Here is a 126,089-nt window from a genome sequence, read left to right as displayed (position 1 = left end):
TCACTCTTGCACGTTCACACGCGACCCGCGCACACACACACACACACACACACACACACTCATTCTCACCTGCTTACTCCGCACCAGCATCCGACCTTCACAATCACACACGTACACCTGCACGCACACACCCTGCTACACTCACCCCCATGAGTCACCTCCGTCCGCCCTGGATCTCAGGCCTCACACACGTGTGCCCCCAGGAATCACAGTCACACCGGCACCCACACTCTACCTCACTCCCCTTTCCAGACTCCCTCACCCACCATCCTTCACCATCACCTACCCTCACTCTCCCACCTGGACCCCTCAGATTCACAATCACAACATGCACGTACACACCTGCACACCCTCGTTCTCACACACACTCCTTCACCTACCTCTGGGGCTGACGCACGTACCCTTCTCAGTCACCCAGACCAACATCTGCACCTCCATCCTCTCCCACACAGTGTCCGGGATCCACTAACTTTCCAAGGACTCGATAAAATTTTAAGAACAGAAAGAAGATGGATAGTGGTGAAGGAAGGAGGGAGGGAAGTTAAAAATCCATATGTAATGAAAGAGCCTCAAAATGTAACACCGTATAAACTAACCTACTGCAACTAAAGGAAATTTTGAAGTAGCTACATCTAGTACATTTCATGCGGGATGCGGGTGCCTTTTAATTTGTTTGCGATGAACAAGGGCAAAGCCACCAACTGTCTGTGTCTGGGGCCTTGGGTGAAGTGGATCCCAAACCAAGAAGTGTGACTCATCTCATGTTCCGATGAAGTTCCTCAAGAAAAGCATGTCATTAGACGTTGCTGCATGGCACCTTTGAAGGGAAAACAGCATTCTTTGGATAACAGACCTGGTCTGCTTTGCGTCCTGTACCTAGGACAGTGCTAGGCCCACAGCATGATACACACACAGTCAACTCTCAGTAAAGGCTCATTGAGTGGAGGAAATGTAAACATCCTGACCCACCAGTTATGGCATCAGAGGAGGCCCCACCCCCTCCCACCTGCTCCCCTAAGGTCCCCTCTCAAACCCCACCCACCTCAGACCCTCTTCTCCACTCCACTACCACACAAGGGAACAGACAAGACCGAAGAGATTGTGGCCCTTTAATCCAAGGTCCCCCACACAGCTGGTGTTCAGTAAACGTGGGCTCTTGTTTTAATCAAGCACCTAAAACACACGTGGAGCCGCACATTTAATCCTCCCAGCCCTGCCAGCTGAGTCTACATGGTCACACCCATTTCACAGGTGAGGAAACAGAAACTCAGAGTGGCCTGCACAAAGCGACGTGATTAGGAAGGAACTCAGCTGGGCTCCCAGGCCTGGTCTTTCGTGATCCAGAAGGCAGGAAAAATGCCCTCCAGTGACCAATGGATTCAGTTATCATGACATTTCCAGGCACCTATTAATCCTGATTCCAAATATCTTCCAGCTCCCTCTGATCCTTGTAGAGCCCACCTGTGGCCACGCTTGTCAGGCTGTGCCCTCACTGTCTAGAATATGCAGTAATAATAGTGGCTCCCTCATCTGAGATCCTGTATCACTTCCACCACCTCCCAACTGTAGAACCAGAGGCAACTTACAAACTGCTGAGGCTCAGTTTTCTCGTCTGTAAAATGGGGATAGTACCAGCCTCAGAGGATTGTTGGAAGGGTTAAATGAGCCAATCATGTACATAAAGCAATTCAAAGAGTGCATACACAGAGGGAGAATGTGGGCAGTTCAGGATTGTTGGAAGAATTCAGGGCAGTAATAGGAACATGTAAAGCACTTAGTGCAGCCCATGCCACAAGGTCAATTCTCATCAAGCTTAGCTATTACAATTTCTCGTCCTCCTCCTACAATGAATATTATTTTTTTCCTAATTAAAGAACACCACAGTGTTATCAAATGGTGGTCTCTGGACAAAAAGATTCTAGGTAGATTTTTGAAATATAATTCAGTCACTAGATTATTTTTTGTAGTAGTCAGTACAGAGAGCTCCATTATCCCATCCCATACCCACCTCACCTCATATCCACCCCCACCCCAAACGCAGCAGTCTCCCTTATTAACATCTTGCATTACTGTGGTACATCCAAGTGGATCTTAACATTTTCCTTCTTTATGTTTTGTCTATACTTTCTGCTTTTTCTCTAGTGAACAGGTACCACTTTTACAATGTCTTTCTTTCAGTAAATACATTTTTAAAAGACCAAAGAGCCCCCTCCATCTCCAAAGGTAATAACATTTTCATATGAAAAGAGAGGCGATTTTTATTGCCTTTGCATTTCCCAAATTTCTTACAGTGCACTTTTATAATCAATACAGAAGACACTTTAAAAGACTCCCTTCCAGCAAGGCAATCCCTCAGGAAAGGAGGCACTTAAAGGCTTTTATCTCTTCTTGAGAGAGATCCAGATGCTTGCGTGAGATAGCAGAGAGCCTGTGGGGAGAGCAGCAGAGCTGGGGCAGTGATGGGATGAGGACGGGAGGAGGGGCACAGCATCCCTCTTCCGGGCCCAGCCCTGCCTTCTCCCCGTGGTCCTAGGAATGGTCACCTCAGGGTCCTGCTTTCTGAGGAGCAGCCCCTTTTGTGGCTGTCTCCATCCAAGAGGCCCCGGGTACAAGAAGCCACTGACCCCTAGAAAGCTGGAGCAGAAAGATCTTTGACAGATAAACCAACCTAGTCTAGCCTCTTCTTTCCAGAAATCAGAGAGACTGAGGCCCACAGAGGTCACCCAACCTCACCAACAGATGTTGGGTCCAGACCATAATCTATCTTGAGACTCAGTCCAGCCCACGCTGAACCCTCATTTTCATAGATCACCAAGCTGGCTGCAGCTGTTTACAGAGTGTTGGTGGTAAGAGGCCAAGAAGTCAAGGGCACTAATGGGTGAAACGGAGGCAGGGAGAACAGGAACAATGACTTAATAAAAATGTTTTGGGTAAACTCAGGCTGGGGAGAGAAGAAGTTCTTTTGGTGCCTAGAATCTTCTCTCTGAATGAATTCTCTCTGAATGAATGCATTCATTAGGTAGTCCCTAAAACAGTTTAGGTAGTCCCTAAAACAGTTTCTCAGCCTCGGCACCCCCTTCTCCCTGGTTGTGACCTCCACTGATGTCTTCAGACACTGCAAAATGTCCCTGGAGGGCAAAACCGTCCCTAGTTGAGACCCACTGGGCTAGAATGTGATGTTAAATCATTGCTAAATTTCTAGTAAAGCTGTGTCTCTAACACTAATCTCATCATCAAGAAGAAGTATATCTTCTTCACTCCCCTTTTTGGGGACAGAACTTTGTAAGCACTTTCCACAAGCACCTATATCTAGCTAGGATTTAATAACATTACTTTGTTTGTATGGTACTGTTTTTACCTCCAAAAAGACACAGGAAGTTTAGGGAAAACACCACTGAACAATTCATTCAAGTCATCTTCACCAAGGACCTACAATATTCCAGGCCCTGGGGATACTGTTAACGAGACACACAATCCCTGCTGCCTAGGGCTGGGGGCTCTCCTGGTTCCTAGAGGTAAGAAAAGACTGGTCATCTTCAGCAAGATGACCAGATGACCTGTCTAGCACACTCTTCCGGGTTACCTGTGTCTTTCCTTGTCTTTGAGCTCTTTTACAACTCTCTAACTTGCAGAAACCCGATAGTAACACAGATGATTCTTCTCCATAGAAATGCAAATGAATTTTGTCCAATGGAATGCAGTTGATTCTAGCCCTGTGGATACTGACCATTTTTTGCATCTTTATGTAAATTCACTTCAACTTTCCTGATTGCCTGAAATTGGGGAGTTCTTTCAATTCTCCTTTCAATCAGTTGTAAAACTGTTGATACAATCTTAGACACGTTCATTTTACATTTGTAGGAGTCCTGATTTTCCCCTTCTAAAATGTTATATTTCAACAGGATAGACAGAAAATAAACAAGCAAACATTTCAGAGTGCAAAATGCCATGTGGATAACAGAACAGGGCAATGTGAAAGAGATATTGTGCTTTTGTTTATCATTCTTACTTGATAAAAAGTTGGCAACCCTAAGCAATTCCCTTCTATTTCCCCCCTATTTTTAAAAACAATTTCCTGCTCTGTGGAATCTCCAAGATTAGCAATCCTAAATTCCATTATAGTTTCCTCTCCTCTGTCCCCTGTGGTCTTCACCACACAAGAACATGAAGATGAAGATAGAATCAGCCTCCAACAAGATAATTAACTCAGGACATTTAGGAAGGTCATTGAAAATAATTTCTCCCACCAGGATGGTTTGAAAGCCATCAGAGTACTTGGCAAACATTAAAAAGCAAAACAAAACAAAAAACTGATTCAGGTGAAGTAAATAAGAAAAGGGGCAAACCTAACTTTGACACCAGGTATATCTACAGCACTTACCACCAGAGAAGGTCATTTGTTTCACTGCTTTTAATTTAAGGACCCACAATTATCCCTTCAGGATAAAATAAACCTTGCGTATCCTTTGTTCCACACCTTGTCTTTAGAACACTAGTAATTCCTTCAACTTACTTCTTTCCTTAAAACAATAGATTGTTTACAAAGGGTTGGAGGGTGGAAAATGACAGGGGAGGGGAAGAGAGGGCAAGAAATACAAGTCATTTGGGATGCTCATTCTTCTCCCAGAAAGGTCACTTTCAAATATTTAGACTTTGAAGCGCAGAGCTTGATGCTTCTTTTAAACACATTTGCGAGGTCTTACCTTAATACCGCGATTGCAACGTCCACTTTTGAGAGGTAAATTTACTTATCCTCATTTTGGCCTAGCTTAGCTAATTCTCCATTTTTCTTTTATTTAGAAATAGTTGGATTAAAAGAAAAAAAAAAAAGAAATAGTTGGAATTAGTCACAGAAAAGTGATAAGGAAGGACCTGGGGTTTTTTGGTGTTTTGGTGTTTTTTTTAGGCAAAAGTCTTGAATTTCCATGGATGCCAAGAGCAATAAACCCCTCGACCAAAAGCAGTTGCTTCTTTGAGCATATTACGAGACTTTAATTAAACTTTGAAAGCTAACTCATTTTCTTTGAAGAGAAATGAGCATTTCTTATTTAAGCGGTTAATGATTTTGTTTGGAAACAAGAAAACAGAACTAAGGGAATAGCTAGGACTGAGAATAATTACTCCACAAGAAGTATATGCTTTCTCCACTGGAAAAAGTGCCCCTTTAAATGATTTACATGGTTACAGAATCCATAAAATCAGTGGTGCCAAGGAGAGAAGAAAGCAAAGGTATGAATTAGCTGCTGTGGTGTTTAGGTCTCAATCAAGACAAGGTCGGAGTCACAAGGTTAGTCAAATATAACTCTTTGAAGGATTCAACATAGGCTCCCAATACCAAGAAAGGGCCTAGAACCAGCAAGGTTCTGCCATTTTGTAACTTCCAACCACAAGCATCCAAATGTCCTGGGGTAATTTGTCGAAGGCGGTGGTGCAGAGGGGGTAAAATGTACACGTAGGAACCAATGAAATTGTAATTACTGCTGAAATACCGTTGCTCATATGTCTATATTTGAAGAAGACACACAGAAAACCCACCTTAGAAATTACCCCACCAGCCTACTTTTTTTTCGCATTTTATTAATCAGAGAATGATGATATATGTCATTTCATGCATGTCCCATGTGTTATGAGCTGCAAAGAACCACATCACCTTGAAGGTAAAGGAGCTGCCCACCGCCTGGGGGTTTCTGACCCACGTGACTTCCTTCCTCAGTCCCAACAGATTGAACCAGGAGACTCCACCTGATCCAGAGTTGGGACAAATCATACCCAACTAAGTAGGACGGTGTTGATTTTCTGAACTAAACGGGAAACAGTGATGGCTATTTTACACTAAGTCTCAGATTAGATGAGCATAAAAATGCATCGTCTCACCATCGTCTTATGAATCAAATATCATCCCCATTTTGCAGACAAGATATCCAAGATTCCATGTTATCTTGTCTTAGGGCAGGCACCCCGCCAAAGGGTTGAGCTGGGACTTCTTGCCCAGATGAACAGCCAGTGTTCTCATGATGAACCCTTCTTTTTCCCAGATTTAAAATGTACCTGTTTCATCTAACTCCTCGCTCATTTTATTTCTGGACTTTCTTTGTATCCTGACATGTAAGTTTCCTGTTTGGGCTCAGGGATCTGCTGAGTTGTAAACAACGGGAGTTACTTTTGAAACTCTATTGAAGGGCTTCCTGTAAATGTGCAGATTTTCAACACCTTCCCTGATGTTAGGGTTTAGCTAAACTGTCACCTGACTCAGTGGCTCTTGGCAAGTTCTGCCGCCATAAAGGTGCAACTTTTCCACCTGGAGGTGGGCCTCTCCCAAGCTTTCTCCAGGCCCTCTGCAAATGCACGTTCCTCATGCAAAGCAACAAATCCTTTCCCAGAACACTTGTCTTTAAGCAGGTTCTGGGCGTGCCAACTGAAAGCAGAGGGCCAGCAGGAAAGGTGGAAGTTTATTCTTTTTTTTTCAGCTTTACCGAGATATAACTGACAAATAACAGGAAGTTTATTCTTAAAGTCAAAAGCCTTTTGAGACTCCCTCAAATCATCATCCATCAAGTATCAAAAACAGTTGTGAATACACAGAACCCATAGAGGAAGACACAACGCAGGCAAGTCTCAAGTTAAAAGAACACGTTCTACGGCAGCTGTACTGCTCACAACCTATTCTGGCTTCAAAGATTAAGGCTGAGAAAACAGCCACAAACACACATACACGCTTACGAAAACAACTGCAAACACACGTGGAAACATTCATAATCTTTGTCCTAGCAATCCCTCAAGGAGGAATTCACCTTGGAGTCAAGTGCAAGAAAAATTAGACCACAAAGATGATCAAAATCAAAGTCTGAAGGAAACATGAATACTGTCTAGCAATAGCTGATTAAACATTTTTGTATTATTGCAGATATTTAACAAGGATTAGCCAGAAATGTGCTTTACCTTGGAAAGATGTCTCAAGTATGTGAGAGGAGGAAACATATTTTTCACTTAAGTAAAACAATTCTCATACATTCGAATCTAGAAAGACATAAAACTTAGCTGTAGAGTAGTATCAAGTGTGAGAAAGGATGAAAATTCTGAATACTTGGGACTAGGGAATATTAAGTTTAGATCAGCGGTCCCCAACCTTTTTGGCACCAGGGACTGGTTTCGTGGAAGACAATTTTTCCACAGACAGGGGTGGGGGAAGGTTCAGGCGGTAATGCGAGCGATGGGGAGGGGCAGACGAAGCTTTGCTTGCTCGCCTGTCGCTCACCTCCTGCCGTGTGGCCCGGCTCCTAACAGGCCGTGGATTGGTACCGGTCCGCTGCCCAGGGATGGGGACCCCTGGCTTAGATCCTTCCATTTCAATTATCTAAATGATTGGGTTTATCTTGCTCTCAGTCAACAGAGTGGCTGCTTTACCCTAAATTTAGATGAGTTCAGGTCAAAGAACATCAAACCTCGGGGAGGAGGGCATCCACCTGCAAAGGAAGTTGACACGCAGAGCTCACATCAGGTCAAAGGCCATAAGGACACAACTCCTAGACCTTTCCTGGATGTCAAAAGACTCCTTTCCAGGATGCTGCGGTACCCACAACCATTACATAATGAGCCTGATGCTGTATCTTGCAAAGACACAACACAGCACAAGAGGGTACTATGCCAGGAGGACATTACCATGGTCCTGCCCTTATGTCTCTCCTCAAGGAGCACTTTTCCCACCACCCTCTCTAAGACTCTTCCCTTGGAATTAAATCCCACCTCCTATGTGATTCTCAGCCCATCCCCTTCTAAGCAGCCAGCCTGTTAAGTATGAGATGATTAAAAATACTGTCTCTCTGGGAATTCCATGGCAGTCCAGTGGTTAGGGCTCTGCACTCCACTGCAGGGGGCACAGGTTTGATCTCTGGTAGGGGAACTAAGATCCCGCATGCAGTGTGGCATGGCCAAAAAAAAACAAAAACAAAAACCAGAACCTGTCTCTCTGCCCAGTGACGTGTAACCAGCTATGGATGGGTTGAGATGTGGGATCATCTAGGGCCTGATAAATTTTCCACAGCTACAAGCGAACACAAGCAAAGTTCTCTAGAAGGAGAGGACGCTAATAAAATGCCTTAAAAAAGATACCAACCAGCAAGTAGTTAGTTGTGTGTGCTTGAGTAGTGGGTCAAGCACAGATGTAACCAGATGTGTAGCTTCAATTCCAGGACCTAGAGGGTCCCAAGGGAGCTGGAAATGATTGTCAATTAAGGATTCTCAGGTTTTTTAAAAAAATTTTTTGGCTGCGCTGCACAGCATCTGGGATCTTAGTTCCCCCACCAGGGATCGAACCTGCACCCCCTGCATTTGAAGCGTGGAGTCTTAACCACTGGACCACCAGGGAAGTCCAGGATTCTCAAGTTTAGAGCACAAACTACCAGAAAAACTTACATACACGCCTGGTGGTGAAAAAAAGAACCATCCAAAATTTATTCTCCAACAGACAGACAGCATCAGCAGGTAAAAACTACAGGGGTTTCTCCGTAGATCATACATTCACAAGGCATTATTAGCTTAACAAGTGAGAAAGCCTCTGGTGTATTTTCTGTAACAATATCCACTTCACAGTGTAAACAGGTACTATTATTGTGTTCACTTACAATTCCAGAAGGAAAGGCACAACTTGGCAAAACAAAAAAAAATTTTTTTGGATCCTAAAGTCAGGTGCAATTACCGAGAGACAGACTTGAGAACAGTTGCAATCCACTTTTCCACATAGAGGGGCAAAGACTTCACCCAGAAATGTGGGTCTTTCTTTCTCCTTCCGTGTTAAATCCTCAAGAGTAACGCTTCATCGGCTGCTTAATATCACATATACAAAGGGGGGATTAAGAAAAAGAGAATCACAACAACATCTTGAACTTCCAGCTGCTCCCACCAATACATCAACTCTTAGGTTTACGACAGGGCCTAGGAACACTTCAGCGGTCATCAAATAAGAAAATAGAGACTATAGCTACAAAAATAACACATGAATGAGGTAGATAAATTAAAGCTTTCACATCCAGGACTTGCCTGTTCCAACTTGGTAGCCTTCATGCAATACTCAGAAAAAAAAAAAAATCTTCATAATTACTTGGCATAAGTCACAATCAAGGAACTTCTGGTACAAATTAGTATAAGAAGTTATTAGTATATAATAAGAAGACACGCCCTTCTGGTGAGTTTGTTTCTTCAAGAACGGACACCCAGCTCTTCAGAGTAGGCACCGGTGAACTAAATTAAGTCACCTGAGATTCCCTGCTCAGGTGCTCACCCTTCCTGGTTTTAGGAAGAAGAAGGGCATCTGGAAAGCTTAGGGAGGACACCTTGGCACTCTTGGGGCTCCAACTGAACTGTATTTAAATAAGCAGCAACACACACACCGACTCTCTAAGGACTAAAATCTGTCCACTTGAGGGCATTCTACTTAAGGTTCCAAGGTTGAAAAAAAATTTGGAATTCTACAACCTTGGTTTAAAAAAAAAGTACATTCAAAAAAGAAAAGAAAAATGGGCGTAGGGTTGGGAGAATACCAAACAGGTCCCTAAACAGACGACAGACCTTGTCCATTTACCCGCATACAGTCACCACAGAAGTAAGTATACAGTACCCACCCACCCCTCCCCCCAACCCCCAAACAGGCAAAACAGTTGTCTTCTCCATGGTGCGTCAACACCTTCCAACTTGAAATAGGTGACAGTCTTTGGAAACAGTTACCCTAGGTTGTACAAAGGTTTTATGTATATAGTTTGTTGCAAGTAACAAAACTACTTTGCAAGACCCGCTTCTTTCCAAAATTAAAAAAAAATACTAGTCTATATTTGTTTTAGTATGAATTTTTTTTTTGATTTTTCTTTTTTGTTTCTTTGTTTTTTGCAAAGCAGCATAGCAACATTGTGATTGTAGGATGTGCCTGAGGTTGTGGTCACAACTGTAAACATTATTTGCACATCAGGAAGAAAACTGGAGGAGATGGGGGTCTTTAAGAAAAACAAACAAAAAAGGGACAGTTCTAGAGAGGTCACTGCACTGCTCCTTTGACGTGCTTTCTCCTGTAGCTTAGCTGACGGCGATCTTGTTTTCCTCCAGGAAGTGAGGGAACTGGTGTTTGGGGACGCTGTCGGCAGCTCCCGGCTTCTCCACCTCGGCACTGATGGCCGACTGGGAGCCATCCATCTTGGAGGTAGCGGTGTTATTCACCACGGAGCTGGCCCCCAGCGACACCGGGAGGGTGGGGATGCCACCACTCTGGATCACGGAGATTTCGTTGGTCTTCATGGCCAGACCACCATTGAGCATGGTGGTGTACTGGTTCCAAACAACAGGGTCCACGTTCACCGAAGGGGCCAGGATTTCCTTGGGAAATATCTCGGGGACCCTCTTTCCGTCCGTTCCTAATAGAGCCATGGTGTTCTCGATGGCCAGCTTCCTGCCACGGCGTGCCGAGCTATTGTTGGCCCCATGTGTCATATAATGGACCTGTGGGAAGAGGGACAGAAAGGTTTCCACCAAAACAGAGATGGGATTGCATGTGGGCAAACCAAAGTCAAGTCTGCCTATGCGTTTGGTCTATCTAAACTTATATTTTAAAATTAGATTTCATACTAAAAAAATCCAGATATTGGGCTTCCCTGGTGACGCAGTGGTTAAGAATCCGCCTGCCAATGCAGGAGACACGGGTTCAAGCCCTGGTCCGGGAAGATCCCACATGCCGCGGAGCAATTAAGCCCATGCGCCACAACTACTGAGCCTGCGCTCTGGAGCCCGCGAGCCACAACTACTGAGCCCACGTGCCACAACTACTGAAGCCCATGCGCCTAGAGCCTGTGCTCCGCAACAAGAGAAGCCACCGCAATGAGAAGCCTGCGCACCACAACAAAGAGTAGCCCCCGCTCGCCGCAACTAAAGAAAAGCCCCGGTGCAGCAACGAAGACCCAATGCACCCAAAAATAAATAAATGTATTAAAAAAATATATATACAGATACCTATTCTCTTGGGGGAAAAAAAAAATCAGATCATCTGGCAACCGTGGATCTACATTCCTGCCTAGAGGCAAGTAAGGGCAACAGAGGTGGGGAATACACACTCCAATTTTCCCCATCCCACTGTTCACATGTACAGTTTTGTCAACACCTACTACATGGCAGCATTGTTTCAAGTGCTAGGGTTACAACTTGTGAACACACAAACTTACACAGTTAACAAATGGTACGGAACTTAACACATACAGACACGGAGTATAAGTAAAATGGGAAAATCTATAAGACCAGTAGGTTACATCAATGTCAATATCCTGGTTATTATTTATTCTATAGTTGTACAAAATTCTGTCACTGGGAGAAACTAGCAAAGTGGGTAAGCATCTTCGTATGACTGCTCCCTTTGCATGAATCGACAATTACTTGAATAAAAATTTGAGTTAAAAAAATAATCTTTGAACAAAACAGACCCTGGCCTGATGGAGCTGACATCCTAAATACATAGTGTGTCAACAAGAGTAATCACTGCTGCAGAGAAAAATAAGCCTAGTTGGGAAGGTTACACGAGGCCACGGGGAATGAACATTATTTCATCTATGGTAGCAGACAAGGCAAGGACTCTTCTGAAGAGGACAGAGATCCTACCACTTACTGCTTCTTCAACCTGGCCGGCCTCCTTTCTGCAATTATTTTCCTGGTCTGGCTTTTGAGTTTTCAAATCCCTTTCTTTATAAAGAGTTGAAGAACGTGGTGGGTACTGGGTTTCAAGTATTCTCACGTCACTTCACTGACATCCTTAGAAGTTAGTAGTTATCCCAGCGGGCTCAGAGGTGACTTGCTCTTCATCACTCCAAGAAATTACTAAGATGTTCCTGGCATCATGTGAAACACTAATACAACTCAATTAATCTCCAAGCAACCCTGAGGTCATTACCACGATCCCCATGCCTGAGAAACCGAGGCACAAGAGCCACCTGCCCAAAGCCACTTATGCAGCAATAGCAGCTCCAAACCTTCCCCAGATTGATTCCAAGGCCCCTGAACAAATTTAAGCTTTATATTTCTGGAAGTTAGGATTACAGATTAAATTACTTCCATGTTCCTCCCCTGACATTTTTGCCACCTAGACTAAAAAATTAAAAGAATATAGTTTTTTTAATAAGTACTTTTAATTTCTAAAATGATATGAGGTCTTCTAGGTCAACTTTAAGGTGAAGTTTCAACCTTTATTCTCACCACAAAGAATTCAACCAGTCTACTCACTGGAGAGCTGGCTAGAGAAAAGAGGCCCAGAGAAACACACCTGGAACAAAGTAGAGGCAGGACCATGAGGGAAACCCAGGTTTCCCATCCTGTGTCCTTACACAGGCCACTTTCGATCCTTACGTGGGACAGTCTCCCAGGTAATATCTTAGGTGGAACCAACTTACCCTAACAATAGACACAGGACATTCTTTGGAAGAACCCAGCTGTTCAGTTTCAAAGAAAGGCCAATAAACCTGGAGGCTTTCTTCCTTTAACTCCAGTGGCACTATATATACGTTTAACTCGTGGTATTTATTTCAACCTAGCAGGCCAGGAAAACAAAAACCCACGTACAGGGTGGTCATCAAGTCTGAAAGCACAGGCAAATCCATAAAGGATTTATCAACGCTACATTACGATACACAACAAACATCATCCGCGTTTCCAGACTTGAACGATTTCACGCACGCACTGACTGCAATGAACAATCCCAACTTCAGAGATGTCGTAATGTGAGAAAGTCTCTTTCTTCTTTTTTCTTTTTTTTCTTTTTTGACTGCACTGCGAGGCTTGAACTCACCTTCAAGTTGCCTTTGGTGGTAAAAGCTCGCCCACAAATGTTACACACGAAAGGCTTCTCCCCGGTGTGAGTCCGCTCGTGAATCTGAAGCGCGCTGGCAGATGAGAAGTTCTTCCCACACCTCGTGCAGCCGTGCTGCTTGGCCTGTCGTCGGGGCTGGATGGCAAGCAAAGGTGTCACGCCTGGGGACATGGTCGCGGGACCAACAAACGCACCAGGAACTTCAACTTTGACATAGGCTGGCTGGGCTCGGATAAATGTCGGTGGGCCACTGCTCCGACCTGGTGTGCACAGAAAAAAAAAAAAATCCCAAATTATCATCCTACAGTCATTCATTCTTCAATCCAAAAAAAAAAGGAGCTTTGACCACAACTGCCCCACTGTTTGACAGCCTGGAAATAGCGTTCAGGAAATTGACACCTTGGAAGCAGCTTTCCTTTTACTTGTTTATCTGCACGGAGAATGACTCCAACACTTCAGAGAAGGTTACTATTTTGGCTTTAAAGGTATCGGCAACACAGTCACAGGCAATGCAATTCCAAGTTCAAATTCCTGCATACAGTTACCTTTATAAAGTAGGCCCTGACACTATTCTTTCTGATGCTACGTTGTTGCTGTTCCCCCATTTTTGCCATTAATGCCGTCAGTAGGCACCCCATTTATATGGGGCGCGTTTAAAATAGGTTAGATTCTTTTCTCTCCCTCAAGAGTTATTAATTTGTGAACTTTACATAAGGGAGTGGGATTTCAGAATCAAGGAACTATGGCTTATCTCACTGGCCAAAAAGCAGTGCCCACTTTCTCAAACATTCTTCTCCTGGAGCATTTACTTAGGATTACCCATGTTGCCCTCACAGGGCTCAAACACAAAAATAAAAACCCACCAAAATTAAGTACGCTGTCCACACCCAGCTTGCAAGAACCGTCGTAAATAAAAGCATGTCTCTACTACGACAGAGGTAGTTATTATTGCCCTCTATCCAGAAGTACCCACAGAAAGGCTAATCGCCCTACAGAGGAGCTATTTCACATATACCACACTCTCCATTTGTCAAGTTCAACCCAGGTTCCTTTTGGATGACTCTGTGCCCAGAATGGACCTAAGTTAAATCCAAAGCTCTATCACCTTCCGTCTCAGGGCGGCTGTTCTCGGAGCTGTCCGCTTTGCCACCGGCATCAGGAGACTTGGACTTGACACTCTCCGCTTGGCTATTGGCTGGGGAGACTGCCTGGAAGGACGTGGTCTCCAGGACATCTGGACTTCGGCTTGGATACTCCTGGTCCCCCATCACTGAGGAGGAAGAGTCGTTGGTCAAGCCATCACTCTCCACTGAACCATTCTCTCGGCTGCTCTGTCGCTGCAGGACAAGACCAGCGAGACCCATCTTCCCCGGGGCATCTAGGGAAGCCACCGAGGACAGCCCTAGAGTAGGTGATGCCGAGTGGATGCTGGGAAGGGGCATGGGGACCTTCGAGGAGCTGCCAGGGGCCTCCTGGGAGCAGACTTTGTCTACATCGATGCTTTCGACATCATCGTGACAGACAACGCTTGTACTGCCATTTTCACCGACCATCATTGGCTCGGGACCCGTAAAGTCACAGGGATTCTCCGGCAGAGGCGTGTTGGGAATCTGACCGCCCATGTGCATCCGAATATGCTGCTGCAGCATGACCGCGTTGGTAAACTTCTTCTGGCAGATGGGGCACGAATGCTGCGTCTTTATGGACGTGTTGGTCCGGTGCACCCCGAGGTGCGTCTTCAGGTTGCCTTTGGTGGAGAAGGCTCGACCACAGATCTTACACTGGAACGGCCTCTCCCCGGTGTGGGTGCGGTAATGCATCTTGAGGGAACTTTGGCAGCTTAAGACACGGCGGCATATGAGACATTCGTTGGGGTCGATGGTGGCCTTGTCGATGTTCTCCACCAGCTGCTGCAGTTTCAGGGTCTCTGACCCCGGCTCGGGTGTCCCACTCCCTTGGAAGGCACCAACCCTCGGGGAATTATGGTTTAGCCCCACCCCAGGTAGGATGGGTCCATCCTCACTTTCCGGAGAAGGCCCGGGCTGCAGGTCGTTGGGCAATGGGCCACCCATGAGGTCCTTGGGGTTAGTCCCCGAAGAGAGATTCTGAGGTAGCCCTACATTGGGGGTCCCCGTCGCAAGGACGGGTTTGTTGTCTAAGGAGAGCCCGGATTCATCTACGGGGACAGGGCCAGAGAGCGCGTAGGGAAGGCCACTGCCTGCCGCCATCTTGTCGTGGAACTCGGCAAACAGCTGGGGGTTTGCCTTCACCTGGGGATGCCGATGAAAGTGCACCTTGAGGTTGCCCTTGGTGGTGAAGCGGTGGCCGCAGACAGAGCACACGAAGGGTCTCTCTCCGGTGTGGGAGCGGAGGTGGATCTGCAAGGAGCTATCAGTCCCAAAAACCTTGCTACAGTACTTACACTTGTGCTTGTAGAGGACCTCGTCCTTGGGTTTGACATCTACCGGGGAGACACTCGGTGGCTTCCCTTTCCCTTTCTTGGACGGGTCTAACGCCACCGCGGAGAAGGGGCTCTGGAAGAGCACAGAGCCTGGGGCCTGAGGTAGCAACGCCCCCGGGAGACGCGACAGGACGTTGGGGAGCACTCGGGTCCCATCTGGCTTCAGGGCGAAGGGCGTGAGCCCCGGGGACACGGAGCTGGCAGCGGAAGGGATGCTGGTGTGAGGTAGCTTGGCTGGCTTCAAGGTGTCCAGGGGCAAAGCCGGGCTCCCCGCCTTCTGGCTGAGCAGAGCCACAGCCGCCGAAACCTGCTGGGACACGTGGCCGCCCAGCGTCTTCAGGGAGTCGGCTCCGGCCACGCCGCTGGAGTGGAGGGCGTGGGAGGCCCACAGGTTCACCTGCACGCGGATCTGCTCCGTGAGCTGGATTTGCTGGAGCTGCTGCTGCTGCAGACACAGGATCTGCTCGAGGACCCAGGGGATGCTGCTGGCGCCGGGCAGCGGGGCTGAGGGCGCGTCCGCGCCCCGCTGGTTCACGGCCACCTTGGTGCCCCGCAGTGCTTGAAGCGTGACGTTGGTGTTGGCCACTTTGCCTTTGGGTAAATAGCTTATGTCCTGGGGTGTAGGCGGCAGGGCGGCCTCCGTCTTTAAGTACACGACGGACTCTGCCCCCGGCTTCTCCCTCGTGTCCCCTGAGCCGCCACCGTCCTCTCTGTGACCGTCCTTCCTGCTTGGGCTGCGTGGCTGGTGGCTCAGCGCAGCCCCGGAGAAGTCTTCTGAAGGCACCGGCCCCTCGCTGTCGTTCATGATGAGGACAGGTGGATTTTTAGTGCAATTTTTCTTATGGTCTAAGAACTCCGAGAAACTGAAGAACTCGGCACAGCATTTCTCACAGATGTGGGTCTCCTCCCGCCGAGGCCTCTTTATCCCTGCTCCGTCCACGTTCACGTCATCGCCACTCTCTGGGGGGTTCATTGGAGTACCTGCGACAAGAGAGAAAAAGCTAAGAACTCTACCCAAGAAAGGATGTAGGGCGATTTCTTGAGAAAAACCACAGCTCACAATCCAGAGGTCTTCGTGATCTGCGTCCCAACACGCACAAAACTGTGTAAGGGAACGAGGCATCCAAAGAGTCTCAGTGAACCAATCACTTAGGTAGCGGGTCAAATCATAACCCCCCAAAATGTCCAATCCTAACCCCTGCACCTGTGCAAGTGACCTTCTTTGGGGTATGGGGGGGGAAATCTTTACAACTGTAATTAGAGTGGGTCCCAAGCCCAGTATCTGGTGTCCTTAAGGAGAAAAGAAAGGGACATGAGACAGAATAAGGCCATGCGAAGCCAAGGCAGGAGTTATGTGGCTTTTATAAGCCAAGGACGGCTGGAAGCCAACAAAAGGTAGGGAGGAGGCCTGGTACAGACTCTCCCTCAGAGGCTCCAAAAGGAACCCTGCAACTCCTAAATGTCAGGTGTCCACCCTCCAGATCTGTGAGAATAAATCTGTCTTAAACCATCTAGTCTGTGCCAACTTATTAAGGCAGCCCTGGGAAACGCATACAATTCATTAAAATAATCCCCTTGGAGCTCTGGCCCTCACCCTCAACTGAGAGCTGGCTTGAAAGGCAAATGGATTTCATGCCACCGTAAAATGATGTTGGAAACCTGCTCAATTCATGGCCGCTCATCTCCATCCTGGGCCCATCGAAAGTGAAATTGCAGTAAGTCACTCATTCAGACAATGTGGTAAGTGTACCTTCCCACCAGGGACAATGAAAGTTTAAAGGTGCTAAAAATTATGAGAGCAGTAATAAATTCACCTAAAATATGCAGAACCGTACACGGGAAGATTAAGCAGATAGTCCGAGGAGTATTTTCATACAAGAAAAAACACACTGAAAAAAAAGGAAAGATTGCATGTCCAAGAAAAAAAACTTCACTGACCTTCCTGATTATGAAAAAGCTATAGAAATGCCTTAACAGGACATCAAAGGATTAATAAGCCATTAAACAAAGAAAGAAGCCCAAGAAAGGAAGGAAGGGATGGGAATGATGGATTTTATTCCTCACCTTCCATTTGCAACTTCTACTGTTACACAAAAATCAAACAACCATCCTATTCTGGGTAGTTCTATTCCTGAAAATGAGTGGTCCCTGGACTTCTTTTGCAGTTGGGTCCTATTTCCTTCACAGTGACTGCTAGTCTGCATGTTAAAATGCCTGTCGGGGGACTGTGCTTTAGCCAGATGCCTGAGTCCTGGCGGGTGGAGAATCTCTAAGCTACTTTATTTTTCTCATTTCTTGCCTAACCTATTATATGTACACCTTACCACTGAGAAGTCATATAGGCACACGTCAGACCCAGCAACTCCAGGTGTGCAGATCCAAACCACAGACATTTGCACACGTATACAAAGATCGATGGAGAGGACTTCCCTGGTGGCGCAGTGGTTAAGAATCCACCTGCCAGTGCAGGGGACACGGGCCGGGAAGATCCCACATGCCGTGGAACAACAAAGCCCGTGCGCCACAACTACTGAGCCTGCGCTCTAGAGCCCATGAGCCACAACTACTGAAGCCTGCACTCCGCAACAAGAGAAGCCACCGCAACAAGCAGCCCCCACTCGCCGCAACTAGAGAAAGCCTGCGCGCAGCAAACAAAGACCCAACACAGCCAAAATAAATAAATAAATAAACTTATTTTTTAAAAAAATCCATGGAGGAAGAAGGATATTTTTCACAGAAATGTTTATAGCCACAAGAGAAAAAAAAAAAAGGTAAATTTTGGTTTACCCACAGTACAAAAACGATGCAGAATTTCCATATGTCCTGACATGGAGACAGAAGTTAGGTGGAAGTAGGTTACAGAACGGTTTGTAAGGTGTGACCATTTTTGTTTAAAACAAAACCTATTTGAAATGTACAAATGCATGGGGGTAAGGCCAGGCAGTATCCACTTATCTTTTAAATAAAATGATCACTTTGTAAAGCCAACTAACCCATTTTGCCTCAATTCCTTGGGTGATTACATTTCCCAACAGCATGGATTTTTGACTGAGGAGTCAGTCAACAATTTGGGGAGGGGCTGATCTTGCAACAAAGTGTATTTCTCTTGAGAAAGATCTATGCTTTCCATCAGATTTTCAAACACTGGTTCTTTTACATTTCCGTAGCACGGTGGCCTTAATAAATTGACTTAATTTTTCCTAATTTCAGACTAAATAATCATCAGAAGTTCTGCAAGGTGTATGTGGGTCGGGGGTGAGCCGAGAGAAAGAAAACAGGTCAGGTGCAATCCATGGAAAACAGGTTTGATATGGTGGGCTTACCCCTCAGGATTTCTATTAAACGTGTAAAATCATGACAACCACATAAGTTAGATGCCTGTGTTAAGTGATGTGATTAATTTAACAAATGTTTGTTGACTGCTGACTGTGAGCCTGGCACCATCCTATGACCTGAAAGTGCAGATACTGTACGTATTCAGTGAACATCAGTTTCTCCACCTTCTCTGTTTCAGCGGCTTATCTGGTTACCTGGGCAACTAGGGCTGCTGAACACAATAAGGCTTGTACCAGTCATTTAAAGCCTCACTCATTTAACAATACGTCTCGCCTCCTACTGAGTGCAAGGCAGGGGCTACGGGGGCTGATGAAAAGATGAGCAGCCTACCAGCCTCCTGTAGTCCAGACTAGAACCTCCAGGTGCCCCGTGCTCCATACTACACTCATCCAACCCTATTAAACATCAGCCCCATTTATAGATGAGAAAAACAGACTCGGAGGTAATGTGACTTATACCCAAGGCAACACAATGAAAAATCTAGTCATAGATAACTTTTGAGCACTTACTAGGTACCAGGTGTAATTTACATGTTATTAACAACTCTTGAGGTAGAGACTATTATACTTAGCAGAGGGGGAAACTGAGGCACAGAGGACACTAACTTCCCCAAGGTAGGGCATGTGGTAAACTGCGAAGCCAACGTTAAAACCCAGGCACGCAGGACCCAGACCCTCCCTTTGAACTCTTCCTTGATACATTTCCTCCCAAGCATAGTATGTTTCTTCTGTTGAGAGGGGCAACTATCTTTCTTCCCACAGAAACCCCAGGAGGGACAGGAAAGCTTGAGGGGGCAGGTTTGGGGGTGTGGGGAGGTTAACTTAGGACACAATACACCCCTGCTACTTCCATGTGGAGTGTAGCAGGTAGGTACCTCCTTCCTTCTGGCCCCACAACTGCTCCAAAGCAATCAAATTTCCAAGAATCAAGTTAAAGATATTCGTCAATTCCCAGAACCCTTAAGATAGTATCTATTGGTACACTTTCCCAAGACTTCTAATGCGGTGTTTGCGGGGTGGTTGTTAAACTGGCACAATCTTTCTGGAAGTACAATTTTGGCAATTTTGTGTCAAGAACTTTAGAAGTGGAACTTAAAAAGTTTCTCTTGGGAGGGAAATACACCAGTAGGCCGGTGCCCATAAATACATACAACTGGGACTTCCCTGGTGGCGCAGTGGTTAAGAATCCGCCTGCCAATGCAGGGGACACGGGTTCGAGCCCTGGTCAGGGAAGATCCCACATGTCACGGAGCAACTAAGCTCATGAGCCACAACTACTGAGCCTGTGCGCCACAATTACTGAAGCCTGCGCTCTAGAGTCCGCGAGCCACAACTACTGAGCCCGTGTGCCACAACTACTGAAGCCTGCGTGCCTAGAGCCTGTGCTCTGCAACAAGGGAAGCCACTGCAATGAGAAGCCCACGCACCACAACGAAGAGTAGCCCCCGCTCGCCGCAACTAGAGAAAGCCCGCGCGCAGCAACGAAGACCCAACGCAGCCAAAAATAAATAAATAAATAAATGTTTTTAAAAATTTAGAAAAAAATAAATAAATACATACAACTTCTTCAGAGCACAATCCACCAACATCATCATTTTAGTGCAATGCTCCTTCCACCCAGCAATTCCCTTGTTAGGAGTTTACTTTCTGTGATACCAGGATACAGGTTTCATAGTAACAAACAGCCTAAACAAAAAAGGATGCACTCTGGTCCGTCAGTACGGTTCTGATTGAATAAATCAGGGTACAGGAAAGATGACTACTTTGTAGCCTTCAAGAATAAAGTAGATCTTTATTATATATGCTTGCTCTATAAGACAACCGCCCAAGACTGATTTCAAGAGGAAAAAAAGTGTAGAGAACAGGATGTATAGATAATGTGCTCCCCCCTCTTTGTGTTTGGGGATAAAGATATAAGTATGTACGTGGGAAACTTTTGAAATAATAGATGCTGTGGCTGGTCCCTGCCTCTTGGAGCACAGGCCTGGGGTGGAAGAGAAACTTTAAAAGGTATACACTTTTGGGACTTCCCTGGCGGTGCAGTGGTTAAGACTCCACACTTCCAATGCAGGGGACGCAGGTTCGCTCCCTGGTCGGGGAGCCACGTGCCGTGCAGCGTGACCACAAAAAAATAAATAAATAAGTGTATACACTTTTGTACTTTGGCTTCTTTTTAATTAGCATGTTACATCCCTTTTCTCAGCCATTCTACTTCTGGAAATCTCTTAACAAAGTTCATGTACAAATGCTTGTTAAGGGCCAAAGCAAAACTACTACCATCCTCCACAAACTGCAACAAAGCACTCACTTCAGACTCCTATACCTTAACTCACTTATCTTCGTAGCCCCGTAAACAAGCATCTTTGTTCCCAATTTGCAAACATGGAAACTAAGACTCAGAAATAACTGCCTCAAGGTGCCATACTGGTAAAACACAAGAGCAGGGATTATAGTCTTAAATACTATTGAAGAAGGGAACTAAAGTTAGTGTCCTAATTTATAATTGTTTCTTCTTAGAGCAGTTTCTTGAACTTTTTTTCATTTTACCCCTCTAGGAAGGCTTTTAAAGTTTTTTTTTCCTCATCACCCCCCCAAATTTTAATACCACCAATATACTATATTATCTGTTTATGCACTATGGTCCTTTGGAAGGCCACAAACCACTGTAACATCAATAAACATTTCCCCCCCCCTGCAAAAAAAACCAATTTTCACCCCCTTGGGGACAATATTCCCTTACTGACAATGCAGGTTTTAAAGGAGATAACTCTTTAAACTGGGCCCAATGAAATTAGACAGGAAAAAAAAATGGCAACCTTATTTTCACTCAGCTGAATTAAAACTTAACATTTCTTTCAATTATGAGCGTGGGGAACATACCTCAGCGGTATTTGCAGAACCCATGCCTATGTCATCAACAGAAAGCAGGTATTTTCCTATGATGTCAATGCGGTTGCATTACTGGAAATTCTGGTTACCTGACTGACTGCTAGATCTCCTTTATTGTGTTCATAAAGAAGCACATGTTACTATATCACAAATGGTTTCATTTTTACTAAGTGTTATCTCAATGCAATTTATTTCCTTGGTATTTCTATGTATCTTATTGTATGCATTTAAATACATTCTGTTGAGAAGGGGTGAATGTGGCACAAAAAAGGTTAAGCTCCCTGCCCTAGAAGGATCCAACAGTTCCCAAGAGTGATTTACAACCTGAATACCAGCTTGCCTGCACTGTATACACAGGCTTGCCTCTTCTGTAGCCTCCAAGCAATACCGGCAACATCCCACTTGAGTCTTCAAACAGCAGGAGCTCTGTTTGCTGGTGCAGTAAAAAGTACTTCGACATCCAGACCACCACTGGCAAATACTGAAAGCGTATTTGCCAAAGAGTAAGCGGACTCTGTTATGAACAATTGCTGGATATGCTTAAGTTAACCCTTCCCAAAAGGAAAAAGCAAAGTTCAGAGGGATTACACAGCAACTAGATCTTCCATCCTTCCACCCCACCCCCACTCCGAATTTTAGGAATGTTATCTCTCAGCATCTAGTTATCCAATAAGTTGGAAGAATGCAGTAAACCCAGCAGGGGGCTTAGATTCAATCACTGCCAAATGGATAGAAAATACTCTTACTATTGTATAGGAAGAAAGCTCATCTGCCAGAGGCCAATCAAATTCTGGAGCCAGTGAAAATGCTTAAGAAACAAACCTGTGTATCTCCAGAAAAGCATTATGCCTCAAGCTTATCTCCCCCCCCCCATTCCTATATTAAAAGAACTACAATGAGCAGATTATCTAGAGTACATAAACATCTTCTACCCCACCCCCAACAGCAGGATAACTGCTTACCAAAAAACAAAAGGAAACTGAGATGTCCTTAAGTACTGAACCAGTTCAAAGAAACTGGTTTACCAGTTTAATTTTACATCTGAATTCAGCAATCCGAGTAACACGTAAGGAACAAGCCCTTAACTCAATTTGTAGGTGGCAAATTAGAGCAGTAATTAACTTTCTATTTAATTAAGGTACAAAAAAAAATTGTTCCAAATGGTCTTGGATCAAAATTCAAGTTGGCTGAAAAGGAAAAGTAAAAGAATCAAAGTTTCTTTGGGCTAAGGTGTGCGAGCTCTGCTATTTACGCTGTAGAGATACGTCCCATATTGCCTCAACTGGAGCTCATCTTTTAAGCAATTTGTAAACTCCATGAAGGCAGGAGCTTTTGCTGCCTCCTTCCCCAGATCCCCCTAGAACAAAGCCTGACATAGACTTGAAATCTAGAAAAAAAAAATAGATGGCAATGATCAGAGATGCAGTTCTTACATGGATTTAGAGCTTTTAAAATTTTTAGATGCTTTTTTAAACAATCAAAAGCACAACAGGTTAAGGATGATGAAAAAGGGAGTATCTTGAACTCTTCCCATCATTTTTTCCAAGGCAGTAAAGCCCAGAGCACCAAATGCAAACTCTGCTTTATTTTCGACTTGCTTCCCAGGACCTCTTATTCTAAAGCCTGCAAAGGCACATCTCAAAAATTAAAAGGGAGGAGGAGAGTTAACACTCAACCAGCCGAACACTCACCATAGCTCCCTCATCTGATAGAAAATCCCATCCCATAACCAACTCTTCTAAAACCACGATAAACACAGCTTCTTGGATTTAGAGCAAGGCTCAAATCAAACAGGACAAGGCAACCCTGGGCAAGCCATTGCAACCAGGAGTTAAAGTTTACTCTAAAATGAGTAAAAATGAGGATTACAGATAATGTCGTTGAGGTCCCCAGCCTGGTGTCTGGCACACAGTAGGCTACAGATAAAACTGCAGAATTATCTCAACTTGGCAGTTCAGTGCCGTCTTGACACAATAAAAAATAAAACATTGTTATTTTGAACAAAATTAATTACTGATCGCATTTCCAGCACACAGTGGGTCTTGTATAGTTGAAACTATCTAAATAAACAGCATGCTTCATCTCCATGGTACAGAGGAAGAACCCAAAAGCTCAGAAATCAAGGTTACACAGCTGAAAGTCATACAACCAGATTGGAATGCACACCTCACTCTAAAATCTTACCAAAACCTAACTTCATTTAAAAAGAGGAAGCATTAACTCTATCCCTCCCTCCCAAGATGGCTCCCCAACTCCCCACCGTGGGAAGGCAGCAGAGGCTTGAAGGACCAACTAGCATTGACTTGTGCAATTTCTTTTTAACGGAACAAAAGCGGTGTGGGCAAGTTGTAGCCCCTTTCAGAAACTCAGATGGAAACACAGAAAGTCGGCCTGCAACATTAACTAACGCTTCGATCAACAAGATTTCCCTCTCCCTCTATTAAAATATAAGCTCCCAAGTGCCCTATTCTCAGAATCCTTACCGCCAATGTAGGTCATTTCAGTTTAGAAACTGGGGCTAGGCAGTTATTTGAAATTTGGGAATCTTAATCGTTGATGGCTGTAATCCAGTTTAGCACAAAGGGCATTTGAAACTCTTTTGAGAAAATGCTAATTTTCCTGTATGTAGCCTGAGTCCCCTGACCACCTGCAGATTTTTTGATCTGCTAATTTTTTGCCGGACTTCATTTTCCTCCCGCAAAAAGTACATTCTTTATAAGTGGGTCTCAAATTGGTTTTGCAAAATAAGACCAGTCTAAACTGGATTTTTAAAATGATACATACAGGCTGCTCAAATACAAAATGCATCAGTTAAAATGTACTGCTTGGGAAAGCTACCTTCTGTCCCATGGTGGCAACTGGGGGACTCTGCAAACACATTCGAGGATCGAAGAATTCTTTCCAAGAATTCCAAACACTTGGCAAAGAAAACCCGGCACAGCCAGGGATAGCTCAAGCAACCGACTGGAGTCCCTAGCCCAGCCCAGCGCTCTCCATCCCCCTGCCCCAGCCTGTCCCACCCATCAGGTGTGAGCCGGTACCTGCGAAGGGACCCGCCTCTCAGCAAAGGGCGAGGTTCCAGGCTGGGCCTCCAGGGGGCGCCCGCGCGCAGCTCGGCCGTCCACTCCAACCCAAGCGATCAATAGCAACTCCCCCTCCCAAATCGTGGAGGGAGCGCACAGCCAGGCCCGCGATCCTAACCAGCTCGGGTTAACTGATTGCAAACTCCAGCTACCGTTAATTTAAGAAGCTCCCCCTAGGGTGCCAAACACCACCAAAAGCCCCACTTGAGCGCGCCCACCCAAAATGAAGCGGGTAGGGGGAAGGGGAGGTCAGAGCAGGACCAGGGGAGGGGTCAGAGCCAGGAGCTCGCCCCTCCTCTCGGGAGGAAGCGGGCGGGCAGAGGGTTAACCCTTTTGTTCCAGGTGGGCCAGGCAACGAAGCCTCTCCATTCTCCCCCCCACTCCCCCTCCCAAGGCACAAAGAGAGTCCACTCTCCTCCGACCTTGGGTGCACGCTGCCCTGACCATCGGACGCCCGAAAACGCACAGCCGCCCCCTCGGTCAAGCCGATCTCTTTAATTTGCCCTGGAAAAATGTTATTTGGGGGGAAAATAGGGATTTACATTATATTACAAATTTAGGAAATTTACCACATTCCCTCCCCGAAATAAAAGGTACGGTAACCAAAACGTAGCGACTGTTTTCCCATCGGAGTTGCGGCTCGGAGAGTCTGGGGTTGCCGCGCACACCCCCATTACGGGCTGGGAAATTAGAAAGCAGGCGGCGAGAGGAGAGAAGCCACCAACAAGGCCCAAGAGGACGTTAAAAACGCCCCCTCCCCCCACGCGTACGCGAAAAACTTATCAGGCGACAATTTGGCGGGCCAGGACGGAGGGGCGATAGTGGGAAATCGACTGGCTCCTAAAGCCCCCTGGGTTACATGATTAGGAAGAGAGGAGTTTGCTCGGCCGCTCCCGACTGGGCTGGGGGTCCCGAACTCCTCCAGACCCTGTAGACGCGCGGCGCGGAAGCGTGGGCCGGGTCAGCCCCCAGAGCTCGCCCTGGCCACGACCGCCCAGCCCTGGCCCGACCTCTCCCCTCTGGCCCCCGGGGCGCGCGTTTGGAAAGCCGGGCGCCCTAGAAAAGCCACGCAAAACGCCAGGCTGGTGCACCCCAGTGGGGCTGCTGTGCGCCCGCGACCCCCGCCCCTGGGGGCCCGCACCCCTCCCGCCGGCCGCGGTTTATTTTTAGGAAGTCGGAAATCAAAGATGGCTGGAGGTCAGGCCCCGAAAGGTTAGGGCGAAGATCGGCAGGCGGCGTAGCCCCGGGAGAAAAGAGGAAAACCAAAAAAGAAATTTTTTTTAAAAAGGAAAATACTGTGCTCTTCTCCTCCACCTCTTCGGGCCCTCCAATCCCCTCCGCAGCGCTGGTGGCCCGCACCCCAGCTCCTGGGGGTGGGGAGAGGTCGCGCCCCCTCCCCCCTCTTGGCCCGGGAGGGGCGCGTGCAACAGATCGTGCTCCCCCGGGAGGTCTTCCTAGGGTGCGCCCCTTCCCCAGCCTCCTACAAATATCCTAACGGGTGAGGGAAAGAGTGGGGACCCCCGGGGTCTTTCTTTTAAAAAGCAGCGCCAGGGAGGGAGGAGGGGAGCCTAAGTTACAAGTGGGGGGGAGGCTACTAGTGAGGGGAGTGGAACCAATTACGAGAGGGGCAGAGGACAAGGAGAAGGGAACCTTTCAGGAATGAGGGACACAGGAGAGGCTGGGGGTCAATTTTACAATAAGAGCGAGACCTGGGGGTGAAACTTACACAAGAGGGGAGAAGCGATAAAAGGGGAGAAGTGTAAAATTAACGAGGGTGGGGGTGGGGAATGAGGCTGCCGCTCTCCTCTGGAACTAACTGAGCCCCCAGATCTCGGTTCCACAGCCTGCGGTGGTAGCCGTTGGCTCCCCAAAGTCCGCGCCTTCGAGGGTCCCGCGAACGTCCCGGAAACTGCCCGCCCGGGGCGTGCGCCCCCAGCCCCACTCACCCGGCTCCCCCGCCGCCGGCGCCGCTGCGGCCGCATCTGCGAACTCCGGGGCCGGCTGCTGCGGCTGCTGTTCGCCCTGGTCCTCCTCCGAGTTGATGTGTTGGGGTTTCGCCTGCTTGCGCCTCGACATGGTGCGAGCATCGGGGCGCCTGGAGAGCCGCGGTTATTTGCCCACTCCGCCACAAATTCCTGGAGTTGGGAAATTTACCCCCCTTCGGCCGGAACGCGCATGTCCCAGTAATTATTATTATCAATAATGCATTGCGATTTATCATGAGCCCTGACAGCTGATTGGCCTGGGTCCAAGACCTCAGAGATCATTTAAATAAGCCCTCATTGATCAGGGAGGGGCGAGGCATTCTGGGCTTTGTAGTCCGGCCCTACAAGCGACAAAGGCGTGTTCCTCGGGGGAGAGCAACTAATTAGCATCCGGGCTCAGATTGGCTGGATCGTGGACGAAATCCGAGGGGGACCCATCCTCGCTTCAGCTATCTGAGTCCTTGGAGAGAAAAAGAAAAATGATTGTGTATTTACTAAAAACTTGGAGCTTCCGTAACAGTTTTGGAACGAGCGTATTCGGTAGTGTGCTCCAAAAATTACTTTTGTAAGGTTGATATCCTCGCAAGCCGGGGAGGAAGGTCTTTTCAGTGAAATATTTTGCCTCAGTGTTTACATCTACCAAAAGACAAAAAAACAAAAACAAAACAAAACAAAAAACTGAGATTTGACCCGTGTCCCCTCCCATCTACTTTTTCACTGAAATGTTTAAATTGAGTCTGGAGGTATCTGAAGAATGGTAAATGGTGGTATATTCAACCATCCCACCCCATCTCAACTCTTAAGGTGGCCTTCAAATTTCCCAAATTTCAGATTATCCCCTCACCATGATTTATTTCCTTTAAATGCTAAATAATAACCTCCAGGATTCATACTCAAAAGGTTTGGTTTACTGTCAGTGCAGACCTTGATTTTTGGTTTGGGTTTTGGGTTGGTTTTTTTTTTAATTTAAAATGACTAGATACTAAATATAGAAAAGGTAGATTAAAAGCAAGTATAGTCAGAGATAATATCAAAACAAGGAGGGACTGCACTTTTTCCCCACAAGCCATAAATGTCTGATAACATCATTTTATTACTGAGACAATCCTCTTACATCTCCCATGGATCAGCAATGGGCATTGTCATAGTAACTGGGTGTTGCCAAAGTAATCATTATCGGAATTTTTTGCAATATGGACTTTACTATGGAAAAGATGTGTAGTTCAAAGTGATTGCATCATCCTGACACGGAGATGCCTGGAATTTTCTAAAATTGTGTATGTGTGTATAATATTATATGTATACACACCTCTACAGTAAATCTCTATGTATTTTATTCCATTAACTGCCTTGCATGATGTAAATGCTCAATAAATGTTGAATAAATGATGAAATCTTCAGCCTTCTAAGTCTTTGATTAGTGTTTCCCTAGTGCCTCTGAGCATGCGTCTGTATTTAGCATTTACTTCATTGTAAGGAACTGTGCAATTATAGACCCTTCCTCCACATTTGTGCATTGCATTTTCTTGATTAGTTATTCATCAGGTTCCCAGCTTGTTAGAGTTTCTTGTAAGCTCATTGGGAATGCAAGCAAAATAGAATGCTAAGCTGATAAATATGTTCACCTGGGTGTTTGGACAACCCAAGGCAGAAAATAAATCAGCTTGATCATCTTTTTGATATTCATGGCCATCAATAAAAACTTACTGAAGGAAGGAAGGTTAAGCTCCAATTTTTGAGTCTTTGTTTGAAAATGCTTGGCATTGTTTTAAGTCCCCTAAACCAAAAAAGATAGAATTACAGTCAACAGCCCAAGTTGGAAAAGTAAGAATTTGGTTTAATAATACATGGAAGCTGTTTAGAATTCTCATACTGAGTAAAAAAGCCAATTAACAACTGCCTCACTGACTAATCTGCTTATATTCCCAACACCTTTTCTGTGTAAGGTGGTGTGGTAGATGTAATTTACCAATCTAAATGCATATGCACTAGGTTTACAGCTCAAGAAATGTTAGTGGTTTAAGGAAAACTTCATTTAAGATATAGTTGTTTATACTTATTTTAGTTGGTGATAGTGAAAACACGATGCCATTTCTGCTTAGAACAAGGTATTAAAATTATGCCACTTGAGTCTCCAAGTGATAATAATAATAATTGATTGAGCTCCTGGTATGTGCCACAGGCTGCACTAAATGCACACTTTCTCCTTTTATCTTCCAAGAGAGATTGGCATTGTTTTGTCCATTTTGAAAATGAGGAAACTGAGGTTTAAGGACGTGAAATAACTTAATTAGGAAGTGGATGAGCTCAATCCCTAAGCCCGATTTCAAAATTCTTTTATCACATCCCAATGCTTGTCGTTCAGTGGTAGCTGAATATGGACAAGATAGCTAAACAAGAAAAAATTGTGGTAAAAGAAAACATATGTTAAATTAAGCCTGTCCTGAAAAATCCACAGTCTGTGGAAATAACTTCTACAGAGAAAGTCAAAGAGAAGTTTTCCCCAAAGGAAAACCTTCCATGAATATTATATTAAGAAAAGAAAGGCACAGTACACTTTTTGAATCTACTTCCAACTGATGAGCCAGGAGCTAGTAAGCTAGAGGTGAAGTAAGACCCTAGAACAAAGGGGGGGGGGGCGGGCAGTAAATAGAGCATGGCAGGGCAGAAGGCCAGTCCCTAATCCACAGTAATTTTTTGGATGATTTAATATTCCCTAAGACCAAAAGACCTGGGTGTGATCAGAGTCAGGGGGGAAAAAAATATCATTGTAAAGGATGGTATTAAACTTTGTAATGCCTTTTGTTAGGTGACTGGGTTTATGTATAATCCAGTCCTTCTCACTGTTTGCCCCAGGCAGAAATTGTCAGAAATTGACTTCTTGTTATATCTTTCCTCAAGCAGTCTATGAACATTGCAGCTTTACTGTGTCTAAGGGTATCTGGGATACATAATCCCATTTCAGCTTCATTAAAATCCTTTTTTATTCCCATTTCATCCATGGCAAAACAAACTCAAAGCTCCCATCAGCGCGTCGTGGGTACTAACAGTTGTATGCTGAATGTATGAATTCAGGAACTTTCCAGTTAAGGGTATAGGTCTCTGTGGAACTCAGACCTTCCAACTCTGTCCACAAAATCCCACCTTTGCTCTGCAAGGAACTTTCTTCCCTTCTACTCTTTACCCCTCTTCACCTGCCCACTTCTACTAAGCCTCCAGTCTCAGTTCAAATGTTTCTTCTAAAATCAGCTTTTTCTCATCCAAATTAGAACGGTCTCACCTATTAGTGTCGATCTTCTAGAAGCTGGTTCTTTCCTTTTATAGCATAGTTCAAAGTTTATAATTATAGATTGAATTGTCTATGTATTTATTACTTGTTTTTCACACTGCAGGCTCCACAAGGGCAGACACCTTCACCACTATGTCCTAAGCACTTAGCCACGGTAACAGAACACAGAAGTCACAATAAATGAATTTGGAGAATGACTTTGGAGACCTGAATATAAAATACAGTATTAAGGGACTTCCCTTGTGGCTCAGTGGATAAGACTCCGCACTCCCAACTTCAGGGGGCCTGGGTTCGATCCCTGGTCAGGGAACTAGATCCCACATGCATGCCACAACTGAGAGTTCACATGCCTGCATGCCGCAACTAAGGAGCCCACGAGCTGCAACTGAGATCCAGCGCAACCAAATAAATAAATAAATATTTAAAATAAAATAAAATAGAGTATTAAAAGGCAGTTACCGTTGGTGGAAATGTAAAATGGTGCAACTGTTGTGGAAAATAGTATGGCAGTTTCTTAAAAAAATTAAACGTAGAATTACGGTAGGATCCAGCATTTCCACTTCTGGATATACATCTGAAAGAACTGAAAGCAGGGACATGAAGAGATACTTGTTCACCCAAATTCATAGCAGCATTATTCACAAGAGCTAAAGGTGGACATAACCCAAGAGTCCATCAACAAATGAATGGATAAACAAAATGTGGTGTATACATACAATGGAATATTATTCAGCCTTAAAAATGAAAGAAATTCTGGGACTTCCCTGGTGATGCAGTGGTTAAGACTCCACGCCCCCAATGCAGGGGGCCCGGGTTCGATACCTGGTCAGGGAACTAGATCCCACATACATGCTGCAACTAAGAATTCACATGCCTCAGGTAAGGAGTCAGCGAGCCACAGCTAAGACCTGGTGCAACCAAATAAATAAATAAATAAATATTTTTTTTTAAAATGAAAGAAACTCTGCCTTGCTACAGCCTGGATGAACCTTGAAGACATCATGCTAAGGGAAATAAGCCAGTCACAAAAAAGACAAATACTGTGTGATTCCACTTCTATGAGGTACCTAGAGAAGTCAAATTCATGGAGATAGAAATTAGAGGGGTGATTCCCAGGGGCTGGGTGGAGGGGGAAATGGGGAGTTACTGTTTAATGTGTATGGAGTTTCAGTTTTGCAAAATGGAAGGAGTTCTGGAGATTGCACAATAATGCGAATGTTCTTCATACCACTGAAGAGTTCACTTAAAGATGGTTAAATGGTAAAATTTTATGTTATGTGTTTTTTACCACAATTGGGGAAAAAAGGCAATTACAAACTGATGGTTGCCTAACTATATACATTTATTAAAAATCACTGAAATGTACACCTATAATGGGTGAATTTTATGATATGTACAGCGTATCTAATAAAGTTGTTTTTGGTTAGAAGAGCCTTCATCAAAAAGTCTACAAATAATAAATTCTGGAGACGGTGTGGAAAAAAGGGAACCCTCATACACTGTTGGTGAGAATGTAAATTGATACAGCCACTATGGAGAACAGTATGGAGGTTCCTTAAAAAACTAAAAATAGAATTACCATATGACCCAGCAATCCCACTACTGGGCATATACTCAGAGAAAACCATAATTCAAAAAGAGTCATGTACCACAATGTTCATTGCAGATCTATTTACAATAGACAGGACATGGAAGCAACCTAAGTGTCCATCGACAGATGAATGGATAAGGAAGATGTGGCACATATATACAATGGAATATTACTCAGCCATAAAAAGAAACGAAATTGGGGCTTCCCTGGTGGCACAGTGGTTAAGAATCTGCCTGCCAATGCAGGGGACACGGGTTCAAGCCCTGGTCTGGGAAGATCCCACATGCCACGGAGCAACTAAGCCCGTGTGCCACAACTACTGAGCCTGCGTGCCACAACTACTGAAGCCTGCGTGCCTAGAGCCCGTGCGCCACAACGAGAGAAGCCACCGCAATGAGAAGCCTGCGCACTGCAATTAAGAGGGGTCCCCACTCACCACAACTAGAGAAAGCCCACGTGTGGCCACAAAGACCCAACACAGCCAAAAATAAATAAACTTTAAAAAAAAAAAAAAAAAAGAAACGAAATTGAGTTATTTGTAGTGAGGTGGATGGACCTAGGGTCTGACATACAGAGTGAAGTAAGTCAGAAAGAGAAAAACAAATACCGTATGCTAACACATATATATGGAATCTAAAAAAAAGAAAAGGCCATGAAGAACCTGGGGCAAGACGGGAATAAAGACGCAGACCTACTAGAGAATGGACTTGAGGACATGGGGAGGCGGAAGGGACGAAGCTGGGACGAAGTGAGATAGTGGCATGGACATATCTACACTACCAAATGTAAAATAGATAGCTAGTGGGAAGCAGCCGCATAGCACAGGGAGATCAGCTCGGTGCTTTGTGATCAGCTAGAAGGGTGGGATAGGGAGGGTGGGAGGGAGGGAGACACAAGAGGGAAGAGATATGGGGATATATGTATATGTATAACTGATTCACTTTGTTATAAAGCAGAAACTAACACACCATTGTAAAGCAATTATACTCCAATAAAAATATTAAAAAAAAAAAAAAGAAGGCAATTAGGGGGAGTTCCCTGGTGGTCCAGTGGTTAGGACTCGGCAGCTTTCACTACCAGGGCCCAGGTTCAATCCCTGGTCGGGGGCCTAAGATCCCGCAAGCCACGCGCCCAAAAAAAAAAAAAAAGGCAATTAGATATTTGGTTGTCCCTATAATTGAAAGGGCCATAATTACATGTGTGGTTTTTTTCCTATGTGGGATTCCCAGCATCTTAATCTTGAAAAAACTGAAATGGCAAGGCTGGTGTCCGTAAATCATGTTCTGCCACTGCAAAAGTATTGCCCCTTTGGGTCTCTAATTATTCATGCCAGGAAATGGTCAAGTGGACCGATGTGGTAACCGCTGCTGCTTTAATTTGGGAAATACACAGTTTGGATTCGGGAAGTATAAAGAGTGGCTTTTTTCTCAACATGGACCAACCTCTTGGAGGCTCTGGACTCATCAATTTGATATCTGCCTGCCTCAAAGAGAAGGCTTTATATGTCTGGAAACAGCTGCTGAAATCTAGAGATTTAGAAGTTGAGCTAAAATTGCTTCAGAAATCATGCTTGTAATTCACTGGGAGTGCTTTCTTATGGGGCCAAACGTCCACTTTTCTGAGTGTCCTGGCCCAGAGCCCTTCTACTGGGATGATTAATAATTGCAAAGTCTGGCTAATTGCAATCATCACCACTTAACTGATGATACCGCCTCCTCGTTTTGATATCTCTCTGCTTGTTGCCATTTTATCACTCCCAAATTGGTACTGAACAATTTCTAGCTCCAATTAGTCTTCCCGGTTAATATATCCCCTGATATGTTGAAGCCCACAACTGTGTACTCAAAAAGAGAAAAAAAGTAAAACCATTCCAGCAAGTTCATTAAAACAGGAGTGAATTTCCAGAAATGAGAATTTCTCCTGCAGTTTCTTCAGCTGAAGAGGAGATGGACTAGGAATAAAGAAGTTGATGCGACTGGGTTTTTTTGTCCCTCAGTCCCTTGCCGAGCTCACTGTGGTCCATGCATGCAGGTCTTTAGGTCAGTCTGGAGCGCTCACATGCTGCAGAGAAGGTTGACTCTCTAAGTCCATGGCAGGGGTTCTCAGTGGGGGGCAATTTTACCTCCTCCCCCAACTGGGGACATTTGGCAACACAAGAGTGCTAGTTATATACTAGGTAGAGGCCAGGATCATGCTAATTCCCTACAATAGCCCAGGACAGCCCCGGACAACAAAGAACTATCTGACCCAAAATGTCAGTAGTGCCGAAGTTGAGAAACCAGGTCTATAGGTAACATGATTTCAAGGCCATATTAGCAACTACCTAATCCTTTTTTTTTTCCCCAATAGTAAAATACTTTCTAATAAAACTAAGTGCTAAATCACAATCAAATCCTCTTATCTGGACTTCCCTGGTGGCACAGTTGTTAAGAATCCGCCTGCCAGGGCTGCCCTGGTGGCACAGGGGTTAAGAATCCCCCTGCCAATACAGGGGACAGGGGTTCGAGCCCTGGTCCGGGAAGATCCCACGTGCCACGGAGCAACTAAGCCCGTGTGCCACAACTACTAAGCCTGAGCTCTAGAGCCCGCGAGCCACAACTACTGAGCCTGTGTGCCACAACTGCTGAAGCCCACGTGCCTAGAGCCCGTGCTCCGCAACAAGAGAAGCCACTGAAATGAGAAGCCCACGCACCGCAAGGAAGAGTAGCCCCCGCTCGCAGCAACTAGAGAAAGCATGTGCGCAGCAACAAAGACCCAACGCAGCCAAAAATAAATAAATAAATAAATAAATAAAATTTTTTTAAAATCCTCTTATCTTCTATGGAGAACCAACTAGCGGTTACCAGTGGGGAGAGGGAAGGGGGGACGGGCAATAAAGGGGTAGGCATCAAGAGGTACAAACTATTATGTATAAAATAAGCTACAAGGATTGTAAATCAGCTATACTCCAATAAAAATTTCTTTACAAGCTACAAGGACATACTGTACAACACAAGGAATACAGTCAATATTTTATAATAACTATAAATGGAGTATAACATTTAAAAATTGTGAATCACTACATTGTACACCTGATATTGTACATCAGCTATATTTCAATTAAAAAAAAATCCTCTTGGCTTCTCCAGGGAAACCTTGTTAACCTCCCCCGACTAAATCAAAGCCCTGCATTCTGGCCTTTTCTCTCAAAGATTATACAATCTTATATTCACTCGTTGGGATGATTTGAGTAATTTTTCTCCTTCTTCTGCAGATGAGAGAAAGATAACATTTGAGTGAATTTTCTTCTGATCTTTCTTCCATGAATATCATAACTTTTACAGAGTTGAGATCCATTTGAAAATATATCTTGGCATTCTGTTTCTTTCACTTGAACAAGGTATCATCAGCCTTTTCTACCTCACTAAAAACAAATCTTTGTCAATGTGTTTTATCATGTAATTTTTTTCACTCGTGGATGAACCTTTAATCTAGTTAACCAATCCCTGTTATATATTTGAGTTGTCTTTATTATAGAGAATAAAGTCCGTGAACTTTCTGTTCACACAGCTCTGTCCAAATTTTGGATTTCTTTTCTTAAAACCTCGTATCCTGAGTCTTTCTGCAATGAATGTTGGTGTTTCACAAATTCACAACCCTTCAAGAGCTTTTGAAAATAGTCTCTTATTCCTTTGTGGGCTCTTGTGCAAGACATGAGCCTGGGTAACGTGAGTGATCAAGCTAAAAGGGTAAAACCATAAACATGCTTATCGGGACATTCACATATTTCGTAACTGGACCGGAGAAATGTATAGATTTTCAAAAACAAGTTGAAGGTTCAATTGATTGAACAATTTTTCTGCTAAAAACGCTTTCCACTGCATTCCCTTTTGTAGCAGTTGTGATTCATTCTTTAAACATTTCTGTACTGGTCCCTGCAACCTTTCCTAAAAGTTTTCTCTTCTTTCTTTTTTTGATTACCTACCAGACACACATCCTGCCTCCCCCTTCCAAAAAATACCTATTCTGAACTTGTCTTTAAAAAAATATCACCGAGGAGGCACTTCTGTCCATTTGCCATGAGCCTTCTTTATTATAACAAACCTTTAAGAGCTAAAAGCCCAGCACACAGGAAAGTTTACTGTCATAAATATCTATCTGTCATTGCAATATAAATTATAATTGAAAATAAACTTTTCAGAGAACTCTGCCCAACACGCAAAAAGTGAGCCAGTGAGAGCGAGGCAATTAAGAATGTTAATTGGCATAGAGAGAAAAGCAAAGGACAGTCATTGTTAAGATAACTGGTCTATAAACACCTAAATGGATTTTGTGAAGGGGAAAAAAGAAAGGACCATCTTTTGACCATGAAAGGGAATATAAAATGTCCCTTTCTTTGTTTTAATGTGTGGAGAGATTTTGACTTCTTTTCTCAGCTCCGACTCCCAAATAAACAAATGACTTGGCTCTGGTCTGGTTACAGAGACTGAGATGAGGCACCTAAATGGAGGGAAAGAGGGAAAAGCAAAGAGAGCAGACAAGAGCAGAAAGAAGCAAAGGTTGAAGAAGAAAAATAGGAGGGAGAGGGAGGGGAAGGGGTGATAAGCGTAGGGGAAGAAATACAGACACCAGAAGAGAAGGAATAAAACTCCTGAGAAACAGAACAAGAGTTAAGCACAGGGAAGAACAAGAAAGTTTTCATCTATTTTTCACCCTTCAGGTGATCTGAAACTTGTTGTTTTGTTTGTTTTTGTTTTGTTTTGGGGGTGTTTTTTGTTTGTGTGTTTTTGTTTTTGTTTTTTTCCGGCTCTGCCGTGCAGCTTGCAGGATCTTAGTTCCCCGACCAGGGATCGAACCCAGGCCCCCAGCAGTGAAAGCGACGAGTCCTAACCACTGGACCACCAGGGAATTCCCTGCAAGTTCATTTCTTAAATTGGGCAGCGTGGACAAGCCAGGGTGTGGGTCCTGCCTTTGTAATTTCCCTCCAGCCTGTCTCAGTCTCTCCAGACCTTGTTTCCTTCCCCAGTAAATGGGGAGACTAATCTCTATTTGTGGCATTGCCCCGAAACTTAGAAATGACTGTCGTAAAACCTCTGGCTTAAACTGGTGTTCAGGAAACATGTAACATCATCATACATATTTTTTCAGGCTCCAGCAGGAATATTTATCGAAGGTTTTTAATCTCATAATATTAAGTAGACCTGCAACATACATGATAGTTTTGGGGCCAGAGTTATTTTATTTACTTGGCCATTCATTCATTCAACAAAGAATTATTTTGTCCACTAGGTACCAGGCCTTGGGCTGGGTGCTGAGGATTTTAGGATGAAAAAACTCAAGTGGTCACAGTCTAAAATGGGCAAAAGGGAATTCCCTGGCTGTCTAGTGGTTACGACTCCGTGCTTTCACTGCCGAGGGCCCGGGTTCAGTCACTGGTGTGGGAACTAAGATCCCATGAGCCAAGAGGTGTGGCCAAAAAAAAAAAAGGCAAAAAAAAGCTAATGTCAACACTATTGGGTCATGCAAAAATGGTGGTCTAGGGTACATGCACTCTGCCTAGAGTGGGGCTGGGATGGGATGAAGTCGTGAAAGGCATAAGTCGCCTTGCAAACTAGTCACTCCGTGACAGAAGGGGCCCTGGTCACCTCACTCGCCATTTCGTAAACAAATACCTTTAATATGTGTCAGCTAGAAGTGAATGCTATGAAGACAGTGAAAGCAACAGAGAACGTCAGAGGATGCTTTTTTTGTGGAGTAATGAGGAAAGACCTCACTGATAAGAAGACATGTGAGCGGAGACATGAAGGAAATGAGAGCCAGGCTGATATCTGTGGGAAGGGCATTCCAGGCAGAGGTAACAGACAGTACAAAGGCCCTGAGGCAGGAATGTGTTTGACATGTTTGGAGAACTTGAAAAAGGCCACTGGGGCTGGAGTGGAGTGAGTGAGAGGTAATGGGGGGGCAAGCACATGTATGGCCTTAGAGAGCGTGACTCTAATTTTATTTTTTTTTTTTTTTTTCAATTAAAAAAAATTGTGATAAAATACATATAAGATAAAATTTAGCATCTTAATAATTTAAAATTATACAGGTCAGTGGTATTAAATGCATTCACATTATTGTGCAAACACCACTACCATCCGTCTCCATCACTCTTTTCATCTTGCAAAACCAAAACTCCATACCCATTAAACCGCAACTCCCCACTTCTCTCTCACCCCAGGCCCTGGCAACCACCACTCTACTTTCTGTCTGTAAATCAGACTACTCTGAGTACTTCATACAAGAGGAATCATACAGGGACTTCCCTGGTGGCGCAGTGGTTAAGAATCCGCTTGCCAATGAAGGGAACACAGGCTCAATCCCTGGTCTGGGAAGATCCCACATGCCATGGAGCAACTAAGCCCATGAGCCACAACTACTGAGCCTGCGTGCCACAACTACTGAAGCCCGAGTGCCTAGAGCCCGTGCTCCACAAGAGAAGCCACCGCAATGAGAAGCCCGCACACCACAAGGAAGAGTAGCCCCTGATCGCCGCAAGTAGAGAAAGCCTGCGCGCAGCAACGAAGACCCAACGCAGCCAAAAATAAATAAGTAAATAAATAAAAAGAGGAATCATACAGTATTTGTCTTTTTGTGACTGCCTTATTTCAATTAGCATAATATCCTCAGGTGCATCCATGGTGTGGCAAGTATCAGAATTTCTTTCATTTTTAAGGGAATAATATTCCTTTGTATGTATATACCACATTTGGCTTATAGCTTTATCCATCAGTAAACACTTGGGTTGCTTCCACCTTTTAGCTATTGTGAATAATGTTGCTATGAATATGAGTATAGAAATATCTCTTCAAGACCTGGCTTTTAATTCTTTGGGGTATATATACACCCAGAAGTGGAACTGCTGGATCATATGATAATTCCATTTTTATTTGTATTTTTTTTTTAATTTTTATTTTATATTGAAGTATAGTTGATTTACAATGTTGTTTTTGTTTCAGGTGTACAGCAAAGTGATTTAGTTACACATATCTATTCTTTTTCAGATCCTTTTCCCATATAGGTGATTACCAAGTATTGAGTAGAATTCCCTGTGCTATACAGTAAGTCCTTGTTGATTATCTATTTTATATATAGTAATGTGTATAATTCTATTTTTAATTGTTTAAGAAACTGCCATACTATTTTCCTTTTTTTTTTTTAATTAATTTGTTTATTTTTGGCTGTGTTGGGTCTTGTTTGCTGCGTGCGGGCTTTCTCTAGTTGCGGCGAGCGGGGGCTACTCTTTGTTACGGTGCGCAGGCTTCTCATTGCGGTGGCTTCTCTAGTTGCGGAGCACAGGCTCTAGGTGTGCGGGCTTCAGTAGTTGTGGCACGTGGGCTCAGTAGTTGTGGCTCACGGGCTTAGTTGCTCTACGGCATGTGGGATCTTCCTGGACTAGGGCTCGAACCTGTGTCCCCTGCATTGGTAGGAGGATTCTTAACCACTGTGCCACCAGGGAAGTCCTGCCATACTATTTTCAACAACAGATGCACCATTTAATATTCCCACTGACAGTATACAATGGTTCCAATTTATCTGCATCCTCACTAACACTTGTCATTTTCTGGTTTTTCATACTAACCATTTAATGGGAGTGAGGTAGTTTCTCATTGTGGTTTTGATTAGCATTTCCCTAATGATTAGCGTGTTGAGTATATTTTTCTAGGTTTGTGTATATTATATATCTATCCCAAATAAAAGCTGCTATGACCTCTTTTTTCCTTCCCACCATTTACTTTTTTATTTTCCCCCCTTCTATTTATTTTAAATGTCATATCACAGTGGCACCTTACCAAATAGATACCCAAATAACTGCCAGGACATTTCAAAGTTGTAAAGAATAACTCAAAAAGGGTAACTAGTAGAATGTTTAAGAAAGTCTTAATTGTCCTGCACCAAAAACACGTAAGAGTCGAAATTTTTAGATAGGCTTCATCTTAATATGACTGCTAAGACAATCACAGTAAAACAGCCCTCCCTTTTTAAAAAGAACATTGCTTTTTGTCTAGTGAGATGCAAAGTCATTGGAAGGTTTCGAGCAGAGGAAGGACGTGACTTTCCTTAGGTTTTAGAAGGAGAACTCTGAATGCTGTGATGGGCTGCACCTCGAGGGGAACGGGCAGTGGAGACTCTATAGCAATAGTCCGGGAGGGCAAAGATGAAGGGTTGGCTCAAGGTGGGAGAAATGTTTGGACAGGAATATATTGTGATTGTGTGGCTGACAGGACTTGCTGACAGACTGGATGTGGGTGGGAGAAAGAGAGGTCAAGGATGATTCTTAGCTTTTTAACCTGAGCACCTGGAAGAAAACAAGTGCCACGTCCAGAAATAGGGAAGGCTGGGGGAAGTCAATATGGCTGTGGAGGCTTCATTACTCACTTGGGACTTGTTATGTTGGAGACACCAATTGTAGGTTCAAGTGGAAACGTTAAAGCAGGAGTTGGAGAGACCAGTCTGGAGTCCAGGGGTGAGGCCCAGGAGACTGGAGACATCTGCATGGGTAAGATGGGATTTGAAGCCTTGGGACTGGTTGGGATCAACTAGGGAGTGAGGGGAGATAAGGAAGAAACAAGGGCAAAGGTGAGGCCTGGGGAACACTGGGGTTTAAAGGGGGGAAGGTGAGGAGGAACCTACAAAGGGGACCGAGAAGGGCCGTCATCTCCTGAATCAGAACCAAGACAGAGCCGTCCAGGAAGCCGAGAGAGGAAAGTCTTCATAATGGAGGGTGTGATCCAAGGTCTGAACACAGGGCTGCTCTTTCAAGGCAGGTGGACCTGACTGGTGGTTCGGTTGGGTAGAGATGGCTAGTCAGCAGGAGAGACTCCACTGGGGCCATAGGGGCAAAAGCTGATGGGAAAGGGTTGAAAAGGAATGGGAGGAGGTAGTGAGTAGGACCAACACTTTTGAAGACGTTTCATGGTAAATAGGGGGAGGGAAGGGTGGAGTGGGGCAGGAAGGGGGGCTTCAGGGGGAATATGAGTTTAAGGGAGGTGTTATAGCAGGTGTTGGATGACGGGAGCAAGGATTCAAGTGAAGAGGAGTTCTTGATAATGCAGGAGAGAAAAGGAACAATTACCGAGCAGTGATCTTAAGAAGGTGGGGAGGGATGTGGTGTTGGCCTGTGATATGGTCCCATACAGTCCATCCATAACGGCAGAGAGGGAGAACATTTGGGCCCACATCAAGATAAGTGGGCTGATTTAGCTTGGGGGGTGTGTGGAATTCCTCCACCAACAAGAGTGCAGAAGGGGAGAGAGCGCTGAGTGTCAGAGGAGATAAAGGAGGGGTAGAACAGCCTTCCAGGAGAGATGGAGAATGAATGGGAGAGGGAAGCGCGGGGGGTGGCCCGGCCCCCGTTGCGGGTCATGCATGTAAGAGAAGCCAGTTGTCACGGTTGTGAGTTTTCCCCCAACCTTCTTCAGCTGTTTCCGTGCAGGTGCAGAATGGGCTAAGAGTTGGATTTCACCCAGAATGGGGTTTTAGCCCAGAAAGTCCACAAAGAAGGAAGAGAGCAGTGGCATCCCGGGTGAACATGAGGCGGGTATCATGATGGACCGCAGAGCCCAAGCCTGATAGGATGGGACAGGGGTGTAGAAGAGTGAACAATGACAGTCAGTAAATGTGGAGGTTACAGGAAGGTCAAGGAATTGGTGGATTTGGGGTCCCCAAAGGACTGAGCTAGAAAGGTACTGGGTCAGAGAGAGAGATGCTTGATATTGAGCTGGTGGAGGTGATGTTGCTATTGGAATCGAGGAGAGTCTGAGCCCGGGAGTGTGCACTAAGACGGGGTGTGGACAAGATCCCTCGTGGAGGGGTGGTCGAGGAAAGGAGCAGCTGGGAATGAAAAGGGTTATCTTCACAGAGATGGAAAATGTCAAGAATTATTACAGGTGAGCGAGATATTGAGTCTGGTAACAAAATCTTCAAAAGCTGAGGAGCAGGATCTCCAGGTCTGCAGAGGATGCAGCGAGAACAGGGGTGTGGACAGGAAAACCTGAATTCTGGGTCTCCAAGCACTGAATGGTTTGAGGAGAAGAAAAGCAAAGAGCTCAGGTAGCCCAAGTCCATGCTGGTAGACTTGGGTGTCACAGGGAAGAAGCCACCCCTTGAGAGAGCCGGAGGGGAAGCTGTGTCCCCAAGGGCAAACCCAGGGTCAGTTGGAGCAAAATGATGCGGGGACATTCAGAGGAAGGGGTGAGGATAAAGGAGACTTTGCCACAAGGGACCAGAAGGCCCTGGAGGAATGTTGGGGGTATTGAGGATGGGGCTGGAGATCGGGTCGAATAAGTACCTGGGTTTATGGTATTGGTTATTCAGGACCAGGCACTGTTTTAACCACTTTGCATGTATTTAATCATGTACCCTATGGGGTAATTACTATTACTATCAGACTAATTTTCCAGGGCAGCAGATTGAGGTACAGAAAGGTAAATGACTCAACCAAGGTCTCACAGGGTTAGGGCCAACTTTCAGAACTAAGCAACTTCCTCAGGACCATGTCAGCAAACCACAGCCCAGAGGCCAAATCCAGCCTGCCAATGGTTTTGTATGACCCGCAGGCTAACAATGGGCTTTACAGAGGGAACCTTCACCATCTCGTGGAGGACAAGAAACATTACTATGAACTCCAATCAAGCAATGTTATTCTCCAGAAGAATTCCATTCTTCTCACTCACAAACCTATATTGAAAAAAAAATTATAATCAAGTATTGTTATATTTGGAAGTTCATCAATTGAAATTTTGTTTTCTCTCTTGTGTAAGTATCTACATAATATCCTTAGTTTTGCCTCTTGGTCCACAAAACCTAAAATGTTTCTATCTGGTCCTTTACAGAAAACGTTTGCCCAACTCTGTATTCTATTCCAATCTCTCTCAGGAGAGGAAATGCTCAATAAATGTCAAGTCGTTATTGCTGATGTTGTTATTTTCATCATCTTTGGCACCTAATTCATAGGACTGAAAACAACCTGGTTGTAAGTTATCTGTGGGTGGTGTCACCCAAAAGGTATTAAAAAATAAATGTTAGCTATTGAATGAATGGGTGAATGAATGAATGAATGAGTGGTGGGAGGAGGGAAGGAGGCAAGAAGTGGGGGTGGGCATTGATAGCATCTTTCACCAAGACAGAGAGCATATCAAGACAGGGAGGGTCAGAAGCGGTGAGTTCAGTTTCAGAAACTTTATTGGAGGTGAGAGTCGATTAGGTCAGCATAAACCCAGGGAATGCTATTTGAATCTAAGCAAATCCACCATTGTCCTCGGTATCTGACCCCTGAGAGAAAATTCCATAGCTATGCAGAAAGCCCTGTATACCTCTGGGATATTTTTATAGGGAGTATAAAAGAACTGGGTGTGGTTGGGCAGATGGGGAGAAGATTCTGGAAGGCTGGACCTTTGAGAAGAGTTTATCAGGAAAGACCAGTATTTATCGGGTTCCAACCAAATTAAACACAATGTGCTGGGGCCCTTATGTAATTATCCTCACAATTCTGAGAAAGAGGTATTGTTATTCCCATTTTGCAGATGCAGAAACCGAGGATGGGAATAACTGTAACCTGTCTCAGGGCTCACATCTCGGAAGCAGCCAATCCAGGCTTTCTATCAGCTCCTCTGACCGCCAGTCACCCATTTGCTTCTTCATGCAACCTACGGGGCAGGCAAGGTTCTAGGCCCCAAGATTCAACAATGAAGGGCCAGCTTCTTGGAGCTCAGAGCCCAGTGGGGAAGACAGACAATAGGCACGTAACCAACACACAAACACATGCTGTGAAGGGTAAGATAATTAGAGAGTGACCAGAGATGGAGACCACAAGAGTTGGGAAGTTCATGGGAGACCACTCTGAGTCCAGAGCTGATGAGCTAAAGGAAGAATGTTCTAAAAACAGCAAGGGCCCTGAGGCGGGAATGAGCTCCAACAAGTTGAAGATCAGAAATGAGGCCGCCGTCCTTGGACAGTGCCCAACAGGAGGAAAGGTACTCCCGTCTTGTCAAAGGAAGTGCCCCCAGGTGGAGTGAGCTTCGTGTCAAGGTTTCAAGAAAGGCTGAAAGCTGGCTGGGACTGGTCTCCTTTGGGATGGATCTTTCTTTTATTATTTGTAATCATTTCTTCTATGCCATTTTTTCCCCTCCTCTTCTTTTTCTTTTGTGTTTTTTGGCCCTGAGGTCTCACTGGTTATAGAAGAATAATCCACGTTGAAATGAATTGCTCTGGGAATTCCCTGGCAGTCCAGTGGTTAGGACTCCGCCCTCTCACTGCCGAGGGCCCGGGTTTGATCCCTGGTTGGGGAACTAAGATCCCACAAGCCGTGCGGCACGGCAAAAAAATAATAATAATAAAAAATAAACGTCTTGAAATGAATTGCTCAGTTGTCAGGAAAACATAATATCTGCTTTTTTTAAAAAAATTGCCACATAGTTACCAAGACTTGGAACACCATTATTTATGGAAATGAGGACTGTGGTGAAATTAAGGGCTCATAACCTCAGCCTTGTACTCAGGAGCTGCGTCCCTGGATGACTGAGCCTCCTGACCACGTATACCAAATTTGGTGCATTTTCCTGGCGAGAAGCTCTCCTGAGATTCTCAAAGGGCCTTTGTGCCCCTCCCACTGTCCTACATCTAAACTCTCCATCAGGGTTTCTTTTTTTTTTTTTTTTTTAATTTATTTTATTTATTTATTATTTTTGGCTGCGTTGGGTCTTCATTGCTGCATGCGGGCTTTCTCTAGTTGCGGCGAGAGGGGGCTACTCTTTGTTGCGGTGCGAGGGCTTCTCATTGCGGTGGCTTCTCTTGTTGTGGAGCATGGGCTCTAGGCACGCAGGCTTCAGCAGTTGTGGCACGTGGGCTCAGTAGTTGTGGCTCGCGGGCTCTAGAGCGCAGGCTCAGTAGTTGCAGTGCATGGGCTTAGTTGCTCCATGGCATGTGGGATCTTCCCGGACCAGGGCTTGAACCCGTGTCCCCTGCACTGGCAGGCGGATTCTTAACCACTGAGCCATGAGGGAAGTCCCTCCATCAGGGTTTCTTAAGCTTCACACTATTGACAACTTGGGGGTGGATAATGCTTTGTCCGGGGGCTGCCCTTTGCATTATGGGATGTTCAGCAGCATCCCAGGACTCTATTCACTAGAGGCCAGTGGCACCCCGTCCCTTCAGTACGACAACCAAAAACGTCTACAGACATTGCCGCATGTCTGCTGGACAGGGGGAGCAGAACTGGCCCCTGGTTGAGACCCTCTGCTCTAGATGGCTCATGGGGATACTGAGGCATGAAATATGACAACAGCTGCCAGCCCTGATGCATGTCGGCCCTGTTACCCTGTAGCACTGTTCCCCTCCCCACTTTCAAGCAATCCTTCCTAAGCCACGGTCCTTCCCAGAGGGCCCCTGACTCTGAGATTAACGACGCTTACCTTGACCAACCGAAAGAACTCTTCAAAGCATCCAAGGAGATCCTGTACCTGCCACCTTGCACCTGCAAACGTGCACTATGCACTAACAGCACTCGAGGAATCACGATAAGTGTCATCGTCACCACAAAGAGAAGCTATTTTAATAAACACTTGTAAAATATTGATCCCATCAATCAATATTTTAGACGGAACTCTTCTTAAGTGTGGGGCAGATTACACACTCTGTATCTCATCATTCTCCTTGTACCACTACAACTTTATACTTGCTCAGCAGCTATTTCCTGAATACCTGCTATGTGCCAAGCCCTGAGGTCCACAGGGCAACCCAGCAGTGAGTGGCACCCCCATCATTTGCTGTCTTTATTTACCCTGCTCTGTTGTTTTCATAGCAGAAAATTTTCATACCAGACACTGTATTCTTTGCATATTTATTTGTCTCATCCACTAGAAAGAAGCTGGGATTTTGGACTGTTTCTTTCACTTCTAAATCCCAGCCTTTAGAACAGGGCTTGGCTCACAGCAGGGATTTTTTTGGAGAAGTCTGTTGAACCTTAAAAGAGAAATCTGGGGTGGAGATAGAACTTGGGGAGACACCGGTTAATAGGTGGTTTAGAAACTGCAGGAGCAGATGATCCCTGGGGAGAGAGTATTCAGTAAGAGGTGACAAGGTCCTTGGGGCTTTCGATGTGGTCCCAGAAAGGAGGCAGAGCCCAGAGGGGTGAGTGATGGGTAACGGAGGGGCTTTCTCCAGAAGGGAAGCAGGACTTGTCTACACTCCTGAGTATCTCGATGCTGCTGAGAGATGAAGATAAGGGCTGGAGAAAATGCCTATTGTATTTAGAGATAAAGGCCAGGAGGCCAGGGAGCGCCCTTGGTGACATGTGTAAGGACAGTTTCCACGGATAATGGAGGCCAAAATGAGGGGAAATGAGGCTATGGTAGCAAAAGCCTTTCGATAAGGAGGATATTAAGGAGAGGAAAGAGATGGGACAGTAGCTCGAAGGGAATGGGGGGCAAGGCAGTATTATTATTATTTTTTAAAGATGGGAGAGATTTAAATGTTGGAGGGAAGGATACAATTCAAAAGGAAAGCTCGAGGGACTTCCCTGGTGGTCCAGTGGTTAGGGCTCTGTGCTTCCACTGCAAGGGGCACGGGTTCAATCCCTGGTCAAGGAACTAAGAAAAAAAAAAGGAAAAGGAAAGCTTGAGTCTTCAAGAGGGAGTTGGAGTAAGGAAGGTTCTGAAATGTCAGGAGGGGCTGGGAGACGGGGCTGGTCTCAGGTGGAAGGTCCTTTAACAGGAGGAGAGAAGCTGAAGACCTTCCAAGGGTGTGCAATCCCTCCACGGTGGGTCCCTGCCTCTTCTCCAGCTCGTCTCCCATCTCCCTCCTTGGCCTCTCATCCACTCTGCTCTGCCACCTGCTCCCTTGCCTTTTTTCAAGTCCTCTAACCAGGCTCCTCTGTCTCGCTTTTTCCTCTACCTGGGACATGTGCAGAGATCCATGGGGCTCAGTCCTTCACTTCTTCGGTCTCTGCAGTTCCATCCCTTTTTCAGAGATCTTTCCTGACACCCCCCTGCCTCCCTTGGGTATTGGCATCCTCCTGCTATCAAGGCCCTTGTTATCATAAGCATCACGCCCTTGTCCTGCTCGGGTTTCTCCGCACAATCCAGCAGCGTATCATGCATTTTGCTCGTATTTATTCCTTATCTGTCCCCTCTTAATGCCTTTGTCCTGTTTACTAAGGTAGGGTGTAGTCCCACCGCCTGGTACAGTGCCAGGCAGATATGCCTGAGAATGGATCTAGGGATAAGTGGTTTACATACTGGGCTGGGGCAAGGTGGGGGTGTCCCCTTCTGATGGAGTCCCCTTCCCGCACGATGAAGGGCATGAGATCATGACTTGTGGTGATGGGGTGTGGATTGGGGAGCAGCTAGTCAGAGATTTGAGGACTTGTGAGACTAGGTTAGGGAGAAAGTGGAGAGTTGGTTTAATTTGGGGCTGTGCATCAAGGGTTTGGGGGAGGAAATTCATAAGGGTCTTGACGAGAGTGTTGCTGGAATGAAAGTCTCTGCAAGCTAGGTGAGGAAGAGTTAGGGGAAACACTGACTGAAACCGCCCACCCTCGCCAGGCAAAGACAGTAACAATTTGCGTGAGTTATTTTACAGAGGAGATCCTGGTAAGGAACAGAGAACTAACAAGCCACCACCAACTGGAAGAACTGGGGAAAGGCCAAAAGGAGAGAGGAGACGCCAGTCCACGCCTCCTACCAACCTCCCAGAATCCTTCTGCCTGGAATCCATCTTGGCTGAGTGATGCGTGCACCACCAGAAAGGACCCTGAGTCAGAATGATTGGCCAGAGACAACCCGGAAACGAATCACATCACCGTAAAACCTGAGACTGCGAGCCACGTGGCAGAGCAGTCCTCCCGGGGTCCCTTATCCTCCCACTCTCCACCCAGTTGCCCCTTCCCAATAAAGGCTCTTGCTTTGTCAGCACGTGTGTCTCCTCGGACGATTCATTTCTGAGGGTTAGACAAGAGCCCACTCTTGGCCCCTGGAAGGGGTTCCCCTTCCTGCAACAGAAGGATGAAAACTAGTTTGGCAGAAATACCAGAAAATCCCAGAGTAAGCAAGAAAGGAAGGAGGAGAGGGTGGGTGCTACGTACTATTCTCCCCGTTTTACAGATGAGAAAACAAAGGCACTGAAATGTAAAGTGACCTTCCGAGGTTCCCACAGCTGGGACCCAGTCTGCATTGGAACCCAGATCTGCCACATTCCATAGCCAGACTCCTCAGCCTTGGCTTTAAGGCATGATTTCAGGCCAGTCACCTAAAATGATTCTGGTTTCTGAGCCGGAAAATCAAAGGGAAGCATCCCCAGGTGGGGTTTTAGGTGTGTTCTAAGGTGGGACAAAAAAATCCCTTTTCGAGATTTCAGGTCTCTGAGATCTCTTTTGTTCTGCTTACATTTCAATATCCTCTGGATTATTTCTGTCTCCTCCCCACTCTCTATTTTTTAAATTCCTTTAGTGTTTTGCTTGAGGTCTGTTGGGTGTGGCTGAAAAAAATCTAAACTGGAGGCGTGGAAGCTTCTTGCTCAATTTATCAGGTGACTTAATATCACCAGTTATTATGATAATAGTTTCTCCGTCAAAGCTTTTGAGCCCTTTACATGTGTAAATGAAGCTCTTCTTTAAGGCAGCAATTTTTAACCTGAAGTCCAAGGTCTGTGGATGGGACCACGAAGCCTTTGCCATGGTATAACAAATTTTGTGCATACCGGCATATTCTTCTCCCAGGGAAAGAAGTCATAACTCTCATCAAATTTTCATGACCTCCCCACTTTCAGCCTCCAAGTCTCCACCAGCTTCTTTTCAGATCTTCTCCCTACCACAGGGCCTTTGCGCCTCCCTGCCTGGAACCCTCTGCCTTCCCTGATCTTGTTAATGACTCAAACTTGAGCCCTAGCTCAGGCATCTTGTCTTCAGTCCTGTCTCCCCTTCCTCCCTGACTAATTCAGGCTCCCTCACACATGACCCTTGGAGAACTGGATACCTCTCTACTAGCGTTTATCACAGCTACAATTTTGCTTATTTGTGAGTTTATATGACCAAGATCTACCTCCTCTAGACTAAAGGTGCCACCTAAGTAGGTGCCACATCTATTTTACCCAATCTTGTATCTCCAGTGCCTGGTATAGTGTGCCAGACACCTAGCAGGTACGCCAAGCTGTAGTCATTGGGCATACTCATGTGTCAGAAACATGGCTCAGACTGAGTTCCAGATCTGAAGACTGAGGTTCAAAATATACCATCTGGGCTTCCCTGGTGGCACAGTGGTTAAGAATCCGCCTGCCAATGCAGGAGACACGGGTTTGAGCCCTGGTCCGGGAAGATCCCACATGCCGCGTAGCAACTAAGCCCGTGGTCACAACTGCTGAGCCTGCGCTCTAAAGCCCGCGAGCCACAACTACTGAAGCCTGCACGCCTAGAGCCTGTGCTCCGCAACAAGAGAAGCCACCGCAATGAGAAGCCTGCGTACTGCAACGAAGAGTAGCCCCTGCTCGCCGTAACTAGAGAAAGCCCGCGTGCGGCAACAAAGACCCAAGGCAGCCATAAATAAATACATAAATTTATAAAAAAAAAACCCAAAAAACAAAATATACCATCTGTACCCATTTATCGTGTACCCAAACCCATGCCGTACACATTCGTTACTGCCCTATTTTTCCAAGAATACCTTTCATTTATCGAGATGATATTACATAGAAGTTGAGAGTGTCCTCTGGAATCAGACTGCCTGGATTTGACTCCTGGCTCTGTCTGCCATCTATGTGGCCCCAGTCAAGTTGGTTCAGCTCCCTCTGGGCCTCACTTACTCATCTGTAAAATGGGGATAATAATGCATACATTACACACCCATTACGAGGGTGACTGCAATCGAGTACACATGATGTGTACTCAAGTCAGCTACCCTTTCCATGTACCAGGCTTCACGTTAAGCTCTTACTGATTTTTACTCTGAGCCCCTAGAGATTATCAGCCCAAGTTTCAGGTGCATGCGTCTTTATTAACGTCTCAGAAAGCTTGAATTGGAGGTTGTAGGCACAATGCCTGAACAAAGTGCAGGAACCTCTCTTTACCGATGCATCTCCAACTGGCTAAATTCCGCTTTTCAAAGAGCAGTAATTATTTGCAAGAGATGGATGGCAGGAAGTGAATGAAGGAATAGATACATTCTCAAGATCCAACCACAGCTTGGACATCTTGGGGGCTGAGTGGGTCAGGGGATGAATTTATTGGCTTCCATGTCAGATGCTCTGTGGGTCATGAGATGTGCCTTTGGTCCTGACGTCAGCTAAGAGTGGATCTTCTGCAGGATTTGTCTGTCAAGCACATTTGCTGAAACATCTTGGCTTCATTACATTTATGAGTTTTAAAAGCATGTAAAATATTTTATGTGGTTCTTGCAAAAGGGTAGCAACATAAATAACCAGCTGGGATAGGACGATTTTCAAGAGATGGGGTCTGTTGGCTCACCAGTGTCAGCTCTGCAGACATCCCAAGTGTACAGAATATTCCATTTTCTCTTTCCTGCTCTGTGCCCAGGAGGCTGACCTTCGGGGACTATAGTCCCTGGCTCCTGTGACATCTGGGTTTTTGTTGGCTTCAGACAATAGGGAGCAGGGGCTGGAGATGGGAGGTCAGGAGATAGTGAGTTTGGGGTGTTGACCCTTTGGCCGGCCATGGTTCGGCAGCGGCTGTGTCCCTCTACTGAAGGCACAGCTCCCGTGGGGTGGCCCTCTCCGGCAGCTTTTGCCAGGTGCTTCTAACTGTTCCTTCCTGTTGCCTTTTCTGGCCTAGAGGAGGCAAGAGCCCCCTGCTATTGATAACCCCAGGGTGCTTCCCTACCCCTACTGGTTTCTCTACATCTGCCTGCACCTTTGTAAATACGTCCTTCATTAAACTCTCCTGTTAGCCTGTTGGAGTGAGCCGTCTAATTCTTGCTGGGACCCTGAAATGGGCTTACATATTAATATCGGATTAAGGTTAGAAATCAAACTCTTGGAGGAGCTTGAACTTTTATGTTGTGGTGGCTTCCTGTCCCAATGGGAAGAAAACGCTTCCTGTAGAGAGGTCAAGCTCAAAACTGTAGCCAAAACCCCCAAATATTTCATATCTATCAGGTACCTTTTACATATGAGGCACTAGAGGTGCAAGCTCTACATGATTTCAACTGTCCAGGAAACATCTATTTTAGCAGAGAAGACAAACAACTCAATAAGAAATCATCATATAGGAGGAGCATGGCTTAGTAGTTAAGAGTACTGGCATTAGAGTTTGCTAGGGCTGCTGTAACAAACCAGGTGCTTTAAACAGCAGAAATGTATCGTCTCACAGTTATGGAAGCTGGAAGTTCAAGATCAAGGGTGGGCAGGGTTGGTTCCTTCTGAGGGCTGCAAGGGAAGGGTCTGTCCTGGGCATCTCTCCTTGGCTTGTAGATGGGCGTCTTTTCCCTGTGTCTCTTCACGTCACCTTCCCTCTATCATTTCTGTCTCTGTGTCTAAATTTCCCCCAAATGACATGAGTCATTCTGGATCAGGGCCACTCTAATGCCCTCATTTTAACTTGATTACCTCTATAAAGACCCTATGTCCAAATAGGGCTACGTTCTGGGGGAGGGGGGGGAAGGATGACAACATATCTTTTTTGAGGGGACACAATTCAACCCATAACAAAGTCCAACACAGATGAGTTCAAATCCAGGCTGGGTCACCTGGGACAAGTTATTTAAACTATTCAGTGTTTCCATCTCATCATCTGAAAAATGGGGATAATGCTGCAATCACTTTGCAGGATGACAGCAAGCATGTTATGAAATAATGGGTGGGAGAATGCTTCAAAAGTGCCTGGCACATGAACAGTGTTGATTAAGGGTGGGCTTTTATTACTCTGGTGCTAAGGTGTTCTACTCCTAGGTGCCATCTCCATTTGGATGACTTCAAGCGTCTCAAATTTTCCTCTACCCAACTGGCTCCTTTTCCAATCTCACTCATAGGGAAAATGGCACCCAACAACCGAGTTGTTCAAGCCATCCATGATTCCTCTTTTCTCACCATCCCCATTTCACTCCATCAGTGAGCCTGACGGGCATCCCTCCAAGGACACGTCATATTCTGAATTTATTCCCTTCCTTCCCTCTCTCCCAGTTAGATCGCAAAACAAGTCATCAACGTCCTCTCTCAGACAGTATCTTCAACAAGGCAGTGGCCTTGCCTTCTATAACTCATCCTCTATACAGGAGCCAAAGGGGTCTTTTAAAAACATGGATCACATCATATGATATTGCTTATATGTGGAATCTAAAAAAATGGTACAAATGTATGGTGTAAATGTATTTACAAAACAGAAATACAGTCACAGATGTAGAAAACAAACTATGGTTACCAAGGGGGGAAGGGGGGAGGGATAAATTGGGAGATTGGGATTGACATATACACACTACTATATATAAAATAGATAACTAATAAGAACCTATTGTATAGCACAGGGAACACTACTCAATACTCTGTAATGACCTATATGGGAAAAGAATCTAAAAAAGAGTGGACAGGACTTCCCTGGTGGTGCAGTGGCTAAGAATCTACCTGCCACTGCAGGGGACATGGGTTCGGGCCCTGGTCTGGGAAGATTCCACATGCCACGGAGCAACTAAGCCCGTGTGCCACAACTACTGAAGCCTGCGCACCTAGAGCCCGTGCTCCGCAACAAGAGAAGCCACGACAATGAGAAGCCCAAGCACAGCAACGAAGACCCAATGCAGCCAAACTAAATAAATAAATAAACAAATATTTTTTTTAAAAAAAATTAAAATTAAAAAGAGTGGATATATGCACATGTATAACTGATTCACTCTGCTGTACAGTAGAAACTAACACAGCATTGTAAATCAACTATACTCCAATAAAATTAACTAAAAAAATAAAAACACGGATCCATCCTGTCTTTTCCTTCTCAAAACTCTTGATGATTTCCCACTAAAATTAGAACAAACTCTACCATTCCTTGCTCTGGCTTCCCAGGCCCTAATGAGCTGGCCTCTGCCTGCCTCTCCCTCACGAGTCCCTACAACCCTCCCCCTTGATCACTACATTCCAGCCACATGGGCCTTCTTGTTCTTCCTCTAAGACAACAAGGAGATCCAGCTTCAGGGCCTTTGTACTTGCTATTCCTGTCACCTAGAATGCCCTTCCTAGAACTTTGGCTTTCTCCCCACTCCATTCTGGTTTCTGCTCAAATATGACCTCTTCACAGAGGTCTTCCTTGGCCACCTTTCCTGATGATGTTGGCTCTTCTGCCCCCTCCACTTAATTGTATCATTTTATAGTATTTTCCTCATAGCACTTACCCTCAGGAGTTACCACGTTTCTATACTTGTTTATTTATGGTCTGCCTCTGTCATCAGAATGCAATTTCTCTATCTAATAGCTGAGAACTCCCTTGTTCATGGCTGAATCGCCAGAGCCTAGAACAGCGCCTGGCGCCTAATAGGCACTGAGTAAACCTGTGTGGGGAGGGGGAGGGGAAACCAGTACAAAATGATAGGCCTTTCTCTGCTCCCTCTTCCTTCCCCCCCCACCACCCCCGGAACAAAACCAGCAGCGGAGGAAAGAACCAGCTGTCTGAAAGAGCTGTCAGGATTCTTGCTTCGGAAAGATGGCTAGGGGCTGGGAAGCTGGGACCGGTCTAGAATGGGCAAGCACTGGTTCCTGAGAACTGCGGTATCGCACGATGTAAAGCGTGGGTGGGCTGGGGTGACAGATCCACTCGGGGTGGAGGCCGGGAGCACTGCGAGGTGTTTAAGCCCGTCAATAAAAAAAAGTGACCGCTGCTTTGTATCTGCAGCTACTCAAGGGAAATAAAGCCGTTTGCTTATAAAGAATTTCCATAAACATTTCTGAGGATGTGTATTAGGGGTAATCTTGGGATGTGCATTAAACTAAACAGGGTAGTGTAAACACAGGAACAGGCTGAAAGAGGGAGAATAAATGGCCCAGATTTGCCCTGGCCCGATGGCCTCAGGCAGAAACCCAGAGACTTCGGTTCTTTATTTAAAGCAGGCAGAGACAAGGAGGGGGAGCCCAGGGCACCCCCCGCCACCAGCAGATTCTTGAACAATCTCTGGAATTAGGCATATTTTTTTCTTTCTCCTAATGCTCAGTGCTTTGGATTCCTGAAGTCATCTGTGTTGAAACACGAAGAGGTGGCGCCGTTAGGAGGGTGCCCTGTGCCAGGCCAGTTCTAAAAGCTGCGTGTGCACAATCTCATTTCAGCGTCCCGATACCACTACCTGGAAGGTCACGCTATTGTCTCCATTTCACAGATGAGGAAACTGGGGCACAGAAGTGGGATGATTTGCTGAAGGTCACAAAGCTAACTGAGCAGGAGTGGGGGCTCCAGAGCCTGAGCTCTTCCAAGGATGCTCTAGTGAAGGAAAGAAAATGCACACCGGTATCATCGTCTGCATTTTATCACTGAGCCTTTGGATTTATTCTGAGGAATCCAGGGCGCACAGTGGAATGCATCACACGCCTCCGTTCGGTATTGTTGGTCTGTGGAAGAAGATGCTTCTAAAATTATTTATTTAAAAAAATAATAAATGTATTTATTTATTTATGGCTGCATTGGGTCTTCGTTGTTGTGCGTGGGCTTCCTTTAGTTGCAGTGAGCAGGGGCTACTTTTTGTTGAGGTGCGCGGGCTTCTCACTGCAGTGGCTTCTCTTGTTGCGGAGCATGGGCTCTAGGTGCGTGGGCTTCAGTAGTTGTGGCGCACAGGCTTTGTTGCTCCGCGGCACGTGGGATCTTCCCGGACCAGGGCTCGAACCTGTGTCCCCTGCATTGGCAGGTAGATTCTTAACCACTGTGCCAGCAGGGAGTCCCTAAAATTATTTATTTATGTAATCAATGCATGAATGCGTTAGCAAATTTAAAAGGCTCAAAAGGCGGTAATGGGGATAGAAGGTCTCCCTCTCCCTTACCCTCTCTCCCAGCCACTCCATTCTCCCTGCCCCAGGTCCCTCTGGGATCAGTTTCTCTGTGTCTTTTTTGAGAGTGAGAATTCATGCACAGGCAACAAACATGCATATGTTCACACACATGCCTTTCTGTTTACACACTGTCTTACTTGGTTTTTTTGTTTGTTTAACAGTGTATTTTGGAGTTTATTCCATAGCCCCACCTATAAGATTTACAACCTTCTTTTTAATCGCTGCATAGTATTTCACCATATGGATGGACCAAGATGAAGGTGGTCAGAACCCTTAACCTCTACCTAAGTATTTAGGCTGTTTCTAGTATTTTGTGATTATAAGCAATGCTCTGGGTTGGTGAGTGTGGGGCAGTGTGTGTATAATTTTGTACATATGGATGTGTGTATGTAATCTCATACACGTGCAAGGATAGCCATAGGACCAATATACAGAAGTAGAATACTGGTGCCCTTTACAAATTATTTTACAATTTTCCCCTTCATCTCCATCTCCAATCCCATTTCCTTCTCTGTCATGTACAGCTACCCTTGTGTATTTATAATGAGTCCTTCAAATCCACTTCCTGTATCTTCTATTTACGTTGTATATCTTTAAATATACATATATGTATGTGTATGCATATACAGTATTGTTTTGCGTATGTTTAATTTATATAAATAATGTTTTGCAAAATATTACACAGAATCCTCTATACCTTTCACCACTTTTCCTTTTTGTTAATGTTAATATCTTATATAACCACTCTGCAATGATCAAAACTAGGAAATTAACATTGGTATATTACTATTAACATTGGTACAACACTATTAACTAAACTACAGACTTTTTTCAGATTTCAACAGTTTTCCCATTGATGGTTTTTTCTCTCTGTTTCAGGATCCCGTATGGCAGCTGTGACAGTTCCTTGATCTTTCCTTGTCTTTCATAACTTTGACACTTTTAAAGAATTCTCGTCAGTTATTTTGTAAAATGCCCCTTAGTTTGAGATTATCTTATGTTTTCTCATAATGAGATGCTACGCAATTTTGGCAAGGATACTACAGAAGTGATGTGTCTTTCTCAGTGCTGCTGCTTCTTTTTTTTTTTATTGGAGTATAGTTGCTTTACAATGTTGTGTTAGTTTCTGCTGTACAGCAAAGTGAATCAGCTATATGTATACATATATCCCCTCCTTTTTGGATTTCCTTCCCATTTAGGTCATCACAGAGCACTGAGTAGAGTTCCCTGTGCTATACAGTAGGTTCTCATTAGTTATCTATTTTACACATAGTAGTGTATTCTTAGTGCTTCTTATTGAGGCCTCTGTGTTGTCAATGTGTCATAGGATTTGTGATGCTAACCTTCATCCCTTGGTTAAGGTATTATCCTTATCGTTTTCAGCTCTATTGATGATACTAAGTGTGATTCCTTCCTCATGACTGCTGCAGAGAATTCCTCCTTTTTCATATTGTACTTGTCCTTCATAATATGCTGAAAATTTTATTCCTTGTGAAATACATTATTTAAAATCTTTGGCCAGATCGATTGAAGAAGGGTTAAAGAAAGTGTGTTTCAGTCATACTGTGGAATACTATGCACTATCAAAAAATAAAACCAAGTTAAAAAGAGTTAAAACTATAGATAAAGATGGGGGAAATGCCCAAGACATATTATTATGTTTAAGAAGTTTCAGAAAAATTAATATTTCCAATACAATGTTTACAAAAATATTCTCAAATTATTGGAATATATTTGGAATGCAAAAAGGTCTAGAGGAACAGCCACAGATTTACAATAGCCAAGATACGGAAGCAACTAAGTGTCCATCAACAGATAAATGGATGAAGAAGATGTGGTATATATATATACAATGGAATATTACTCAGCCATAAAAAGAGTGAAAATTTGCCATTTGCAATAACATGGATGGACTGAGAGGGTATTATGCTTAGTGAAATAAGTCAGAGAAAGACAAATATTGTATATTTTCACTTATATGTGGAATCTAAAAAATAAAAAAAAAGAATGGATATAACAAAATAGAAACTGACTCACAGATACAGAGAACAAATTAGTGGTTACCAGTGTGGAAAGGGGTGGGGGAGGGCAAGACAGGGCAAGAGCATTAAGAGGTACAAACTACAAGGTATAAAATAAATGAGATATAAGGATGTCATGTACAGCACAGGGAATATAGCTTATATTTTATAATAGCTTGAAATGGAGTATAATCTATAAAACTATCAAATCACTATGTTGTACACAATTTAATATAATATTGTAAATCAACTATACTTCAAAAAAAAAAAAAAGAAGAAGAAGAAGAAGAAGAAGAAGAAGAACCACAAACTATTAATAGTGGTGAGTTTAAAACTCCAGACAGTAAGAACTGGGGCTGGGAACAGATGCAGAGTTTTTACCTTACATTCCTTATATACAGTATACATTTATGTACATTATAATGTGGTCCTTTCAAAGAATGAGGAAGCTCCTAGGAACAGATATGAAATGATCTTCAAGATAATGTGATTAAGAGGAAAAAAGCAAGCTGCAGGGGAAAAAATGTGTACAGTATGCTATCATATGTAAAAGAAACAGAGGGAAATAAGAATCCATATTTGTATTTGTGTAGAGATATTTTGCAAAAATCTATAAGAAATGATGGGAGGGGACCTGGGTGGAGGAGGAACAAGAGTTGGGCAGGGGTGGGGAGCTCTTTCCATTTTGCCCATTCTTTTCAGGTTTTGGATCATGTGACTATATTACCTACTCAACAATTTGAATTATTTAAAAAAAATCTTCCGTGGAGATATAAATTTTAAAGTTTTTAAAAAATGGGATGCAGGGACTTCCCTGGTGGCGCAGTGGTTAAGACTCGCGCTCCCAATGCAGGGGGCCCAGGGTTCGATCCCTGGTCAGGGAACTAGGTCCCACATGCAACTAAGAGTTTGCATGCCACAACTAAGAAGCCCACGAGCTGCAACTAAGGAGCCCGCCTGCTGCAACTAAGACCCGACATAACCAAATAAATAAATAAATAAACAAATAAATAAAATTTTTAAAAATGCGATGCAAAAAAAATTTTTAAATAAACAATAGGAAATGAAGGAAAGCATTTAGGAATGCAAAGGCAATATGTCCCAACATTTTATAACAGCATAACCTTGCTTTTGATGTAAAGGTTAATTGTAGAACTAAATTAGATGGCAAGCAGGTTGGAGCAGGATGAAAACATTGATGAAGTCACCCCTCCTATTGCTTTATCTACACGGAAATTATCTTCATCAAGGAGGTCAAGCAGTTTTCTCTCTCTCTTCTCCCACTTGCCTACATGACCTACTTCACAGTCCTGGTGCATTAAAAACAAATATAACTCCTTCAAGTGTTCTGGGAAGAACTGTAGAGGACAGAGATGGGGGGGCTCCAGAAAGGCTGAATATCAATATTATCACTGATGTTTTGATGATCATCATGTCTGTTTCCTGGGAGGCAAGGATCAGAGAAACTCATCAAGTTAGCCTGAGGCTGCTCAAACCTGAGGTCAAAACACCTGGGAGAAGAGGTCAACTCAAAGATCTGGCTGTTTCCACATACCTGGATTCATTCATCTGACAACTATTTATTGAGCACCCACCATACGCCAGGCCAGGGTGGGGACTAGGGTGAGGCAAACAGGGTGCCTGGAGCATCCAAGGTAAGGGGCCTCCCTTGCTCCATCCTCATCCCTACACATGCCAGGCACTGTTCTAGGCACTGAGGATATAGCAGAGAACAAAACAAATAAATAGGGAGGAAAAAAAAAAAGCTGAACAAACGATCAAGTCTTCGTATTTTAGGGCTCTATATTATGGTGGTCAGTTGGTTCTGTTAGAAACAGAAGTTTTGCCCACCCTTCCCTTTGGAGGTACTAAATGACCTCATGTGCAGTTTTGCCTTGGTTGGTTTTTCACTCTGCTTCCCCAGGTTGTTCTTTGTGGCTCACGACTGGCTCAGACAGTGGGACATCCCACGTCCTGAGTGCTTACCAATGCCTGGTGCTATAGATGCATGGACCACTCTAATCTATGTTGCACCCATAAAGTGAGACCCTTGACTGTCACCATCTTTCCAGGCTGAGGTCACGGTTGGTGTGTAACCCGGGAGAGGTTGCAAAGTTAAAGAAGATTGGCCAAGATAAGATTTGACCCTGGTGTGGATCCAAATAGCCCCTGGGTGGGTGCCCTTCCCTGCTCCACATTGTTACTTAAGATTGGTTGAGACTGGTTGACTCTTACTTCCTGGTGTCTGGACAGGAGGTCAAGATATTGCCTTGAAATGCAGGCAGGGGCTGTTCTTACTCCCTGTCAAGTGCTAATCCAGGTGAGCCTGAGATGCCATCATTCCCCACCATCCTTCCTTTTGGTCCAGCCGCAAAGAAACGTTTTAGCTGAGCTTTCTGGTCCCTTCCACCATCTCCACTCAATCTGCCCCAAACCGTTACCTCCTTTCTCAGAATCTTCACCAAGTCGCTTTAGCTACAGTGTCCACAGCAATAATAACAGCCGACGTGCCATGAATCCTCCCTCCTCCCTTCCTTCGAACAACAGAATTATTACGTGACCATCTACTATATGCCAAGCCCTGTGGTTAGCACTGAGACACACCAATAAACAAAAGCGGACACGGTTCCCATCCTCATGGAACCCATGGTCTATTGGAGGGAGACGGATTTCAATCAAGTAATCGCTCTCAAATATTTAGAGGAATACCATTGCACACTGGCATAGCTGGTATGAAGAAGAGGTGCAGGGTGCTACTGCGGGAGTGGGTTAGTCCAAGGAGGCTTCTTTGAGGAAGGGAACTTTGAGTTGAAACCTATAGGATGAGGTAATTGGCTGAAGAGGGCAGGAAAAGCATTCCAGGCAGAGGGAACAGCATGGTCTGTAGGTAGCTGGGCGAGGAAAAGGAACTGAAGCCCGTGGTGCTGGAGGATGCTGAGCAAGGAGGAGGGTCCAGTGATGAGGCTGGAGAGGAAGAGGAAGTTCTACTTGGGAAGGGCCTTGAGGTCAGTCTACAAGCCCTGATGGGGTACATCTTCGGGGTCTTGCGTAGGGAATTCATTCATTTTGCGTTCAGTCAAGTCCACCCTGGCTGCAGTTGGAGAACCCACTGGAGGAAGTAAGAGTGGATGGGAAGGAACTTCCCAGGCGCTCCAGTGGTAAAGACTCCACGTTTCCACTGCAGGGGCACGGGTTCCATCCTTGGTTGGGGAACTAAGATCCCTCATGCTGTGCGGTGTGGCCAAAAAAAAAAAAGAGTGGATGGAAGACCAGTGAGGAAGTTCCTGCCAATCTATAGCTGAGACAGCGGTGGGATCAATGGAGGTGCAAACGGATGGGTTCCTGATGCAGCATGGAGGTTTGGCGATAGAGCGCAGCAGGGGTGAGCAGGGGAGTGAGGGATCCCTGGCCTCGGGGGCTCAAGCAACTAGAACAACTGTAGATCCTGCAGCGACCTTCCATTGACCTTCCCAAATTCAAACCATCCACCCCTCCCTTGTATGGGTGAGAAATGACATAGGAGTCTATTCGTTGAAGAAAGACTCTGTGGTCCTCTTTGGTTTTCTCTATGCTAATTAAAATGCCCAGTGGAAACTGGTTTTGGCCAGTGACATGAATTATCTTGAGAAACTAGCATTTCCTTCTTTTCTCTTTGTGCCTGTTGCATTCTCAAAAGACACACTATCAGGGCCAAGATACAAGAATGAACCGATCAGAAACAATTCTCAAGTCATTCGAGGCTTACTTTCATCAGCAAATAAAAACTGCTTCTATTACTACCTCTGATGCTTGGAATTCAATGGAATCAATTTAGGAAGGTCTCAGAGGCTTCCCAGGTTGAAAAATCAATTAAAGTGGGTTTTCTTTCATAAGAGTCGATAGTATCAATATGTATACACTGTTCATTAGGTTCGCAAGGCCTTATCCATGTTACCTTCCCAAATGACCTGGCCAGGAAAAAATGTGACTTCCAAAACAATAAGTGGATATGATTTCATTTATAGAAAAACAAAACAAAACAAATAAAAACCAAAAAGATACCCAAATTCAGCAGTATCAGCATCATCTAGGAGACAGTTAGAAATGGGGAAGCTCAGATCTCACCTCAGACACACTGAATTAGATCCTGCCTTTTTTTTTTTTCTTTTTTTTTTGGCTGCACCATGCAGCTTGCAGGATCTTAGCTCCCTAACCAGGGACTGAACCCGGCCCAGCAGTGAAAGCGCCGAGTTCTAACCACTGGACCGCCAGGGAATTCCCTCAGATCCTGCATTTTAACAAAACCCACAGGTGAGTTTTCAGCACGTAAAAGTTTGACAAGCACTCCGGTAAGCTTTTATATTTATATATACACATATGAACACCTATTTGTGTATTATATCTATCTATCTATCTGGACCTACATAGAAATATGTATATGAATAGAAATGTAAATGCATAGACAGGTCTGGAATTACAAGCACTAACTCACAGTGGTTAACTTTGAGAAGGAGAATTGCTTTAAAGAAGGAGAATGTGGAGGTGAAGGGTAGGGGGTTGAGAATTCAAAGGGGACTTTCACATTTTACCATGTATCCTTCTGGATTGTTTACTTATTGGTTTAAGCTACAGGGAGAACGTGTTCATGTATTATTTGGGTAACCTAAATGTAAATATGAAGGTAGTGAAAAACAGAAGGCATGAAAACCTAGCCCTATAAATAACAACGAACATCTCAAGTCTTCCTTCTCCACCCATGGGCTAATAACAAACTCTTTGACCCACCATTTCCACTCGGAGGGCCGCCCCTGCAGAATTACTCACACATGTGTGAAATGATGTCCCATCAAGATCAGCCAAGGGAGCACTGTTTGTAATAGCAAAAGATCAAAGGCGACCTAAACGCCCATCAATTGGGGACGGTTAAATAGGTTAAGGCACATTTACAGTGGAACAGTATGCAGCCATAGAAAAGATTGATGAGCTCTCTGGGTACTGAGATGGGACAATGGCCAAGATCAATGTGTCGTCCATGGGAGAAAGTGCCAAACAATCTGTAAGGTATGTTAACACTGTGTAAGAAAAGTTCGAAAAGGAATATATATTTATATTTGCTGATGCACACATCTCCGAATATTATAACGCACAAAATAAACTAGAAGGGGTTGACTCTGAGAAGGCAAACAGGTGACTGCAGAACAGTAGTTAAGAGAGACTTTTCACTGTTTGTTATACTCTGTGATTTTTGAACCACTTGGAAGCATTACCTCGCCAAAACTTTACTAAAACAAGAACAAAACAAAACAAACAGAAGCCTCTAGGGTTCTCTTTATTCCTCTGAGAATCCTTACTCCTGGGAACTACATCTGGGGAACTCATTGTGAATCTAATAACCCAGGGGCTTGGTTTCCCACGAAAAGAAGGCTGCTTTTCATGGAAGAAGAGGGACGGTCCCCATCCTAACGGGACACGCACATCCCCCAATGCTCCCTTTATTACCATTTTGTCCTTTGCTTCTCTCATTTTATGTGACTCAACCTTTTTTCTTAAAGGTCCCACTAGTTTTCTTTAAAGAGAGTACCCCAAATACAAATCTTTGTAATTTTCCTCTTAAACCATCCCCACCATCTCATTTAAAAAAACAGTAAAGATCTTATTCTAGGATTAAAATGATGAATAGGAAATAGCTGTTTTCATCCTTCTTTTCCCCACCCCTCAACTATGGAAATAACACTAAATAAAACTAAAAGTGAACAGGAACAGCAGACAAGGAAAATATGTCAAAATCAGGACGTTTCATGTCCTTTGTAGCCCACAAACCTAGTACCCAGGGGAAAAATTCTATCAAAAAATGCAATTTTTAAAAAAGTGGCACATGCTTGTTACGAAAACACTTCAATCATTTTCAGAGTAGAGGAGCCAGAAATACCTCGTTGTTTTGCTAGCAATTGCCTTATCTTTCTCATGCTTTCCTGAGATCTGAATTATGCTTGAGAAAAAGAAGAGAACAAGACAGAAAATAATGCTTGCTTAGGTAAATATAATCAGCCAAGGAAAGCTTCCTAGAAGGAGCATAATTCACTGAGTCCCAGTTTATAGAGGGAATCCCCAAACAAAGGACTTTTGTGAGGGGATCAGTCTGGAGCCCACCATAACTTAGCATACAATGGGACAGCTTCATAAAAGAGCTTTCCAAGTTCCATCCTGGTTATCAAGGAGCACGCAAGGGGGGGAGGTGAGAGAGAGAGAAAGGAATAAACATCTGGAATGTTCCCAACTATCTTCCTAGTTAGCATTCATGAATGCATGAAAGGTTTCTTATCAGCCTGAGTTCCACGCATTTTTCAAAATAAGAAGTTTCTGTTATTTTCTTCTGGATCAAGAGAGGTCCAGGGCATTTGTAAATTGATGTAAATACCTTTTCAATGAATGTTAGCGTTTCAATGAATGTCTCAATGTTTATGTTAAATGACCAGGTGTAATAAACAGCCCTGTAAATTTATATATATATATATATATATATATATATATATATATAAAATACACATATAATATATATACATTTAATTTTTGAAATGTTCAAAAATTAAATGTGCAATTATCGATTTTGTTAAGAACAGAATCTTTTGCTCTTGGGATTGAAAGACTCCTAAAAACTAAGTCCAGGTCAGGGGCAGGTGCCGGTTAGCATAATGATACATTTTGTACCCATTTATGAATTCTGTATTTTCTTTAGCTGGTGCAAAGCTCTGTGGGTTCTTCAATCTAGTGCCCCAGAAGCCTATAAAAATATCCCTGAAAATTTAGGCAAAGCAACCCTTGGCTTTCTAGTGAATCTGACCCCATCTGCTGTCCAGTTCCATTTGCTATTCATCTTAAGGCACATTTCTGATTTCTCCTTGTCATTCTGTCCTTGTAGCCTCAGGAGGTGAGGGTGAGGCTCAGAGGGGGGTAGGAGTTTGGCTCCAGGTGTGACAATTAATCTTCAAGTATTTCTTAATCTTCCACTGTATGCAAATACTCTACGCGATAAAAAGAAATATAAAACAAAATCCCTTCAGGAGATTGCAAATGAATTCTGTGGATTAGGTTAGTAGGCTGTATAAGAGAAGATTCTTGACCTAGGCATATAAGAAAAATGCAAATATAAATTATTATGAGATATCTTTTTTTTTCATTTATCAGATTAGCAGATATGAAAGTTTGATAACACTGTCTTTGCAAAGCATGGGGCCATGGGCTCTCATACATGGCCTTGGTGGGTGGGAGGCTGGGAGTAAACATTGGTTCAACCTCCTTGGGGGGGTATTTGGAAACATTTACTAAAAGAAAAGATGTACATATCCTTTGACCTAGTAATTATTCTGCTGGAAATTTATCCTACAGACCCTCTATTCAACACATGACAAATGATATATGTTCAAGGAAATACATGACAACACTGTATGTAAAAGCTAAATAATGGAAACAACCAAAATGTCCATTAGAGGAAACTGTCAAAATAAGTTATGGTCACCTATAACATGGCATTGTATTTCTGCAGCTGGAGGCATCTGTGTTTGGACTGATATGGAATATTCTATCCGTGGTGGAGTGAAATGAAAAAGTGAGCTGCCAAACCGTGTTTTGGATGCTACCAATTCAGTTGAATGGAAAAAAAAATAATAGGCTGAACCATATGAAAGTGCCAATATTAGATCATTTTTGACATATAAACACAATTCAATAAGATTCAATACTATATGTATTTTAAAATATATTTATATATTATATATTTATATAAATATATATAAATTTATATATTTTATATTTTTTTAAACAAACTTTCAGTTTTAAGATATGTGTAGATTCATATACAGTTGCAAGAATTAATACAAAGAGAGCCCAAGTACTTCCCATAATGGTAACATCTTACAAAATTTTAGTATAATTATCACAGCCAGGATGTCGACATTGATACAGTTAAGATACAGAACGCTTCCATCTGTTCTGACAAGGATCCTGTATGTTGTCGTTTTATAGCCATACCCACTTTCCTCCCACCTGACCCCCTCCTTTTTTTTTTTTTTAATTTTTATGTATTTATTTGCATTGGGTTGCATTGGGTCTTAGCTGCGGCACGTGGGATCTTCGTTGTGGCATGCGGGATCTTTTTTTTTCATTGTGGTGCACAGGCTCTTAGTTGTGGTGCTCGGGCTTCTCTAGTTGTGGCTTGTGGGTTCCAGAGCGTGCAGGTTCAGTAGTTGTGGCTCGTGGGCTTAGTCGCCCCGTGGCATGTGGGACCTTTGTTCCCCAATCAGTGATCGAACCCGCGTCCCCTGCATTGGAAGGCGGATTCTTAACCACTGGACCACCAGGGAACTCCCCCGACCCCCTCCTTAACCCCAGGCAACCTCTGATCTGTTCTACATTGCTCCAGTTTTGTCATTTCAAGGATATTACGTAAGTGGAATTATACAGTACGTAACTTTTGAGATTGGCTCCTTTCATGCATCCAGTCCTCCGGAGGCTCATCCAGGTTGCGGATTGTATCAAGAGCTGGTTCCTTTTCAGTGCTGGGTCCTCTCCCACGGAATGGATGTACCACAGTTTAACCATTTACCTGTTGAGGAACATCTGGGCCTATAGTGAATAAAGCGGCTATGAACATTCAGGTACAGGTTTTTATATGAACATAAATTTTCATTTCTCTGGGATAAATGCCAGGAGTGCCTTGCTGGGACATATTGTGGTTGCATGTTTAGTATTTTAAGAAACTGCCAAACTAGTTTTCTGAAGCGGCTGTAACTTCTGACATTCCTACCAGCACCGTATGGGTGAACTAGTTTCTCCATATACTCACTGGCATTCGGTATGTGGTTTGATTTTTTTTTTTTTTTCTTGCTGTTGTTGTTTCCCATAGGTGAGTAGTGATATTTACTTGTGATCTTATTTTGCATTTTCCTGATACCTAATGATGTTGAATATCTTTCATGCGTGTGTTTGTCCTCTGTGTATCCTCTTTGCTGAAATCTCTGTCTTCTGCCCATTTTCTCATTGGTATGTTTATGTTAGTGTTGAGCTTTGAGAGTTCCTTATATATTCCACCATCACAGACAGCCTTCACATTGGATACTACTGTCAGGTATGTGATTTGCAAATATTTTCTACAGGATGTAGCTTGTCTTTTCATCCTCTTAATAAGGTCTTTTACAAAGCAAAAGCCTTTACTTTTAATGATGCCCAATTTATCACTTTTTCCTTTTATGGGTTGTGCTTTTGGTGTGAAGTCTAAGAACTCTTTGCCTACCCCTAGATCCTGAAGATTTTCTCCCATGCTTGTTTCTGAAAGTTTGACGGTTTATATTATTTCCCAAACATGCTCTCCAGAACATCTAAAGATGATGGCAGAGCTGGCAGCAGGGGATGTTGAGGGCACCAGGTTTGGCCAAGTCTCCATTTGTATCATGGAGGGCAAGGAAGCATATGTGAAGCTAAGAAGAAGTGATTCCTCACCTTTTCTTTCTTTTTGACCTTGTACTTTGTAATTACAGTAGATTGTTCCAGAAAAACCAGCAAGTTCCCTTCAGGAAGATAATTCAGACTTCTTCTCCATATTATTAGCAGGCAACAGCGTTTTGAATTTCAAAGGACAAAGGTCCTTTCAACACATCACCTTGATAACAGTGGTAGGAATTAAATAATAATTATAATATAATTATTGATAATGTAATTATTAATACTAAGAATGAATAATAATCATCTATCTTTGTCCAACGTGTCTCAGTTATCACACCAAGCACTTTACACCTACTCTTACTGGGGGCTCCAGGAAATCCCAGGAGGAATATGCTGTTAGTATAATTCCCTTTCATAGCTAAGGCAACGAGGGCTCTGAGCAGTGAAGTGGCCTGCAAAGGTCATGACCTGTAGTGAGGGAGAATGGGATTTTGAATCGTAGAGCACAGAAGGACATGTGCTTCAACCTTTTCAGGCTTCAGAGGTGCCTCTGAAAATCACACCTGAAGAGTATCCACAAAGTTTAGTATTTGTGCTGGGACATCTGGCAATCTATATCCAAACGAATGGACCTTTCCCTCACACCATATACAAAAATAACTCAAAATGGAGCAGTGACCTAAACACAGAAGCTAAAACCCTAACAATTGTGGGAGAAAACATGACCTTGGATTTGGCACTGGATTCTTACATGTGACACAAAAAGCATGAACCACAAAAGACAGAACAAATTTGGACCTCATCAAAATTAAAAACTTTGTGCATCAAAGGACATCATCTAGAAAAAGACAACTCCAAGTCCTGACGGCCTCGTCTGTGACTAGTTTAGGCCTGGGCATGTCATGAAATCGTGCCTAAGGAGGGATGAGGTGACTTCTGCTGGGAATGGGTGCTTCTGTAACAGAGATGCTTGCTTAGAGACTCACAGAAGAAATATATTTCTTCTAGACATCATCATGTTTGCAGGTGATTTCTAGAACAAGGGCGGCTCTAGAACACTGGGCAATCGTGAGGTGAGCCACCAAGAGCAGAGTAGACATATTACGTCAGAATGGAAAGAGAAGAGAAACCTGCATCTTTAACCCATTGTTCAGATACTAAATGAGTCATTTTTGAGCCATCTTAACTTGGCACGCTCTGTTAATGTGATATAATAAATTTTCCTTATTGTTAAATGGTAAAAAAAAAGAAAAAGAAAAAGAAAACTCACTGAATGGGAAAAAATAATTGTAAATCCTATCTCTGATAAGGGTCTAGTATCTAAAAAAAAAAAAACAAAAAAAAAAACAACAAAAAAAAAAAACTCTTACAATTCAACAACAAAAAGACAAATATGGGCAAAGGACTTTTCCAAAAAGATATACAAAATGGCCATCAAGCACATGAAAAAATGCCCAACAGCATTAGTCAGTAGGGAAATGGAAATCAAAACCACAAAGGGATACCACTTCATACCCAGTAGGACAGCTGTCTTTGCAAAAACAAAACACAAAAATAAAAATGGAAAATAATAAGTGTTGACAAGGATGTGGAAAAATTGAAAACTCATATGCATCCCTGGTGGGAATGTAGAGTGGTTCAGTCACTCTGAAAAATAGTTTGGTGGTTCCCCAGAAAGCTAAGCATAGAATTACTATGTGATCCAGCAGTTCTGTTTCTAGGTACAATATTCAAAAGAATTGAAAATAGGCACTCAAATACATGTACACACATGTACATATCAGCACAGTGCACTACAGACAAAAGCTGTAAATAACCTAAATTCTCATCACATAATGAATGGATAAACAAAATGAGAGGGACTTCCCTGGTGGCGCAGCGGTTAAATCTGCCTGTCAATGCAGGGGCACAGGTTCGATCCCTGGTCCAGGAAGATCCCACATGCCGCAGAGCAACTAAGCCCCTGCGCCACAACTACTGAGCCCACACGCCTAGAGCCCATGCTCCACAACAAGAGAAGCCACTGCAATGAGAAGCCTGCGCACCGCAACGAAGAGTAGCCCCCGCTCGCCGCAACTAGAGAAAGCCCACACGTAGCCAAAAATTAAGAAACAAACAAACAAACAAAACGAGGGCTATAAATACAATGGAATATTAGTCAGCCATAAAAAGGAATGAAATACTGATACATGCTACAATGTGGATGAATCTCAAAAACATGACAGTAAGTGAAAGAAGCCAGACATAAAAAGCCACGTGTTACAGGATTCCCTTATATGAAATATCCAGAATAGGTAAGTCCATAGAGACAGAATGCAGATTGGTGGTTGACAGGGGTTGGTGGGAGGGGGAAACACAGAGCAATTGCTTAATGGATATGGGATTTTCTTCTTAAGTGATGAAATGTTTTGTATTCGATAGAGCTCGTGGTTGTACAATACTGCGAAGGTACTAAATGCCCCTGGATTGTTCACTTTAAAATAGTTAATTTTATGTCCTATGAATTTCACATCAATTTTTGAAATTATCATTTGATTCCAGGGGTTTGGAGATTAGTTGCCCCTCACTGTGGATTTTTACTGTCTTCAGGGCAGGGATAAAAAAGGGAAGAGCAAGATGGGCATATCTCCTTTAGGAAAGATATTACAATTTATTTGATACTAATCTCTCAAGTCACTTGGCTTCCCATGTCACAGAGCACTGGACTTAGAACCTGAAGAAGAAATGCTTCCCAATATTTGACCTTGAGTGAGACACTCAGACTTTCTGAGCCACTGTTTCAGGCAGGCAGCCCCGCTCCACTGGCAGCTGTGGGGTTTGGGAGGAAATAACGGATGCAGGTTGGATTGTTCCTTCTTTCTCTCATATTCCACAGGCTATCAGGGTGCAGACATGGCTGCAAGCAGAGGGAGCATAGGCCCAGGCTTGCAGAGGCACCAAAGAACTGGTCGGTTCTGTCCATTTCATCCAGGAACTAGTCAATGGGGTGAAACCATCAAATTGGCCTTTGCCAACAAACAAGAGGTTGTCAGTTTCAGGGACTGCCAGTTGTCTTGGCGTGGGCAGATGCAGCTATGACAACCGCCCCATTCAGGCTGCCTGCCCTCACAAAGGCTTTACCAGGACGGATGGAGCCCTGGCCCTTGATGACAACAAGGCATCGGATAAGAAGCTCTTTACATGTGACAGAGAACACATTGCAACAGCCCAGAGAGGTGGAATTATCACAGAGTGGTGTAAAAGGAGCAAAATTATTTTGGATAAACCATGAAGGAATTTTATTACCCAGTGATGTTATAAATCAACTTCTCTGTAAGTGCAATAAAACAATTGTTTAGTCTGCATGATTCATACCACAAACGTTAGGATTCTGGGTTTTGATCTTATTGCTGCAATAAACTGTCTAGACAGCAATTAACAAACTGTTTTTCCCTCAGATGTTTGGCGTGCCAGTACAGCGGGAATCGGCACTTAGAAATACAGGCGCTTCTTCCTGGCTCCTATTAATTATCGGGTTGGGGTGAGTGGGAAAAGCCCGAAATCGTCAGAATTAGCCTCCTAGAAGTGTCCTTCTCTCTTGAGAGTCATGCATCACCACATAACGCTGATTTATAATTGGCAGGAAATCTAAATATTCAGATTTTTTTTTTGGCTTGTTATTTTAGTGTCAATTTAGAAAGAGGTTGCCACAGGGAGATCAACTCAATGCTTTGTGATGACTTAGAGGGATGGGATAGGGAGGGTGGGAGGGAGGTTCAAGAGGGAGGGGATTTGGGGATATATGTATCCATATAGCTGATTCAATTTGTTGTAGAGCAAAAACTAACGTAACATTGTAAAGCAATTATACTCCAATAAAGATGTGGAAAAAAAAAAAGCAGCATGAGAAGTCTAAGCTAGACACCTCAGATCCTTTGGAAGATAGAAAGAGATGGGCTGTATTTTAACAGTGACAAACCGTAGCTATTGAGGGTCCCCCAAGGGGCAGGTGACCCCCACAGTATTTAAGTCAGTCTTCACGATAGTCCTATGAGGGGTGCAGCTGAGGGTATCAAAACTCTGAAGGAGAAGTAACTTTGCTGGAGGTGGTAAGACGCTAGGATGAAATGAACTCTATTTGGTTCTGCAGCCCTCTCTCTTCCCACTAGGTCACATTGTCTAAATTGATGGAAAACAAATACACCAGATTCTAAAAGCAACTAAGTTTAAAGTCCCATGAACACAGGGCTTTCATTGGTTGGTTACTCTGTATCACATATGCTGCTTTCAAAGTACTGATGAATGAATGTCCCTGGTGCTGGTGGATAGGGATATGGACTGAGAGAGAAAAACTAGAAACCACCTAAATGTCAATCAATAGGGAACTAAACTATTAAGCCATGGGATATATCCAAACTCTGGTTAGAATAAAGAAATATTCTGCAGGAGTTAAAGAGAAAGAGACAGGTTTATATAGACTTGGGAAACTCTACATATATTACTGAGTGACTTAGAACAAGTTGCAAGACAAAACACAGAAAACACAAAACAATGCATAATTACGGACATGCATTGGAAAAGTCCTGGAAACCTACATTCCGAATGGACGGCTGGGGTTTCTAATGGGGGAGGGGAGGAAAAGAAGATGGGCAAGCAGGTCATCAAAGGGGACTTTAGTCTTATTTGGAATATTTTAGCTTTTTTGCAGAGAATATATTCATGTATTATTAATGAACCTAAAAATTAATTAAAGAAAAGAAGAAAGTCCATCTATAGAAGAATAGCTAGATAAATTGTAACACAAACCACCCATGAAATACAATGCAGCATTAAAAATAGTGAGGCAGATCCATGATGACTCTGCAGAAATCCCTCCAAGTCTCACAACTAAGTAAAAAGAGCAAGTGGCAGAAAAGCTTTACATGGAATGATTGTATTCATGTAAAAAGAAATTCTAGAAGGATATATACAAAGTGGTTATTTCTGGGGAGAGTAATGGCCTATGGGGCACTAAAGGTAAGCTTTGATTTATTTATTGTTTTTGAATTTTATTTATTTTTTTATACAGCAGGTTCTTATGTTATCCATTTTATACATATTAGTGTATATACATCAGTCCCAATCTCCTCATCACACCACCACCACTCTCCCGCCACTTTCCCCCCCTTGATTTATTTTTAACTCTATATTTGAATAATTTTATTCTAAAATAAAGATGAATTACCTATGTAGCTTTAATATTGTAATGAATAATAGAAACAACAGAAAAATTTTTAAAAAATATTTATTTATTTATTTTTGGCTGTGTTGGGTCTTCATTGCTGCATGCGGGCTTTCTCTAGTTGTGGCGAGCGGGGGCTACTCTTCATTGTGGTGCATGGGCTTCTCATTGCGGTGGCTTCTCTTGTTGCAGAGCATGTGCTCTAGGCGCGCGGGCTTCAGTAGTTGTGGCACGCGGGCTCAGTAGTTGCAGCTCGCGGGGTCTAGAGCACAGGCTCAGTAGTTGTGGCTCACGGGCTTAGTTGCTCCGCGGCATGTGGGATCGTCCCAGACCAGGGCTTGAACCTGTGTCCCCTGCATTGGCAGGCGGATTCTTAACCACTGTGCCACCAGACACGTCCCAAAGGAATAAAAATTTTAAGAAAACAACAAGAGCTAACATTAAATTGAGGTTACCGGTGGCCAGACTCTGTGAGAATGTTTCCCAACCACCCTATAGGATATAAATGTCTACTCTAATTTTACGGAGGAGGAAACTGAGGCACAGAGGTGAAATCAGTAGTCTAAGGCCACACAGAGTCAGAATCAGGCACCCCGGCTGATTGATTCGGAGGCTGCAGGCTTAGTCACTTCCCCATCACTGCCTCTTGGCACAGTGGGGACTCTGTCCTGTCCTGGCCAAGGGCGAGTGTAAATCGTAAACCGAACAGTCTGGGAAAAGGACTTCACCATCATCCCGTCCATGCTACTCACTGGACCCATAGGATTCTGAGGTCTGGAGAGCCCAAGTGAGTTCTACGGTCACATGGGGACAACCAGGGGAAGAATCCACTTTCTACCTAGGCTCTCTGACCACGGCTCCATCCATAGTTTTTCTAGCCCTTTTATGGTCAAAGGCCCCAAAACAACTTATAAGTTGGAATCTCCTTAAACACCCACACTATATATATATATATATATATTTTTTTTTTTCCTCTTAATTCTCCAATCTCCATTGTCTGGTTTGCAAAGCAATGGGAAGAAAACTTTCCGTTTGTTGCTGGAAAAGGTAACACTGGACACATCAGTTTTGTTCTTGTTTAGCTTTTGTATATCCTTTAAGAAAAGTCTGCATGCAGGGGGCTTCCCTAGTGGCGCAGTGGTTAAGAATCCGCCTGCCAATGCAGGGGACACGGGTTCGCGTCCTGGTCTGGGAAGATCCCACATGCCACGGAGCAACTAAGCCCATGTGCTACAACTACTGAACCTGTGCTCTAGAGCCCGTAAGCCACAACTACTGAGCCCACGTGGCACAACTACTGAGCTCACGTGGCACAACTACTGAAGCCCGCGCACCTAGAGACCGTGCTCCGCAACAAGAGAAGCCACTGCAATGAGAAGCCCGCGCACCGCAACGAAGAGTAGCCCCTGCTCGTCGCAACTAGAGAAAGCCCGTGCTCAGCAACAAAGATCCAAGGCAGGAAAAAATAAATAAATAAATAAATTTATTAAAAAAAAAGAAAAGTCTGCCTGCAGACAAATCATTCATGCATTGATCCGTCCATATATTCAGCATCAGGATACAATGGTTCAGCATGCTCACTCAGGACTCAGGCAGAATTTTATGTCATTTTGGGTTTGTGACTTAGCTCTCCTGAAGCTTATTTTCCATATATTGAAAAGGGTGGGGAAGATGAAATTAAATAATCTGTGTAAATTTCCTGGCACATAATAAGGGCTTAAAAACGTTCACTATTATTGGCCTTCCCTGGTGTCGCAGTGGTTAAGAATTGCCTGCCAATGCAGGGGACACGGGTTCGAGCCCTCGCCCGGGAAGATCCCACATGCTGCGGAGCAACTAAGCCCATGCACCACAGCTACTGAGGCTGCGCTCTAGAGCCCGCGAGCCGCAACTACTGAGCCTGTGTGCCACAACTACTGAAGTCTGCGAGCCCTAGAGCCCGTGCTCCGCAACAAGAGAAGCCACTGCAATGAGAAGCCCGCGCACCACAACGAAGAGTAGCCTCTGCTCGCTGCAACTAGAGAAAGCCTGTGTGCAGCAACGAACACCCAGTGCAGCCAAAAATAAATAAATTTTAAAAATTTAAAAATTTCACTATTATTATCTGTCATCCATCCATCCATCCATGTATCCACTCACTCACCATCCCTCTATCCATCCATGTATCCATCCTCCCTCCCTCTCTGTCTCCCTCCCTCCTTCCTTCTTCCTTTTTTCTTTCCATGAATCTACTCATCATTCCAAACTTCCTTCTTTCTCTTTCTTCCTACCTTCCTTCCATACACTTATCTCTCCATCCATCCATCCATCTATCCATCACCCACTCATTCATGCCTCCCTTGCCTGATGCTCTATGCCAGATCGTTGAGATTACAAAAACAAATAAAACATAACCCCTGACTCCATGGAGATCCCAGTTTAGATGAAAAGACAGAATTAGGTCTCTGGCTGTAGGGAGTATTTCATCCTGAAGGGAACAGAGAGAGAAAATCTGGGAAACTGTTTAACTTCCGTCCTGCCCTGGCAGTTGTTTAGGAAGATATGTGATACCCACTCATCTCCCAGGGCTCTTGATGGCTAAGAGCTCAGTGGATGAACATGGCTTAATCAACACAGTCGGTAACAGTGCGATGCTGCACCTTTTGTCAAAGGGCCCCCACCAAACAAACAAACAGCATAATTTGGGTTCAAGGGTGACAGTCTATCACGCTCTTCAAAAGTAAAAGGCTCCTCTGGCTTTCTTCCACATCTTCCCTGCTTCTTTCCACAAACTCCCTCACCTCCATTTTGTACCAAATACCATATGTATTGAGAGGATACTGCCTAGGCCACCCTGGGGATTGTTGCCTTATTTATAGAGAAAACAGGACTCCTTAGATTAACAGGATTTGTAAAGGAAAGCTCTCCTAGAAAGGAATTCCAGGTTTCTCTCTTGAGGGCCGAGCAGCAGGGCTGGGGGCTGCAGTAACTCTCCAGAGAAACTGACTCTTAAATTTCCCTCCTGGCGACAATTCAATGGCAGGGAAGCATTCCACATACCATCTTTTGCCTCAGCCTCTAGGAGCTGCCATTTTTCATCCTGGCCCTTAACAGGGCCTGGGCACTGGTCACTGGCCCTGTCCTTATGAGACTCAGTGTCTATCAGGAGAGACTAAAGAAAGAAGCTTGGAATTACCATGAGCTGTTATTAAGTATTTGAATGTGAGGTATTGGGCCTGTTTTATTTTTGAGTTGTAAGTGACAGAAACAGATTAAGCCAGACAGGGATTTTTAACATTATAAAACTGGTTGAGCATGAACTAACCCATTTGACCTTCACAACACCCTGTAGGACTGCCTCCCTCCTCTATCCACCTCCCCGCTTCCACCCTCGTACCCCACAGTCTGTTCACGCAGCCAGAGGGATCCTGTTAAAACCCAGATGAGCCTGCATACCTCTTCTGCTCCAAACCCTCCCCTGGCTCTCACCCCACTCAGAGTAAAAGCCAAAATCTTGACTATGATATGCAAGATCCATCCCCTCTCTGATGTAATTTCCTGGTAGTCTTACTCTTACTCTCTCCAGTTCCACCACACTGGCCTCATTGCGGTTCCTTGAAGCCTCCATGCATGCTCCAGCCTCAGGACCTTTGTACTTGCTGTTACCTTCGTGGTTCCTTTCTACCAGGTATCTGTATGGCTTGCTCCTCACTTCCTGCAGGTTTTTACTCAAAACTCAGCATCTAGGGACTTCCCTGGTGGCGCAGTGGTTAAGCATCTGCCTGCCAATGCAGGGGACACGGGTTCGATCCCTGGTCCGGGAAGATCCCATGTGCCACAGAGCAACTAAGCCCGTGAGCCACAACTACTGAGCCCACGTGCTGCAACTACTGAAGCCCACCCACTCTAGGGCCTGCATGCTGCAACTACTGAGACCGCGGGCTGCAACTACTGAAGCTGGAGCGCCTAGAGCTCATGCTCTGCAACAAGAGAACCCACGGCAATGGAAGCCCGCACACTGCAACGAAGAGTAGCTCCCGCTCACCGCAACTAGAGAAAGCCCGTGCGCAGCAACAAAGACCCAACGCAGCCAAAAAAAACCCAAAACAAACAAACAAAAAAACTCAGCATCTAAACATATTTTTCCTAGATCATCCTACATGCAATTTTACACCCCCTCCTATGCTTCGTATAACTTTACTGCTTTAATCTTTTTTCATTAGCATTTATCTCTATATAAGTTGCCACATATTTTACTTCCTTTTCTTTAATCTACTTACCTTTTCAAATAGAATGTAAGCTTCATGAGGGCAGGGCTTTTTCTGTATTAGTCACCGTCCTCTGTGTCAGAAACATCATAGCACCCAGTAAGTATTATATTTCCTTAATAAGTAAATTTTGATTGTGCAGATGAGAAAACTGCCCAAAGTTACAAGGTGGATTTGAATCCAGCAGTCAGACTTTAGAATCCAATAACTGCCTCTTATACTGCCCCTCTGTGCTAATGCTTTGGTTCAGGTTCATGCAACTGCAAACTCCAGGAATTAAAACTCTAGGGTGCATGCAGACTCCTCAAAAATTAAACCAAGATTTAAACCCAAATTAGTATATGATCCAGCAGTCCTACTTCTGGGTATTTATCCAAATGAATTAAAATCAGGATCTTGAAGAGCCTTTTTCACAATAACCAAGGTGTGGAAGCAACCTAAATGTCCATCGAGGGATGAATAGCTAAAGAAAGTGTGATAAATACTTTATACAAGGGAATATTATTCAGTCTTGAAAAAGAAAGAAATTCTATCATACACTATCACATGAATGAACCTTGAGGGCATAATAAGTGACATAAGCCAGTCACAGAAGGACAAATACTGAATAATTTCACTTAAATAAGGTATCCAGAGTAGTCAAATTCATAGAAACAGAATGATGATTGCCAGAGGCTGAGGAGAGGGGGTGAATGGGGAGTTGCTGTTCAATGGGTATGAAGTTTCAATTATACAAGATGAAAAAGTTCTAGAGATCTGCTGTACCATGTCATGCTTAGAGTTAACAGTACTGTACAGGGTACTTAAAATTTTATTAAGAGAGTAATCTCACATTACTATTATTATTATTATTATTATTATTATTATTATTATTATTGCTACAATATAAATAAATAAATAAATAAACCTCTAGGCTGTAGGTATGGCTGGATCCAGGGGCTCCACCTGTATCATCAGGTCCTAACTTCTCCCAGTCTCTGGATCTGCTTTCCTGGCTCATTCAAGCCAACATATGACAAACCCATCAACAACCCCAGAAGAAATTAAGGAGCTTCTCTTTTACAAGAGTTTCAACAGAAAACCCAGGATTGACTCTGGTTTGCCCATCTTTGGTTACTCAACCGTCTCTAAATCAATCACTCTGGCCAGGGGACTGCATAAGATCACGGGTTGGCAAACCACAGCCATCCAAATCTAGCCCCCTACCTATTTTTTAGTGACCTCTGAGCTAAGAATGGTTTCTACCTTTTAAAAATTGTTGGGGAAAAAAAATCAATAATATTTCATGACCCATGAAAATCATATGGAAAATTTCAAATTTCAGGGCCCATAAGTAAAGTTTTATTGCAATACAGCTGTGTCCATTTGTTTACACGTCACCCATGCCTGCTTTCTTGCTTCAACAGCATTGTGGAGTAGTTGCAACAGGGACTGTACGGCCCACGCAGTCTAAAATATTTACGATCTGGTTCTTTACAGAGGAAGTTTGCTGACCCCTGCATAGAAAGAATCACTTGGCCTGTGAGTGGGTTGGGCGAGGTCAGGGACTCCAGGTCAGATGAAGGTATTAGTTAGGGAACCAACACTAGTTGCCCTTCTGTGGGTATTTATTTAAGATGTGGGTTTGGGGACTTCCCTGGTGGTGCAGTGGTTAAGAATCCCCCTGCCAATGTAGGGGACACGGGTTCGATCCTTCGATCCCTGATCCGGGAAGATCCCATGTGCCGTGGAGCAACTGACCCCGTGAGCCACAACTACTGAAGCCCGTGCGCCTAGAGCCCGTGCTCCGCAACAAGAGAAGCCACCGCAATGAGAAGCCCGTGCACCGCAATGAAGAGTAGCCCCTGCTCGCCGCAACTAGAGAAAGCCCACGCAGCATGGTCCAAGCTGGCTCTCCTCCACATCCTCCAGAAGGAGAGAGGGCGGAGGGAGGGCGTGATCCTGAAGGAAGTGCCTGGGAGCCCCTCGTAGCTCGGCCACGCACAGCCCGTCATGTGACCGCACAGCAGGAGTGTGGGTGGGGCGTGTGCGCGTCGCTTAGGGCGGCTGGAGCTCATCTCTGTTTCTGCTAAAAAGTGGACAGAGCACTAGTCGACTCTGTCACACCCTCTGTGGACTTGATGGCAGCCCATGCACCCTCGTGTGGATGTCTCAGTTTCTCGTTTTTCTGCTCCTTTTTATGTTGCGAACACAACTCCAGGGCTGCAAAAGGGGTGGTGCATTGAGAATCTTCATGTTGTGCCCCAATGGCAGACCCTCTGGTTTTTCAGCAGGGAGGAGGTGGGTCCCTAGGGAGAACTGTGGGAAGACCCAGGGCTGTCTCTGAACTTTACTAATTCTGGGTCTGGGACCTTGGACTCAGCAATGAAAAACCTCTGAGCCTCAGTGAATGGGGTAAAAAAATAAATGATTTCCACAGAGTTGTTGAGAAGACCAAATTGCATCGCCAAGTAAAATTTGAAAGGGAAAAAGTTCTATAAATTATTGTGTGCTTTGTCATTATTGTTACCATCTATCTATCTATCATCTATCTGTTATCGATCTATCGATCGGTCTATTGATCTATCGATCTATCTATCTAGTTTTTTGCTGAGCTAATATAGCTGGATTTGCATAAGTATAATGGGTCCTTATAAGAATCATAACATTTTATGTAGAGAGAAAGGTATAGTAGTCTTTCTCTAAGCTTTACCAACATACCATTCTTTTTTTTTTTTCTTTTGGCCACGTTGCACGGCTTGCAGGATCTTAGCTTCTCTACCAAGGATTGAACCTGGCCCCACACAGTGAGAGCGCCGAGTCCTAACAACTGGACCGCCAGGGAATTCCCTAACATACCATCCTTTTAAAAAATATTTTAAATACCGTATTCTTTTATTTATTTAGTCATTCATTTATTTATTATTTATTTTTGGCTGCTCTGGGTCTTTGTAGCTGCGCGTGGGCTTTCTCTAGTTGCGGCGAGCGGGGGCTACTCTTCATTGCTGCACGCGGGCTTCTCATTGCGGTGGCTTCTCTTGTTGCGGAGCACGGGCTCTAGGCATGCGGGCTTCAGTAGCTACAGCACACGGGCTCAGTAGTTGTGGTGCACGGGCTTAGTTGCTCCGTGGCATGTGGGATCTTCCCGGACCAGGGATCGAACCTGTGTCCCCTGCATTGGTAGGCAGATGCTTAACCACTGGACCACCAGGGAAGTCCCATACCGTTCGTTTAAATTAATGTGAGTTCCCTCTAAATGTACTGGCCTGGACCTGAGGCTCAGGTCAGGGTGGGGAAAGATTCTCTGAACACGTCATGGTTAGGTTGGTGAGACACTTACAAGCCAGGACCAGCATCTGATCACAGAAAAGAAATCAAAGGACAGTAGAAGTTCCTTTTCCTGGAAAGGCCATGATGTCTCCAGGAACGGCATAAATATTCCCTGGAAAAGTCCTCATTCCAGGAAACAACACTCCTCAGGACAAGGCAAGGAGTGTTGCCTTGTCCCCAGACAGATGCCCTTGGTGCTAAGTGGTCTCTCTTGCCTCCAGCTTGCCACCCAGTGTCTACCTGGGATGCTCTTCTCTGACTTTTTCTCTCCTTCCCACTTTCATCTCAGCAATACTGAGTCCCCCACTGATAGGAGTAACCAGAGGCTGAAAAATTCCTGGTGGGGATGTCACAGAGGTGACATGACCTTTAACATCACCTCAAACTCTGAGATTCAATGGCCCAGCGATTCTACTGTCCTCAGAGTCAGTAAATTCATCCGTCCATGGATATTGATGAGCTCCACGCGAGAAGCTCAGGAAGAGGAGATACAGGGGCAGATGAGATCTGACAAATGGAGAGCAGGCTACAAAGCAGACCTTGTGGGCAATGTGTAGCGTGCCCAGGACTCTCTTCAAAATTCTTCTCCTCTTTACCTTTATTTGTTCCCATCAGAGGTTCTCAACCTCTGCACTTTATTTATTTATTTTTATTTATTTACTTATTTTTTTGGCCACCCCATGCAGCTTGTGGGATTTTAGTTCCTGGACCAAGGGATTGAATTCAGACCCTTGGCAGTGAGAGCTCGGAGTCCTAACCACTGGACAGCCAGGGAATTCCCTCAACCTCTGCACTTTAGAATCACTCAGGAAACTTCATAAAATCCTTATGCCTGAGCCTCACCCCCAGACAAATTAAACTGGAATCCCTTCGGTGGGACCCAGGCATGAGTGTTTTTATTTTTTATAAATTTATTTATTTATTTACTTTTGGCTGTGTTGGTCTTTGTTGCTGTGTGCGGTCTTTCTCTAGTTGTGGCAAGCGGGGGCTACTCTTCGTTGCGGTGCGTGGGCTTCTCATTTTGGTGGGTTCTCTTGTTGATGAGCATGGGCTCTAGGGAGCGTGGGCTTCAGCAGTTGTGGCTCAAGGGCTCTAAAGCTCAGGCTCAGTAGTTGCGGTGCACAGGCTTAGTTGCTCCGCAGCATGTGGGATCTTCCCGGACCAGGATTTGAACCCATGTCCCCTGAGTTGGCAGGTGGATTCTTAACCACTGCGCCACCTGGGATGTCCCTGTCCTATGTCTTCACCAACATTTGATGCTCTCAAATTTATTAGTTTTTGCCAACCTGGTTATTTTAATTTACATTCTCTTCATTATTAATGAGGTTGGTCATCCTTTATCCATTTATTGGGCATTTATGTTTCTTCTGAGAAATGCCCATTCAAATATTTTGTCCATTTTTCAGTTAAATCTTTGTCTTTCCTTATTGATTTGTAGAAGTTCTTTACACATTCTGGATAATCTTCTAATAACTATAAATGTAATCTTCTCCTAGCTCATCTTTTCAATTTCTTTGTGATGTCCCCTGATGTAGTTGTATTTGTCAATTCATTGGATTCTAATGTAGTTGTATTTACCAATTTTTTCTTTATGAATTGTCTTTTGTGTCTTACGTAAGAAATCATTTCAATTGTAGCTGTTTTTTTAAATTATTTATTTATTTATTTATTTATGGCTGTGCTGGGTCTTCGTTTCTGTGCGAGGGCTTTCTCTAGTTGCAGCAAGCGGGGGCCACTCTTCATTGTGTTGCGCGGGCCTCTCACTATCGCGGCCTCTCTTGTTGCGGAGCACAGGCTCCAGACGCACAGGCTCAGTAATTGTGGCTCATGGGCCTAGTTGCTCCGCGGCATGTGGGATCTTCCCAGACCAGGGCTCGAACCCGTGTCCCCTGCATTGGCAGGCAGATTTTCAACCACTGCGCCACCAGGGAAGCCCCAAGAAATCATTTCATAACCCAAGCTTATAAAAATATTTCCTTATATTATCTCCTAAATATTGGCTTTTCACAGTTTAGTCTTTAATCACCTGGAATATATTTTGGTTTTGAGATATAATTCACATACTATAAAATTCACCCTTTGGAATAGATTTTTATGTCTGGTATAAGGACAAGATCTAATTTTATTTTTTTTCCCGTGGATAACTAATTATCTTGCACCATTCATTGACTCTCTTTCATTCCCCACAGAGGTACACTATCATCTTAATAACAGATTAAATCTTATTATAATTAAAATTTTTCCATGGCTATATTCCTGGGCTCTTTGCTCTATTCCACTGGTTTTGTTTTCTCTCCCTACACCAATACTACATTGTCTTATTAACTATAGATTTAGAAAATGACCTTTAATATTTGGCAGGGTGCATTTCTCCCAAGTTGTTTTCCATGAGAGTTTCCTTGGCTGTTCTTGGTCACTTGCTCTGCCATAAAACCATTAGAATCAGCCTGTTAAATTCTTTTAAAAATCTGATTCTACAAGTTGAGCTCATTTTCACAAGTTACATTTTCCTAGGAATTAAACCATTTCATCCAAGTTTTCAAATTTATTGGCATAAAGTTGTTCCTCATGTCCTTGTGCTTTAAAACTTTGCTGTATGCATAGTTACCATCTTGTGATATTGTTTATTTGTTCTGTTCTGTTTTTTTCCTTGATATTTTAGCTGGATATTTGTCAATCTTAATTAGACTTTCAAAGAACCAATTCTTGATTGTGTTGATCCTTTCTTTTGTGTCTCTGTTTACTATTTTGTTAATTTCTGCCTTTATTTTTATTATTTCCTTCCTCTGTTTTTTTGAGATTATCCTGCTATTTTTCTGACTTATGTTCTTAAGCATTTAATTCCCTCACAGTCTTCTAGGCACTGCTTTAGTCACAACCCCTAAGATTTGTGTAGCATTTTGATTATTGTTGAGTTATAATAATTCCCAAATTCAATAAGGATTTCTCCTTTAGCCATGACTTTTTCAGAATGTGTTTTAAATGTTCCAAATGTGTGGGGTTTCCGTAGTCATCCTTTTGCTATTGATTTCTGACATTTTAATCAAAGGACATAGTATGAATGATAAAACTGAAACTTCATGAAGTGTGCCTTATTTTTGTAGTGAAGAATACAAAATGATATCTTTTCTTTTCATAAGTATATGTTAGTAAAAAGCATTAAAACATCCAGGAAAGAGAAACTCCAACTTCAGGCTGGGGGTTTTCCCTGGGGGAGGGATAGAGGGAAATGAGCTCATGAAAGGTGGGTGGAATGTTAGCTCTATCTGTTATGATATTTTTCCTTTTAAAATTGTATAAAAAGATATTTGAAACTAATCTGATAGAGATCCACAATATTCCCCGTGGAACCTGGGGCATCCCCTGTAATCAACCACATTGCTATATTTGCAATAAAATGTCTGTTTTCAAATTAGGTGAAATATTAGGATTATACATAGCCTCCCATCAGCTACAGGTACTGGTTTTCAGAGCTTTTTATATTCTGTGAATGTAGATAAAGAATCATGGACTTGTATGTATGAACGTTTATTAAATCTGGATGGTGTAAAAGCAGGTCTATCTGTTCCATTATTTGTTTGCATTTCTCTGAATATTTGAAATAGTTCCAAATGTATGATTATTAAAACTTTTGTTAAAAGACAAGAAGGACTCTTCTCAAACTGCTTTCCTCCAGGTAGTAAATGAAAATCTATATTAAAAAAAATAGGGTCTGTATGCAATGTGGTTTGCTGGGTTGGCTCGTGGAACAGAAAAACTGGTGACATCCAAATGAAGTCTGTAGTTTAGTTAGCAGTATTTTACCAGTGCTAATTTCTGAGTTTTGACAAATGCACAATAACACAGTAATATGTTAACTTTGGGGGAAGCTGGATGAAGGACATAAGAGAACTCTGTACTATGTTTGCAATTTTTCTGTAAATTTAAATTATTTCAAAATAAAACATTTACTTAAAACAAAAGAGGGGTAACACTCAGTGTTGGTGAGGGTATGGACTTAAGGGCTATCGGGAACCCTTATATGCTGGTTAGTGGGAGTGTCAATATTTTAAGGGTATATTAGTTTCCTAGGGCTGCAACCACAAAGTAAGTGGTTTAAAACAACAAAGATTATTGCCTCACTGTTCTGGAGGCTAGAATTCCGAAATCACTGTGTCAGCAGGACCAGGCCCTCTCTGAAGGCTCTAAGAGCTTCTGTTGGCTCCTGGAAATCTTGGCTCTTCCTAGGCTTGTAGCTGCATCATTCTGATCTCTGCCTCTGTCTTCACATGGTGTCTTCTTGGGTCTCTGTCCCTGTCTCTTTTTCTTCTTCTTACAAGGACACCGGTCACTGGGTTAAGGGCCCACCCTACTTTAGTAGGACCTCATCTTAACTAATTACATCTGCCATGACCCTATGTCCAAACAAGGTCACCTTCTGAGCTTCTGGGAAGGAAAAGGATTTTAGGAGCACAGTATTCAATCCAGTAGAGAAGGTAATTTAAATGTGGGTCACATTCCCCACAGCAACCCTGCTCCTGGGTAATATCCACAAGGAATATTCCCACATGTAGGCAACATGGTGGTTATGAAGTGCGTGTTGCAGCGTGGTATTAGTAATGACAAACTAGAACCCCGCGAACTCTCCATTATGGATAGATATAGCCAAACAAACTGTTTCATTCACATTCAAAAAAATCTGTGAAGCAGTTTAAGAGAATGAGGGATACTCCAAGTATTACTAACATTGGCAGTTTTTTCAAGTGAGAAAGGAAAGTTAGGGTACAATATATACAGTTTGATCCAATTTATGTATTTTTTAATACACAAAAGGTATGAATTTTTATATGGGTACAAACGCACAGAAAAATCTGGATGACTACACACCACAACGATACTGACTCTAAGAAGAGAGTAAAAACGGAGAGCTGTGGTGTGGACCTTCTGTTTGTTCTATGTGTTTTTTGTATTTTTTAAAAAATTTATTTATTTTAATTTATTTTATTTTTTTGGGCTGCATTGGGTTTTCCTCACTGTGCGCAGGCTTTCTCTAGTTGCGGCGAGCGGGGGCTACTCTTTGTTGCAGTGCACGGGCTTCTCATTGCGGTGGCTTCTCTTGTTGCGGAGCACGGGCTCTAGGTGCGCGGGCTTCAGTAGTTGTGGCTTGCGGGCTGTAGAGCACAGGCTCAGTAGTTGTAGCGCACGGGCTTAGCTGCTCCGTGGCATGTGGGATCTTCCTGGACCAGGGTTCGAACCCGTGTCCCCTGCATTGGCAGGTGGATTCTTAACCACTGCGCCACCAGGGAAGCCCTGTTCTATGTGGTTTTGACAATTTTGTAACAGAAAAGTTTTAAGCTACTTCTTATTAAAATTAAAATTAAAACTAAGCAAGATGTAGATCAGTATGCATAATTGATCCCAGTTTTGTAAAAAAAAAAATATATATATATATACACACACACACACATATATATATGTATATATATAAGTGATCCATAAACACACATACTTTTTAAAATGTATGGAGAAAAAAGCCTGAAATAATTTACAGGTGGTATATATTGCTGTTCACTTTTCATTTTATACACCTTTTTAATTGTTTGAATATTTTCATCAATCTTTAATACAAGATGCATTCATTCTGTAATTTAACGTTTTAATAATGTTTTAGCAAAAATTTTTCTGAGGTTTAATTCATTCTAAGTGTCCAAATTTTCTGTTGACCATCACAGGTATGAAAAGCAAAGCAAAGCTCCAGTGACCTGGTTCACACCTAACCTTGTGTTGGTGTGTAACTCTGACATGACCAGCACACATAACATTACAAAAGCGCAGGACCACTGCTCTGATACAGTTGTGAAATTCCCTCCATACTTTTGGGATCTGAAAAGGAAATTATAAGCACAGGCTTCACAGTGATATTTTTTATTGTAAATCTGTTTATTATTTTAAAACTTTACTGCCCAATATGGTAGCCGCCAGCTACATGTGGCTCTTTAAAATTAAATTAATTAAAATGAGATAACATTAAAAATCTAGTTCTTCGTCACACTAGCACCATTTCAAGGGCCCAAGAGTCACTTTGGTTAGTGGCTACCATATTGGATGATGTCGATTATAGAACATTTCCATCAACGTGGAAAGTTCTATTGGACAGTACTGGTTTAAAGCACAACGATATACAAACATTCTTCTTGTTTACCTCATTTGGTAGGATTTTTACCGTGGGAAGGCATTCTTTGTTTTAAGTACTCAGAGACATCCAGGGGAAGGTAGTTCAGTGGATAACTTCTCCTTAAGTCCCCACTTTTGAGAGCAGGTTGTGTGCGATTCTGGGCTCGTTATCCCACTGACCTGCCACCCTAGTCCCTCTGCATCTCTCCATGCATTTAAAATATCCCAGTAGATCCTATGAAGTATTCCCATGTTCTGGTCAAACTGGTTTATGAAACCACGATTTGAGAAGTCCAGTCTTGCAGGCGGCAGGGCCCTGCCTTTGTGTGGCCGTAATAAGGTTATTTATGGAGGCTGGAGATGACTCTCAGAGAAGATGAAAGGTTTGATGGTAAAGGAAAGCAGAAGCTCCGAGAAGCAGGTTTCTCCTTATAGCAATGACTCTCCAGATAAGATAAATCACCTGGGACCATTAAACCTTCAAGAAGAGTGCTTGTAAACCTCCCCTCGAAACTAACAAAGCATCTTCCCTCCTGGAGCCGCCCATGTGGTGAGGGGCTCACGGCTTTTCCCAAACCACCAGCTAGTCACAGTGTTACCCTACTGGGCTCTCTACCCAGGACACTGAACCAGAAAATCACTTTCGAAGTCATTCCTTAGGGCGGCCAACTGTCCCTAGTTTGCCAGGTACTGAAGAATTTCCTGGGATTAAACCTGGGAAAGTCACAGGCAAAACCTGGGTGGCTTGGTCAACCTACTTCCTCTGTGCCTTGAGGACAAGCAATGCTTGGGACTCAGCAGGGCAACGGAATTTTTTTTTTTTTTTTCATATTTAGCTACCATTTATTGGGTTCTACTGTGGGTTAGGCAAAGATAGCTCTTTACTTGCTTTTTCTCCTTTAATCCTCACAACCAAATGGGGGTGGTGTTATTATTATGATTCCCATCTGACAGATGAAGAAACTGAGGCTCAGAAAGTGGAAATGACTTGCCCAAGGTCACACTGAAACAGTCTCCATGTCTCCACAGCCCATGCTCTGAATTGCTCTATTTCTCTTTCCTCTTGTTTCTTAATTGGCCTCCTGTACAAATGGGGATCTCTGGGGTTTCCAGAAGCTTCCCACCAAAAAGGACTTGGAAGCAAGCATGCTTTCCTCGTTAACCACGAGGGTAGGAGCAGGCCCCAGAGGGTCAGACTTGCACCTGAACTGCGTTTGCATGTTCAAAAGTCAAGTCTAATTTTCTATAACTGTCTGGACCTTTTCACTGGCAAAGGCCAAGTTGGAAAGGTGGTCAATAAATCACAGATGTACCCTGGCCGTGGCTGTGCAGACCCCTTCCTGCTCGCCTCACCGCCTGGGTGCTCTCGAGACAGGACGAGGTGAGATTTCCCCACCAAATTCAGCATATCTCGGAGTTCAGAGCACCTGTGACCAACGGGAAAGTCTGGCTACACCAAAGTCCTCTCCAGAGGTGAGAGAGGAAAGCATCCCTTTATTGAGGCTTACGTGCACCAGGCAGGGCTTTATTTCATTCCCTTCCCACATCTCACTATCTGTGAAATAGATAAGATTGTTATTCCAGCTCAGAGATGAGGAAACTGAATCGATTTTGTCCCCGAGGGGACACGTGGCAATGTCTGGAGACAACTGTGGTTGTCGAAACCTTGGGGGGGAGGTGCTACTGGCATCTAGTGGGTAGAAGCCAGGGATGCGGCTAAATGTCCTACAACGCACAGGACGGCCCCCTTCTTCCCCAACTAAGACTTCTCCGCTGTGCATGGCAATAGTGCTGAGGTTGAGAAACTCTGGTCTAAACCAAGGAAAGGCCCACGGTTTCTGATGGATCCTGTCACCCCAGAGCTTGAGGGATTCACCTAGAATCTCATGCCTTGCAAGGGGCACAGTAGCTATTAGATCCCTCCTGCCCTCAGCTTCCTGTACCTCGAAGAACAATTACTCAAAGGTCAGTTTAGGAGGGTACAGATTTTGTGTTCATCTGATGCTGGAACAGTGCTAGGCATGAAATAGGTGCCCAGGAAATACATGTTGCATGCATGAATGAATTAATACGAAGTACCATTCATCGAGGGCTTTCTGTCTGCCAGGGTTCATACCAAGCATATTACCAGCATCATCTTGTTCAATCCTCAGAACCTATCTCAGAGGTAGGCATTGCGACTCCCAGTCTTAGATTACAGAGCAGGAGACAGGGCACAGGGAGAAGAGGTCCCGTGCCAGGGTCACACAGCTAGACAGTGATGTAGTGGGTCTCCAATTCTACTGCACTGTGTCATGCCAGAGTCTCCAGAGATAAGAACAAATTCTGGGGCTCAGATGCAGTAACTTTTCTCATTGTCCTGGGATTTATGAATACACCCCTCTTTGTAGCACTGACCTTTTTTTTTTTTTTAATTTTGGCCCTAATAGGTGCCATAGAATATACAATAAATAAAAGAACTTTGGAGACAGCTGAAGAAAAGGCCCCATTGGCAAAGCTGTCCTGTGATCAGAAAGAAAAACTTTGAAATGATATTTCGCAGTTGGAGATGAAGCCATATAGGGATTACGGGCCTCTCTCTGGCCTTTCATTTCTCCAGAGACTGGAGGCCCCTTGACCAGGAGGGCAAGACAGTTTCCCACCCAGGGGCCCAGCCTTGACTTCCTCAGATTTCTGTCAACACCAACATTTTAATGAGTCTACCCAAGATGTGGGCTCTCCATTGTATTTCCATTTTATGACATCTTTTTATATTCCAGAGGAGAGGATTCTGAATAAAAATGAGCCAGGCTTTTAGGGCTCTTTTTTATTATTAGCATTTGGTAAAAAACAACCTTAATGAGGTGTTAAGAGTCATCCTGCAGCCTATTGTGCAAGAGGCCTGGGAGCTCATAAAATCCTGAAAAGCCACAGGGCAATTTATGATCCTTGATACCACCCCTTCCTGACAAAGCTTCCGAGGGCGCATCCTTAGTTCTGGGGTGCTTCCGGCAATTTACACGCCCAAGCTGCTTCAGCTACAAGCTGAATTAAACCTTATTAAATGTCTGCGAGGATTCTCCTTGCCAAGCTGCTCACTTCAGAGAAACTCAGCCGGGTCCATCCGGCATGAATTCAATTTTACATTGAGTTTGGACCAAAGGACCCTAGGGATTGACTGTTCACGTTTCTCTCCTCACTGGTGAGGAACTGAACAGTGGTGCTGCTAGAAAGAAAATAAAAGCAATGACTTTTGCTTCTCAACAGGGAGAAGAATTCCTTGGCAAATAAATACAGTGATATTTTCCTAATCAGTCAACATTGTTCCTGAAATAAGCTTCATTTAAGGCTGAGGGTTTGGGGTTTTTTTCTCCCCCCCCCGCAGAAAGATATGTTACCTATTAGTGATGAAAAACAAATCAGCCTCTGGAATGGGAAGAGATACCTCAGGTTTAATCTTGGAGTTTATAATTTGAGGAAAAAGGAAATAATTTAATCCTTCATATCCTTCTCATTTGGAATTTTTTCTTCTTTTTCTTTAAAGTATATTCTATATATCACAATATATATTGACCCTTCCTAACTTTACTCAGTTAAACCTTATAATTGGTCAATAACACTGTATTATATACTTCAAAAGTGCTAAGGGACTAGATCTTAAATGTTCTCACCACATGCAAAAAAGATAAGTATGTGATGTGACAGAGGTATTAGCTAAGGCTTTGATGGTAATCATATTGCAGTATATAAATGTATCAAATCAGCATGTTGTTGTTGTACACCTTAAACTTACACAATGTTATATGTCAATATCTCAATTTAAAAGTCTCATAATTGAATCTTAGATTGATATTTTTTCATTGCTATTAAATTGTAAATCAGTATTTCACACAATCCCGATTTGATTTTCATAGTTCCTTTCAATGGAATACCATTTATATTTAACTTGAAAACATATGATTATAGTTCCCTTGAGTGAAATATAAAGAAAAAGTGTGTGACTTATTTTGTCATGCAAGATTTTATGGTGTTTCCAGAGTCTGACTGAATAAATAATTCATAGGTGAAATCTATGTTTGTTTCCTAGGTCCTCTGGGGAGATTTATGGGGGAAAAACCCCACAAGATTTGGTGTTGGAAGGCTAGAGTGAAAGTCTTGAAGTGACACTTAGCAACAGTGTGGTCTTGGGACTGTCCCGTCACTCACTGTCACTGACCCCAAATGTTTTTATTAGTAAAATGAAACCAATTATAACTATGTCGCTGGTTGTTAAATTACTATTATTTATTTTCATTTACAATTATGTAATTGGGTGTAAACTATGAGCAAGGTGCTGTGAATGCATTACGTCACTTAATTTCCTAAATAACCTAAAAAGGGGGACAGTTGTTAGTACACTCATGTAACAGGTAAGGATCCTGGGCCTCAGAAGGGTTAAGTGACTTGCCCACGGTCACACAGCCTCCAAGTGGCAGAGCTGGGATTTGAACCCGAGAACATGTGACTGCAGAAACTGCCCCAAATCACTCAACATAAAACTGCCTCTCTGGGATGATGTAAATGAGATTGATTGAGAGCTGTAAAGCCATCTCTAAACGCCTGGTTCAGAGAGATGTGGCCAAGACATCACAGACTTTCAAGAAGAAAAAGGCACTGGGAATTACCTAATTAAATAACCCAATTTTAGAATGATGAGGCTGAGAGCCTACCTTAGGTTACAAACTAGGAATGAGATTTCAGATGAGAAGAAAGATCCCCAGCTGCCCCCGAGTCTCACTGCAGCGTTGTGATGAAATACTCAGACTTGGGATCCAGAAACCTGGCTTCTAATCTGAGCTCCATCATTCACTAGCTGTGTGACCCTGGACAAGGTTCATAAATTCTCTATACCTTAATTTCTGCATCTATAAAATGAGATGGATGAGAGTAATTACAGAAGGACTAAATGAGTTTAAAACATGTAAAATGCTTAAGACAGTGTCTAATACATGGTGACATATACATATAAATGTATCATTATTCTAGCCACAACTAATATTTGTAAAAATCATACCATTCCTGGGCTTCCCTGGTGGCGCAGTGGTTGAGAATCTGCCTGCCAATGCAGGGGGACACGGGTTCGACCCCTGGTCTGGGAGGATCCCACATGCCGCGGAGCGACTAGGCCCGTGAGCTACAATTACTGAGCCTGAGCGTCTGGAGCCTGTGCTCCGCAACAAGAGAGGCCGCGATAGTGAGAGGCCCGCTCAACAGGATGAAGAGCGGCCCCCACTTGCCGCAACTAGAGAAAGCCCTCGCACAGAAACAAAGACCCAACACAGCCATAAATAAATTAAAAAAAAAAAAAAATCATACCATTCCTAGTTGATGAGTTGAACATAAAGAGAAATCCATGGGGTACCATTATCAACTCTATCCCTTGGTAAACAGCTAAGGATGAATGAACTTGTACAAGTCATCTTTTTTCTTTTTTCAAATTTTATTTATTTATTTTTGGCTGCGTTGGTTCTTCATTGCTGTGCCTGGGCTTTCTCTAGCTGCAGCGAGCGGGGGCTACTCTTCGTTGTGGTGCACGGTCTTCTCATTGCAGTGGCTTCTCTTGTTGTGGAGCACGGGCTCTAGGTGCGCGGGCTTCAATAGTTGTAGCACACAGACTCAGTAGTTGTGGCTCATGGGCTCTAGAGTGCAGGCTCAGTAGTTGTGGCACATGGGCTTAGTTGCTCTGCGGCATGTGGGATCTTCCTAGACCAGGGCTTGAACCCGTGTCCCCTGCATTGGCAGGCGGATTCTTAACCACCGCACCACCAGGGAAGCCCTACAAGTCATCTTTGTAAAACACTAATCTGATCATTTCACTGCCTGATTAACTCTTTGCCATAAAATATTTGCAAATCATATATCTGATAAGGGATGAGTATCTGGAATATATAAAGAACTCTTGAAACTTAAAAATTTTATTATTTTTAAGACAAATAACTCAACAAAAAATGGGCAAAAAATTTGAATAGACATTTCCCCAAAGAAGATACATAAATGGCCAGTAAGCACATAAAAAGATACTCAACATCATTAGTCATCAGGGAAGTACAAACCAAAATTATAAGGGAATACCATTTCTCACCCTCTAGGGTAGCTATAATTTAAAAACTGGACAGTAACAAGTGTTGAGAAGGATATAGAGAAACTGGAAAGCTCATACATTGCTGGTGGAAACATAAATGGTACAGTCACTTTGGAAAACTGTTTGGCAAGTCCTCAAAATGGTAAACATAGAATTTCCATTGACCAAGAAATTTTACTTTTAGGTATATTGTCAAGAGAATTGAAAACATATGCCTATGCAAAAACTTGTACATGAATATTTATAGCAGCATTATTCCTCATAGCCAAAAAGTGGAAACAATCCAAACATCTACTTACTGATAAATAGATAAATAAAATGTGGTATATTCATACAAGGGAGTCATAAAAAGGAATGAAAAATGGAACAGAATAGAGTCCAGAAATAAACCCGTTATATGGTCAAATGATCTTCAAAAAGGGTGCCAAGATAACACAGTGGGGTAAGGATAGTCTTTTCAACAAATGATGCTGGGAAAATTGGATATCCACATGCAAAACAATGAAGATAAACCCTTATCTTACACCATATACAAAAGTTAACTCGAAACAGAATAAAAATCTGAACATGAGACCTGAAACTATAAAACTCCCAGAAGAAAATATAGGGGAAAAGTTTCATGACACTGGAATGGGCAATGATTTATTGCATATGACACCAAAGGCACAGATAACAAAAGCAAAACATAGACAGATGGGACTACATCAAACTTAAAAACTTCTGCACAGGAAAGAAAACCATCAACAGAGTGAAAAGGCAAACAATGAAATATTTGCAAACCATATATTGGATAAAGGGTTAATATCCAGAATATATAAAGAACTCCTACAACTCAATAACAACGACAACAACCTGATTAGAAAATGGGCAAAGGACTTGCATAGACATTTCTCCAAAGAAGATATATAAATGGTCAACTAGCATATGAAAAGGTGCTCAACATCACTAATCATCAGGAAAATGCAAATCAAAACCACAAGGAGATATACTTCACACTCATTAGGATGGCTACTATCAAAAAAACCCCAGAAAATAACAAGTGTTGGCAAGAATGTAGAGAAATTGAAACTCTCACACACTGTTGGTGTGATTATAAAATGGTACAGCTACTATGGAAAAAGTATGGAGGTTCCTCAAAAAATTAAAAATAGAACTACCATATGATCCAGCTATCTCACTTCTGGCTATATATCCTAAAGAACTGAAAACAGGATCTTGAAGAGACACTTGTACACTCATGTTCATCGCCACGTCATTCACAATAGCCAAGATGTGGAAGCAATCTAAACGTCCACCAATGGATGAATGGATAAATAAAATGTGGTATATACATACAGAGGAATATTATTCAGCCTTAAAAGAAGAGGGAAATCTTGTCATATGCTACAACATGGAGGAACCTAGAGGACATTATGCTAAGTGAAATAAACCAATGACAAAAGACAATTACTACATAATCCCATTTATATAAAGTATCTAAAGTAATCAAACCCATAGAAATAAAAAGCAGAAGGGTGGTGGCCAGGTTTAGGGTTGCCAGGGACTTGGAGGAAGGGAAAACAGGGAGTTGCTATTCAATAGGTGTAGAGTTTCAGCCGAACAAAATGAAAAAGTTTTCAGACTTCCCTGGTCATCCAGTGGGTAAGACTCTGCGCTCCCAATGCAGGGGGCCCGGGTACGATCCCTCGTCAGGGAACAAGATCCCGCATGCACGCCGCGCAACTAAGAGTTCGCATGCCGCAACTAGAGATCCCACATGCTGCAACTAAGACCCGGCGCAGCCAAAATAAATAAAAAATAAATATAAAATGAAAATGTTTTCGCCATCTGCTGTACAAGGATGTGCCTATAGTTAAAAATACTATAACGTCCACTTGAAAATTGTTAAGAGGGTAAATTTTTAAAATGCCAAAACAAACAAAAACAAAGAAGGAGAAACTGATAAAAACAAACAAAAAGGAATGAAGTACTGATTCGTGCTACAACATGGATGGACCTTGAAAATGTTATGCTAAGTGAAAGGAGCCAGACACAAAGGACTATGTTCTGTATGATTCCATTTACATGAAATGTCCAGAATAGGCAAATCCACGGAGACACAATTAGATCAGTAGTTGCCAGGGGCTGGAGGGAGGGGATGAAGGGGAGTGACTGCTGATGAGTACTGGTTTTGGGGGGAAGCTTATCTAACATGTGTGTTTTCCCCCTAAGGCACATCACAGCCTCCTGAGCTTAGGAATGGTAGGTAGCCAGCACTTCAACCCTGCGCTTAGGGACCATTTTGAACAATGAAATCAACAAAAAGCACAAGGATGTGAGAAATATGGTACTAAATGGATGGATAAAAGGACACCGTTTACAGTATGAGAGCTGAACCGAGAAGGCAGAGCATGTGTCCGGACAGCTCTGAACATATCTGCAAAAGACCGAGAAAGAACTGGGAGTGTTGATTTGGGGGTTACAGATACATTTTAGTCGGTAGGCTAAAATATGTACTTCTGGAATGATGAGAATTGACTCTCTTTTGAGGACTACCTTGGTGTGAATGCCGTCAGAAGAGGCAGCCTCCTCATTCTGATGGTCAAGGTTTCAGGGCTACTACTGGAGAGTTGAAATTTCTCACTTATGTTCAGCTGAGTCTCCTAGCTGACTCAGTGCCTCATATTTCACCAGAAATTATGCAGTAAAGTCAGTGTTTTTCCTAGCACCCAGAAACAGGAGATTTCACACACTCAAGACGAGTTACAATTTATTACATAGAGTTCTCAGTGGCTGGGAGAATCTAATCAAGAGATGAGGAATGCAGACGTCCTTCTTCCCCAGGACAGGAAAGCACATCTTATTATTATTTCCCTACCTCTAGTTTGTAAGGCCTGGCTCTTTAAAAACTGACACCAGTATATTTTGGTCCCAGGGTGCTCTGGAAAATTCACATGAGTTGCTAAAGTTCATATAATAGCAGGCACAGATACCCTTTTTTGGCTGCTTGGGTTCTAACCCTAACTCTATCACATCCTAGATGTGCACTGTTGAACAAGTTAACATGCCTCAGTTTTCCTCATCTGTAAAATGGGAATAATAGAGGTAACACTGTTGTGAGGATTAGAAGAGTTCCTGGCAAGGAAGAAATGTCATAAAAGGTCAAGGAATGCTGGCTTTTAAGAAGAAGAGCAGCTAACATTCATTAGGCCTTTGTTCTATTCCATTGTATATTGTGTCAAACAATTCACATTGCAATTTTAATTTAAATATCGCTTGGAGAGCCGTCTCTAGAACATCTAATCTAAAAGAGAACCTCCCCCAGCCTGCTTTTTCTATTGCAGAGAGCCCTTATCATGACTTTCAATTACTTTACTTAAATTTATATTTTTCTCTCTTCTCGTCACTAGACTGAAAGCCCCATAGGGACAGGGACTGCATTCCTCTTGTTCATCTTGTATCCTCAGCACAGTGCCAGACATTTGAGGTGCTCAATAAATCGTGTTGATGGAATAAATGAACGAACGTCAGAATCAGTGTCTGACTCTAGTCCCTGCTCTTAACTCAAAGCCGTGCATCCTCTCCTGTCCTACTTTGGGGTTGGGCAGGTGGGCGGTGGTCACGAGTTAGAGCAGCACATCCAATACAGTAGCTGCTAGCCACACGTAGCTACTTAAATTTAACTTTAAAGTAATTAAAGTTAAATAAATTTAAAAAACGCAGCTCCTCCGGCGCACTAGCAAATTTCACGTTCTCAGTACCCACAAGTGTCTCATACTTAGTAGGCAGTCCAGATATAGAACGATTCCATCATCACAGAAAGTCCTACTGACAGAGCTGATTTAGATCAGTGATTCTCCACTGGGGGGGATTTTGTCCCCCTGGGGGGGTTATTTGGCAACAGCTGGAGACATTTTTGGTTGTCACAACTTGGGAGATGCAACTAGCATCTAGCGTGGGTAGAGGCCAGGGATGCTGCCAACATCCTACAGTGTACAGAATGGCCCCCACAGCAGAGCATTATCTGGCCCCAAATATCAATAGTGCTGAGGCTGAGAAACATGGTTTACAGGAAGGCACTTGGGTGACAGCTCTCTGTTTGACCAGAATGCTAAGTTTCCTAGGATTTGGATGGGTTAATTTGTAATTAAAAGCCTGGTGAGGGGCTTCCCTGGTGGCGCAGTTGGTTAAGAATCCGCCTGCCAATGCCGGGGACACGGGTTCGAGCCCTGGTCCAGGAAGATCCCACGTGCCGCAGAGCAACTAAGCCTGTGCGCCACAACTACTGAGCCTGTGCTCTAAATCCCATGAGGCACAACTACTGAACCCGCGTGCCTAGAGCCCGTGCTCCACAACAAGAGAAGCCACCGCAATGAGAAGCCCACGTACCACAACGAAGAGTAGCCCCTGCTAGCCGCAACTAGAGAAAGCCCACACGCAGCAACCAAGACCCAATGCAGCCAAAAATAAATAAATTAAAAAAAAAAAAAAAAAAAAAAGCCTGTTGAGGATTTTTCAGTGTATGTGGCATGAAGTCCAGTTTCCTGGCTTAAATTCCTGGAAATCCTCACTACGTTTTTGCATAGGATATTAAAATCCAGAAATCATTGTCCAGCTGTGTTGTCAAGTGTACATACCTGCCTGTGACAAGAGCAAGACCCATCAAATGTGAACGACATCATTCAGACCAAAAGGGGTTTCCAAGGCCAGATTCTTCTAGATCAAGGGTCTGTAAACTAAAGTCCCTGGACCAAATCCACCCATGAGCTAAAAATGGTTTTTACATTTTTAGATGGTGGAGAAACAATCAAAAGAATACTACTTTTATGACACATAAGAATTACAGAAATTCCAATTTCGGTGTCCATAAAGTTTTATTGGAACCCAGCTGCCACCGTCATTTACTTAAGTGATATCTGTGACTGATTTTATTCCACATTCATTGGTGGGCAGTCACACCACAGAAACTGTATGAGTCGCAGAGCTAAAAATATTCACTCTCTGCCCCTTTACAGAAAAAGTTTGCTCATTCCCGCTCTGGATACTAAAGATCTTGGTGGATTTTTCTTTATTTTTTTTTCTTTGTTCTTGCTTTATTTTCTTTCTTTCTTTTTTTTTTCAGGTCATAATTATCCTGATAAATTGCAGGTGGAGACTCAGACCAAATGACCAAATGGACTTTCTTTGGGAAGCAGAGCGCAGGAGGGGATTAGCAGGAATGCAGGGGCGTTCATGTGAAAGATTTCTCTTAGATGAATTTAGGGAACAAAGACCCCATAGTCAATGATTTCTGTGGGTATAAAAGTAGAAGAGTGGCTGGCTCCTTTTGTCAGTTTTGCAGCACAAATCATACAGTTACTGAATACCCCCATCCGCAGTAGTATTCTTTTAATGCTTAACTCCATGACCTCACAAAAATAATTGCTGGGAAGCAAATTTACTTAGCTCTCTGCCTTTATTTGCTGACCAAGAGGCTTGGCCTGATAGCCATATTGTTTATGGAAATGCTGGAGGGGGTAGGGTGTGGGGAGGAGAAAGAACACAATTTGGCCAGAGAAGTTGGATGTATTGAAAGGATTTAGGGGATTTTGTCTTTGCTTTATAATTGGAGTCAGGATTTCCCTTCAAGTTACTCACTGCAGACTCAAAATCTCCCTGGGCTTCTCAGCCCAAAAGTCCTGTTAAGCTCTTTCTCACTGGGTTGGCATCTGGCTTTTAAAATCCTTGTCATTTTTATGATTATAATGAATATTACAACTTGTCCAGTGAATGGGCTTTTCCAAATGCTGAGAATGTCTGTAGTCAGAAAGAAAACAAAAAGTTGATTAAAAATGATTAGTATGTTTTGGGGGCAGTTGAGAATTTTTTTTTTAAGTCCCCAAGAATTTTCACTTTAGGAGGCACTGCCAGTGGCTCTCAATTCAGCTTGGAATTTTACTTTTAGAAGTGGAAGATTTCATCTTGAAAGAAAGCCCTAAAAGAAACTTATTTTGTCCCATACTCTGATTTTAGAAAACAGATGACCCGTGATTACAGTGGAGAGCACATTCAGTGATTTGGAGATTGCCTTGGTGGGCAAAATAATTGGGAGATTTTCCAGCCCTTTTAATTTGTAAAATCAAAACCTGTGTTGGCTGCAACTGATCAGAAAAAAAATTAGTATACCCAAAGCAAAAGTTAGCAACCATAACTTTAGGAGGCGAGAACCAGTTTGTTAAGCCCCTCTGAAGGCAATACTGAAAGTGGCTTCCTCAGGAAAATACTTCACCACCCAATCGGTCAAACCATCTGATAACTGCTTATCTTCCCTAATGCGATTGGGAGTCCATTTGATGCCCCTTTGCATTCCAATCACAAAGCTCATCTTAGGTAAGCACCTTGAGGAGGAAAAAAAAGAAAATTCATGAGTCTCTGCTTCTGCATTCATGGAATTTTCTTTTCACAATAGAAGGAAGCATGTTAAGCTGGGTGGGGGCAGGGTGGTGGCGCTGAGGTGAAAATCTTGGAAAGGGAGGGGTATGGTGTTCAATTGAGGTGAAGCACTTTATTCTGGCTAAATGGTTGAGAAACAATCAAAAGAAGATTATTTCATGATGCATGAAAACTACATGAAATTCACATTTCAATGTCCATTAAGAAAACTGTATTGGAAGGCAGTTTCCAGCCTCTAGAGCTAAAATGCAAAGCAAAGCAAAGCAAAGCAATCCTCCAAGAGAGTCGTGGAAGATGAATTGGCTACTCTATTCTCCATTTTTAGTTACCCAGTCACACAGGAAAAATTAAAGATGAGTATAAGCGAAGATTTCCAGGATTTGTGATAAGCATAACTTGCAGTATCTGCCCTCCCTGCATTCACACTCCCTTTTATAATCCGCTAGCCCAGAAGTCTTCTATAAAATGGGAGAGGCAGAGTGCCTCCCTCATGAGAGTAAAAAGTTAATAAATGAGAACAGTATGGCACATGGTAGGTACTCAAAAAAATCTTAGCTATTATTCTTTTTTTAAAAATTAATTTATTTTTGGCTGTGTTGGGTCTTCGTTGCTGTGCGGGCTTTCTCTAGCTGTGGCGAGCAGGGGCTACTCTTCGTTGCAGTGCATGGACTTCTCATTGCGGTGGCTTCTCTTGTTTTGGAGCACAGGATCTAGGTGCATGGGCTTCAGTAGTTGTGGCGCATGGGCTTAGTTGCTCCATGGCATGTGGGATCGTCCCGGAGCAGGGCTCGAACCCGCATCCCCTGCATTGGCAGGTGGATTCTTAACCATTGCGCCACTAGGGCCGTCCCTTAGCTATTATTCTTATTCTTATTAGGTTACTGTTAACAGCAATTGTTCCTTTACCCCATCATCTCCCCTTGACAGCAGTTAGGCAGTATCCATCAAATTTTTAATCAATATGTACTTTGACCCAGCACTGCAATTTATAGAAATTTATCTCACAGATAAACTCCCAGTCAATGTGTCAAACAATTCATATTTTTGTTTGTTTTGAGTTCCATACTTTGTGCCTGTGTTATTCTTTCAGTTCTGTGTTATTAAGGATATACAGATTTAGGATTATGTCATTTGGTGAACTGACCCCATTTTCTTTTTTTTTTTTTTTTTTTCCCATTTTCATTTTGAAATGTCCCATTTAATCCCTGGTAATATGTCTTGTACTGAAGTCTACTTTGTATGAAATTAGTATAGCCACTCTGCTTTATTTTGCTTAGTGTTTGCATTGTGTATCTCTTTCAATTCTTTACTTCTAATCTCTATATTTTTATATTTAAAATGGGTTTCTTGGAGATGGCATATAGTTGAGTCTTGCCTTTTTTTTTTAACATGATGTATTTTTTTAAAAATTTATTTTATTTATTTATTTATTTTTGGCTGTGTTGGGTCTTCGTTGCTGTGAGCAGGCTTTCTCTAGTTGCAGCGAGTGGGGGCTACTCTTCTTTGCAGTGCGTGGGCTTCTCATTGCGGAGGCTTCTCTTGTTGCGGAGCTCGTGCTCTAGGTGCGTGGGCTTCAGTAGTTGCAGCACGTGGGCTCAGTAGTTGTGGCTTGTGGGCTCTAGAGCGCAGGCTCAGTAGTTGTGGTGCACAGGCTTAGTTGCTCTGCGGCATGTGGGATCTTCCCGGACCAAGGCTCGAACCTGTGTCCCCTGCATTGGCAGGCAGATTCTTAACCACTGCACCACGAGGGAAGCCCGAGTCTTGCCTTTTTATGTAGCCTGACAATCTCTGACTTTTTAATTGGAATATTTAGGTCATTTACACTTATAGTAAGTTTTGATATGATTGGAGTTAAGTCTACAATCTTGCTCTTTATTTTCTATTGTCTCATCTGCTCTTTATTTTTTTTTTCCTGCCTTCTTTTGGGTTAATTGAGCTATTTTTTAGGATTCCATTTTATCTTCACTGTTGGATTATTAGTTATATCTTTTTATTTTTTAGTGGTTGCTCTAGGGTTTATCATATGTATTTTAATTTATTGCAGTCCACCATCAAATGATACAATACTTGTAGTAAGATCTTTCCATTTCCCCCACATGTCTTTTGTGCTTTATTTGTCATAAATTTTATTACTACTTTGGTTATAAATGTTAAAATACTTTGACATTTTTGCTTTAAACAGTCAATTTTACTTTAAACAGTAAAAACAGTATCCCCCATTATTAACATCTTACATTAGCATGGTACATTTATTACAATTAATGAATCAATATTGATACTTAATTATGAACTAAAGTGCATGCTTTATTGAGATTTCTTTAGTTTTTATCTGATGCCTTTCTTCTGTGCGAGGACCCTATTCAGGATATCATATGATATTTAGTTGTCATGTCTTCTTAGGCTCCTCTTGGCTGTCACAGTTTTTCAGACTGTTCATGTTGTTTCATTTTGACAGTTTTGAGGAGTACTGCGCAGGTATCTTGTAGCATGTCCTCAACTGGGATTTGTCTGATGTCATATGTTTGTGGGAGGAAGACCATGGCAGTAAAGCCATTCTCATCACATCAAGGGTACGAACTATCAACACTGTTTATGTTAACTTTGAGTGCCTATCTGAGATAGTATTTGTTAGGTTTGTCCCTTGTAAAATTTCTTTTTTTCCCCTTTATCCATGCTGTACTTCAATGATCTTTTTTTTTTTTTCCAATGATCTTTTAAAGACATTAAAAATAGAGGGGAAAAAACTATTTTATATTTATCCACATATTTATCACTTTTGGCATTTTTTATTCCTTTGTGTACATCCAGTTTTCTATCAGATATCATTTTCCTTCCATTTGAGAAATTTTCTTTATCATTTCTTACAGTGCTGGTGACAAATTCTCTCATTTTTGTTTGTTTGAAATGATCTTTATTTTGCATCCATTTTTGAAAGATATCTTCACTGGGTATTGAATTCTAGGTTGACAGTTTCAGCACTTCCATTGTGTCTGACTTGCATAATGTCTAACAAGAAATGTAACTCTTTCTTCCTGTATATTCAATGACTTTTTTTTTTTTCTGCTTTCTCTTAAGATTTTCTCTTAGTCATTGGTTTTCAGGAATTTGTTTTTGTTTTTGTTTTTTTTTCCAACAAAAGGTTCTCACATATTTATTTCTGAGCCAAACTACTAGTGCAGATAAACTAAAACAAAGAGAAAAATCATTTTCCCGATAAAATACATCCAGTTGTCCACATAGTAGTGGTTTTCAGGGTGAGATGGTAAGATGCAAATGACCTTGATTCAGCATAAATATGTGTACCATCTCATATGCGATTCCTTATAGACCCAGCTTGGCTCTTCTCCAATATCTCCTCTTGGAGTTGTACCTGATTTTATTACCAGTTTTCCACCAAATCCACTGAGGAATGGGATAATTCTGCTTTTTTTTGACCAGGAATTGCTTGATCCTGAAAGTCTTGTGAGAAGACATGGTGACGAACAGAGTCGACTGCACACACCAGAATGGCAGAGGAAAACTTCAGGAATTTGATTATGATATATTTTCTTGTGGTTTTATTTTTATCCTGCTTTGGGTTCATTTAGTTTCTTCGTTTTGTGAATTGATAGTTCTCACCAAATTTTGAAAAAATTTGGCCTTTATTTCATCAAATATTTTTTCTGCACGCCTCTTTCCTTCCTCTTATTCTGAGACCTCAATTACACATGTGTTAGACTACTTGATATTGTCCCATGGGTCACTGTGACTCTGTTCATGTTTTTCAATCTTTTGTCTTTTCTGTCTCTCAGTGTGGATGGTTTTTATTGCTATGTCTTCATTCATTGAGCTTTTCTTCTGCAGTATCTAAAAAACTGTTAATATCGTCCAGTAATTTTTCCACTAACAGTTCCTTTTATTTTCTTTTTAAAATAAATTTATTTATTTATTTTTGGTTGAGTTGGGTCTTTGTTGCTGCATGTGGGCTTTCTCTAGTTGCCGCGAGCGGGGGCTTCTCTTCATTGCGGTGCACGGGCTTCTCATTGCGGTGGTTTCTCTTGTTGCAGAGCATGGCTCTAGGCGTGTGGGCTTCAGTAGTTGTGGCGCACGGGCTTAATTGTTCCACAGCAGGTGGGATCTTCCCGGATCAGGGCTCAAACCCGTGTCCCCAGCATTGGCAGGCGGATTCTTAACCACTGCACCACCAGGGAAGCCCTCCTTTTAGTTCTTTATCTTTCATTTCTCTCCCCACTTTTCAAGTTTTCCTTTAAATATTTGAACAGAGTTATAATAGCTGTTTCAATGCCCTTGTCTGCAAATTCCCTCATCTCTTCAATTCTGGGTCTGTTTCTATTGACTGATATTTTTCCTGGTTATGGGTCTTATTTTCCTCCTTATTGCTTGTCTAGTAATTTTTTGATTAGATGCTGGACATTGTGCTTTTAAATTGTTGAATATCTGCATTTCATTGCCTTCCTCTGAAGAATGTTAGACTTTGCTCTAGCAGGCAGTAAAGTTACTTGTAGTTCAGTGTGATGCTTTTGAGGCTTGTTTATAACCTTTGTCAGGAAAGAACTAGAATAGTCCAGGGATATCTAGGGGTAGTTTAGCCTCACTATTAAGATGTGGTCCTTCTGTGGTCTTTACTAAATATCCTGAGTGACCAATGAGAGCTCTCTAGTCAGGATGGTAGGAATTTAAAAATATCCAGCTCTGTCTGAGATCTGAGAATTGTTCAGCTTAAAGCTTCCCAGTCACTGTTTGCTCAATATTGTGGACACATGTCATAATATTCAGCAAAGACTGAAAGGATTCCTTATGTAGATCACTAGAGCTCTTTTTCTGTGTTGTTCCTTTCTTTCTGGAATTCTGTCCAACAACTTCCAGTCACCTCAGACTTTTTGACCTCCAATATCTGTCTCAACATAGTGAGACAGCCACGCTGTGCAGGATATTTTCCTCTGTGCTCTGCATTCTCTTTTTCATTACTGTTACATTTCTTTTATTTGTAAAAAAGGTTACATGTTGCTGAATATATTTTCATGATTTGCACTCCTTAATTTGAATCATCTACTTATGACATGCATCCAGTTTCATTTGGGGTATTAGTAGTTTTTATAACAGCTTATTACCATTTTATAAAATAAAAACTTTGTCCAACATGTTTGAAAAATTCAAGTGAAATTAAGATTTTTTTTAATAAAACGGAGGGGGGATCTCTCCCCTTATTTTCTTTCTTTTTTTACAAATTTATTTATTTTATTTATTTATTTTTGGTTGTGTTGGGTCTTTGTTGCTGTGCATGGGCTTTCTCTAGTTGTGGCAAACGGGTGCTACTCTTTGTTGTAGTGTGTGGGCTTCTCACTGCAGTGGCTTCTCTTGTTGCGGAGCACAGGCTCTAGGCACGCGGGCTTCAGTATTTGTGGCACGTGGACTCAGTAGTTGTGGCTCACAGGCTCTAGAGCGCAGGCTCAGGAGTTGTGGTGCACGGGCTTATTTGCTCCACGGCATATGGGATCTTCCCAGACCAGGGCTCAAACCCGTGTCCCCTGCATTGGCAGGCAGATTCTTAACCACTGTGCCACCAGGGAAGCCCAAGATATTTTAAGATGGATAGAAGTTGAGATGGTTTATGAATGGCAGGTCTACTGGTGATGAAAGGAAAGGGGAATCTTTCTGCTCTGAAGGCACCAATACTGGAGGTGAACAGATTTACGAAATGATAATGAGCACCATAAATGGCAACATGTGGACACAAGTGTAGGTTCTACGTTAATTCTTTAAAATTTTTTTAAATTTAATTTTTCTTGTTTTATATTTAAGTGTATTTAATATTTACAATATTAAATCTTTTCTTTTTTTTAGTTGAAGTATAGTTGATTTACCATGTTGTGTTAGTTTCAGGTGTATAGCAAAATGATTCAGTTCTATATATATACTCTTTTTCAGATTCTTTTCCATTATAGGTTATTACAAGATATTGAATAGAGTTCCCTGTGTTATACAGTAAGTCCTTGTTGGTTGTTTATCTATTTTATATATAGTAGTGTGTATCTGTTAATCCCAAATTCCTAATTTATCTTTCCTCACTCCTTACCCCTTTGATAATTGTAAGTTTGTTTTCTATGTCTGTGAGTCTGTTTCTGTTTTGTAAATAAGTTCATTTGTATCATTTTTTTAAAGATTCCACATATAAGTGATACCGTGATATTTTTCTTCTCTGACTTACTTCACTTAGTATGATAATCTCTAAGTCCATCCATGTTGCTGCAAATGGCATTATTTCATTCTTTTTTATGTCTGAGTAATACTCCATTGTGTATGTATGTATGTATGTATGTATGTATATATATATATATATACCACATCTTCTTTATCCATTTATGTGTTGATGGGCACTTAGGTTGCTTCCACGTCTTGGCTATCGTAAATAGTGCTGCTATAAACATTGGGGTGCATGTATCTTTTCAAACTAGAGTTTTTGTCTTTTCTGTAGAGATACCCAGGAGTAGGATTGCTGGATCATATGGTAACTCTATCTTTAGTTTTTGAAGGAACTTCCATACTGGAACTCCATAGTGGCTGCACCAATTTACATTTCTCCTCCTCCAACAGTGTAGGAGGGTTCCGTTTTCTCCACACCCTCTCCAGAATTTATTATTTGTAGACTTTTTGATGAAGGCTATTCTGACCATTGTGAGGTGATACCTCATTGTAGTTTTGATTTGCATTTCTGTAATCATTAGTGATGTTGAGCATCTTTTCATGTGACTGTTGGCCGCTTGTATGCCTTCTTTGGAGAAATGTTCTGCACTCTTGACTGTGCCTCCAGGCAGAAATCCAGCAATCAAAGTTTCACTAATTTGTTTCCTTTTTCTCAGACAACCTGTCAAGATCTTCCTATTGCCCAATGTCTGAAAAGGTAGGCTTCACATATTTAGTGCGGTTTTGTTTTTTAATTATTTAAGGACTGAGGATAAATCTAGTCTCTGTTGTTCCATCATGGCCAGAAGTGGAAATCTGTGTATGTACAATCTATTTGAATATTCTAAAATAGTGAGTGGCTTGAGAAGCATTGTGTTATAATACTGGATTCATTAACAACATTTTATGAACGAATGACTATTTACTTTCTTTATACATCTGGCTTTTCTGGTGCTATGTTTATTTCTTTCAGGCAGTCACTAAAGGGATATTGTCTAGCCAGTACATTTTTGGGAGTCATGGACCATTTTGCCTGGAAATGTGTTTGGGAGTTTCAACCTACTTATTTCATGGATGGGAAAATTGATAGCCAAAGTGGGGCCCTTTCTTTATCTGCTTTCTGGCCCATTAAACATTCAGTGCTTCCTGCCATAGAGGAATGACAGGCTATGTCAAACTTACTAAGAGAAGGTATGACGTTTATTTACAAGTTAAGGGATTTTTTGAGGGCAATTTTATGACTCTATGTGTTTTTTACCTTCCACACTGGCTTTAAAACCAAATTTCCATTTACGATGCAACTTCCCAAATTGTACCGCTATAATTTGTGGATAGTAAAATTACCCAAAGCCACAGACCATTTTCCTTTCTTCTACCCTATATTGATATATAATCAGACAGATTAACCAATAGGGACATCTATTCTCAGTCTCAGCTCTTGGAGAACAAAGGTTTTATTTTAAAAACTGAAAAGTTAAATTGAGTTTTATAACTCTTGACTGAGCATTTTCACTTCTGGGATTTCATTCTGCAGAGTCAGGGCACAAGTGAGGCACATTTTATGTATGAAGATGTACTTTGCAACATTGTTTGCAACTGTGAAAAACTGGAAACAAACTCAATGTCTAGCAGTAGAAATGATTAAGTATATTGATGTATATTCATACAAAGAAAAATGATGAGGTAAAAAAAAATGAATGAAATAGAAAGTCTATAGATGGACATGGAAAGTTATGTAGAGCATTGCTATCTAATAGAAATTTCTGTGATGATAGAAATGTTCTATGTCTGCCCAATACGGTAGCCACTTGCCACCTGTAGCACTTGAAATGTGGCAAATGTAACTGAAGAACTGAAGGTTTAATTTTATTTAATTTTTTATGTATTTAAATTTGAATTCCCACAGGAGGCTCATAGTACTGTACTGAACAGCACACATCTAGAATGTATTGTTTAGAGAAAAAAGCTAGTAGAAAGATAGTATGAAGAGTATAATTCCCTTAAAAGATAATAATATATGTTAATTTATACATTAAAAAAAAAGAATGGAAAACACACCAAACTAGTAATAGTGGCTTTCTCTGGGACATGGTGTAGACTTTCACTTTTATACCATATATTCACACTATTTGAATTTTCAAATAATGAACAGAATTTTTTTGAATTTAAAAAATAAATACATCCCACAAAATAAAATCAAATTCTGAAATTTCAAGTCACATCAAGCTGAATGAACAGGTAACATGGTTGGAGGACAAACCTGACAGAATCTTCCGGAGGAATTATCAGAATCTCAAGCACCCTGAGGAAGAGGATGGGGCTGCCAGGTTTGAAGCCACTCAGGTGGGGCTAACAGGCTAGCATGGGGGCTCTTGGTAGATGCGTTTAGAAAATAATTTTTACAGCTAATGACAAGGGAGAGCTGAACTCTAATTCTCTGCTGTTGTGGTGGGTTGAAAGGCCTAGGTCAGTGTGTCTTCTTACTGCTGTACCTCTAGTGCTTATCACAATGACTAGCACAGAATCACTGTGCAATAGACACAAATGAAAGCATGAGAGGATGATTCAAACCCTTCAGTTACCAGGAATTCAGCATCCAAATTTAAACATGGTCTTTGTTGATACCAATGTGCAACCAGGTTGTTTGTTTGTTTTGTTTTTGTTTTTTAAAAAGAACACTCTAAATACAAAGGAAGGAGGCCAATAGTTAATTTTCCCTTATAATTGCCAGTCCCTCTCCCTCCCAAAGTCTAATATCTGACATATGTGAATCAGCATAGCGAGGATGGGCATTAAGGGGCGGGACAGAGGTCTGTTTTTGCCTTCAGGATGACGCAATGAAGTAGATTGACTCTATCTGGGACAGAGGTGGAGGTGAGGATAACGTGATTCTAAAGGCACCTGATTTGGGAAATTTTCCTTAACTTTAAAAGTAAATTGTGGGGGCTTCCCTGGTGGCGCAGTGGTTGAGAATCTGCCTGCCAATGCAGGGGACACGGGTTCGAGCCCTGGTCTGGGAGGATCCCACATGCCGCGGAGCGACTAGGCCCGTGAGCCACAACTACTGAGCCTGCGCGTCTGGAGCCTGTGCTCCGCAACAAGAGAGGCCGCGACAGTGAGAGGCCTGCGCACCGCGATGAAGAGTGGCCCCCGCTTGCCACAACTAGAGAAAGCCCTCGCACAGAAACAAAGACCCAACACAGCCATAAGTAAATAAATAAATAAATAAAAATTTTTTAAAAATCTAAAAAAAAAGTAAATTGTGGGGCTTCCCTGGTCACGCAGTGGTTAAGAATCCGCCTGCCAATGCAGGGGACACGGGTTCAAGCCTTGGTCCGGGAACATCCCACATGCCACGGAGCAACTAAGCCTGTGCACCACAACTACTGAGCCTGCGCTCTAGAGCACGTGAGCCACAACTAATGAGCCCGTGTGCCACAACCATTGAAGCCTGCATGCCTAGAGCCCGTGCTCCACAACAAGAGAAGCCACTGCAATGAGAAGACCGTGCACCACAACGAAGAGTAGCCCCTGCTCGCCGCAACTACAGAAAGCCCCTGCACAGCAAAGAAGACCAAACGCAGGCAAAAAAAAAAAAAGAAAAATTATCTACTCCAATTACAATTTCCACACAGTAAACAGAGGTTGGGTGTACACAATGTGGAGGCATAACCACATAACAGGAGTCCAGTCATTCTACAGCTATTTACTGAGTCCCCTCCATGTGCCAGACCCTTCTTTTATTTCTCTCTCTAGGTCTCAGTGTCCCCTCATAAAATGGACACAACTCTTTTTGAGGCAATGCACATCAGCATTCAGTACTGTACCTGGCACCCAGCTTACACTCAATAAACCATAGCTGTATTATTATTCCACCAGGCCTGGTGTCTCTCAATTAAGTAGCCAATGAATTTTAAGTACACTGCATTATGTGTACTGAACACCAAGACACTAAGACGTAGCCCTTTCTCTTTGGGAACAAGCAGCCCATTTGAGAAGGCAAGAGTCTGTCACGTGAACAACAGATCAGGAATAATTCCAGGATCTGGATGCTAAGGCACCCCCATTAGCTGTTCCCCATCCTCCTGGACAGCTGACTTGCTATAGCCAAAGCCCCCGGGAAAGCAACCCTGCTGGACGCTCTCAGCTACTGAGTACTCGCCACTACAGGGCATTATTTTCTTAAGCCTCTCTGGTCTCCTCCTCTGTCAGCAGACATTTTTTTCCCATTGGATTCCCAGCAAACAGTCTGATTTTTTTTCCAAATGAAACAGGCATTACCACATGGTGAATGATTCACTCAAAAATATATATATTGAGCGCCTACTATGCATCAGGCATGGTTATAAGCAAAAGGATAGGGGAGCGATCCAGGCAGACAAGGAGCTGACCTATGCACAGAAAAGGACAACAAACACACAGAGAAATAGACACATAATGTGTCCGGAGTGATAACAACTCTAAGGAAAAATAAAGCAAGGTAAGGGGGACTGTGAGGCTTTTAAAATATATCTGCAAGTACCTTGACCCTCCTCCCTTCAGAGGATGAAGTCTAATTCCTTCCCCTTTGCCCAAGATGCCATCATTTCTTACCTGGATGTTGGGATTTAACAGGCCTCCGTAATGTGCAGTCAGGATAAACCAATGCTTGAGACCAGTGGTTCTCGAACTTCAGTGTTTCTCAGCGAGTGCAAAAAATCACTTGGAGAAGGACTTCCCTGGTGGCGCAGTGGTTAAGAATCTGCCTGCCAATGCAGCTGACACCGGTTCGAGCCCTGGTCTGGGAAGATCCCACATGCCACGGAGCAACAAAGCCTGTGCACCACAACTACTGAGCCTGTGCTTTAGAGCCCATGAGCCGCAACTACTGAGCCCACGAGCCACAACTACTGAGCCTGCATGCTACAACTACTGAAGCCCACGCACCTAGAGCCCATGCTCCGCAACAAGAGAAGCCACCACAATGAGAAGCCTGCGCACCACAATGAAGAATAGCTCCTGCTCGCCATAACTAGAGAAAGCCTGCACGCAGCAACAAAGACCCAACGCAGACAAAAAAAAAAAAAAAAAAAAAAAAAATCACTTGGAGAGTTTGTGCAGAGGCTGATTGTCGGGGAGCGCCCCCAGAGTTTCTGACTCAGTAAGTCTTAGTTGGGGTCCAAGACTTGCATTCATAACAAGTTTACAGATGCTGCTGACGCTGCTGGATTGAGACCGCATTTGGAGAACCATGGCTTTAGGTGTCGTTAGAACAGCTCCAATAAACACCAGTTGTGTGTTGAGCATGCGTAATGAATTACTATGTGGGGCACATACTTCCCGCTAAGAACTGACCCTGCATTGACCCAGTCCATTTCCAGAAAGGCTTCCCTTGGCCCAGATCAGGACAGGCACCGTGTGAATTCAAATGGGAGTCATCTTGTCATCGGGTTGGCCGGGGGACGGAAAGGCAGCTGGAGGGATGGGCAGGATTCAGACCAGGGAAAGCGAGGGGAAGGGGTAAAACGTGGCTCTTCCAGGACACCTGTGGTCCAAGTTCCAAAGGTGGCAAAGGAGTGAAGGAGAGGCCTGTGTGAGCAGAGTTCACGGTGCAACGAGGCAGGCAGGGAGAAGGCTCTGGGGTCCCCAACTAGTTAACAACTACCCTACTGTGAAGGACCCTGTCTGGTAGGAAATGAGAACACCTGTGACCAAAATAGAAAAGCTCAAAACCAGGTAGTTAGTTCTCTTTGCCCTTGACCAACACTTCCCACCCTTGAAATTTTTCCTCTCTGTGTAGCTATGCTACCAAGTAAATATACGGTTAGGTTCTTTCTTTTTTTTTTTTTTAATTTGTTTTCAAGTTTTAGGGCTTGCTTTTTTTAAAAACTGAATTTAAGTTTCAGCTATGTAAGATACGTAGATGGGACCAAAGTGAAATTACCAAAGTAGTTTTCAGAGAAGGTTCTGGCCCGTCTCTTCTCATTTTCCTCCCTTCCCTGTTGGTAACCAGTTTTTTAAAAAAGTTTTTATTTCATCTTTCCACTATTTGTTTTTTAATATAGGCAAACATGTATTTGTATTTGTACCTCCTCCCTTTCTTAGATGGTTAATAATATACTATATACAGCTGACCCTTGAACAAGGTAGGGGTTAATCTGCGTATAAATCATAGTCGGCCCTCCTTTATCCCCGGTGCCCGCGGATTCAACCAACCGTGAACTCCGCAGCACTGTAGTATTTATTAGTGAAAAAAATTTGCGTATAAATGGACCCATGCAGTTCAAACCTGTATTGTTCAAGGGTCACCAGTATACTTTTCTAGATTGTTTCATATAGCAACATGCCTTAGCGATCCCTCCACAGTGGGATTTGGTCGTTTTTACGGCGGTGTAGAACTCCTCATTCTGTGGAGGTGCCATGGCTTACGGGTCCTGCCCACTATTGATGACTGCATCCCTTTTTTAAGACAAAAGAAAACTTTCCTGAAGCCCCTGGCAGGTTTGCTCTCATGTCTGATGGACCAGAATGACCTCAAGCCCATAACTGCACCCATCACCTGGCAGGACACACAGACCAGTCAGGAACTGTACCCTGGCTCTGCGGAGAGGCGGCCTCCATGGGAATGGGGCCACCGGGGAAGAAGTTATCTTTGCAGTGGAGGCACAGGCCTCAGTTTCCTCGTGTGCATAAGGAAGGATTTGAAAGAGACCAAGTGTTTCCAAATTTCAGCCCTGTAAGCACTTCCCTTATCTGTGAATCACTTGTACAATCACATAATATTTTCCTTTAAGCCATCTTGATATCGACTCACTTTTTCACATTTAGCCTCATCCTGGGAAATGATGTCTGTAAAATGGACTTATTGGCTTGTTATATATTTTTCCAAAAGCCATTAAAAAATATAACTATTTAAATAAAAAACGTTCATTGTTATACCACCTAAAATTATCTCATGTGTACCACCAGTGGGATGCATATCACCATTTAGGAAATAAATAAAAAGACTCTAGTGTTCCTTTCAGAAGATTGTGCTCTCCTGTGATTTTTTTTTTATTATTAATAGCAAAAACAGAAAGAAAAGAAAACCCCACAAAACAAAAAGCAATGATGTGGGGAGGTCAATGTGATGAAAACAAAATAAGAGTTAAAAAAAAAAAAAAAACACTAAAAATGCAAAGTGGTATCCTGGATTAGATCCTAAAACAGAAACAGGACATCAGTCAGTGGAAAAACTGATGAAATCATAACAAAATCTGGAATTTAGTTAATAGTGTTTTACTAATGTTAATTTCTCAATTTTGTCAAGTGTACCATGAAATGTAAGATGTTAAAATTAGGGGAAATTGGATAAAGAGAGCATGTGGGAACTCAATATCATCTTTACAATTTCTCTGTAAAATTAAAATGATTCCAAAATGAGAAATTTATTTGAAAAGGCTAAGTCCAGAAGTTGGAGCGATCTTATCTTTCTCCTTTTAAGTTTGTGTTGCTGTCATTAACAATAGCCATTGAAGTGACTACATTTAGAATTTCCATAAATGGCAGTACAGCACTGGGACCAGGCAACTATTGAAATGGTAAATTTAGAGAGTCCCGAAACAGAAGATAGAGATCCTCAAACTCAGAAGAGGTGATTTTGATTTCCACCACCCCCATTCCCCCCATCCCTCCACCACTACCACCACTTAGCGTTCTATAAAAGCTGTACAGTGAGAAATGTTCCTTCGGGTACCCTTAGCTTCCAGGCCTGCACTGCAAACCCTCAAACCCCAGGACGCTCACATGAACCCATCCATGCATATGGATCAGGGGCCAAATAGTCTACTTGTGTTTCCAGAAATATGAGGGGGAGTACTTCCCAAGGAGAGGTGATTGTCTCTTTGAAATTTGACCCTTTAAAAGTTAGGCTGCTGGACATTAATAAGGAAGAATGGAAAGTGCAGATCAATAAGACTTGCTGAAAATAAAACACACATTAGCATAGCGTATCCCCCATAACCAAGATTAATGCCTTTTTAAACCAAACCAGAGCACAAAGGTATATCTTTTAGGCTAATTGCCACTAGCAGATTGCAGAGAGAAAGGAAGACAGGCTTGGGGGCAGGGGGCAGTGGACAAAACCCAACTGCAGAACTCCAAAGAGCTGGAGTGAAATGAAATAACCCCTCAAGTTATGCAGAGAATTTAACCCGCACTAGGCTTGGGCTTATTATATTAGGCATGCATTTGAAATTTAAATATGTTCTGGGGACAAAGCATTTTTACAGCATGGCCGGGAGTTTGCCCAATAGGAACCCTGCAAGTTTATTAACAGGAGGACCTGATCAAACATAAAATAGCAGGCAAAGGGCTCCCTTTTCTTGTACAGCCACGCCGAAAGGCCTTCTGTGGAATTCCAATCCTTCACCCGACACACCCCGTGTCTAGGACTGTATTTACTCAGCCACCCTCCCCTCCTTCTAAATTTTATTTGCAATTAGCAATTCCTCATTGCAAAGCCACTTTGGGAGATTTTAATATCCTTGTATATGGTGCTCTTTTTAAGAATTGTAATACCGATAGTTCTGCTGGTATAATATTTTGGTATTAAAAAAATATGAGGGCTTCCCTGGTGGCGCAGTGGTTGAGAGTCTGCTTGCTAATGCAGGGGACGCGGGTTCGAGCCCTGGTCTGGGAGTATCCCACATGCCGCGGAGCAACTAGGCCCGTGAGCCACAACTACTGAGCCTGCGCGTCTGGAGCCTGTGCTCCGCAACAAGAGAGGCCGCGATAGTGAGAGGCCCGCCGCCGCTTGCCACAGCTAGAGGAAGCCCTCGCACAGAAACGAAGACCCAACACAGCCAAAAATAAAAAAATTAATTAATTAATTAAAAAAAAAAGGAAATCAGAAGAATTGGTGGCTTGAAGTATTCCCAGATGCATACATATTTCGAATCAAATGTGCACTTGTTTAAAAAAACTTCCTAATGATGCCCCTTACACGTTTATAAACCTTTCCATGTATTGCACAGTGGTTAAGCAGGTGGAATCAGGAACATGATTGTCTGGACCCAAACCCAGGGCTTCTCCACCTTGGCCTTGGCCAAGTTCCTTAACCTCTCTGTAGCTCAGTTCTTCATTTCTCACACGGGGCTAATAGCAGTGCCTACCTCAGTGGTTGTCTTAAGGATATACATGTGTGGATTTCCCTGGTGGTGCAGTGGTTAAGAATCTGCCTGCCAATGCAGGGGACACGGGTTCGAGCCCTGGTTCGGGAAGATCCCACATGCCGTGGAGCAACTGAGCCCGTGTGCCACAACTACTGAGCCCGCGTGCCACAACTACTGAGCCCACACACCTAGAGCCCGTACTCCACGACAAGAGAAGCCACCGCAATGAGAAGCCTGCGCACCGCAAGCAAGAGTAGCCCCTGCTCGCCTCAATAGAGAAAGCCGCGCACAGCAACGAAGAACCAAAAGCAGCCAAAAATAAATAAATATATATATAACAAAACAGGACATACATGTGCGTAACGTATGTGTGCATATATATATATGCATATACATACTGAATACATATGCATTGCATGTGCAACAGTTTATGCAGACGTTGGAGATATTGCGGGCTCGGTTCTGCCATAAAGTGAATATCGCAATAAAGCAAGTCACACAAATTCTTTGTTTTCCCAGGGTGTATAAAAGTTACGTTTACACTATACTGTAGTCTATTAAGTGTGCAATTGCATTATGTCTAAAAAAACAAAGTACATGCCTTAATTTAAAAATAATGCTGTTGGAAAAATGGTGCCGATAGATTTGCTCGATGCAGGGTTGCCACAAACCTTCAGTTTATAAAAAATGCTGTATCTGCGGAGAGCAATAAAGCTAAGCACGATACAACTCAGTCTGCTTGTATTTATAGCACGTTGAGGAAAATTCTCCATAAATGGGAGCAGTAGTTGATTTAGCTTTTTCTTGTATTGTGACTAGTGAGGCTCAGCTATGTCCCTGTTTCCCCCAGAGCTGCCTCTGGCCATGGAACAGAATGGGATGGGGGCTGAGAGGAGGGAGACTAAGGAAAACAGGAAGAGTGTGGTGGAGAGAGAAGAAAAGGAGGGCAGAGGGTCCAGTCTCAACTCCTGGAGCCTGGAAACCCCTTGCCCCATGGCTGGTCTCTTAGCTCTGTCTCTTTCCCTCCAGGGTTGATCCATTCTCTGAACATCTGACTCCCTTTTCCTAAGATAATTTTTTTCAACCTTGACCTTCCCCACTGATCCTACCTGGGAAGACTCAGGCCAGCTGCTCAGATGAAGTTTGATCCCTGGCTATGGTCCTATGATGGATGGAACAGCATCTAAGGACAAAGCATAGAAGGCAAAGTTAATGATATTTCACTTTAAAGAAAAGAAAATATGGCTGTTAATTAAGCCAGATAATATTGTAGGAGAGGCAAAACTTTTCCTCTACCTTTTAGGGTCACTGGCTGGACATAAGAATTAAGTTGACACAAGACAGATTAACAGGAGAAAAGTATATACAGTTGACCCTTGAACAACATGGGTTTGAACTGCGTGGGTCCACTTATATGCAAATTTTTTCTGCTAAATACATACTATGGTGCTACACGATCCACAGTTGGTTGAGTCCACAGATGCAGAACCACGGAAACAGAGGGCTGACTGCAAAATTACACTTGGATTTTGAACTGCCCAGGGGTCGGCATCCCAACCCCTGCGTTGTTCAAGGGTCAAGTGTACATTTTATTTAATAATTTAATAATTTTTTTACATGGACATGAAGATTCAGAAAGCAGTTAGGCCTAAGTGCTTATATACTTGGTTGAACAGAGTATGAAAAAGTAAAATATACGGGAGGCTTCACTGGTGGCACAGTGGTTAAGAATCCACCTGCCAATGCAGGGGACACGGGTTCGAGCCCTGGTCCGGGAAGATCCCACCTGCCACAGAGCAACTAAGCTCGTGCACCACAACTGCTGAGCCCACGCTCTAGAGCCCACAAGCCACAACTACTGAGCCCACGTGCCACAACTACTGAAGCCCGCGCACCTAGAGCCTCTGCTCCGCAACAAGAGAACCACCGCAATGAGAAGCCCGCGCACCGCAGCGAAGAGTAGCCCCTGCTCGCCGCAACTAAAGAAAGCCCGCGCGCAGCAACGAAGACCCAACGCAGCCAAAAATAAATAAATAAAATTCATTAAAAAATTAAAATAAAATAAAATATTTGGGGATGCTTGGGACTTCCCTGGCGGTCCAGTGGTTAAGGCTCTGCACTTCCACTGCAGGGGGTGTGGGTTCAATCCCTGGTCGGGGAACTGAGACCCTGCGTGCCTTGCAGCGTGGCAAAAAAAAAAAAAAAAATAGGAAAATATATGGGGATGCTAAAGGCAGACAAGGGTTATTTCAACAAAGTTTGTGCAGACTCTTCTTGGGCTCAAAGCACCCCCTCCCCCCCTGCCTGGTCTCTGGTGACAAGAATGTTCTTCGCCTCCGGCGGCCGTGGTGGCGGTGAGGGGGTGGGCATGTTTCATAGGGGAGGCATTCTTTCATCTTTCACGGGGCATCTTTCATCTCCTGCTTTCAGGAAGAAAAGAGGAGGTTGGAGATCTCTTTTGGTATCTGCTGTTTTCCAAGTGCCTTACCTCAAAATTGTCAATATGCCAAACCAGCATGTTCTGGGGTGGTGTGTCCTGAACCCCCTCAACGTCAAGACACCAGTGTTGTTTTGCTCAGGCCTGGGAAGCACTGCGTGCTGTCAAAGGGAGAAAAGTGCCTGCCCCAGAACTCCTGCAAGGAGACCTGGGCCTTTGGGAGAGAGGCCCATAATTGCTGGAGGTAGAAGGTGAGGTCCCACCTTGCGTTCACCCCACTCCCCCATCCGTCCAGAGTTCAGTGTCAGCCAGAAATGGAGGTTTGGGGTGCATGTGGGGAGGGGACCCTTTTAGGCCCGTGTCCCCATGAGGCTGCAACCCTGGCCATAGACTACTAAATCTCTCCAGCATCCAGACAGAAAAAGAAGACTTAGAAAACTCCAGAGAGGGGCTGTAATTAGTTCACGTGATCTCCAAGAAGAAGAGTGTGTGCCGACTTCCCTGGTGGTCCAGTGGTTAAGACTTTGCACTTCCACTGCAGGGGGCTAGGGTTTGATCCCTGGTCGGGGAAGTTCCTCATGCTGTGTGGTTCGGCCAAAAGCAAACAAAGAAAAGTGTGCCTCTGACAATAGTGGTCTCATGGATCCTTCATTGGGTGTCAGGAGAGCTAATGGTCTCAGGTTCTCATATGCTAAACACGGGGACTGTCCTTCAGTGTGTTCTGAGAAAACTTAATCAGAGAAATGGTCCCCAGTAAAAGGGAGTTTTATAGTCAAATAGCTTTAGGCATACCTTCCTTAGAAAGATTCATAGGTCCACTGGCATCCTGAAGGCCCTGACAAGTCCTGCAGAAATAAAACCTGTTTGCCATTGTTACCTCAGAACTTCCCATGCTCTTTGACAAATACCTTCTCCATTTTTAATATGCATGCCAACTAACATTCCATAACACTAGTCTTCTTAGGAACATACTTTGACTCTAACTGTGCTAGATCCTTTCTAAGATTCTTTTTAGCTTTTATATTCCATAATGGATCATTCAAGAATGTGTTTGTTTATAGGTAACAGAAGACTCTGTGGCTTCTGAAGATAAAGATATATACCATATATGTATGGCATGACACCATATATCTGGGAGAGGAAATCTGGGGTCAGTTCTATTGCTCAAGGATGCCTTTAGGGAACAGGTTCCCACATTTCTGTTCTGCCATCTTCATCATATGGCATTTGTCCTCATGGTTACAAGAAGGCTGCAGCTGCTCCAGGTCGGCAGAAGGAGGCAGAGACAAAAGCTTTCTCTTTGTGAGTTTTTAAAAAATTCATAAAGGGATGTCCTTCCTGGGAATCTTGCTTGTATCTCAATGGCCAAAGCAGAGTCACATGGCAATGCCCGGCTGCATGGGAGTCTCAGAATATAAGTTTTTTTTTTTGGTTGGGGGGGCACACCACACAGCTTGCTGGATCTTAGTTCCCGGACCAGGGATTGAACCCAGGCCCCCCGCAGTGGAAGCACAGAGTCCTAACCACTGGACCGCCAGGGAATTCCCAAGATAAGTATTTTAGACTCCTAGCCTCTGTAACAGAGGAAGGCAAAGAAAAGGAGGCTAGTGAATGGTTTTGGAGGCGCTAATCCATGATGTCTGCATATCTGTTGGCCACAGGCTTGGTGGCTCTAAGAAAGCCCAACAAGATAGAAGTTTGCTTTTCTTTTTTTTTTTTTTTTTTTTTAATAAATTTATTTATTTATTCATTTATTTATTTTTGGCGTGTTGGGTCTTCGTTTCTGTGTGAGGGCTTTCTCTAGTTGTGGCAAGCAGGGCCCACTCTTCATCGCGGTGCGCGGGCCTCTCACTGTCGCGGCCTCTCTTGTGGCAGAGCACAGGCTCCAGACGCGCAGGCTCAGTAGTTGTGGCTCACGGGCCTAGTTGCTCCGCGGCATGTGGGATCTTCCCAGACCAGGGCTCGAATCCGTGTCCCCTGCACTGGCAGGCGGATTCTCAACCACTGCGCCACCAGGGAAGCCCAAAGTTTGCTTTTCTATCAACAGTTTGAGGATAAGGAGCCCGGGACCGACATGGTGGTTTCCTGGTGACAAGGTCCCAGGCACCTTCTATCCTGTTGCCCTGCCATCCCCAACGTGTGGCTCTCATCTCATGGTTTGAGATGCTGTGCCACGTGATGATCAGCAGGGAGGAAAGCAGGTGGAGAGAACGCACACTTTTCCTCTTCAAGGGGGTGCCCTTTAAAGAAATTCTGTATCTTATTCTCTCTCCCATCCCACTGCCAGAACTTAAGCATGTGGCCACACCTCATTAAAAGGGAGATAGGGAAAAGTGATATTCAGCTGCCATACCTCCAGCTGAAACACGGGAGTTCTAATCTAAAAGAAGAAGGGGAGAATAAATCCTGGGGACAAGCTTTGCCCTGATCTGCCACAGAGATTGTACCCACACGATACTTCTTTTGTTACGTGTATTTCTCACATTAAAAATAGCACAACATGGTAACCACGTGGGGTGACCGATGTGTTAATTAGCTTGATTGTGATTGTCTCACAATGTACACATATATCAAATCATCATGCTGTACACTTTAAATGTATACAATTTTTATTTGTCAATGCTACTTCAATAAAGCTGGTAAAACAAAGTAGCACAATGTGATGATCATGCGTTTGTCACTAATATATCCTTCAAAACCTAGCTCAGGGACTTCCCTGGTGAGGCAGTGGTTAAGACTCTGAGCTCCCAATGCAGGGGGCCTGGGTTTGATCCCTGGTCAGGGAACTAGATCCCACATGCATGCTGCAACTAAGAGTTTGCATGCCACAACTAAGGAGCCCCTGAGCTGCAACTAAGGAGCCCGCTGGTTGCAACTAAGACCCGGTGCAACCGAATAAATAAATAAATAAACCCCAAAACCGAAAAAAAACCCCAGCTCAAATGTCACTTCTTCCATGAAACCATCTTTTAAGGGTTGAGGATTTCTTCCTTTGTATAGCCATTAGAATCCCAACACCCTTCCTCCACCCCACCTTCCAGTCTGTTTTTCTCTAAAGTTGGCATTCTTTGCCATGAAGCTATACAGCATCTCCCTGGATATTCTGTTTGTGGAGCTCAAACTGCCGTACTTATTAGCAAATCCATCTCCCAACCGGATACAGATTCTCTTGAAGACTGAACTGGCCTGATGTGTTCCTGACTCCTTGCACAAGCTTGGTATACAGTAGGGACTCGATAAATGTTTTTCAATAAATAGATAAGGCATTATGGGAGTATCTCCAGTAAACTTCCACCGAGAAGGTGACATTTGAGTTGGGACTTGAAGGAAAAGATGGAACAATGAGATTTTTCTGCTGTTAAATATTTTTTAAAGATATTAAGTCTCCCACAGCCCTCTCTTGCTTCTGATTTCTAAGATCCATCCCCACCCCCCCACTCCCACTTAGAAGCTTTGAGTTATGCTTCCCCAGCTTCCAACAGAGTTAAAAGCTCCCTTCTCTGTGACTGCACAGCCCTGGATTCAGGCAGCTATCATAGCCCTTGTCTCTCTGTGTCATGAATAACGAAGTGGTCATGTCATTGACCTTGCTGAGCCTCAGTCTTCTCACCTGAGAAGTGGGGATAATGGTGATATAAAACGCACTGCGATGGGACTTCCCTGGCAAGTTCAGTGGTTAAGATTCCACGCTTCCAATGCAGGGGACAGGTTCGATCCCTGCTCGGGGAACTAAGATCCCACATGCGGCACGGCCAAAAAATAAAAAAATAATAATAATAAAAAATAATAAAATGCACTGTGATGAGTGCTGTACGGGAGCTGATTCCCCTGTAATGCAACAGTCCGAGGGGTAATGCCCATGCCTTTCCCATTTCTCCGTTGCCGCTGCCTGAAGCAGTGTCAGTGCTTGCTTGTACTGTTTATTGATGTGTAACAAATTATCCAAAACTTAGTGTCTTAAAACAACCAACATCTATTATCTCATAGTTTCTGTGGGTCAGGAATTTGGGAGCTGCTTAGTCAGATGGTCCTGGCCTGGAGCCCCTCATGAGGTGGCAGTCAAGACGTGGGCCAGGGGTATTGTCATCTGAAGCCTTGACTGGGCAGGAGGGTCCCCCCTCCAGATGGTGCATTTATCTGGCTGTAGGCACGAGGCCTCAGTTCCCAGCTGCACAGATCTCTCCTTGGGGCTACTCGAGTGTCCTCACAACATGGCACTAGCTTTCCCCAGAGTGAGAGATCTCAGAGGGCAGGCTGGTAGCAACAATGTCTTTCTTTTTTTTTAAGTAGAATACTCATTTAATTCACATTTATTGTGGAAACTGACATGACTGACATGACTGATCTGATTCATATCACCTCATTAATTTTTCCATTTTATATGTATATATTTTTTTCTTTTATTGAGATAAATTCACTTACCATAAAATTCACACTATGAAAGTATACAATTCAGTGTTTTTTAGTATATTCACCAAGTTGTGCCATCATCACCACTACCTAATTCCAGACACATGACTCTTATGACCAAGTCCTGGAAATCACACACCTTCATTTCTGCAGCATCCTATTTGTCAACAGCTCAGCTCTATTCAGTGTGGGGAGGAAAGAATCACTGGGGACCATCTTGGACACTGGTTTCCACAGCACTTGAGATATATATATATATTTTTTTTAAATAAATTTATTTTATTTATTTTTGGCTGTGTTGGGTCTTCGTTGCGGTGTGTGGGCTTCTCACTGCTGTGGCTCCTCTTGCTGCGGAGCACAGGCTCTAGGCGCGCGGAGTGCAGGCTCAGTAGTTGTGGCGCACGGACTTAGTTGCTCCGCGGCACGTGGGATCTTCCCAGACCAGGGCTCGAACCCGTGTCCCCTGCACTGGCAGGCAGATTCTCAACCACTGCACCACCAGGGAAGCCCCGCACTTGATATATTTTGAATGAATGAATGATTTTGTTAACTGAAAGGGGATGAACCCTTCCACCTCGCTAAATTCAATGGTCAATTCTCAGACATCATCTTTTTCTTATCAACATAATTCATCCTCCTTGAGACACATTCTGGGCTTCCAGACATCACATTTGCCTGGTTTTCCTCGCAGTTCACAGGTCACTCCTTCCTCTTCCTCCCGCCTTCCTCACGGTGCAGAGCCCAGAGCTGAGTCCTGGAACCCCCTCTCTTCTCCATTGACACTCATACCATTCATGGCCTCATTCAGCCTCTGTGGCTTTAAACACCAACATCCACCAACAATGCACCTGGAGTGCCCACAGCGCTCACACCTGTCCCCAAACTCCAGGTTCAAACAACCACTGCCTTCTGGATATTTCCACGCCGGCCCAGAGAGGCTCTCAAAGGCAACATGTCAAACCAAACTCCTGGTCTCCCTCAAACCTGCTCTTCTTACAGGATTCTCCAGCTTGGCTCATGGCCACTTGATCCTGCCCCTTGGTTAAAAAAACAGGGGACCCCTTGATCCTTTCCTTCTCTGATGTCCCCATGCCTTCCACAAATCTGTCTCCACCTTTGAAACGTGTTCAGAATGACCATTCTCTCCCGCTCCAAGTCTGGGGATGGTGATGGCTTCCTAGCTGCTCTCCTGGTGCCTCCTGCCCCGCCATGTTCTACACAGGCAGAGGGATCCGTGAACACGTAGATCAGATGACATGGCCTGTCTGCTCGAGCCAGAACAAGCCTGGATCCCACAGTCCCACTGACCATGGCTCTTCCCACTCTCCCCGTTACTGGCTCCTCCTTGTAATCCAGAAGGAACTCACGTGTGATCCCACATCTGGGCCTTTGCACTGGCTGTCCCCTCAGCCTGGAACACTCCCCACCAGATATTTCCATGCCTCCCTCCCTCCCTCCCTCCCTTGTTCTGCTCTTCCTTCAAGTCACCTTTTCTGTGACCTTTGCTGACCTTTGGATATAAATTGGCAACTCCTACCCATCAATCCTGGCTCCCCTCTCTACTATTTTTAACCATAGCTCTTACTGCTATCTAACTGACTATATGTTTTGCTTAGATTATTTTGTGTATTGTCTGTCTCCCTTCCCCCACCCCCAGCCTGAGCACCATGAAATCAGGGACTTTGCTTCGTTCACTGCTCTATCTCCTGCTGGAATGGTGACTAGCACATGGAACGGCTCAATCCTTTTCTGTTGAATGATTAATGTCTGTCCACTTGAGCGCTATTTCATCTTCCACGTTACTCAAAGGAAGGCACCGTGTCTGTTTTTGCTACTCCCGTGCCTGATGCATAGCGGTAGTTCAATACATCTTGGGTGACTCTATCTCCATGGCCCCCCAAGGGCCTCTGCTCCCCTCTCTGCAACACGAGGAGTGGCCACTAGAAAGTTCAGTTCCACCCTCAGGCCAGCCTGTCCTTGGGCCCAGCCAGGTGCCTGTCGTCTCCTGGGAAAGCAGGCCTAGTGTAACCAGATCTTCCCATTTGTCAAAAGAATATGATCTGAATTCTTATGTGAGTGCCCCTAAGTTTGAAATGTTAATTTAACATTTTGAAAAAGCAGCTGTTTCCTTCACAACAAACCACCCCAGCACTGAGTGGCTTCATACAACCGCCCCTCATGCAGCTCACGTCCTCCGTCTAGGGCGGCTCAACTGACCTCTCCAAATCAAACAATCCTTCCAGGCGACACAGATTAGAATCTACACCCAGGCGACACAGATTAGAATCTACAGCGCTGGCAAGCACAGAGCTTTTGTACTGAAGGAGGAAAACTCTGCCATACCAGAAAAGTTGGCATGAAATTAAGGTGACAAGGGAAAAAAGAGTCATGAGCTGCTGGCCGCATAATTCAGCTTAATCTCCAGGAAGTGATTGTCAAAGCATTAGAAGGTGTCTGTGCAGACAAGGGGAAGCCTGGCCGAAACAGCCCGGTGGTGTTGGAAACAAATTCATATTACAGGTCACATGCCCCAGGGCAGCCAGCTCCGGACGCAACAATGACTATATTATATCATGGAGAATAAATAATTGATTTAGGTGTGGGGGACATTTAATGATGAATAGAGGGAACAAGAACCCCCAAATTAGGATAAGCCCACAGTTACTGAGCATATGATCAGTGGCTACTGGGGTCACAAGTCACTTCCACTTTTCTGAGATTCTCTGAATATGTACTCCATATATACCGAATAATATATGTACATTCTATATACATTGTATGCAGAATATATTATGTATTCTGTGTATACAGAATATATTCTGCATACATATTCTGTATATACACATAATATATATACACAGAATACATAATATATTCTGCATATATATGATACAGAGTATTGTGTATATATAATTATAGCCATAATGATATATATGGTTATATATAATATTCTGTATATATACAGAAAAATTAAAAGTAGGGTATTTTAACTCAACTGTATGATATATTATCAAATCTGTGTGCTAATATTAAGTGTATGCAGTTATAAATTATAACTTTTAACATACCAAAAAAAAAGGGAGGGGGGAAGAAACCTAAAAAGCAATGTGATGTAACTGTGCTAGTCAGAAGATAATTTAGAAAACATTGACTCATCTGTACTGTGTACTGCGGTCCAGGGATGAGACACCAGTTTAAAGTTGTACAAAGTCTTCCTGAAGGTGGACTATTGAACAGGGCAAGCAGCCTGGGCTCTTCACAAAATTAATGTCATAAGAAAAGCAAAAGGGTGGGGTTGGAGGGAGGGCTGTTCTGGATGTTGAAAGGGACACAAGACATACAACAACCACGTGGAACGCGTGGTCCTTGATTGGATCCCGGCTTGAATAAACCAGCTGGTAAGGGCATTTTGGGGGAAAATTAGGATTGTATTTAAAAAAACCTCCCTGTGAGACTGGGATTGACATATACACACTAATATGTATAAAATAGATAACTAATAAGAACCTGCTGTATAAAAAAATAAATAAAATAAAAATTAAAAAAAAAAAACCCCAAAACCCTCCCTGTGGTTTTAGAGACACAACCTGAGGGGTTTAGGGACAAAAATTCAAGATGTCTGCAATTTGAAATACTTGAAGAAAAAAGAAATGATTCATGAAGCAAATATGGCAAAACGTCAACAATGGTTATATCTAGACAATGGTTGTCTGTGTAGCGATATAAATGAATTTTCTGCATGTTTGAAAATTTTCATAATAAAAAATAAAAATAGAACAAAGGGGGCTTCCCTGGTGGCACAGTGGTTAAGAATCCGCCTGCCAATGCAGGGGACACGGGTTCGAGCCCTGATCTGGGAAGATCCCACATGCCGCGGAGCCACTAAGCCCATGTGCCACAACTACTGAAGCCCGTGCGCCTAGAGTCCACGCTCCGCAACAAGAGAAGCCACCGCAATGAGAAGCCCGCGCACCGCAACGAAGAGTAGCCCCCACTCGCCACAACTAGAGAAAGCCTGCACGCAGCAAAGAAGACCCAACGCAGCCAAAAATAAATAAATAAATTTATTTTAAAAAAAAAGAATAAAGAAAGCTCAGGAGTCTATGAGGAATATGAATAATATATTTGTACTTAATGTATTCATGTGTATTATAAATGAGGGTGATTAAAAGAGCACAGGAATATTTTGAGGGAAAAAAGTGAAGGAGGAACACGATCTTGCTTCAGCCTTATAAGTGCTTCTGTGTGGCTCTGAGTGTGACCTCATTTGAAGGTCATGTCGAAAGTCCACATGATGGACCCTTAGTGAACGTGAAGACGGGGGGCCTGATGGTTTCCTTGATCTTCTTGTGAGGACACCTGGTAGCTTTGTCTTTTCCCTCCTTTTTATCCTAACAATGATTCCGCCAGAACACAGATATTAGAATGCCCCCAGGGATCCACCCAACTTCTCATAAGTCCTCTGTTTATTTTTCAAAATAGGAGAGGGAAGGTTTGGAGATAAGGAATGAGGCTGATTAACCAGTTAAGCCATTTCTGTTAGTTCAGGAGATCAAATTTCACTGTATTATCTATAATGTGAATAGTTAACTTTCCAGGTGGAGTCTTCCCTAAAGGAGATAAATTAAGAGAGTAAAAGTATAGTGGGTTTTTTTTCTCCTTGCCTTTCTCCTAAGTTTCCTAACTGACCTCCTGAACTTAATATTTGAAGTGATAACTTAATATTGCTAAAATTAATATAAAATTAATTTCCTTTTTGATGAAGGAATTTCTGAAGAACCAAAGTCCATGGATGCAACATTTTACAGGCTTCTATACAATGAAATACCTTAGCATAGAATCAAACATTCCAGCTTATCACTCAGACCTGGGATTCACAGTTATCTGGAGCAGACTCAAATTTCAAAATACAAACTTAGTGCTTGAAAACTAAAAAATTCCCCAAAGCTTCCAAGATTGGCCCTATTCTCATACTTGCCAAAACTCACCCATGGAAAGAAAAGAACCCAAGGTTATGGATCTTGACAAAGAAACTTAGTGCTGATGATTTTCATTCTCAAAGAACTTTAAATGTTGACTCAGATGAGTGGAATTAAACATTACTAGAGGAGGCCCTACTGATTAAAATTCTAAATATCTGACCTATCTCTGATGATCCGGTTTTAGCAGGCTGCAGGGTTAGCCCTGTCAATCAAGATAGCATTGCCTATCAGCAATAATGTTTTTTAAACACATGCTTTAATGAAAATCCATAGAATGCATGTTCTACATAAGATCAAAACCAAACAGCAATACTTTTGTTTTCCAAGGGAGACAAATGAAGTTAATAGTTGCCAGCCTGATACTGCATTCCCTATGTATTCATGAAATCTTCATTCTGCTAATGTAAAATGCAAATACGGCAGAAGCAGAAAGAAATTTGTGCCATAAAAATGATTCTTTTCAGTGCACCTAAAGCCTGGAAATCAATTAACATTGTAGGCTCCTGTTTTTGTAGTTAAGACCAGAGGTTGGCAAACTAAGGCCCATGGACCAAATCCAGCCTCCACCTGCTTTAGTAAATAAAGCTTTATTGGAAAGCCACCAAGTCCATTCCTTTATGTACCGCCTATGGCTACTTTCACGTTACAAAGCTGAATAGCTGTGTCAAAGACAGTCTGCTCTGTAAAGCCTAAAATATTTACAATCTGGCCCTTTATAGTAAAGAGCTGTGTGACCTTGGGTCCATTACTTAAGACCTCCGTCTTTCCACCTCTTCAGTGGGGATATTAAGAACCATAACAGCTAAGTTCACTGAACGTTTACAATGAGTCTAGCACTACTCTAAGTATTAATTCATTTAAGCCCACAACAACCCTATGAAGAACATACTATGACTGTCCCCATTTTATAGGTGAGGAACTAGAGCCACAGAGAGGTGAGGTCACTTGCCTAAGGTCTCACAGCCAGGAAGTAGTAAAGCTCCTACCTCACATGGTAATTATGAGTGTAAATGAGGTCAGGCAGGCAAGTAGGGCTTTTATCCTGGTGCCTGGAATATAGCAACCTGCCAAAGAATGATAACTGACATTATTATTAATTTTGAACATGAGCCATCAGAAATGAACAAATTAGTTGGTAACTGAGCTGAGCCTTCTCATCTTGACTTCCTGGAGCATTTACCTAACTGACACCTTCAGGAGGGGATGTTACGTTGTCAAAATGGTGTTTGTTGTTCTGGGGAAGGTGATAGATTACGCAGGGTTTGCTTGCCTTGGTCTCTGGATTGTCAGTTTTTCAAACAGGATTCTGATGCGCTAAGAGCTCCCAGAAGGTATGGCAACTAATGATGCCATTAAAAAGAAGAGGAAGGGGCTTCCCTGGTGGCGCAGTGGTTAAGAATCCGCCTGCCAATGCAGGGGACATGGGTTCAAGCCCTGGTCCAGGAAGATCCCACATGCCGCAGAGCAACTAAGCGCATGCGCTACAGAGCTACGGCTCTGCGCTCTAGAGCCCATAAGCCACAACTACTGAGTCCACGTGCCATAACTACTGAAGCCCACGCACCTAGAGCCGGTGCTCCACAACAAGAGAAGCCACCACAATGAGAAGCCCGTGCAGCACAACGAAGAGTAGCCCCTCTGCT

General features: G+C 43.3%; 1 protein-coding gene and 1 pseudogene across 7 annotated transcripts; both read right to left on the bottom strand.

The window, feature by feature from the left end:
- Positions 1-8,424: 8,424 nt before the first annotated feature.
- Positions 8,425-113,802, bottom strand: SALL4 (spalt like transcription factor 4). 6 transcript variants are annotated; one of them, XM_082428359.1, is made up of 5 exons: positions 113,727-113,766; positions 26,544-27,042; positions 13,935-16,271; positions 12,809-13,089; positions 8,425-10,482 (listed from the first exon to the last, which is right to left on the bottom strand). In XM_082428359.1, the coding sequence occupies exons 2-5, from the start codon at positions 26,671-26,673 to the stop codon at positions 10,063-10,065; spliced, it is 3,168 nt and encodes a 1,055-aa protein (XP_082284485.1). In that variant the 5' UTR covers positions 26,674-27,042; positions 113,727-113,766; the 3' UTR covers positions 8,425-10,062. The 6 variants fall into 6 exon arrangements, with proteins under 6 accessions (XP_082284485.1, XP_082284488.1, XP_082284487.1 ...); XM_082428362.1 differs by lacking the exon at positions 26,544-27,042 and adding an exon at positions 39,863-40,023 and having other exon boundaries at positions 113,727-113,758; XM_082428361.1 differs by lacking the exon at positions 26,544-27,042 and having other exon boundaries at positions 113,727-113,802.
- On the bottom strand, positions 97,882-106,396 carry LOC309644578 (large ribosomal subunit protein eL39 pseudogene; annotated as a pseudogene). Its single transcript has one exon. The product of its transcript is annotated as a large ribosomal subunit protein eL39 pseudogene (transcript).
- Positions 113,803-126,089: the final 12,287 nt, after the last annotated feature.

Source organism: Balaenoptera physalus (genome assembly GCF_965194825.1).
Source record: "Balaenoptera physalus genome assembly, chromosome: 16".
Taxonomy (NCBI): Eukaryota; Metazoa; Chordata; class Mammalia; order Artiodactyla; family Balaenopteridae; genus Balaenoptera; species Balaenoptera physalus.
Note: the sequence above shows the minus strand (reverse complement) of the source record. Positions and strands in the feature narration are given on the sequence as shown.

Bases quoted from the DNA above. Each gene is read 5' to 3' on its own strand.
- SALL4 (XM_082428359.1), bottom strand. From the start codon at position 26,673: ATGTCGAGGCGCAAGCAGGCGAAACCCCAACACATCAACTCGGAGGAG. The intron at 13,090-13,934 runs GTGATAGAGCTT...TGTGCACACCAG, and splicing joins CAGCCGCCCTGAGACGGAAG to GTCGGAGCAGTGGCCCACCG. The intron at 10,483-12,808 runs GTGAGTTCAAGC...CTCTTCCCACAG, and splicing joins CCACCAAAGGCAACTTGAAG to GTCCATTATATGACACATGG.